Genomic DNA, 144179 nt, shown 5'->3' with positions numbered 1-144179 from the left:
CCTGCAACACGTTTCAAAAAAGCTGGGACAGTGGTATGTTTACCACTGTGTTACATCACCTGTCCTTCTAACAACACTCAATAAGCGTTTGGGAACTGAGGACACTAATTGTTGAAGCTTTGTAAATGTAGATGGAATTCTTTCCTATTCTTGCTTGATGTGCGACTTCAGTTGTTCAACAGTCTGGGGTCTCCGTTGTTGTATTTTGCGCTTCATAATGCGCCACACATTTTCAATGGGCGACAGGTCTGGACTGCAGGCAGGCCAGTCTAGTACCCGCACTCTTTTACTACGAAGCCACGCTGTTGTAACACATGCAGAATGTGGCTTGGCACTTAATAAGCAGGGACGTCCCTGAAAAAGATGTTGCTTGGATGACAGCATGTGTTGCTCCAAAACCTGGATGTACCTTTCAGCATTGATGGTGCCATCATGGATGTCTAAGTTGGCCATGCCATGGGCAACTAACACACCTCCATACCATCATAGATGCTGGCTTTTGAACTTTGCGCTGGTAACAATCTGGATGGTCTTTTTCCTCTTTTGTCCAGAGGACACAACATCCAAGATTTCCAAAAACAATTTGAAATGTGGACTCATCAGACCACAGCACACTTTTCCACTTTGCATCTGTCCATTTCAAATGAGCTCAGGCCCAGATAAGGTGGCGGTGTTTCTATGGCTTTCGCTTTACATGAAAATTCAGTAAGGTATATCTTATATATTATATTCCAATTCTAAGGTGGAACTATGCCAGTATACAAAGGTATATCTAAAAAGGAAGAGTAAAATAGGAGAGTAGAAAACAGTAGTCACTTAGGTGCCTGGTATTGAGAACCAGGGATGGTAGGTTAAAAATGGTAGAGTTTTAACTTGCATTTGTAGATGTAGCGATGAACTGTGTTAACTGACAATGGTTTTCTGAAGTGTTCTTGAGCCCATGTGGTAAGATCCTTTACACAATGATGTCGGTTTTTAATGCAGTGCTGCCTGAGGGATCAAAGGTCATGGGCATTCAATGTTGGTTTTGGTTTTCGGCCTTGCTGCTTATGTGTAAAAAGTTCTCCAGATTCTCTGAATCTTCTGACTATATTATGGACTGTAGATGATGGAATCCCTAAATTCCTTGCAAATGAACATTGAGAACCGTTGTTCTTAAACTGTTGGACTATTTTTTCACACAGTTGTTCACAAAGTGGTGATCCTCGCCCCATTTTTGCTTGTGAACAGCTGAGCCTTTTGGGGATGCTCCTTTTATACCCAATCATGGCACTCACCTGTTTCCAATTAACCTGTTCACCTGTGGAATGTTCCAAACAGGTGTTCTTTGAGCATTCATCAACTTTCCCAGTCTTTTGTTGCCCCTGTCCCAGCTTTTTTGAAATGTGTTGCAGGCATCCATTTCAAATGAGCAAATATTTGCACAAAAACAAAAAGGTCTATCAGTTTGAACATTAAATATCTTGTCTTTGTGATGCATTCAATTGAATATAGGTTGAAGAGGATTTGCAAATCATTGTATTCTGTTTTTATTTACATTTCACACAACGTCCCAACTTCATTGGAATTGTGGTTGTATTATTATACCCTAAAATTTACTTTATACCTCTAAAAGTACTGAATATATTTCTTTCCAACTTATACCAAAAGGTACTCTAGTACTATGAAAAATGTGTCGGGACCAAAATCATAAGATTGTTCCTTTATGCCAAAATTGTGCATCAAAATGTATTATTGTTATTTATCCATGCAAAAGTCTTGGGATGAAACCAGAAACACTGCTAAACAATTTTTTCCAAACTTTACAGAGATATACCCCTCGTAAAGATGCAGTGAGAATAGAACTTTCAAAACCCATGTTCATTTTAACCATAATGCCCCTATTAACATTTTTGGGATCTGTGCTGTCTTCTTCAGTAGTTGTCCAATTTGCACAAAACTAGTTGCAAATATCATATAAGATGAAAGTAAGTATTTTTGTTTTTTTCTGTTATCAGATGTAATATAGCCTCCTAGGAGTATTTCTCAACACCCCCAAACTCACTTTTTTGTTGTACCTTTGTGTGTTGTATGTGGCCAAAAGCAGTATCAAAGTGATCCTTTTTACCTTTCTCCACATGCTTACTAATAAACTGCATGTCCATAATGTATGCATCAAAACTGAGAACATTATCTTTTTGGTTGCTAATTTTGTTACCCAGCATGCAGAATTTAATTTTAAAAAATACCATTTTATAAAAAAAATAATAAGAATTAACATGCTTCTGAGCCAAGAATACATTAAATTGCTGAATTTTTATTTATATAAAAAAAATAGTATTATATAATGTCCCCATGTGGTAATTAATGTACTTGGGTGGCTGACATTGGATGTAGGGGCTGGGTTTTGATTGCTGAGGGACAAATATGACTATGATATGTTCTTTATGTTCTATCCAGAGACAAGGTGGTCACTACAACATCAAACAATCATGTACAGAAAATGCAGTAACGTTTTTACAATTAGTACAAGGAGATGCGGCGTAAGGCGAGAAGAGAAGTGGCAAAAGCAAATGAAAAGGCATATTGCGAGCTGTACAAGAAGTTGAATAGTAAGGAAGGAGAAAAGGACTTGTACCGACTGGCCAGACAAAGGGACAGAGCTGGAAAGGATGTGCAGCAGGTTAGGGTGGTAAAAGATGCACATGGTAATGTGCTGACAAGTGAGGAGTGTGTGCTGAGAAGGTGGAGGGAATATTTTTTTAAGAATTGATGAATAAAGAAAATGAGCAAGAGAAAAGGCTGGATTATGTGGTGAGAGTAAATCAGGAAGTAAAAGAGATTAGCAAGGACGAAGTGAGGGCTGCTATGAAGAGGATGAAGAGTGGAAAGGCAGTTGGTCCAGATGACATTCCAATGGAGGCATGGAAATGTCTAGGAGAGATGGCAGTAGAGTTTCTAACCAGATTGTTTAATAAAATCTTGGAAAGTGAGAGGGTGCCTGAGGAGTGGAGACGAAGTGTGCTGGTTCCTATTTTCAAGAACAACGGTGATGTGCAGAGCTGCAGTAACTACAGAGGCATAAAGCTGATCAGCCACAGCATGAAGTTATGGGAAAGAGTAGTAGAAGCTAGGCTTAGAAAACAGGTGAAGATCTGTGAGCAGCAATATGGTTTCATGCCAAGAAAGAGCACTACAGATGCAATGTTTGCTCTGAGAATACTGTTGGAAAAGTACAGAGAAGGACAGAAAGAGTTACATTTTGTGTTTGTGGACTTAGAAAAAGCTTATGATAGGGTGCCAAGAGAAGAGTTGTGGCATTGTATGAGGAAGTCTGGAGTGGCAGAGAAGTACGTTAGGGTAGTGCAGGACATGTACAAGAGCACTTTTTTCAATTTTTTGGCCATATCAATTTTTTTTTTTTTTTTTTTAGCAAGCTAACTAGCTTGCTAACGCTTTCGTTTTTATTTTATTTTTTAGCACTGTTGCCGTGCGTTACCTGTGCTGCTCCACAGCGTGTCTGGTGGATTTTTATTTTATTTTATTTTTTAGCACCGTTGTCGTGCGTTACCTGTGCTGTTCCATGGCCTGTCTGGTGGATTTTTATTTTATTTTTTAGCACTGTTGCCGTGCATTACCTGTGCTGCTCCATGGCCTGTCTGGTGGATTTTTATTTTATTTTTTAGCACTGTTGCCGTGCGTTACCTGTGCTGCTCCACGGCCTGTCTGGTGGATTTTTATTTTATTTTATTTTTTAGCACTGTTGCCGTGCGTTACCTGTGCTGCTTCATGGCCTGTCTGGTGCCTTAACTAAAGCACTCCTTCTGCTGAATCACCTCTAAATTATTTACACATTATTCACTTTGCGTGTTTTTAGGAATCCGCTAGGTTAGCGTAGCTACTAGCTCTTAGCCGATTTAGCATGGCGGCTTCTCCTGTCTCTCCCGCACTTTTCTGCTCTGGGTGTGAAATGTTTAGTTAGGACCAGGGACCAGGTGGCAGAGTTGTGGTCTTACACACCTCTCTGCAGCTTCTCTCCCACTGCCATCCCCTCATTACCCCATCCCCGTAGAGACGGTGCCTGCTCCCAGACCACCAATAACCAGCAAAAATCTATTTAAGCATAAAAATTCAAAAAGAAAAAATAATATAGCACCTTCAACTGCACCACAGACTAAAACAGTTAAATGTGGTCTATTAAACATTAGGTCTCTCTCTTCTAAGTCCCTGTTGGTAAATGATATAATAATTGATCAACATATTGATTTATTCTGCCTAACAGAAACCTGGTTACAGCAGGATGAATATGTTAGTTTAAATGAGTCACCACCCCCGAGTCACACTAACTGTCAGAATGCTCGTAGCACGGGCCGGGGCGGAGGATTAGCAGCAATCTTCCATTCCAGCTTATTAATTAATCAAAAACCCAGACAGAGCTTTAATTAATTTGAAAGCTTGTCTCTTAGTCTTGTCCATCCAAATTGGAAGTCCCAAAAACCAGTTTTATTTGTTATTATCTATCGTCCACCTGGTCGTTACTGTGAGTTTCTCTGTGAATTTTCAGACCTTTTGTCTGACTTAGTGCTTAGCTCAGATAAGATAATTATAGTGGGCGATTTTAACATCCACACAGATGCTGAGAATGACAGCCTCAACACTGCATTTAATCTATTATTTGACTCTATTGGCTTTGCTCAAAAAGTAAATGAGTCCACCCACCACTTTAATCATATCTTAGATCTTGTTCTGACTTGTGGTATGGAAATAGAAGACTTAACAGTATTCCCTGAAAACTCCCTTCTGTCTGATCATTTCTTAATAACATTTACATTTACTCTGATGGACTACCCAGCAGTGGGGAATAAGTTTCATTACACTAGAAGTCTTTCAGAAAGCGCTGTAACTAGGTTTAAGGATATGATTCCTTCTTTATGTTCTCTAATGCCATATACCAACACAGTGCAGAGTAGCTACCTAAACTCTGTAAGGGAGATAGAGTATCTCGTCAATAGTTTTACATCCTCATTGAAGACAACTTTGGATGCTGTAGCTCCTCTGAAAAAGAGAGCTTTAAATCAGAAGTGTCTGACTCCGTGGTATAACTCACAAACTCGTAGCTTAAAGCAGATAACCCATAAGTTGGAGAGGAAATGGCGTCTCACTAATTTAGAAGATCTTCACTTAGCCTGGAAAAAGAGTCTGTTGCTCTATAAAAAAAAGCCCTCCGTAAAGCTAGGACATCTTTCTACTCATCACTAATTGAAGAAAATAAGAACAACCCCAGGTTTCTTTTCAGCACTGTAGCCAGGCTGACAAAGAGTCAGAGCTCTATTGAGCTGAGTATTCCATTAACTTTAACTAGTAATGACTTCATGACTTTCTTTGCTAACAAAATTTTAACTATTAGAGAAAAAATTACTCATAACCATCCCAAAGACGTATCGTTATCTTTGGCTGCTCTCAGTGATGCCGGTATTTGGTTAGACTCTTTCTCTCCGATTGTTCTGTCTGAGTTATTTTCATTAGTTACTTCATCCAAACCATCAACATGTTTATTAGACCCCATTCCTGCCAGGCTGCTCAAGGAAGCCCTACCATTATTTAATGCTTCGATCTTAAATATGATCGCTATATAAAAAAAAAAATGATTGATTGATTGAACTGTTCAAAGTAATGGAGAGTGTGGTAGAGAGGTGAAGATGAGAGTGCAGGCAGGGTGGAGTGGGTGGAGAAAGGTGGCAGGAGTGATTTGTGACCGAAGAATATCAGCAAGAGTGAAGGGGAAAGTTTACAAAACAGTAGTGAGACCAGCTATGTTGTATGGTTTAGAGACAGTGGCACTAACAAAAAGACAGGAGGCAGAGCTGGAGGTGGCAGAGCTGAAAATGTTGAGATTCTCTTTGGGAGTGACAAGAATGGACAAGATTAGGAATGAATATATCAGAGGGACAGCTCAGGTGGGACGGTTTAGAGACAAAGTAAGAGAGGCGAGATTGAGATGGTTTGGACATGTGCAGAGGAGGGACCCAGGGTATATCAATCAATCAATCAATTTTTTTATATAGCGCCAAATCACAACAAACAGTTGCCCCAACGCGCTTTATATTGTAAGGCAAGGCCATACAATAATTATGTAAAACCCCAACGGTCAAAACGACCCCCTGTGAGCAAGCACTTGGCTACAGTGGGAAGGAAAAACTCCCTTTTAACAGGAAGAAACCTCCAGCAGAACCAGGCTCAGGGAGGGGCAGTCTTCTGCTGGGACTGGTTGGGGCTGAGGGAGAGAACCAGGAAAAAGACATGCTGTGGAGGGGAGCAGAGATCGATCACTAATGATTAAATGCAGAGTGGTGCATACAGAGCAAAAAGAGAAAGAAACAGTGCATCATGGGAACCCCCCAGCAGTCTACGTCTATAGCAGCATAACTAAGGGATGGTTCAGGGTCACCTGATCCAGCCCTAACTATAAGCTTTAGCAAAAAGGAAAGTTTTAAACCTAATCTTAAAAGTAGAGAGGGTGTCTGTCTCCCTGATCTGAATTGGGAGCTGGTTCCACAGGAGAGGAGCCTGAAAGCTGAAGGCTCTACCTCCCATTCTACTCTTACAAACCCTAGGAACTACAAGTAAGCCTGCAGTCTGAGAGCGAAGCGCTCTATTGGGGTGATATGGTACTACGAGGTCCCTAAGATAAGATGGGACCTGATTATTCAAAACCTTATAAGTAAGAAGAAGAATTTTAAATTCTATTCTAGAATTAACAGGAAGCCAATGAAGAGAGGCCAATATGGGTGAGATATGCTCTCTCCTTCTAGTCCCCGTCAGTACTCTAGCTGCAGCATTTTGAATTAACTGAAGGCTTTTTAGGGAACTTTTAGGACAACCTGATAATAATGAATTACAATAGTCCAGCCTAGAGGATATAAATGCATGAATTAGTTTTTCATCATCACTCTGAGACAAGACCTTTCTGATTTTAGAGATATTGCGTAAATGCAAAAAAGCAGTCCTACATATTTGTTTAATATGCGCTTTGAATGACATATCCTGATCAAAAATGACTCCAAGATTTCTCACAGTATTACTAGAGGTCAGGGTAATGCCATCCAGAGTAAGAATCTGGTTAGACACCATGTTTCTAAGATTTGTGGGGCCAAGTACAATAACTTCAGTTTATCTGAGTTTAAAAGCAGGAAATTAGAGGTCATCCATGTCTTTATGTCTGTAAGACAATCCTGCAGTTTAGCTAATTGGTGTGTGTCCTCTGGCTTCATGGATAGATAAAGCTGGGTATCATCTGCGTAACAATGAAAATTTAAGCAATACCGTCTAATAATACTGCCTAAGGGAAGCATGTATAAAGTGAATAAAATTGGTCCTAGCACAGAACCTTGTGGAACTCCATAATTAACTTTACTCTGTGAAGAAGATTCCCCATTTACATGAACAAATTGTAATCTATTAGACAAATATGATTCAAACCACCGCAGCGCAGTGCCTTTAATACCTATGGCATGCGCTAATCTCTGTAATAAAATTTTATGGTCAACAGTATCAAAAGCAGCACTGAGGTCTAACAGAACAAGCACAGAGATGAGTCCACTGTCCGAGGCCATAAGATCATTTGTAACCTTCACTAATGCTGTTTCTGTACTATGATGAATTCTAAAACCTGACTGAAACTCTTCAAATAGACCATTCCTCTGCAGATGATCAGTTAGCTGTTTTATAACTACCCTTTCAAGAATTTTTGAGAGAAAAGGAAGGTTGGAGATTGGCCTATAATTAGCTAAGATAGCTGGGTCAAGTGATGGCTTTTTAAGTAATGGTTTAATTACTGCCACCTTAAAAGCCTGTGGTACATAGCCAACTAACAAAGATAGATTGATCATATTTAAGATCGAAGCATTAAATAATGGTAGGGCTTCCTTGAGCAGCCTGGTAGGAATGGGGTCTAATAAACATGTTGATGGTTTGGATGAAGTAACTAATGAAAATAACTCAGACAGAACAATCGGAGAGAAAGAGTCTAACCAAATACCGGCATCACTGAAAGCAGCCAAAGATAACGATACGTCTTTGGGATGGTTATGAGTAATTTTTTTTTTTTATAGTTAAAATTTTGTTAGCAAAGAAAGTCATGAAGTCATTACTAGTTAAAGTTAATGGAATACTCAGCTCAATAGAGCTCTGACTCTTTGTCAGCCTGGCTACAGTGCTGAAAAGAAACCTGGGGTTGGCTCTTATTTTCTTCAATTAGTGATGAGTAGAAAGATGTCCTAGCTTTACGGAGGGCTTTTTTATAGAGCAACAGACTCTTTTTCCAGGCTAAGTGAAGATCTTCTAAATTAGTGAGACGCCATTTCCTCTCCAACTTACGGGTTATCTGCTTTAAGCTACGAGTTTGTGAGTTATACCACGGAGTCAGACACTTCTGATTTAAAGCTCTCTTTTTCAGAGGAGCTACAGCATCCAAAGTTGTCTTCAATGAGGATGTAAAACTATTGACGAGATACTCTATCTCCCTTACAGAGTTTAGGTAGCTACTCTGCACTGTGTTGGTATATGGCATTAAAGAACATAAAGAAGGAATCATATCCTTAAACCTAGTTACAGCGCTTTCTGAAAGACTTCTAGTGTAATGAAACTTATTCCCCACTGCTGGGTAGTCCATCAGAGTAAATGTAAATGTTATTAAGAAATGATCAGACAGAAGGGAGTTTTCAGGGAATACTGTTAAGTCTTCAATTTCCATACCATAAGTCAGAACAAGATCTAAGATATGATTAAAGTGGTGGGTGGACTCATTTACTTTTTGAGCAAAGCCAATAGAGTCTAATAATAGATTAAATGCAGTGTTGAGGCTGTCATTCTCAGCATCTGTGTGGATCTTAAAATCGCCCACTATAATTATCTTATCTGAGCTAAGCACTAAGTCAGACAAAAGGTCTGAAAATTCACAGAGAAACTCACAGTAACGACCAGGTGGATAAATTGGTTTTTGGGACTTCCAATTTGGATGGACAAGACTAAGAGTCAAGCTTTCAAATGAATTAAAGCTCTGTCTGGGTTTTTGATTAATTAATAAGCTGGAATGGAAGATTGCTGCTAATCCTCCGCCCCGGCCCATGCTACGAGCATTCTGACAGTTAGTGTGACTCGGGGGTGTTGACTCATTTAAACTAACATATTCATCCTGCTGTAACCAGGTTTCTGTAAGGCAGAATAAATCAATATGTTGATCAATTATTATATCATTTACCAACAGGGACTTAGAAGAGAGAGACCTAATGTTTAATAGACCACATTTAACTGTTTTAGTCTGTGGTGCAGTTGAAGGTGCTATATTATTTTTTCTTTTTGAATTTTTATGCTTAAATAGATTTTTGCTGGTTATTGGTAGTCTGGGAGCAGGCACCGTCTCTACGGGGATGGGGTAATGAGGGGATGGCAGGGGGAGAGAAGCTGCAGAGAGGTGTGTAAGACTACAACTCTGCTTCCTGGTCCCAACCCTGGATAGTCACGGTTTGGAGGATTTAAGAAAATATAGGGAGAAGGATGTTGAGGATGGAGCCACCAGGCAGGAGGAGAAGAGGGAGACCAAAGAGGTGGTTCATGGATGTGCTGAGAGAGGACATGCAGGTGGTTGGTGTGACAGAGGAATATACAGAGGACAGGGTGAGATGGAAACGATTGATCTGCTGTGGCGACCCCTAGCGGGAACAGCCGAAAGACAAAGAAGAAGAAGACATATTGGAATACAGCAAGTATAATATCGCTAAATTAGTCATTTTCATGTATTGGGCATATTGTGTAAGTGCGTTTCCTCAAACTGCAGAGGCACGAAAGTAGTGAAGCTCTAGTTATTGTTATTATTGTTGTTGCTGTCAGTATAGTGTGAAACTTTGTACCCTTCAGACTGCATGTGGCAATATGGTATGAAACATAGACATGAACACTAATTGCCTCTTTATGGATTATAGCTCTTTATGATGTCATAGGGTGAGGTTTTTTTGAGGGTGAGGGTGAGGCCAAGAGGGAGAAAAAAAACAGAGAAAACAGAAGGTTTCTAATCAAAGACCACCCATGTTCCTTCTGCAGCTCGGTGTGGAGGGCTCTGTCTGTTGTCATGACCATTTTATTACAAATCTCTGTGACACTGTCTTGCGACAAGTGAAATTACTGTGTGATTTAATTTTGGATACTAATAGTCTTAGTACCTTTAATAATTTATGGATTTTTACAGACTTTTATGTAATTTACTCATAAGTCAAAGTACATCCATCGATGCTGTCCACATCGCAGTCCTCATGTGGAGTAAATTCACACACAGTAATTAAAAAGTCTTACCTGTTTGTTTCTGTGGAATTCATCATCATAGGATCTTGAAGAAAAATAATCCACACAAAACCTCCTGAGTTTGGAAAACAACATCTGAAAATACTTTAATTCCCTGTGTGGCTGAAAAAGAGTTTCTCCGCAAGTTCGGCACTTTGTGCCAGTTTCTCCTTCAGAACTCAGATCAGGGTTTCAGAGGTGGAGACTGTCCATCAGGTTGTTGAGTTCCAGCCCTCGGTGTAGGTGTTCAGGCCGATGGGAGACCGGCTCAGTCCGCTGCAGGTGTAATCTGTCTTGAGAATGTCCGTGGCGCTGCGTTTCGACTCTCCGCTCGCCTCCACGAGCTGCACTTTGGGTCAGAAGTTGAGTCACTGCTCCTTGTTAATGGCTCATTTACCACAGGTAACGAGCTATTCTGTCTGAACATGAGGAATACAGTGTGTGTGTGTGTGTGTGTGTGTGTGTGTGTGCGCACCGTGCTCCTCCAACATTTACGTGTTCCACGTTTGGGGGAAAAAACATTTATGGTTTGTATTTGTGTATGCTACCGGTATGTATTTAATTAAAAGTTAAAAAATAGTGTGGAGAGTGAAAGGCTGTTTAGCTCAGTGTCTCACATTGTAGATGAAAACAGAAACAGGCTCACAGCTGATAAAGCAGAGAAGCTTCATTTCATCAAAAAGAATGTGCCCCCACATTTCAAAAAAGACTTTTAATCCTCAGACAAAGTTATTGATGGACAGTTTCAGTTCTGTTTTTGGTGTATATTTTGTAGTGCTGAAGTCCACAGGTTACATTTCAGTCAGATGTCAACAATTAATGTTAAAGGACAATTTGTTGTAGTCAAAAAGTGATGTTACATGATTTAAGTGAAATGTTTGTAAATAAAAACAAAGTTAATGATATTGGTAGCAGTTGGAACAACTGATGAATAAAACATATTTTCAAAGTCATCATAAAACTGTAATGGTATCATTAAGTATTCGTATCGGTACTCGGTATCGACAAGTTCCAAAATGTATGTACTTGTACTCAGTCTGGGGAAAAAAGTGGTATCTGTGCATCCCTAGTTCAGACTCAGATATTGTGGGGGGCATGTTCAAGCGTCATTCATCCCGCCCAGGTCATGGATGGTGTCCCCCATGCTCCACCTCTTTTAATTAAATATGGGTGGGCTGTGACGTAGGCAGGGTAAGCACTGCTAGCATTGTGACACCCAAAGCAGCAATTTTTGGGCTTCAAAATGGCTCATCCAGGTCCCTATACAAAGCCTATGGGGGACGTCCAGTATAGATACAGTCTATGCAGCCACCGGCATCTGAGAGAGAATCAGGACTTGGCTCAGTGAGTTGTCACTCAAAGTGACCAAACTCCTTATTATGCATAACTTTATGGCTAAAAATGTTTCAAACTAAGGAATTAGGAATCTCCCCCCCCCCACCCCCCCCCCCCGTACAGTTATCATGGAGGAGGAAAACTATCTGTAGAGACCATGTTAACATGTTAATTTCAGCTCTGAAGTTGGGCATTTTAACATGGGATTCTATGGGAACCTGCTCGCTTTTGGAGCCAGCCTCACACAGCCAATCAAGGAAGTGCAACTTTTTGTGCTGGGTGTGCCTCATTTGGGAATGTCAAATCTTACCATTTGTCATTCTCCATGTAATGTAGAGTTGCGTCATGAAGGGCATCCAGCACAAGATGTGCAATTATCAACATAGATCCATATCAGATCTGCAGGATTATCCACTTAGTATGTAACTATTTTCTTCTGCTTATATGATTGGGGTACAGGGGGCGCTGTACAATAGGTGACAGGCAGGTTGTATCCTGGGCATGCTGCTGGTCCAACAAAGGGCTAAGAAATAAAATCAACCATTCAGGCTTACATTCACAAATTCAGTCACCACCAGGTGACCTAATCTACGTGTCGCTGGACTAGAGGAAGAAACCAGTCGGCAACCTGTGCTGCTATAAATGAGGTTCACACTGAAGTGTAGTACCTTGACTGGCCTCTTGAGGCTGGCTCCAAAACAGAGCACTTTCCCATAGGACTCCATGTTAAAACATCCAACTTTAGAGCAGAAATAAACATGTTTACAGCCTGGAACAAAAAACAGTTATGCTCTCTTTCAACAGTTTCTTCCTCCATGACAACTGTACAGTCTTTTCTAATGTCTTAGTTTAAGTTGTATTAAGTGATAAAGTTCTGTATAATTGGGGGCGTGGTCACTTTGAATTACAGCTGGTGAGTGGACTGTCTCCGTGTCTCGTCTTTAGGTCCGAGTCCACTCGATGCGGCTGGTCGTGGAGACTGTGTCTGCTTGTTTGGAGTATTTTGTGGCAAACACCTGGAATAATCTGCCTTTTGCAGTGAAACGTCGTCACGGATCAGACGTCTCTGTTGCAGTAGATGCACTGAGTGAAACTCTCATCGGATTTATTGTTGTATGCTAATGATGTTAGCACTTTTAGCAGTTGTCGGTAGCTTCATCCATTAGCTCCACTTAATGTGCGATTACTGAAAAAAATATGTGGCTCATAACTTTTAATGTCCAGTGCCCAAAATTTAGGGAATAACTCTGTTGTGTGTGATGATTTGCGGATGTTCATGCTGGTTATACGGTCGCAAATTGAGCTTTACAAAAGGATTTTTATGGCGACGCATTAGCGGAGCTGATAAAATGGATATTTGTGACTGTATAACAGCATGAACATCCGCAAATCATCAGACACGGGGGTTATTCCCATTCTAATCCAATTCCATCGTTGGCACGGTGTGTGTGTGTGTGTCTGTGTGTGTGTGTGCGCACGTGCACACGCTGTCAGAGTTGGAGGTTTAAATGAAATGTAGGCTGTTTAAATATTGTTTGTGTGTCATCTTTTTGGATGTGTTATTGTTACATTTGCTAAGGATGTAATAAAATCATCGGCATTTATTATCTTGCCAAAACAAAGTTGTGCAAGATTTAGGTGAGGTGATGGTGGAGTGCTTAAGGCGTTGGGCTTGAGACCAGAAGAGCCTCAGTTCAAATCCCAGCCTGACTGGAAAATGACTAAGGGCCCTTGGGCAAGGTCCTTAATCCCCTAGTTGCTTCCGGTGTGTAGTAAGCACCTTGTATGGCAGCACCCTCACATTGGGGTGAATGTGAGGCATTATTTGTAAAGCGCTTTGAGCGTCTGATGCAGATGGAAAAGCACTATATAAATGCAGTCCATTTACCATTCATATGTTTGTATGTGTTTGTTTGTTTTTTGTTTGTTGTTCATTTATCATTGCATTTTTCACCTTTAACTCACAGTGCAGCACACAGTTTACATCGCAGACACTTGCAACTTCATATGTAGCAGTCCAAGTAAAGTACCTTTCAGCACACAAAAGGATCAAGCTGAAGGTCAAAGGTCAAGGTCACAGCAAGGTCAAACACTAAATTCAACTAAACAACTTTCCTGGTCGCAGTTTTTCAAATTTTGTCTCCAAATTTGGCATGGACACAGTGATTGGCTTTGCCCATAAGCCAATACCTGGGATAAGTGATTGACCTTGAACTTCAGGGTATTGCTTGAGGTCAAAGGTCACCTATATTAGGTCAAACATCAGATTACAGCAAAACATGTCGTGTAACACTTCACATTAAAGGCCTTGATGAGAGGATCAAGAATATAGCAAAGGTTTTAAGTTATGATGTCATTTTTTGACATCATCACAAAAATGTGCATTTTTTTAAGGGTGTGACGAAGCCTGTAGATCATCATTGCAAACTCTTGTAAAATCATATGTAGCAGTCTTACAGAGATACCTTTCAGCACACAAAAGTGTCAGTGTTGAGGTCACAGGTCAAGGTCACAGGAAGGTCAAACACTAAAATCACCCAAAAACATTGCTGGTCGCAATTTGTGCTTTTTGCCTCCAAATTTGGCATGAATATTGTATATTCCCTTGCACGTCAGTCCCTCTTCATGGTGGTTGTTCCTCCTGCTAGTCTCTTTTGTTCACCTTGTGGCAAGACACCGGTCACTCTCAGCGTGATAGTTTTCATTTATTTGTCTGTCTGTCTGTTAGCAGGATTAGGTCAAACTACTGCATGGATTTTGCCAAAATTTGCACCACAGATGGATATTAGGCCATTGAAGACTCCATTAGATTTTGGAATTTATCTTGATTCTGGATCAAGATTTCACTTTATATAGGCTTTGAAGGATTACATCAAAACTACTTAACAGATTTTCACCAAATTTTTACCACACATTGGTGAAAATTAAATTTTGGATGTGATCTGGATCTACATTCTGGATCAGGGTGTCTCTTTGTAGACTTCTAAGGATTACATCAAAACTACTTCACGGATGCGACATCACGATGTAAAACCAATATCAGGAAGACCATTTTGTTTCAGATTATGAATTAAATATCAGATTGCAACATCTTGATTAGTCAGACCATTCTGGATCAGTACGCAATTATTCAATTTATTTAGTTTATATAGCGCCAAATCACAACAAAGCTGCCTCGAGGTGCTTCACACAAGTAAGGTCTGTAACCTTACCAACGGCTAGAGGAAGCACATAGACAACAGTGTTAAGGAAAAACTCCCTCTGATTATACTGAGGAAGGAACCTCAAGAAGACCAGACTCAAAGGGGTGACCCAGTACTTAAGCCATTCCAACAGTTGCAAGGTTTTTGCAGTTTTACGAAGCTGAAGAAACAGAAAACAGGAAATCAAACAACACAACTTTACAAAAGAAAAAAGATTAATTTGATTAGGAGTCCATGCCAGTGTTTGCACCACAGGCAGAGGTCCTCCAGGCTTCCATATGCTGTCAATGGGCCTGTTCCTGTGACAAAGTCCATTCCAAATGCAGACTGCCCAGCTATAGACCTGGCATCTCACAGGCAGTTCAGCAACCTGCGGTTTGTAGCAGTCAGTACTGCAATTCTAAGTGGCATTATATGTACCTCAGACAGAGAAATAAAGAGCAGAATCAGTCAGTCGGAAAAACTACACCACAGGTACACTGAGGCAAATAAGTATTTGATCCATTGTTGATTTTGCAATTTTTCCCACCTACAAAGAGTGGCGAGGTCTGTAATTTTTATCGTAGGTACACTTCAACTGTGAGAGACAGAATCGACCCCCCCCCCCCCCCAACCAGAAAATCACGTTGTATGATTTTTAAATAATTAATTTGCAATTCATTGCATGAAATAAGTATTTGATCACCTACTAACCAGCAAGAATTCTGGCTGTCACAGACTTGTTAGTTCTTCTTTAAGAAGCCCTCCTGCTCTGCACTATTTACCCGTATTAACAGAACCTGTTTGAACTCGTTACCTGTATAAATGACACCTGTCCACGCACTCAGTCAATCACACTCCAACCTGTCCGCCATGGCCAAGACCAAAGGGCTGTCAAAGGACACCAGGGACAAAACTGTAGACCTGCACAAGGCTGGGATGGACTACAGGACAACAGGCAAGCAGCTTGGTGAGAAGGCAACAACTGTTATGATTATTTATTACTGTTATGATTATTAGTCACAAGGATTACATTAGTAACACATGATGCTGTCATGGTTTAAAATCCTGCAGGGCAGCAAGGTCCCCCTGCTCAAGCCAGCACATGTCCAGGCCCATTTAATGTTCACCAGTGACCATCTGGATGATCCAGAGGAGGCACGGGAGAAGGTCATGTGGTCAGATGAGACCAAAATAGTTTCTTGGTATCAACTCCACTCGTCGTGTTTGGAGGATGAGAACAACCCCAAGAATACCATCCCAACCGTGAAGCATGGGGGTGGAAACATCATTTTTGGGGTGCTTTTCTGCAAAGGGGACAGGACGACTACTGTATTGAAGGGAGGATGCATGGGGTCATGTATCGGGAGATTTTGGGAAACAGCCTCCTTCCCTGAGTAAAAGCATTGAAGATGGGTTGTGGCTGGGTCTTCCAGCATGACAGGCAGTCTCCAGACCTGAACTCAATAGAAAATCTTTGGAGGGAGCTGAAACTCGAAACCTGAAAGATCTGGAGAAGATCTGTATGGAGGAGTGACCCAAAATCCCTGTTGCAATGTGTAAAAACTTGGTCAAGAACTCCAGGAAACGTCTGACGTCTGTAATTCCAAACAAAGGTTTCTGTACCAAATATTAAGGTCTGTTTTTCTATTGTATAAAATACTTATTTCATGCAATAAAATGCAAATTAATTATTTAAAAATCTTTCAATGTGATTTTCTGATATATATTTTTTTTAATCCTGTCTGTCACAGTTGAAGTGTACCTACAGACCTCACCATTCTTTGCAGGTGGGAAAACTTGCAAAATCAATAGTGGATCAAATGCTTATTTGCCTCACTGTTTAATACATCAGCAATGAATTGACAGGAAAGTAGAGAAAATACTAAGGTGATCGCTGGCTGCTAGCCCTAAGCTTCACTAACAGACCCCAAATTTACATGAAATTGAGGCAGAGACATGTTCCGTTGCTAATAAAATGACTTTAAAAGGAAACATAGTACCATACTATTCCAGTATGCTGGACATACAAGGGAGAATAAATGCATCTTAAGTCTGGACTTGAAGGTCTCTAGAGAATCTGGCTGTTTTATTTCCATAGGGAGATCATTCGACAAAACAGGCGCATGGTAAGAGAAAGCTCTGTGACCCGCAGACTTTTTATTCACCCTAAGTACACAAAGTAGTCCTGTGCCCTGAGAACGCAGAGCCTGGGCCGGTACGCAGGGTTTGATTAGGTCAGCTATGTAGGGAGGGGCTAGTCCATGAATAATTTTATATGTTAATAGCAGAACCTTAAAATCCGACCTCACAGAGACAGGAAGCCGGTGAAGAGACACCAAAACGGGTGTAATGAGGTCGAGCTTTCTGCTTCCTGTCAATATTATTACATTGTGTTGTACTTTCTGGATCCAGGTAAAGTCCAGGTCACGATGTGAATCACATATCTTCTATTTTGAGTCCACGCCAACCGTTGGTGGACATCAGAAATCTCAGATTGCTCTTGTTGATGTAGCAGGACATGCCGTGACAGCACCTTCAGTCTAAATCCTCTTCCCACAGTTATGAAATCTGGTGAACTTGAGAGTGTGGTGCATAATCTGCAAGCTGAAAATCCAGAAAGGTTGTGTCTGAACCAATGACCTTGTGGCTGAGTAATAGTGGTAGCTGCAATATTCATCATATCTCTCTTATTTATTTCACTGCTGGAGGTTCCATTTGATGGAAAAAGCATAATTTCACTTATGTGAATTTCTAAGCACTGTCATTCCCTTAATAAAGATCCAGACACTGTGTGTGTTCATGTTAGCGTGCACCATATTGTAATTAAGCGGAAGTGCATTTCTGATAGATCTAAGTGCTCGTATGACCTGCTTGTATGGGCTAAACATTATGCAGCGGCGTCAGCATTGAGTGTGGCAGCATGAATAAATAGCTGTCATGTATGCGTTTGTGGCTTGTCTCGTTGAGGCTAATGATAGTGAGGGTGCATAAGAGCAGAGTTGCGCTGCACCAGATGGTGGCTGATGTGGTTTGCTTTAGCGCCCCCCATGCTCGCTCTAATTAAATAGACGAGGTTACATTGACACTCAGCCTGCTCCTCCGTGAAGCATGGCCTTGGACTGATGGTCAGGTTAAGGAGAGTGGCAATGGTGGTAACGACTCAATCCTGCAGCGTTTCGTTCTGCTGGGATTCAACGCTTCATTAAATTAAGGCTGCAACTAACAAATAATTTTATTACTGTTGTAGATAAATTAAGGCTACAAAAATATTGCATTTTTCTTAAAAGCTGTAATGAGTATGAGGACCTGTCTGAAATGAGGGACTCCAGTTATAATTTACGAGGAACATTATTATTTCAGAAATCAAAGATTCAAACTATCGTAAAAAGTCATTGTATTTCTGTTAAAGGTGTAAATATTTGGAATAATTGCTTGGATAATATAAAATCACTCGGTAGTTTGGTTGGTTTTGAAAGGCTCTATAAAAATTATTTGATTACTTGCTATGGCATGTTAAATTAGGTTTATTGATTCTGTTCTTTTTTTATTCTGATTTAATTTTGATTGATTCTATTTTCTGCACTGCTGCTTGCATGTTTTTGTTTTTCTGAAATTCAAATTCATGAATCAATGTATACTTTATATTAGTTATGATGAGTCAACGCAGTCTCACGGATTGTCGTGATTCAGCAGCACGAAATATACATTAAACTATTGGTTCGTCATATTGTCATGAAAAGTGCAAAAATTTTGTCATGGCATCACAAATTCTTTCGAATTCATTCCGTGAAGGCTGCATGTAATTCAAAGTGCAGCGGGGGTTGGTGGGGGGTGTTGGGGTGGTTCTGGTTAGGGTTAGCGGAAGGAGTAGGGTTATGTTGTGGTTAAGGTTAAGGTTGGGGAAAGGAGTAGGGTTAGTAATAGTGAGTTAAAAAAAAACGCTGTCACAAAAATTGTAATCATTTTGTGACGGGAAGACGAAAAAATGTGAGACTGGGCTGGATGGGTATATGTATAATTTTATATACATATATATAATTGTTATTTTTGGTTAAAGGGGTAGGTGTTTACAAGCTTTTGCCACCCTTTCGGGCACATAGGTGTATTATTGGACTATTTTCTTTCTCTCTTTCATTGTAAGTTTTTTGTTGTTCTCGACCTGTGTGTGCTGAATAAATTCATTCATTCATTCATGCATTCATGAGTTGGGGTGTGGCCTGAATTGCACAGTCCTTTTGTTGTTGTTGTTTTTCCAAAATTAATTTTGTGATACCAGACTGGTTCAATGAGATGATGACTTGCCAAAAAATCAAGGATCATATTTTGTAAATCAGTATAATTTATTTCTTTAAAGATGTACAGCCTCTCAAATTTCACAAAATTGACAAAATTTAGTTTCCAAGCATTATAATGTAGGTTTATTTATGGAACATGTTGCAAAATTACAGCTCATTGTAATGAAAAGAACATGTTTATCTGGGGGAAATTCCAAAACAAATATTTTCTTTTCCTTCTTTGCCATTGTGCAGACGAACTGCAGGAGGAAGCGTGTGTGTGCACGCGTGAGCTTTTGAGATTACTTGTGACCTGACCAACATTCATGATGTGCATTCCCAAGTGTGCATGCTGATATCCGTAAGATGTCTGATAAATCACTTCAGAGGTGTTATCTGGTTTCAAAAACAGCATTTTTAGATTTAGAGGTGTTCGTTTCTCACTAAGTTTTACAAACAATATATGAGAAACATATTACGGTTATACAGAAATAAGCTGTTTCAGAGTGTTTTCTGCCATTTTGATTAATTTTGTTCTAGCAAGCAGCCAGCTGGCATCATGCTGTCTTTCTTTACGTCGCCATGTACTTCCCACTATCCTTGCGCAGCTCAATTGAAGCTCCAACGTGATCTATGCCACTGCTACCTAATGTAGGTCATGGCGTCTGATTGCTCATCAGGGGTTGAAATTGTAAATTGTTTCCAGAGAGTGTGAATTTTGGTCATATTGGCAATATCGTATTATGAACCCCTTATTTAAATGTGAAGGAATAAATTATAGTGGGGCCAAAGAAAATTATTTTTATGATTTAAATGTTTAAAAACCCAGAAGGCCATACAACTTTAAAGTTAAACAATCACCACAGATTACATTCTACACAATTTGTATGAACAGTGAAATAATTATACATCATAATGTGTACTGAATAACATTAGTAACAAAACACACAGAATGAGGTTAGCCTCTGAATGATATGTGTATCACAACACAATGCATCTGGAAAGTATTTTTCACATGTTATGTTACAGCTTTATTCCAAAATGGATGAAATTCATTTTCCCCCTCAAAATTCTGCACACAATACCCCATAATGACAATGTGACAAAAGGTTTTATTGTGTGTGTGTGTGTGTGTGTGTGTGTGTGTGTGTGTGTGTGTGTGTGTGTGTGTGTGTGTGTGTGTGTGTGTGTGTGTGTGTGTGTGTGAGAGAGAGAGAGGGCACATTTTGTGAGGTTTTTTGTTTGTTTGTTTTTTAAATTTTTGCAAATTTATTAAAAATAAAAAAACTAAGAAATCATATCTACATAAGTACTCACAGCCTTTGCCATGAAGTTCAAAATTGAGTTCTGGTGCATCCTGTTTCCACTGATCATCCTTGAGATGTTTCTACAGTTTAATTGGAGTCCACCTGGGGTAAATTCAGTTGATTGGACATGATTTAGAAAGGCACACACCTGTCTACATATAAGGTCCCACAGTTGACAGTGCATGTCAGAGCACAAACCAAGCATGAAGTCAAAGGAATTGTCTGTCGACCTCAGAGACAGGATTGTTTTGAGGCACAAATTTGGGGAAGGGTACAGAAACATTTCTGCAGCTTTGAAGGACCCAATGAGCACAGTGGCCTCCATCATCCATAAATGTAAGATGTTGGATCCACCAGGACTCTTACTAGAGCTGGCTGCCCGTCTAAAATGAATGATCAGGGGAGAAGAGCCTTAGTCAGGGAGGTGACCACGAAACCGATGGTCACTCTGTCAGAGTTCCAGCATTCCTCTGTGGAGAACTCTTTGGCATGAATGCCAGGTGTCATGTTTGGGGGAAACCAGGCACCATCCCTTCAGTGAAACATGGTGGTGGCAGCATCATGCTGTGGGGATGTTTTTCAGCAGCAGGAACTATGAGATTAGTCAGGATTGAGGGCAAGATGAATGCAGAAATGTACAGAGACATCCTGGATGAAAACCTGCTCCAGAGCGCTCTTGACCTCAGACTGGGGCGACAGTTCATCTTTCAGCAGGACAATGACACTACACACACAGCCAATATATCAAAGTAGTGGCTTCAGGATGAAACAGGACAACTCTGTGAATGTCCTTGAGTGGCCCAGCCAGAACCCATACTTGAATCCGAATGAACATCTCTGGAGAGATCTGAAAATGTCTGTGCACCGACGCTCCCCATCCAACCTGATGTAGCTTGAGAGGTCCTGCAGAGGAATGTTCCAAACTACACAAAGATAGGTGCACCAAACTTGTGGCATCATATTCAAGAAGACTTGAGGCTGTAATTGCTGCCAAAAGTGCAAGTACTGAATAAAGGGTGTGAATACTTATGCACATATGATTTCTTAGTTTTTCATTTTTAATACATTTGCATAAATTTAAAACACTTTTTTCATGTCATTATGGAGTGTTCTGAGAATTTAGAGGGAAAAATTAATTGCCTCCATATTAGAATAAGGCTGTAACATAACAAAATATGGAAAAAGTAAAGCACCATGAATACTTTCCGGAAACAGTGTATGTATCATATCGTGGAGCCTTGTTTCATCTAGAGTATTGATACACCTTCAAATTGTGTATTCAGCAAACTGCACTTAATAAATAAAGATATATAGTTGTTTTGTTTTGTCAAATGTGTAGTCTCTCTAAACGTTCATTCATTTGACTTTAAATGTCAGAAAGATGGACTTCATTGTGAGCAGAAAACAAGATGAACTACAGAAATTTAAAACCCTTTCCTTGCAACTTTTGCGTAAACTTCTGAATCTGTGCTCAGTGTTCCAGTTTCAACCCAATCTCACGGCAGTTCGTGATGGCATTATGAAAAGTAAATTAATCTATGGGTTTGTTCCTCCATCACGAAAAGCGCCACATTTTTGTGACAGGGGCACAAAATTATTATATGACAGGGGTACAAAATTATTTTGTAACGGGGGCACGAAATGCAGGGTGACACAGGGAGGGTCTGGAGGGGTTATGGTTAGGGTTCGGGGAAGGGAGATACTTACATTATGGTAATGGTTAGAGTTAAGAGAAGGGGTAGGGTTATGAATAATAAAATAAAAATGAAAAACCATGGTATGAAAATGTCACTCATTTCGTGACGGGGCACGAAACAAAAGCATGAGACTGGGCTGCTCAATTTACCTAGGGACCACAAATAGTCTGTAAAACACTGGACTACATTCAGTGAATGAAATAAACTACAACTGAATAAATCAGTGATACCATAATTAACTCATAAATGAATGACTTAAAAGGGAGGGTTTTCTAAGCAGGTCTGAGCAGGTGGACACAACACAGCATCCCCAGAACAGTTGTGAGGGATTCCTCATTCATCTCTGCGAACACCTTGGGATCCTGTGGCTCAGGAGAGGGACATTTCAGCTTTGCTATATAGAAGAAGTACAACCCCAATTCCAATGAAGTCGGGACTTTGTGTAAAATGTAAATAAAAACAGAATACAATGATTTGCAAATCCTCTTTAACCTATAATCAATTGAATTCACCACAAAGACAAGATATTTAATGTTCAAACTGATAAACTTTATTGTTTTTGCTCATTTTGAAATGGATGCCTGCAACACGTTTCAAAAAAGCTGGGACAGTGGTATGTTTACCACTGTGTTACATCACCTTTCCTTCTAATAACACTCAATAAGCATTTGGGAACTGAGGACACTAATTGCTGAGCTGTAGGTGTGTGTTGTAGCTGGAATTCAGAATCAGAATCACCTTTATTGTCATTGTAATTTGCATTACAACGAGATTTGAGTGCAACTCCAAAAAGGTGCTTTCCATGATGCGAGTAATTTTTAGACAAATAAAAGATAGTGAAATTTAATGGTAAATTATTCAGAGTGTATGTACAACTAATATAAACATAAGGTGAAATAAAATAAAATGTGGACCAAGTAAAATGTAAAACGAGAATTATATACAACTGTGGAATCATGTTGCACGGGAAAATTGCACATGGTTTACAGATAATGCACAAGAAACTTGAAAGGTGCAGGTTAGAGTGATTTGTTACTGTTCAGTGCAGTGATCGCTCTGGGGAGAAAGCTGTCCCTGAGTCTGTTTGGCCTAGTTTTGATTGACCTACAACCCCTGGCAAAAATTATGGAATCACCGGCCTCGGAGGATGTTCATTCAGTTTAATTTTGTAGAAAAAAAGCAGATCACAGACATGACACAAAACTAAAGTCATTTCAAATGGCAACTTTCTGGCTTTAAGAAACACTATAAGAAATCAGGAAAAAAAAAAATTGTGGCAGTCAGTAACGGTTACTTTTTTAGACCAAGCAGAGGGAAAAAAATATGCAATCACTCAATTCTGAGGAAAAAAAAATTATGGAATCATGAAAAACAAAAGAATGCTCCAACACATCACTAGTATTTTGTTGTACCACCTCTGGCTTTTATAACAGCTTGCAGTCTCTGAGGCATGGACTTAATGAGTGACAAACAGTACTCTTCATCAATCTGGCTCCAACTTTCTCCGATTGCTGTTGCCAGATCAGCTTTGCAGGTTGGAGCCTTGTCATGGACCATTTTTTTCAACTTCCACCAAAGATTTTCAATTGGATTAAGATCCGGACTATTTGCAGGCCATGACATTGACCCTATGTCTGTTTGTTTGTCTCTGTTTTCACAGTTTTTGCTCTATGGCAAGATGCGTTATCATCTTGAAAAATGATTTCATCATCCCCAAACATCCTTTCAATTGAAAAGAAAAGTGTCCAAAATATCAACGTAAACTTGTGCATTTATTGATGATGTAATGACAGCCATCTCCCCAGTGCCTTTACCTGACATGCAGCCCCATATCATCAATGACTGTGGAAATTTACATGTTCTCTTCAGGCAGTCATCTTTAGAAATCTCATTGGAACAGCACCAAACAAAGGTTCCAGCATCATCACCTTGCCCAATGCAGATTCGAGATTCATCACTGAATATGACTTTCATCCAGTCATCCACAGTCCACGATTGCTTTTCCTTAGCCCATTGTAACCTTGGTTTTTTCTGTTTAGGTGTCAATGATGGCTTTCATTTAGCTTTTTTGTATGTAAATCCCATTTCCTTTAGGCGGTTTCTTACAGTTCAGTCACAGATGTTGACTCCAGTTTCCTCCCATTCGTTCCTCATTTGTTTTGTTGTGCATTTTTGATTTTTGAGACATATTGCTTTAAGTTTTCTGTCTTGATGCTTTGATGTCTTCCTTGGTCTACCAGTATGTTTGCCTTTAACAACCTTCCCATGTTGTTTGTATTTGGTCCAGAGTTTAGACACAGCTGACTGTGAACAACCAACATCTTTTGCAACATTGCGTGATGATTTACCCTCTTTTAAGAGTTTGATAATCCTCTCCTCTTCGTGTTGGAGCCATGATTCATGTCAGTCCACTTGGTGCAACAGCTCTCCAAGATGTGATCACTCCTTTTTAGATGCAGACTAATGAGCAGATCTGATTTGATGCAGGTGTTAGTTTTGGGGATGAAAATTTACATCGTGATTCCATAATTTATTCCCCAGAATTGAGTGAGTCCATATTTTTTTCCCTCTGCTTGGTCTAAAAAAATAACCGTTACTGACTGCCACAATTATTTTTCCTGATTTCTTATAGTGTTTCTTAAAGCCAGAAAGTTGCCATTTGAAATGACTTTACTTTTGGGTCATGTCTGTGATCTGCTTTTTTTCTACAAAATTAAACAACTGAATGAACATCCTCTGAGGCCGGTGATTCCATAATTTTTGCCAGGGGTTGTATACCGTCGGCCGGAGGGTAGTAGGTCAAACAGGTGGTTGCTGGGGTGTGATGTGTCTTTGCTGATGCGTGCAGCTCTGCTGAGGTAGCGAGAGCTGACAATGTCTTTCAGATTGGGCAGAGAGCAGCCAGTGATCCCCTGGGCCATTTTAATCACCCTCTGTAGTGCTCTCCTGTCTACTGCTGAGCACCCCTTGTACCACGCTGTAATGCAGTACGTCAGGATGCTCTCGTACACAGGCTTGAGGGGAACCAGTGCTGAGTGTGATGGTGGAGGAAAGGTGAGGGCCAAGTTTCACGGACTGTGGGCGGTTTGTGAGGAAGTCCTTGATCCACTGGCAGATGGGGGTGGAGATGCCCAGATGTGTCAGTTTCTGGACCAGGATCTCCGGGATGATGTGGTTGAAGGCTGAGCTGAAGTCCAGAAAAAGCATCCTCACATAGCTCCCCTGGTACTCCAGGTGGCTCAGCGCGGTGTGGAGAGCTGTGGTGATGGTGTCCTCTGTGGAGTGGTTTGCCCTGTAGGCAAACTGGTGGGGGTCCAGAGTGGGAGGCAGACAGGCCCTGATGTGCTGAGAGACCAGTCTTTCAAAGCACTTCATGACCACAGGCGTAAGTGCAACAGGCCTCTAGTCATTTATGCTCTCCACTGCTGACTTCTTTGGGACTGGAATGATGGTGGAGGATTTGAGTTAGAGCGGAATGATGGCCTGCAAAAGGGACAGGTTGAAGATGCAGGTGAAAACTCCAGCCAGATGGTCAGCACGCTTTGAGTACCTTTCTAGGTACACCATCCGGGCCGGCCGCCTTCCTCAATTTCATTTTATTACATTTCAATTTATTAATTTATATAGCGCCAACTCACGACAAAGTCGCCCCAAGGCGCTTCACACAATTCACAACAACACAAATTAATCTAAAATCAAAATTAAAACCAAGAAAAGCACAATAAAAAGATCAAACACAGTAGATTAAAAAGAAATTACAAACCAAACACAAACAGATTAAATTAATGATAAGACAGTCTAAAAAAGTGGGTCTTCAGTCTTGATTTAAAACTCTCCACCGTGTCAGACTGCCGAATAACAGCAGGTAGATCGTTCCAAAGAGTTGGACCACGGTAGGAGAAGGCTCTATACCCCACAGACTTCTTGTTCATCCTCGGAACACACAGAAGCCCTGCACCCTGCGAACGCAAGGGCCTCGCAGGTACGTAGGGCTTAACCAAGTCCGCCAGGTAGGAAGGTGCCAGTCCATGAACAATTTTATAAACCAACAATAAAACTTTAAAATCTGATCTGGCAGAAACCGGTAGCCAATGAAGGGATGCCAGAATGGGAGTAATGTGGTCAAACCTTCTACTTTGTGTCAAAAGTCTGGCAGCAGCATTCTGTACCAACTGAAGTCCTTGAATGCTAGACTGCGGCAGACCAGAAAATAAAGCATTACAATAATCCAGTCTGGAAGAAATAAACGCATGTATCAAAGTCTCAGCATCAGCCATAGACAGGATGGGACGAATCATCGCCACATTTCGCAGATGAAAGAAAGCAGTCCTCGTAATGTCTCTAATGTGGGGGCCAAAAGACAATGTAGGATCGAAAAGTACTCCAAGATTCCTCACTCTGTCCGTATGATGCACAACACACAAACCAAAATTAAGCGCCAACTGGTCAAAATGATGCCGATGTCTGGCTGGACCAAGAACCATCATTTCAGTCTTATCAGAATTCAAGAGTAGAAAGTTACTAGACAACCAACTTCTCACAGATATAAGGCAATCTTCCAAGGCTTTTATATGGGCAAGATTACCAGCAGTTACCGGCATGTACAATTGAGTATCATCAGCATAACAATGAAAGGCAATCCCGTAATGCCGCAGAATATGCCCAAGGGGCACTATATGAAGTGAGAAAAGCAAGGGGCCTAACACAGACCCCTGTGGAACCCCAAATTACATTTTACCAAGGCCAGAAGTAGTGTTATTATACACAACACAATAAGAACGACTGGACAAGTATGATGTCAGCCAAGCAAGAACACTTCCAGTAATCCCAAAGTAATTTTCCAGCCTATCAAGTAAAACATGATGATCCACAGTATCAAACGCAGCACTAAGATCCAAGAGCACTAAAACCATTGTGGTGTCCGAATCCACTGCACACAGAAAATCATTCACCACTCTGGTAAGCGCTGTCTCTGTGGAGTGATGTTTTCTGAAAGCAGACTGAAGTGACTCAAAAAGGTCATTCTCAGTTAAGATGGTCTACAAGCTGCCATGAGACCACTTTTTCCAGAATTTTAGAACAGAATGACAGATTTGATATCGCCTGTAATTACTCAATACACCAGGGTCAAGACCAGATTTCTTAAGCAATGGTTTAATCACTGCAGATTTAAAACACCCAGGAACAGAACCAGAGCATAATGAAAGATTATCAATTTCCAGCACAGTCGGCCCATGAACGGGCCACAGGTCCTTAAACAATTTTGTTGGTATATGATCAAATAGGCAGATTGTGCTTTTTGTAGACATCACTAGCTTTGCTAGCGCGTCTGGTGAAATATTATCAAATTCTGTAAATCTAGGTGTCACCTCATTATTAACACCCACCTCCACAGCAGGGGTGTGGAGGTGGGGTTCACTGCCTTCAGCACCCTGGATGTACCTTTTAGCATTGATGGTGCCATCACAGATGTGTAAGTTGCCCATGCCATGGGCACTAACACACCCCCATACCATCACAGATGCTGGCTTTTGAACTTTGCGCTGGTAACAATCTGGATGGTCTTTTTCCTCTTTTGTCTGGAGGACACAACATCCATGATTTACAAAAACAATTTGAAATGTGGACTCATCAGACCACAGCACACTTTTTCACTTTGCGTCTGTCCATTTCAAATGAGCTCAGGCCCAGAGAAGGCAGCGGCGTTTCTGGATGTTGTTGATGTATGTATTTCGCTTTGCATGGTAGAGTTTTAACTTGCACTTATAGATGTAGCAACGAACTGTGTTAACTGACAATGGTTTTCTGAAGTGTTCCTGAGCCCACACGGTAAGATCTTTTACATAATGATGTCTGTTTTTAATGCAGTGCCACCTGAGGGATCAAAGGTCACGGGCATTCAGTGTTGGTTTTCGGCCTTTTGTTCCCCGGGCCATTCAGCTTTTTAACTTTTCCCTGAAGCGCCGGGGAAATATGGAATAATATGGATTATGGGATTTGAGGTCTTGACTCTTTAATATTTATTTATTTATTTATTTATTTATTGGTATTTTTAATGCATTGGATAGTGTTTTTAAGATTCATAGGACATAAGATTTGTAGTATGGTCACATTGACCCACTTTTTGCACTGCTCCCCCTATTGATGCATTTGCACTTACAGTGACTGAACGTGGAATGTGCCCTCATCATGAATATCCACTCTGGTTGTTTTTTGTCCTTGTGTGTGTTGAATGTACTGTATAAGTATAAGGATGTGTTTTAAGCTACGGGGTGTTTAAATTTCCTTTTGGATCATTAAAGTATCTATCTATCTATCTTGCTGCTTATATGTAGAAAGTTCTCTAGATTCTCTCAATCTTCTGATTATATTATGGACTGTAGATGATGGAATCCCTAAATTCCTTGCAACTGAACGTTGAGAAACATTGTTCTTAAACTGTTGGACTATTTTTTATGCAGTTGTTCACAAAGTGATGATCCTCGCCCCATCTTTGCTTGTGAATAGCTGAGACTTTTGGGGATGCTCCTTTTATACCCAGTCATGACACTCACAGTTACCCCCAATCTCAATTCTCTTTTGTACCCCTTCCCCATTCCCCTTGGCTCTACCTCTACCCCTTTAAAACAAGGGGTAAGGTGAAGGGGTATGCCTCTAGCCCTATGAATTGAGACAGGCCTCCGCCTTAGGAGAAGAAAAAAACTGCTGTGTTAAACTGCCGTCTTCACTCTTTGTTAACATGGCAACCGAAATGCAACTTGTAGCCTGTTTGCTCTTTTTATTTTCTCGCCTTTCTGTGTAAATGCAAAGAAATAGAAGTAATCACAGATTTATTCGACGCATCACAATCATGTCATGTTAATTAATGTAATTAATTTGTAATTTATAATAATAATAATAATAATTAATGATAATTAATAGCATTATTAATTAATTAATATTAATTAATTGTCAATAATACAAATAAACAATAATAGTAATAATGAATATTGTTTGATTGATTTGTAATTAATTAATTAATTAGTAATTAAAATAAACACTTTTAATATATCAGTCTGTGTGCAATGAATGTATACATTATACAAGTTTCACTTGAATGGAATTACTGAAATAAATCCACTTTTTCATGATATTCTGATTATATGACCAACACCCGTATGTATGTTATGGGCTGCATCTAGTTCTGTTAACCTTATATTTTTTCAAATTCTCCCATTTTTTGCATCCAGCATGTCATGTCTTTCCATGACAAAAACTCCTGTAACAGTGGAATGTGCCGTTCATTTCCAAACTGGATGCTGTGTTGATCCGGGACGTCGTCTGACTACCACAGGAATTGCGGAAGACGTGGACATCAGCACTTTTTCGGCACATTGAGACAGACGTGCGGAGGAATTCCGCGCATCGCGGCGGAGCCGCATGGCGCAAAGCAATGCCATGATGAAGCCTCACAGGACATGTTCTGGCATGTCCACCCACCGAAAGCCGTCTGAAAGCCGTCCTGTGAGACCAACACGGAGGTGGTTTTGTCCCGCACCATGAACGGCTCCGTGGCGCATCCCTCCACTTCTCTTTCCATGAAAAAAAACTCCTGTAACAGTGGAATGTGCGGAAAAAGTGGTGATGCCCACGTCTTCTGCCATTTTTGTGGAAGTCAGACGATGTCCCGGATCAACAAAGCCTTCACGTTGGAAATGATCTGGTTGTTTCAGCGGGGTGTCAGCCTGTCGATCGGCACCCGGAGCGCGCCGCGCTCTCAGCAGCTGTGGGCGGTCTTTAAACCGGCTGGAGCACTCCTTAATCTGTGTAATCCCCATAAAATTGTCCCTGAAAGCCATCTGAATTTTCTGAATGGTGTCCACCTGGAGGTCTCTCACAGTTTCTGGAAAAATTTGATGCAGCAAAGCTCCAAATCGTTCAGACATTTTATTCGCAAAAAAAATCCGAAGAGAGGGGTGGACCACTGCTCACACAAAGCCTGCTCACAGGCGAATGACGCAACCGACACGTGTGAAAAAACTCACGCATGCGCACGAAGGTTCAAGCTTGGGTGATGCAATCACATGTGATTCAAATCCATATGGTTTTTGAAAAAAATAAAAAGGTCCGATACTTTTCTAACAGACCTCGTAATATCAGTCTGTTAGAACATCAGGTTATGTGTTACACATATACATATGTATGTATATATTTTCCAACTTATTCCCATTGATGAAACTTCTCATTTTCTGCCTGAAAGCTTATTAGGAGACGAGTGTGCTCGGGGCTCCATTTGTTTACTAAATACACACACGTTACAGACCTTGAAATCCAACAGCAGGGATTGATATTATCCAAAGATTTATGAAAATACAAATTAACGTGCTTACACTTTATCATGATTTTCTCCATTGTGAGATATAAAAGTGTCTTATCGTAGAGTTCGTGTGTATGTGCATTATAATGCCTTAGCGCACGAGCGACATTACGATATTCCTCAGAACGACAATATATGCAACATGCATCTAGCAGCATACACGTTGCTGTCATAGGAAACTGCCTGTAAAGTTTTTTGGCAAGTTATAACTTTCTAAACACCGTAATTTGTAATGAAAGCCGCTTTCATTTGTGCGGCTCTGGGCGCCATGTTTGTTTTTTCTGAGACAGCAGTAAGCTCCTGCTACCCCTCCAAATGTGCATCCAGAATCACTCCAAACAGAGGGGTTTGACGCCCTCCGCCTTCTCTGTCTCTCGTGCCTGCGCAAAATGGTGGGGAAGGGGTAAGGAGAAGGGCCAAGGGGTAGAATTGAGACTCAGCCTTGGTGTCCTCAGTTCCCAAATGCTTATTGAGTGTTGTTAGAAGGAAAGGTGATGTAACACAGTGGTAAACATACTACTGTCACAGCTTTTTGAAACATGTTGCAGGCATCCATTTCAAAATGAGCAAATATTTGCACAAAAACAGTCAAGTTTATCAGTTTGAACATTACATGTCTTGTCTTTGTGGTGTATTCAATTGAATATACTCTGTTAGAAAGGTATCGGACCTTTTTATTTTTTGCAAAGATCCAATCATTTCAGCATGTTGATGGCCGACCGGAGCGCAGCTTGCTCTCCACCGTTGTGCGGACATCTTTAAACCAGTTGTACCGCTCCTTAATCTGTATGATGCCCATAGGATCGTCACCGAAAGCCGTCTGAATCTTCCGAATGGTTTCCACCTGGCTGTCGCCCAGTTTCTGGCAAAATTTGATGTGGCACTGCTCCAGTCGTTCCGTCATTTTCCTTGCAATGAAAATCCGCCGAGAGTGCTACACATGACCTCACACAAAGGCTGCTTACCAGCAAATGACGCAATCGACAGGCGTGAAAAAGTTCACGCATGCGCACGAAGGTTCAAGGTTGGCTCGTGCAAGCACACGTGATTCACATCCATCAGGTTTTTGCAAAAAATAAAAAGGTCCGATAATTTTCTAACAGACCTCATAGGTTGAAGAGGATTTGCAAATTATTGTATTCTGTTTTTATTTACATTTTACACAACGTCCCAACTTCTTTGGAATTGGGGTTGTGTATATATAGAAGCAAGCCCTACACAGGCCCTGAAGCTTGATGTCAGTACTTCACCCCTGATACTGTGGTGTGAAGCAGATGAGTGTCTCCAACTCGCCCTGAATGGGACTCCAGTCTATCGCAGATTACCTCCCGGTCTGTGTGGGTCATGCAGTAAAAAAATAAATAAATATGAATGGATGAGTAACTGCTGGGATGGGCCCCAGCCCCCAGCAACCTGATCTTGGATAAGCAGTTGAATGTGTGTGTGTGTGTGTGTGTGTGTGTGTGTGTGTGTGTGTGTGTGTGTGTGTGTGTGTGTGTGTGTGTGTGTGTGTGTGTGTGTGTGTGTGTGTGTGTGTGTGTGTGTGTGTGTGAATGGATGAGTAAAAATAGACTTTAAACAAGAAAACTGAAGCAATATTAATGTGATTTCACAAATAAACATTTTTTTCTTTCTTGTGAATAAATACTGCAGAGTACTGTAGAACAGAGAGCTGAGTGGATAAGGAGCTGGCTTACATCTACATTGTCTCAGTCTACCCAGCTGTAAACTGGTATCGGTATAAGAGTTTATCTTCCCCCTGGATATCTTACCTCTTAAGAGCCATCAAGAGTGATTTAAAAGTGTTAAGTGGCACTAGCTGTTTCAGTCTAAACTAATTTTGGAGTTAATTCCTAGAGTGGAATTTTGGAATGTTGTCTGTCCGGGGGGGAAGCTATCTGGTGGGGGGGGAGTTGTACTGTTACACCGGTGTTGCCGACCGAACGGTCCCCCCTAACAATCGGTCCCCCCTGATGATGCGGTTCACTGATTATCACCTCCTGTCTGCTTCTAACTGCACACCAGTCATCATCTATCTCAGCAACAGATATGTGAAAATTCAGCATTATTTCATCATAAATGACAGCAGAAGCAATCAGAGTGCCATGGCTAAACGAGCTGCTAGCTGATGCATTCACTGCGCGTCGGACATTTCATACAGTCACAGAATTTCATCTCGTTTCTGCTTAAAAGTGACTTTAGAATGATTTAAGAGGTTTTACCTTCATCATCTCATGGTTAATAATCCCATTAATCCATTTGATTGCTTTGAGTGAAGAGACTCTGTCTCAGATGTACTGCTGTGGTCCGAAATGATGCATGCGCAGATGCAAAAGGCGGACCGATTTTTAGGGGCCGACCGTTCGGTCTGCTACACCGGCCTTGCCTTGGAAAGTAACCTGCGTCAGGCTGGTGTCCCGTCCACTGGGAGTCACAGAGTCTCATCCACTTCACACTACGAAATCAGGAGATCAGCACCAGCACAAGGGGCCCCATAGCTTATACGAGGTCTGTTAGAAAAGTAACAGACCTTTTTATTTTTTGCAAAAACTATATGGATTTGAATCATGTGTGATTGCATCAGCCAAGCTTAAACCTTCGTGCGCATGCGTGAGTTTTTTCACTCCTGTCGGTTGCGTCATTCGCCTGTGAGCACGCCTTTGGGAGGAGTGGTCCAGCCCCCTTGTCGGATTTTCATTGTCAGGAAATTGGCTGATCGACTACCGCTTTGCTTCATCAAAATTTTTTCAGAAAGTGTGAGAGACAGCCAAGTGGAAACCATTTGGAAAATTCAGATGGCTTTCGGTGAAGATCATATGGGGATCACACAGATTAAGGACAATTACAACTGGACTAAAGACGGCCCACAGCGGCGCATGGCGTGCCACGCACTGAGCGGTGATCGACAGGCTCAAACGACCAGATCATTTCCAAAGTGAACGCTTTGTTGATCCGGGACATCATCTGACTACCAGAGAAATGGCAAGACAGCTGGACATAGCACTTTTTCGGCACATTCCACTATTACAGGAGTTTTTGTAATGGAAAGAGGAGCGGAGAAATTAGCCACGTAGCCGCTCATGGCACGGGACGAAAGCACCTCCGTGTTGGTCTCACAGGACAAGCCCTAACATGCCCAGCTCTTGCACCATTCAAAAGATTCAGACAGCTTTCGGTGGCTTTTCAGTCGTGTGACTATCTGAGAAATTGTGGACGAGCTGGACATGCCACAACATGTCCTGTGAGGCTTCATCACGGCGTTGCTTTTTGTTCTGTGCCCTGTGCCTCCGTCCCGACGCGCGAATTCCTCCGCACGTCTTTTCATGACATAAACTCCTGTAACAGTGGAATGTGCCGAAATAGTGCTATGTCCAGCTGTCTTGCCATTTCTCTGGTAGTCAGACGACGTCCCGGATCAACAAAGCGTTCACTTTGGAAATGATCTGGTCGTTTGAGCCTGTCGATCACTGCTCGGTGCGCGGCGTGCCATCCGCCGCTGTGGGCCATCTTTAATCTAGTTGTAATTGTCCTTAATCTGTGTGATCCCCATAAGATCTTCACCGAAAGCCATCTGAATTTTCCAAATGGTTTCCACTTGGCTGTCTCTCACACTTTCTGAAAAAATTTTGATGAAGCAAAGCAGCAGTCAATCAGCCAATTTCCTGACAATGAAAATCCGACGAGGGGGCTGGACCACTCCTCCCACAAGGCGTGCTCACAGACGAATGACGCAACCGACAGGAGTGAAAAAAGTCACGCATGCGCACGAAGGTTCAAGCTTGGCTGATGCAATCACACATGATTCAAATCCATATAGTTTTTGCAAAAAATATAAAGGTCAGTTACTTTTCTAACAGACCTCGTATATCAAATCAAAATCAAATCAATTTTATTTATATAGCGCCAAATCACAACAAACAGTTGCCCAAGGCGCTTTATATTGTAAGGCAAAGCCATACAATAATTACGGAAAAACCCCAACGGTCAAAACGACCCCCTGTGAGCAAGCACTTGGAAAAATCAGGAACATTTGCTGTGCAGACAACCTAAATACAGATGCACTTCACTTCCATTGATGAGCTGAACACCATGAAGTCCAGTCGAAAGAAAACATCTCTGCTCTTCAGCAACACCACCAGAGTTCAAAGCTGCAGAAGAGACCTTCATCTGGTCCCGAGAATCCAGCATAACATCACCTGCTTCTAAATAAAAGGCTCTTTCAAAAGCAACTATTTTATTATTTTTTAAAAAGCTGTTTCATTTTATATTTTAACAATAAATGAACAGATCGTTAAAAATGTCCATGAATCAAAGTCAAAAGACATCTGCACAAGTAGAAGCTTTATGTCCGAAATCCTACTTTACAATCACACTGCAGTCATTGTTAAATTATTTCCTGTTGCATTTATAATAAACATTTGTATTTATTTACAGTGTCTGTTTTTCTGGTTAAAATTTGATATAAATAATCTACCAGACTTAAAAATGTACAAATTTCCATGTTATTTTATTTGTCTAAAAATAAATGTCTGAGGTTCCTTATACAAGAAATTATCTAATCTGAAATAACAGGTGGTTTTAATTTACAGATGAAAGGTTTCTAAAGAACCATTTATTGATTTATTTAGATATTTTAATTACAAGTGTTCTAAACTTTTTTTTTTAACACTAATCAGAAATTTTGAGGTAACAAACAACAACAAAAAAAAAACATTTCCAAGGATTTTTCTTCAGAAAACTGCTCTATAAATCAAATCAAATCAATTTTATTTATATAGCGCCAAATCACAGCCCCAAGGCACTTTATATTGCAAGGCAAAAGCCATACAATAATTACAGAAAAAACCCCAACGGTCAAAACCACCCCCTATGAGCAAGCACTTGGTGACAGTGGGAAGGAAAAACTCCCTTTTAACAGGAAGAAACCTCCAGCAGAACCAGGCTCAGGGAGGGGCAGTCTTCTGCTGGGACTGGTTGGGGCTGAGGGAGAGAACCAGGAAAAAGACATGCTATGGAGGGGAGCAGAGATCAATCACTAATGATTAAATGCAGAGTGGTGCATACAGAGCAAAAAGAGAAAGAAACACTCAGTGCATCATGGGAACCCCCCAGCAGTCTTAGTCTATAGCAGCATAACTAAGGGATGGTTCAGGGTCACCTTATCCAGCCCTAACTATAAGCTTTAGCAAAAAGGAAAGTTTTAAGCCTAATCTTAAAAGTAGAGAGGGTGTCTGTCTCCCTGATCCGAATTGGGAGCTGGTTCCACAGGAGAGGAGCCTGAAAGCTGAAGGCTCTGCCTCCCATTCTACTCTTACAAACCCTAGGAACTACAAGTAAGCCTGCAGTCTGAGAGCGAAGCGCTCTATTGGGGTGATATGGTACTATGAGGTCCCTAAGATAAGATGGGACCTGATTATTCAAAACCTTATAAGTAAGAAGAATAATTTTAAATTCTATTCTGGAATTAACAGGGAGCCAATGAAGAGAGGCCAATATGGGTGAAATATGCTCTCTCCTTCTAGTCCCCGTCAGTACTCTAGCTGCAGCATTTTGAATTAACTGAAGGCTTTTCAGGGAACTTTTAGGACAACCTGATAACAATGAATTACAATAGTCCAGCCTAGAGGAAATAAATGCATGAATTAGTTTTTCAGCATCACTCTGAGACAAGACCTTTCTAATTTTAGAGATATTGCGTAAATGCAAAAAAGCAGTCCTACATATTTGTTTAATATGCGCATTGAATGACATATCCTGATCAAAAATGACTCCAAGATTTCTCACAGTATTACTAGAGGTCAGGCTAATGCCATCCAGAGTAAGGATCTGGTTAGACACCATGTTTCTAAGATTTGTGGTATAAGATTTTGTGGATTTGTGATAACTTCAGTTTTATCTGAGTTTAAAAGCAGGAAATTAGAGGTCATCCATGTCTTTATGTCTGTAAGACAATCCTGCAGTTTAGCTAATTGGTGTGTGTCCTCTCGCGTCATGGATAGATAAAGCTGGGTATCATCTGCGTAACAATGAAAATTTAAGCAATGCTGTCTAATAATACTGCCTAAGGGAAGCATGTATAAAGTGAATAAAATTGGTCCTAGCACAGAACCTTGTGGAACTCTATAATTAACCTTAGTCTGTGAAGAAGATTCCCCATTTACATGAACAAATTGTAATCTATTAGATAAATATGATTCAAACCACCGCAGCGTGGCATGCTCTAATCTCTGTAATAAAATTTTATGGTCAACAGTATCAAAAGCAGCACTGAGGTCTAACAGGACAAGCACAGAGACGAGTCCACTGTCTGAGGCCATAAGAAGATCATTTGTAACCTTCACTAATGCTGTTTTTGTACTATGATGAATTCTAATCCCTGACTGAAACTCTTCAAATAGACCATTCCTCTGCAGATGATCAGTTAGCTGTTTTACAACTACCCTTTCAAGAATTTTTGAGAGAAAAGGAAGGTTGGAGATTGGCCTATAATTAGCTAAGATAGCTGGGTCAAGTGATGGCTTTTTAAGTAATGGTTTAATTACTGCCACCTTAAAAGCCTGTGGTACATAGCCAACTAATAAAGATAGATTGATCATATTTAAGATCGAAACATTAATTAATGGTAGGGCTTCCTTGAGCAGCCTGGTAGGAATGGGGTCTAATAGACATGTTGATGGTTTGGAGGAAGTAACTAATGAAAATAACTCAGACAGAACAATCAGAGAGAAAGAGTCTAACCAAATACCAGCATTACTGAAAGCAGCCAAAGATAACGATATGTCTTTGGGATGGTTATGAGTAATTTTTTCTCTAATAGTTAAAATTTTATTAGCAAAGAAAGTCATGAAGTCATTACTAGTTAAAGTAATACTCAGCTCATTAGAGCTCTGACTCTTTGTCAGCCTGGCTACAGTGCTGAAAAGAAACCTGGGGTTGTTCTTATTTTCTTCAATTAGTGATGAGTAGTAAGATGTCCTAGTTTTACGGAGGGCTTTTTTATAGAGCAACAGACTCTTTTTCCAGGCTAAGTGAAGATCTTCTAAATTAGTGAAACGCCATTTCCTCTCCAACTTATGGGTTATCTGCTTTAAGCTGCGAGTTTGTGAGTTATACCACGGAGTCAGGCACTTCTGATTTAAGGCTCTCTTTTTCAGAGGAGCTACAGCATCCAAAGTTGTCCTCAATGAGGATATAAAACTAATGACGAGATAATCTATCTCACTCACAGAGTTTAGGTAGCTACTCTGCCTTGTGTTGGTATATGGCATTGGAGAACATAAAGAAGGAATCATATCCTTAAACCTAGTTACAGCGCTTTCTGAAAGACTTCTTCTGTAATGAAACTTATTCCCCACTGCTGGGTAGTCCATCAGAGTAAATGTAAATGTTAAGAAATGATCAGACTTCTTCTTCTTTGTCTTTCGGCTGTTCCCGTTAGGGGTCGCCACAGCAGATCAATCGTTTCCATCTCACCCTGTCCTCTGTATCTTCCTCTGTCACACCAACCACCTGCATGTCCTCTCTCAGCACATCCATGAACCTCCTCTTTGGTCTCCCTCTTCTCCTCCTGCCTGGTGGCTCCATCCTCAGCATCATTCTCCCTATATACCCTGGGTTCCTCCTCTGCACATGTCCAAACCATCTCAATCTCGCCTCTCTGACTTTGTCTCCAAATCGTCCCACCTGAGCTGTCCCTCTGATATATTCATTCCTAATCTTGTCCATTCTTGTCACTCCCAAAGAGAATCTCAACATGTTCAGCTCTGCCACCTCCAGCTCTGCCTCCTGTCTTTTTGTTAGTGCCACTGTCTCTAAACCATACAACATAGCTGGTCTCACTACTGTTTTGTAAACTTTCCCTTTCACTCTTGCTGATATTCTTCGGTCACAAATCACTCCTGCCACCTTTCTCCACCCACTCCACCCTGCCTGCACTCTCTTCTTCACCTCTCTACCACACTCTCCATTACTTTGAACAGTTGACCCCAAATATTTAAACTCATCTACTTTCACCACTTCTACTCCTTGTAACTGCACTATTCCACTGGGCTCCCTCTCATTCACACACATGTACTCAGTCTTGCCTCTACTGACTTTCATTCCCCTTCTCTCCAAAGCATATCTCCACTTCTCCAGACTAGACTCAACTTGCTCTCTACTCTCACTACAGATCACAATGTCATCTGCAAACATCATAGTCCATGGGGACTCCTGTGTGATCTCATCTGTCAACCTGCCCATCACCACTGCAAACAAGAAAGGACTCAGAGCTAAATGCAGTGTTGCAGTATATGACTAAATAAATAAATAAATATTAAAGGAAATGATTGGAAACTTTAGTTTGCTTTGCTAGTTGATTTCTCATCATTTACCAACTCACAATTTCGTGTCGCACTCTGAGAGGCAGAACTTTTTTAAATCTGGGATTTTAAATGCGCTCTAATTTGCCATCAGTTGAAAAACAGAGGCCGTAAACGTCAATGAACTTCGAAGACTGTAGAAATGAATTCTCCCTCATATAATTTTGCAAGAGGAGATTAACATTTATGGCTGAAGTGACCTGAATCAACCTTAAGCTCAAATATAGCCAACAGTTTTTAATGACATGAGAGCATCTGTAAGTCCTTCATAGAGGTATGTGTTCAAATTAAAGTCATTATTTCTGCTGTACAGAGGAAGGTGTGGTCTTGGTCATCCAGATGATCCCGAGAAACGATATTAAAGTTTTCTTTCTTTGTTGTGTCACATCTGAACTCAAATTTACTGGGTTTAAAATTGACTTGTGTTGCTTAAATGAAGTTTAAATTATCTCTGTGGCTGGGAAAACCCATATTGCCAGAAAACAGCGTGATCTCTGGAGAGAAAAATGGTAAACACTGCAAATTGGAATTTAGCTGATGTCACATAGGGAGAAAATAGATTACACAATAAAACATTTACAGAGTTCTCAGAGGCTACTTTATGAGTGAGATAGAAAAGGAAAACAAATAAAAGCATAAGCCAATGGCACGGTAACATCTTAAATGTTGAGATGAGCACTATACACCACCACCACCATACAGCACTATACAATACAGAGCACTATACAACACCACCCGTGCTGACCTGAGGAGAGGCATCAAGACCGCCAAAGCGGAGCATAAGAGCAGGATAGAGGACCAGCTTAACAACCCCCGACAGGTGTGGCAGGGCATGCAGTCGATCACCAATTACAGAGGCTGTGCTGCAACACCAGGGAACTCAGATCTGGCACTAGCAGAGGAACTGAACAGCTTCTATGCCCGTTTTGAGTCTCAGGCACGGCACTCAACCACAACACCCCAACCCCCACTACAACCCATTCCAGCCTCCAGTTCCCCCCCCACTTACTCTAGCGGCTGAGGACGTAAGACGAGTGCTCCGGGCTGTGAACCCCAGGAAGGCTTCAGGCCCGGATGGAGTACCAGGGGAGGTGCTCAAGGCATGTGCTGACCAGCTAGCACAGGTCTTCACTGTCATTTTCAACCTGTCACTAGAACATGCCCTCATCCCAGCCTGCTTAAAATCCGCTACTATCATCCCAGTTCCCAAAAAATCACCCACAACCAGCCTCAATGACTTCTGCCTGGTAGCACTCACCCCAGTCATCACCAAGTGCTTTGAGAAACTGGTTCTAAGACATATCAAAGCTTGTCTCCCCCCTACCCTGGACCAGCATCAGTTCGCATACCGGTCTAACAGATCCACAGAAGATGCAATAACAACTGCCCTTCACTCAGCATTGACTCACCTGGAGAAACAAGGGAGCTATGTCAGGATGCTCTTCATTGACTATAGCTCAGCTTTTAATACCATAATACCGGACATCCTTATCCCCAAGTTATCCAACCTAGGGATCCCACTGCCCACCTGCTCCTGGATCAAAGACTTCCTGGTCAACCGACCACAGCAGGTGAAGCTTGGTCCTCACTTCTCCTCCTTCCGTACTCTCAGTACCGGCTCCCCCCAGGGCTGTGTGCTGAGCCCACTTCTCTGCTCGCTCTACACATCTGACTGCACCCCCACCCACTCGGAGAACATCATCGTTAAATTTGCTGATGACACAACAGTGGTGGGGCTGATAACAGGGGGAAACGAAGCAGCCTACAGAGATGAGGTCCAAAAACTGGTCGAGTGGAGTGCAGCCAACAACTTGGCACTAAACATCACAAAGACTAAGGAACTCATCCTGGACTTCCGTCGAAAGAAAACTGCCCCTGCCCCACTGTACATCAATGGCGAATGCGTGGAGCGAGTGGAGTCCTTCAAGTTCCTAGGGGTTCACATCTCTGCTGACCTCTCCTGGTCAGTCAACACCGCAGCACTAGTCAAGAAGGCCCAGCAGCGACTACACTTCTTGAGGGTGCTTAGGAAAGAGCAATTAAGCACACCCCTGCTGGTGACCTTCTATCGCTCCACTATAGAGAGCCTGCTGACCTACGCAGTGTCAGTGTGGCACTCCAGCTGCACTGAAGCTGACAGGAAGAGACTGCAGAGGGTAGCAAACACTGCCCAAAAAATCATTGGCTGTCCTCTGCCCCCCATTTCCACCATCTACACCTCCCGCTGTCTTAGTAGGGCCAAGAACATTCTCAAGGACAATACACACCCCAGCTTTCACCTCTTCAACCTGTTGCCCTCTGGCAGGCGCTACAGGTCCATACAGGCCAGGACAAATAGACTCAGACAGTTTCTTCCCCAAAACCATCACCATGTTGAACAATAATCTGCACTAAAAAACGGACTATATTAGGTACTGAGTCGCACCATATCTATCTCATTTGTAGCACAGGACTTTTGCACATTTTTCAGTTGTTCCATTGTTTATTATATCGCTTATAGTTGTCATACAGTTTTACATTTCCTTTTGCACTCTCTCAATTGCTACACTGTTTACACTGTCCACATGTTACACAATTTTACATTTCAGCAAAGGACTTCACGTGTTTCCTTATGTGATACTGTTGTTTATTCATGTTATATTGTCTGGTATTGCACTGCGTGCACTTTTTAAGGAGCAGCCCCCCTAATCTCGTTGTACTATGCAGACTGTGTTTGCTGTGTATAATGACAATAAAGGCTTTCTATTCTATTCTATTCTTTCTATTCTAAATCTCTAAATGCCACCATTTGAAAATCTTCCAGAATGACGCATACACTGCCAGGTTTGATAATTAAAATATCCATCTGTGTTTCAGCAGTGTCACTTTGGCTGTGCTGTGCAGTGGGAGGCCAGCCAGATAAACTGTTCTCAAGATCTTCGCACATCTGGAACAGTGCAGCAGCCAGCTGTGGTGTGGCACAGTCCCATCAGAGGGCAGCACAGAGCTTGGAGAGGCTCCAGCTGTTTGCAACTTGTCCAGATGACACATAAAATATAGAAACTGCTTCGAGATGTGATGGTTTGAGGCTCGAGCCATTAAACTGTAAGTGGTTCAGCAGCGCTGTCATCATTCAGATGATGAGGAAAGACAATAAAAGTCAAATGTTGAGGTATCTTTGGAGCACAACAAAGGGTTGAGGATTATCTATATCATTTTAAAAAACAAATGCCAACTGTCACCTTCTTAGAATTTTGCCAGAAGCTTGTTGGTGGCTATCAAAAGCGCCTGGTTGAGATGCAGCTTACTAAAGGACATTTAACTCAATATTAGTGGGGGTGTATGTATATATTTGAGTCTGCATGTGTAATTTAAAATCTGTGGGAGTTAGAGAAGAGGCAAAAATAATCGTAAAAAATTCAAACTTGTGTACCCAATTCTTGTTTTTTTAAGTCATTCATGACATATGCTGTACAATCATTCCACCCTGACAAAAGAACAGTTCAAGGACATCATTAAAAGCCCATAATTACCAAGACATACATGTGCATGATGAATATATGCAAACATCCGACCACAACTGTGTGTCATATCCCACAGATTTGTCTACCATCTGCTGGATTATTTATTATGGACAGAAATGACAAAATCAGATAAGTAAACCTTTCCTTTCTGATTGTTTCACAGAAATAGCATGGCCATACCTCCACACAACCCAGCAGAAAGGATTTTGCATAAATTTAGGCATGAGTGAAAGGTGCACAGTGAACAGGGTCCATGAGAGAGAGGCCAGTGTACTCAGTCAGATAAACAATGCACACTCTTAAGGCTATGAAATTGGGCTATTAGTAAAAAAAAGTAGAAAAGGGGGTGTTCACAATAATAGTAGTGTGGCATTCAGTCAGTGAGTTCATCAATTTTGTGGAACAAACAGATGTGAATCAGGTGTCCCCTATATAAGGATGAAGCCAGCACCTGTTGAACATGCTTTTCTCTTTGAAAGCCTGAAGAAAATGAGACGTTCAAGACATTGTTCAGAAGAACAGCGTAGTTTGATTAAAAAGTTGGAGAGGGGAAAACTTATACGCAGGTGCAAAAAATTATAGGCTGTTCATCTACAAGGATCTCCAGTGCTTTAAAATGGGAAAAAAAAAACAGACGCGTGTAAGAAAACGGAAAACAACCATCAAAATGGATAGAAGAATAACCAGAATGGCAAAGCCTCACCCATTGATCAGCTCCAGGATGATCAAAGACAGTCTGGAATTACCTGTAAGTGCTGTGACAGTTAGAAGACGCCTGTGTGAAGCTAATTTATTTGCAAGAATCCCCCGCAAAGTCCCTCTGTTAAATAAAAGACGTGCAGAAGAGGTTACAATTTGCCAAAGAACACATCAACTGACCTAAAGAGAAATGGAGGAATATTTTGTGGACTGATGAGAGTAAAATTGTTCTTTTTGGGTCCAAGGGCCGCAGACAGTTTGTGAGACGACCCCCAAACTCTGAATTCAAGCCACAGTTCACAGTGAAGACAGTGAAGCATGGTGGTGCAAGCATCATGATATGGGCATGTTTCTCCTACTATGGTGTTGGGCCTATATATCGCATACCAGGTATCATGGATCAGTTTGGATATGTCAAAATACTTGAAGAGGTCATGTTGCCTTATGCTGAAGAGCACATGCCCTTGAAATGGGTGTTTCAACAAGACAATGACCCCAAGCACACTAGTAAACAAGCAAAATCTTTTGTACTACTGGTACCTTGTTTCCCATGTAACAATAAGAAATATACTCAAAACCTGGATTAATCTTTTTAGTCACATGGCACTACTATTATTCTGAACACTACTGTAAATCTTACCTTGATCATAAGTACACACAACCCTGTGTAAAGGCTTATCAGATGAATATGTGTGGTTTTGAAGTTGGGCATGAAGCTTGATCTTGTCTGCCAGTTTCTTTCATTTCCAAAGCCTAGTTTTAGGTCAAAGTGACAGTAATACTTAAGTTAAAGCAAGCAAAGCAAATCAGACAAGCCAGAACAATATTCAAAGGGCTTACATTGGGGAAAAAGCCAGCTTCATTTTCAGACAACCTTTTGAAAGTAGAAATTTTAAACCTTGTCAAGTTTTTTTTTTTTTTCTTGGCTTATGTCCTGTAAAATTCAGTGATTAAATAAATAGATACAGTGGATCTGGAAAGTATTCACAGCACTTCACTTTTTCCACATTTTACAGCCTTATTCCAAAATGGAGTAAATTATTTTTCCCCTCAAAATTCTACTCACAACACTCCATAACGTCAACATGAATAAGCTTTTTTTTGGCAAATTTATTAAAAATAAAAAAATAAAAAAACAAGAAATGACGTATACATAAGTATTCACACCCTTTGCTCAGTAATTTGTTGATGCACCTTTGGCAGCAATTACAGCCTCAAGTCTTCTTGAATATGATGCCACAAGCTTGGTGCACCTATCTTTGGGCAGTTTGGCCCATTCCTCTTTGCAGCACATCTCAAGCTCCATCAGGTTGGATGGGGAGCATCGGTGCACAGACATTTTCAGATCTCTCCAGTGATGTTCAGTCGGATTCAGGTCTGGGCTCTGGTTGGGCCACTGAAGGACATTCACAGAGTTGTCCTGAAGCCACTCCTTTGATATCTTGGCTGTGTATTTAGGGTCATTGTCCTGCTGAAAGAAGAACTGTCACCCCAGTCTGAGGTCATAAGAGCGCTCTGGAGCAGGTTTTCATCCAGCATGTCTCAGTACATTGCAGCATTCATCTTTCCCTCAATCCTGACTAGTCTCCCAGTTCCTGCTGCTGAAAAAACATCCCCACAGCATGAAGCTGTCACCACCATGCTTCACTGTAGGGATGGTGTCTGTTTCCTCCAAACATGATGCCTGACATTCACGCCAAAGAGTTCAATCTTTGTCTCATCAGATCAGAGAATTTTCTTACATGTAGACAGGTGTGTGCCTTTCCAAATCATGTCCAGTCAGCTGAATTTACCCCAGGTGGACTCCAATAAAGATGTAGAAACATCTTAAGGGTGATCAGTGGAAACAGGATGCACCTGAGCTCAATTTCGAGCTTCATGGCAAAGGCTGTCAATACTTATGTACATGCGATTTCTTATTTTTTTAAATTATTATTATTTTTAATAAATTTGCAAAAATCTAAAACAAATCATATTGTCATTACGGGGTATTGTGTGTAGAAGGAACAAAAAATGAATTTCAGCCCTTTTGGAATAAGGCTGTAACATAACAAAATGTGGAAAAGGTGAAGCGCTGTGAATACTTTTGGGACGCACGGTAAATCAATGTCTGCCCCCTCCACTTTAACAATAAATAAAACAAATGCTGCCATTTTTTTTTTTTTTATGTCTCCAAATTGAAAGGCCATATAACCAAGATGACATGATATAAATTTTGGTGACTTTGGATGCACCAGATATCAAAAAAGCAACTTTATTTTGCTTATCTAATTATTTCATAACCTGACACCTGCTCCTGAAAAAGAATTCAGAAACGGAAAAAAAACAAACAAACCCTGACAACACCACAAAAAAACCTTTGATTGCAGTGTCCTAAATGCATTTGCATTTGTGGGAATAAACACACTGCTGTTATTTTGAACACAACTGGATACATTACTATCCCATACTAGATGGTCTTACTAGCCTCAGTGTTCTATTTTATTGTTGCATGGAGTATTTTTCCACCTGGTGGTGACCCCAGGGCACTGCAGTGATGCATGTGACCAGTCCTGTCATGTCACATCAAGGTCAGGGGTACAGATATGACCCTGGAGCCTTTCTGTAGGGAGTCCGCATGTTCTTTGTGTTTGCATGTATTCTCTCCAGGTACTCCAGTGTGCACACACAGTCAGAACACATGAAGTTACCTGTGACTCTGCCCCCCTCCAGACAACCTTCACATTTGAACCTCTGCAATCGCACTATTTGAGCAAAACGCCAGAATGCATAAAATAGCAAATTGTTTTATTAATTTTTTTAAAACCATGCCATCGAACACCGACGCATACAGAGTTGTACCTGAATCCACACTGAGATAAAACACTTTCACACACTGTGTTACAAAGCTGCAATGAGGAGGGATTTTACTGCACACATGGCAAGAAGAACAACCCTGATTGGATACCAGGTCACGCTTTGATCTGGCCCTGAGGTAGACAGACATTGACATATTCTAAATGACGCTAATCACATCCTTGTAGGACACATCAAATAAAAGGACATAGGCATCATCACGACATAGAAAGATCAAAGAAAAACTCCCCTTTCCAAACAAAAGTGCTCTATTTCTTTTGGTCCACAGAGGAAATCCATTTATAGTGCATGTTCATGTCGAACAGATCCAGCGAATGTGTGCGTGGATGGCACTGAGTGTTGTTGGCTGCTCACACAGTCATCGCTTAATGCCTGCAGGCGCCAAGATTTGATGCACACACACACACACACACACACACACACACACACACACACACACACAGTTTTCACCCAAAGACCGCCGTCCATTGTCACTTCGAAGGGAACAATTTGAGACACGCATGTACTTTAACATTAAAAGTTGCTCACAACTTGCATCAGAGCATGAGCCACTATCACAGTATGTTGCTTCCAGTTGCAGTGTTCAAAGAAGTGGATCTACATGGCAGTCATTTTTTTCTTCTTCTTCTTCTTCTTAATTAACAATAAACAAACACCCAGAAACGATGACTGATATCACAGACCCACGTACTCAAGCACATCGAGGCTTTACTTATAAAAGAGGCACGAGGGAGGGATTGTAATCAAATCGGAGACTTATAAAACACACATTAAGATGCTTGTCAAATCATACCAAATGTAAACAGCAAATTACTCCAATACAAAAATACAACGCATTTAAATCGATAAGGCCCATGTTAGGCTCACGTAGGGGAACATACATGACAGTTTGTACGTTACAGCTACACTACAACTGACAACAACCTGCTCATAGTGATTTTAGTTTCAGAATTTTCTCATTTTGTAGAAAAAACTGGCTTGGTTTAATGTTTTCTTCAAATTTTCTCCCAGAAAATTCAGATTTTTATAGGACATCTATATATAAATGGTAATAGGAAACACACACACACACATAGAACCCATATTGTTGCCCTTGGCATTTTTTAAAACACAAGAACTGAAAGGATTATTTGATTAATTTACAACTCGTGATAATTAACCATTTGTCAAATGTGGCGATTTGGTGCTTTGTGTATTTTATATACTTGTAAAATGAGTATCTATAGGCAAGGATATCCCAACATGTGCCATGGAGTTCTGCAGAAGTGGTCTGAAAATGTTGACTCATAAGATTGCATCTGGCCCAGAAAATGTCAAAAGAGCCATTTTTATGCAAACAAGTACTGGGGGGTCCAAGAGCCTTTTAACCTAAATCGGTTGAAGGATTTTAGTTAAATTGGACAACTTCACCATATGAAGATGCGCATGAAAGAAAATGCATATTTTCTGATATTTTTAAAAAGGGGGGAAATCCTTAGTTTAATGTGGTCCAGTTTGGTCATGAAAACTGTCTTCCATTACGGGGTAATGCTTTGGTCTTTCTAGCAAGGTTCCAAAATCACAGGTTAAATCATTGTTTATTTTTAAAGTGTCTGTTGTTCTTTATAGCCACTTTTCCACAAGGAAATTACATTCATGGAAAACAAATGAGTCATGACGTGAACCTTCTTCACAGAGGATTTTTTTGTTTGTTTCCGTATTTTGAACACAGTGTACGAAATCATAAGGTATAACGCAGCGTGACATTGCACATGCGTGTATTTCTGTCGTACTGAACAGCAAGTCAAATGAATTCAGACACCTACCAGGTAATTTTTATGCTCAAAGTCGTACACGCATATCGGTCACATCTGCTGCCGTGTTGTTTCACGTGTTCAAAAAACAAAAAGATTCTTGCAGGCTGAGTTGTATTACTCTTGTTCAGTATCACTCCAGACTTGAAGCTGTGACGGATTTAAGGATTCAAAATATGTCTGTGCTTTTTACACTTGTGTTAACTTAACAAGCCCCTGGAGCCCGTAACGCAAAAAAAAAAAAAAAAAAACAACAACAAAAAAAAACAGTTTCACAAAGTCAGTACTGTGTGGTTTAAGTCTACAATTTTTTTCTATTACATTTTTAAATATATTGAATTCTACAACAAAGACACACAATATATTAATATTACAATATCCTATATCTTATATGATATTTATATTATAAGAAGCAGAAGAAGGAATCAGGCCTTAAGGCCCATTGGTGCCGCGGTGCTTATCTCCGGATTTGGTAGCTTGAAATGGATTAGACTCTGATTCCTTCTGGACAGGATGCCTGTCCATCGCAAGTTACTTCCCCAGTAAAACCTGGTACCCATTCACAGCTGGAAGGACTGGGACAATACAGATGAAACGTCTTGTTGAAGGACACAAACAATTAGTATGGTTGGCAATGGAACCCAGGTTTGCTTTGGTAGTCCAACTCCTGCCCAACCGCTCATATATGGTATGAAATTTAAAAGACACTTGAGTGCTGACTGTAAACTTAATTTGCTTGTGTTTAACTAACCTCCTGCTTGTGTTTAATTAACCTCCTGACATTAGTATAACTGTTAAAGCAAAGACTAATCTGACATCTTTAAAAATAACACTTTCGTTGCTATTTATTTGCAGACACATTATATGATGAGCCTGTATTTTAATTTTGCTCCATTAACATTTTTCGTGGTTACAGCTACAAAAAGAGCTGGCCTGGCAACCATCGTACTTCGCATGTCGTTACTATCAAACAGTACAGAAATATTCATGTTTTTTTTCACCCCGGGTAAACCGTATGACTGTGGTTTGTTTTATTTTGTTTTTTTCTCTGTATTCTCACCTTCTTCCCTTGGTGTGTTTTGTATTCTCAAACCTCAAGGACTGATCTGGCATCAGTACAATAACTGACTTACTACTGCTTTCTACTTCAGTGTGGCTCTGTTTGGCACTTTGTGGTCTTTTCATCTATCACCTTGTTGGGAACACTGGAGTACATTTGGTTATTTTAATGGAACATGTCTCTCTCTGTCTGTTCTTGTGCTTTTTGATTTGTCTTGTTACAATGGTTGTAGCAAATGGTCACCTCACTGTTTGTTCTGCTTCAGGTTTCCTCACCACTGTCTGTAATGTGCTTGCTCATGGGGTGGATAAGGTTTTAACCTTTCTCATATGTATGGTTTTGGAGTAAATTACAGTATGATTTAACATTGTATTGAACATTGTAAATGAATTTAAAGTGAATTCCCACATAGTGGCAGGACAGAATATTCCCAGTTGATTTAGGGAATTCTGTCCATGCGGGAAAGTTACTTATCATTAAACATAGCACAATGTGCCTAACTTTGCAGCTACTTGCATAAACACATTCTTCATCACCAACAACTCTCTTGTACTAAACACGTGTCTTTCCACAGTCTAAACTTGGAACAAAAACATGCGCAAAACTTTCATTTGTTGCAATGAGTTGAACGGAACAGCTTCCTGCCTTAAGATGCTTTTTGTATCATTACAAAAACTCTGCTCTGCTTCTTTTTTTTTTTGGGATTGAGTCTTGGACCCCAAATATTGACTTTGAGATTCTTCTCTGCAGGTTTTCATTCCAATTAGAGCATGAGGAAATTTCACCAGTTAATCTTTTGAAAGCACTCAGTTAAATCACCTTCGCAGGGGAATATTGGCTCTCCATGGCACAATTGTCCACCCCAGTAGATTTGAATGACTGGAAAAACATATTGGGCATTTTTCATCATTTTCTGACATTTCATAGATGAAACCATAAATTGATTGAGTGTAAGAATCATTTTACAAATTAATTTACAATGAAAATAATTATTAGCAGCCATAGTTTACACAATATTTGACCACTTTTTTTTGGAATTTGACGAATGTCACAAATTAAATGCAGTGACTTTTGAACAGTTTTTAGTGGCTTTAAAACAAATGTGTGAAGTGAAGCTCACTCGACTAGAAAATGACCCAAGAGACAGACTGTGGTGAAAAGCAGCACATATTTGGTAACAAATAAAAAAAGGAACATGTTTAAATAGCCAAACCTATCACATTGTGAAAGAAACAGAATTTGTCATCCTTGATCCACCTCATCAGCCACTGCAGGAAAGGAAAAAAAGAAAAAAGAGGGATCAAGCTTATGAGGTCAAACTGTGGCGGCCGTTCAAGTAAAACATGCAAAAAATAAAATGCAAAACTCTCAAAAGTAAAGCCAAGAGCAGAAAACTGAAAATCAGGGGAAATTAGGAGAGAAAATGTTGCAAGCCTTTCTGGATTTTTATTTCATTATTTTTTAAGCGCCTATTGCACAATCATAATCATAAATAACTGATTCTTTGATGACTCAACAATAATTGGAAAGCTGCTGCATGTAGAATCCTGCAGTCGTAGTCGCTGTGGCATTAATTTAACACCGGATCCATCAGCTTGTTTGGTGTTTTGTTTTGCTTTTTATAAAAATCAAAATGGATGTGCATGCATGTACATGGGTTTGTATTCGAGTTTGTGAATGGAAAAACTTGTGTAAATGATGATTTAACACTAATAACCACTGATTTTACAGGATCCTGTTTGCACCATTTCACTATTTTGCTTTGATTTCTCTTAAGTTGTTTTCATTCACAAAAGTATTTGAAAAATGGGCATTTTATGTTTATCGCATTGTTTTCTTGAAACTCTAGAGAACACTGTGTGGAAATTCCAGAAAATTAGCATTTTTTTGAGATACACAAACCACCCTGCCTGATACCACAGTTTGTTCGGAACACAAACCAAACATTTTTGATCACATCTGTGTGTTTTTACATACTGATCTGTTACCACACATTTCTCAGCAACAACAAGCGTGCTTAGCTATACCTATTAAACGAAGCGGCCGGTGAGGAACCCTATAGAACCCGCCGAAGCTGCAGATTTTCACCCAGCAGCAGGCGTGTGCATTTGGGTGCATCTCGTCCAAGTCCTGCTCAGACGTAACACACATACAGGTAAGTCTTTTCTATCCGCCAGTCTGCCGGCACATCCTCCGGTTTGTGGCCCTTCATGTGTTTCTGCATGGCAGCTAGACTGGGACAGAAGTTCTGGCAGATGGTGCACTGGTATGGAGACGCGCCGTTGTGAGTGCGGAGGTGCTTGATCATCGCAGAGTAGTCTCTCGACCGCTGGTGACACAGCTTGCACTCGAATGGCTTCTCACCTGAAAAATTCAACAAACGGCATTAACCTTGTAGACCCGGAGAGCCAGAGGCATGTCAAGTGAAACAGGAATCACCTGTGATTCAGTCCACTGTACCTGTCCTATTTCTGTACGTTCCTGCTTGTGCTATAGTTTTCAAATGGGTGCTTTGCCATTTATTGGATATCTGATACTAGACGATAGATGTCACCTACCGCAAACACAACGAACGTGGTCAAATATCGTCAAATGGCATTTATCTATAAGACATAGTTCCAGTTCTGTTGTGATAAGTTTTTAATTAGTACCTGTGTTTTTCTTTGTTATAACACCAATAACTGTCTACTTGATCCATGCATTAAATTATTACCTTGAAACAATACAATTTTTTCTTTTAAACAGAATGTAAATACTTAGGTTTTTTTCTAGATACTTTGATTTGCTTTGAAATTTAAGATTCAGTGTGGTAATCTGAACTGTGTGAGGCTTTGTGCACTGTAAAAGTGCCTGGTGATTTATGGAGAGTCGGTAACGGTCTCGTAATGAGGACAAGTTCATAAAGTAACAGAAAAATGAGAGTCAGCGATAGTCATAGTTGGCCTGTAGAGTCCATAATTAAGGATTAAACAACAAGAAGCCGTGCATTATACAGTTTGAATGCACAATGCGGAGTCTAAAACACCACAACACGAAGCTCTTCAATAATAATAATACTTGTAACAGTATGAGAAATAAGAAATGAGGTAGAATGTGTGTGTGTGTGTGTGTGTGTGTATATATATATATATATATATATATATATATATATATATATATATATATATATATATATGTGATTGGGACTGAAAAGGAGATAGGAGCATCTTCCTTACAATATGTGAAATGGAGTTTAGGTACTGTGATCAACATAGGATTAAAAATGCAAAAATTATTCTCTTTGCAAAATTCATGCCCATTTGATTATGGCTGACCCATGAAGGTTTATGATCAGACAGCAGAAATGTAAGCTGGAAAAAAAAAAAAACCTGATTAATTTGCACAATTTACTAATTTGATTTAACTGCTCAATAAAGATTTTATTAAGCGGTATGCTGTAAGTTTCTCTTTTTATCATTTATCTGTGAGGATCACTTTGCCTTTTAAAGCTTATCAGATGCCATAAAAGATTGATCGCCTCCTCCATTTCATTGTCTAGTTCTTAGTTGAGCTAAGAACTGGGTTTTGTTCTGGTGGAAATGTTCAACTTCATGACCATGTGGATCTACAGTATAGTCAGTAGATCCACATGCTGGGACAGTAGTGACATTTTTACACAAGGCCAAAATATGGCCATCAGGTATTGCGAAGACTTTAAATCCGTCTGTCCGACCATCTGTCTGCCTGTCCATCTGTCTGTGCTCAGCATAAGTCCAGTCCTATTACTGCTAGAGCCTTCAAAGGGAACAGTCTTGGGACACAGACCCTGGTCAAGCTCAAAAATGGCTAACCTTAACCTATTCTGAGGGGTCAAAAGGTCATATTCTTTGTACACACTCTTTCATCGATTACATGCTCATACAGCCGGGGGTATTTTAGCACTGTTATATTTGTAATCATCACTGTTCACATACATAAGGACCTGACTGTCAGATTTGACTCCCAAACAGTGACAGGTTCTCAATGTTGCTCATGTTTAAGTATCTTGGGCTAAATTTAGTCCCTTCAAACTACAATGTCATATGTTTCTGTTTCTGTTTTGCTTTTTTGTGGGTCAAAGGTCTTGAGGAACATGATCATTGCCCTATCTTGGAAAAAAATAGATGTTTTTATTTCTCACCCATGTTACTTCTTTAACATTTTAAATGTATTATGATTGAAATTATTGATGTAACTCTTTTGGGTTTGATGCTCCACACAGTAAAGTTTCCACTTCAGAACTGTGAGACGGAATACTTTGGATTTTTTTATTTATTTATTTATTTTTGTGTTTGTATTTTCCATGGATGCAATTTGTTGCAGATCAGCTTTTTTTTTTTTTTTTTTTTTTTTTTTTTTATTATTTTTTATCCAAACATACAAGAACAAAGGGAAAAAAACAGAAAAGAAACTATGAACAACGGGGAAGAGTGCTGTTACATTTGTTCAGAAAATAAATGATCAGTATTCGCTAATTAAAATTTATATACGAGGTCTGTCCGTAAAGTATCGTACCTTTTTATTTTTTTCAGAAACTATATGGATTTTATTCATATGTTTTTACGTCAGACATGCTTGAACCCTCGTGCGCATGCGTGAGTTTTTCCACGCCTGTCGGTGACGTCATTCGCCTGTGAGCACGCCTTGTGGAAGGAGTGGTCCCGCCCCCTCGTCAGATTTTCATTGTCTGAAAATGGCGGAATGAAAAGGACTTTTTTTCCATCAGAATTTTTTCAGAAGCTGTTAGAGAGGCACCTGGAAACCATTCGAAAAATTTATCTGGCTTTCAGTGAAAATTTTACAGGCTTCACAGAGAATAAGGACTTTAACTACAGGTTTAAGGACACCTTTAAAGGACGGTCGGTGCGCCGCGCTGCGAGCTGCGATGATGCGGCACAAACCACTGGATCATTTCTAAGCTGATGGCTCTGTGGATACGAGACCGTCGTGTGCTCTTTCTCTGGTTATCACAAGACCTGGACATCAGCCATTTTCCGGCAGATTTCACTTTTAACAAGAGATTTTGTCATGGAAAGCCGCGCGGAGGCTTCGCGCGTCACGACCGATTCGCTGATGAAGCGAGACAAAGGAACACCTCCGTTTCAGAGTGTTAGAGGACAAGTTGGGACATGTCTATCTCGGCTTTCAGTGCTTACCAGTCGAGTGAGTATAAAAGAACTTGTGGAGAGCTGGACATGTCCCAACTTGTCCTCTAACACTCCGAAACGGAGGTGTTCCTTTGTCTCGCTTCATCAGCGAATCGGTCGTGACACGCGAAGCCCCCGCGCGGCTTTCCATGACAAAATCTCTTGTTAAAAGTGAAATCTGCCGGAAAATGGCTGATGTCCAGGTCTTGTGATAACCAGAGAAAGAGCACACGACGGTCTCGTATCCACAGAGCCATCAGCTTAGAAATGATCCAGTGGTTTGTGCCGCATCATCGCAGCTCGCAGCGCGGCACACCGACCGTCCTTTAAAGGTGTCCTTAAACCTGTAGTTAAAGTCCTTATTCTCTGTGAAGCCTGTAAAATTTTCACCGAAAGCCAGATACATTTTTCGAAATGGTTTCCAGGTGCCAGTCTCTAACAGCTTCTGAAAAAATTCTGATGGAAAAAAAGTCCTTTTCATTCCGCCATTTCCAGACAATGAAAATCCGACGAGGGGGCGGGACCACTCCTTCCACAATGCGTGCTCACAGGCGAATGATGTCACCGACAGGCGTGGAAAAACTCACGCATGCGCACGAGGGTTCAAGCATGTCTGACGTAAAAACATATGAATGAAATCCATATAGTTTTTGAAAAAAATAAAAAGGTACGATACTTTACGGACAGACCTCGTATATATTGTTCAGATAAAGTCCGATCTTGTATATTTCACATATTCTGTCCACTTTGACCATGTTTCATAGAAAGAGTCTCTTTGGTTCCGAATGATGGAGGATAGTTTTTCCATCTCGTAGATATCGTGGACTATTTCTATCCATTCTTCCACCGAAGGGGGGTCTGCCTTCAACCATTTTCTTGTGATGGCTTTTTTACTTGCTATTAATAGGATTGCCAATAATTTTGTTTCATTCCTTCTCCAATTCTGAACATTTACATCTCCCAAGTATATGCATTCAAATGTAAATGACACTTTGTAGCCAAAAACATTATTTACATGATTACAAATCTGTGACCAGTATGTCTTAAGAATACTACAATCCCAAAAAATGTGGTAGTGGTTGGCCCCAGAGGAGCCACACAGCCTCCAACATGAATCCCCTCTCCCTCTGTCTTTTTTGAACAGGTGTGATAAAGAACCTCGTAATACTTTCCCATCCAAACTCTCGCCATGTATTAGATCCTGTGGTCTTCCACTGAAGGTGACAAATCTTTTCCCAACTTTCAATTGAAATGTTCAGATTGCCCTCAATTTCCCATTTTTTCTTAATGTGCTCTGTGTTACCTTTTTTACTTAATTGAATTGCTTTGTGCAAATTGGATATTATGTTGTTCATAGAAATTGATTTTATGAGAGTTAAAAAGGTGTGAATAAATCTTAATTCACTGTTTTCCCATAGGGCTTTAATGTTTTGGTCAAAATGATGCTTCATTTGTAAATATCTATAGAAGTCATCTTGATGAAGACCATTTTTCCCCTTCAGCTTTTCAAAGCTCATGAACTCCCCCTTGTGGATGAAAGAATAGTACGAAGTCAGACCCTTTGAGATCCAAGTTTTAAACCTATTATCTTGAGTATTTGGCAAAAAGTCCGAATCATACGCTATCCATCTTAATATCCAAGAGATTTTCTCCAATTTACAAATTTTTAGTACCCCATCCCAACATTTCAACATATTCATACATAAAATCTTTCATAATGTTAAATTTGTTTCTTAATTTTTTATCTGACAATGTTGCCATAATTGGTGTTTTTTCTGTTTCTACCCTTTCAACCTCCTTCCAACTGGCTGAGTAGGATGGGGAACCTAAAGATACCAGGGGTTTAAGTTGGGCCGCAAAGTAATATTCTTGAAGGCAAGGTAGCCCGAGTCCACCCTTCTCCTTCCTCAACTGTAATGTTTTGTATTTAACTCTAGCTTTTTTATTGTGCCAAATATATTTACCCAACATTCTATCCCATTCATCAAAATATTTCTGTGGTATCCAAACCGGTAAACAATGAAATAAATACAGCAATCTTGGAAGGATGTTCATTCTGATTGACTCCACACGAGAATGTATTCCCAAGAAGGGGATTGTACTCCACCTCTGTAAATCCATTTTAATTTTTGAGATTAATGGACCATAATTTGCGAAAAGTTTTTCAAAATCTTCTGTTAAAACCACTCCCAAATATTTGATGTTATTTGAGTCCCATTTCCATTTATATGTGTTTTTTATACTTATTGGTGGTTTATAGTTTAGTTTTAACACTTGAGTTTTATTTATGTTGATTTTATATCCTGAGAGGGAGCCATATCTATCCAGCACCTGCATTAGTTTGAGTAGGGATAGCGAGGGCTCAGTCAAGAATATCAGTATGTCGTCCGCAAAAAGGGCTAGTTTTTGTTCACCTGAGTCGAGGTTTACACCTTTGATTTCTGTAGTCTGTCTTATAACTTGGCTCAGCGGTTCGATAAATAGAGCAAATAAAAGTGCGGAAGCTCCACACCCTTGACGAGTGCGTCTCTCCAAGGCAAAAGTTTTGGTCAAATCTCCATTAATTTTTATCCTAGCAATTGGTTTGTTGTATAGTGATGCAAAAGTATCAATAATATTATGATGGAAGCCAAATTTAGCCATTATTTTATATAGGAATTCTCATCTTACTGAATCAAATGCTTTTTCAGCATCTAAACTTATCATAAGTGTTTCCAAATTACATTTTTTGACATGTTTCATAATTAATAATGTTTTTCGAATATTGTCCTGAGTCTGTCTCTGTCTAATGAAACCCGTCTGGTCCTTATTGATAAGGTCTGGTAGAATTGTCTCTAATCTTTTGCATAAAATAGAGGTGAAAATTTTGTAATCTATGTTGAGCACACTTACAGGGGCGATAGTTTCCACATTGCATTTTATCTTTATTTTCTTTCGGGATTATGGAAATGATGGCTTCTTTCCATGAAGGTGGTATACTTTTCTTGTCGATAATCCAATTAAACGTTTTCACCAATGTTAAAACTAGGTGTTCTTGCATCACTTTATACCACTCTGAGTTAAATCCGTCGGCCCCTGGGCTTTTGCCGTTTTTCAATCTCTTTATTGATGCTGAAACTTCCTCCTTTGTTATTTATGATGTCAATCTCTTATTTTGGTCCTCTGAAACTTTAGGTAAGTTTAGGGATAATATAAATGCATCAATATCTTCACTGCTCCCTAATTGTGGTTGAGAATACAATTTCCGGTAATATTCTTCAAAGCATTCTTGTATTTTTTCAGGGCTAGTCTCCACAGCATTTGTTACTGGGTGTTTTATTTTGTATATTGTCCATTCTGCCTCTTGTTTTCTTAATCTGTAAGATAAAAGCTTGAGTGCTTTCCCGCCTGTATCATAGTATCGTTGTTTTGTAAAAAGGAGCTTTTTTTGGATCTCCTCTGTGTTTATAGCATCTATCTCATTTTTCATTTCCTTTATTTTAGATTTGACCAAATTATTTGGTGACGTGGAGTGCTCTTTCACAAGTTCTTTAAGTTTGGTTTCTAATTCTTGTATTCTCTGAATTTTACGTTTCTTTAGAGTAGCAGAGATTGCTATTATCTTTCCTCGAATTACGACTTTCAAAGCATCCCACAGTATTGCCGGGGAAACCTCATCGGTGTCATTGTGTTCAAAATAAGACTGAATTTCCATTTTCAGAGTGTTTTGAATGTCAGTATCTTTCAAGATATTGGAATTTAGCTTCCATAGGGTGGATCTAGTCCTGTTGCTAATGTTGACTGTTAAATACACTGGTTCGTGGTCTGATATGGCACAAGTTCCAATCTCACAAGTTAATACTCTGTGCGTATCATGCATGAACATGAAAAAAAAATCTATTCGTGAATATACATTATGGGCTGAGGAATAATAAGTATAGTCACGCACTCTATGGTTATTTTCTCTCCAGACATCAATTATTCCCACTTCTTTCATAAAATTATTAACCTTTCTATAGATATTCTTAGCATCTGGTCTACCATTTGAGCTGTCAGTCTTTGGTTGTAGTCGAATATTAAAGTCACCTCCGCATATTGGAATACCTTGACATTTAGTTGTGAGTGTTTCCAATACATGTTTATATATTGACCAGTCACTGCCAGGTGGCATGTACACATTTAACAGACTCACTATTGTTCCCTCCAATTTACCTATAACCAATATGTATCTTCCTTCTTTATCCTTGCATTCAGAAATGTATTCAAAATTCACTGCGTTGGACAACAAGATTACGACTCCTCTACGTTTTCCCGAGCTGTGCGAAGAGAAATATACTTTTGAGTATCCCATTTTGTTCAGTTTGGCATGTTCACCATCGTCCAGATGAGTCTCCTGAAGAAATGCTATCTGGACTTTCTCCCTTTTCAATTGTGATAATATCTTTGATCTCTTAATTGGATTGTGAATCCCATTTATATTTAGTGAAACAAATTTTATGGACCGGGATGACATCTGAGTGTATCAGTAATTAACAAAGTCATTAAACATGGCATTCTTCCCCTCCCTACCAAGAACAGCAAAATGTAGAACAACACAACAAAAAAAACAGAAATGAACATGACTCCCTATGTTGGGGTCTGCGCAGTAGACCCTCATGTGCCCCAGGGGGCGCTGTAAGGTAGTAGCCCTGCTCCTGTTAACAGTGCAGGGGATCCTCATGGCTATGACAGTGTTCGTAAACTTTCATAGTTGAACCTTCAATACTACGATATTTTACTCACCCAGTCATTTCGAACTTATCATATTTCAGTCAAAGGGACATTTTTGTTCAAAAAAACCTCGCAGTCTTAAACCTTTACTCCGTGTTTGGGTTCGGGGATGTTCTCCTGAATGCACGTAACTTCTCCTTGTAGCTGGGGTCCCGTTCTGAATCGGGTACGTTCTTCCTCACGCGTCGGTCCACCCGGGTCCAGGTCATCTGTTGGATACGTTCCACAAGCGATGTTGGTGTCTGTATGAGCTTGACTGCGTATCCCCGTTTCACCATATCCTCTGCCGCCTCCGCTGCAGTGTCATAAATCATAACTCCATCGCCGTGTCTCACCCGCAGCCTGGCGGGGAAGAGTGTTTGAAACCGCACGTCTTTCTCTTTTAACACTTTCCGGATTTCGGCATATTCTCTCCGCTTTCCAATAATGGTAGGTGGAAAGTCCTGATCCAAGGTTACTTGTTTATCGTTCCACTTGAAACCTTTCATTTGCCAGGATTTACGCAGCACCATTTCCTTGGTTCGGAAGCGTAAAAACTTCACAATGATGGAGCGGGGTGGAGCGCTTGGGGGTGGCATTGGTCCCAGGGAGCGATGTGCTCTTTCAAATCAAATCAAATCAAATCAATTTTATTTATATAGCGCCAAATCACAACAAACAGTTGCCCCAAGGCGCTTTATATTGTAAGGCAAAGCCATACAATAATTACAGAAAAACCCCAACGGTCAAAACGACCCCCTGTGAGCAAGCACCTGGCGACAGTGGGAAGGAAAAACTCCCTTTTAACAGGAAGAAACCTCCAGCACAACCAGGCTCAGGGAGGGGCAGTCTTCTGCTGGGACTGGTTGGGGCTGAGGGAGAGAACCAGGATAAAGACATGCTGTGGAGGGGAGCAGAGATCAATCACTAATGATTAAATGCAGAGTGGTGCATACAGAGCAAAAAGAGAAAAACACTCAGTGCATCATGGGAACCCCCCAGCAGTCTAAGTCTATAGCAGCATAACTAAGGGATGGTTCAGGGTAACCTGATCCAGCCCTAACTATAAGCTTTAGCAAAAAGGAAAGTTTTAAGCCTAATCTTAAAAGTAGAGAGGGTGTCTGTCTCCCTGATCCGAATTGGGAGCTGGTTCCAGAGGAGAGGAGCCTGAAAGCTGAAGGCTCTGCCTCCCATTCTACTCTTAAAAACCCTAGGAACTACAAGTAATCCTGCAGTCTGAGAGCGAAGCGCTCTATTGGGGTGATATGGTACAATGAGGTCCCTAAGATAAGATGGGACCTGATTATTCAAAACCTTATAAGTAAGAAGAATTTTAAATTCTATTCTAGAATTAACAGGAAGCCAATGAAGAGAGGCCAATATGGGTGAAATATGCTCTCTCCTTCTAGTCCCCGTCAGTACTCTAGCTGCAGCATTTTGAATTAACTGAAGGCTTTTCAGGGAACTTTTAGGACAACCTGATAATAATGAATTACAATAGTCCAGCCTAGAGGAAATAAATGCATGAATTAGTTTTTCAGCATCACTCTTGAGACAAGACCTTTCTCATTTTAGAGATATTGTGCAAATGCAAAAAAGCAGTCCTACATATTTGTTTAATATGCGCATTGAATGACATATCCTGATCAAAAATGACTCCAAGATGTCTCACAGTATTACAAGAGGTCAGGGTAATGCCATCCAGAGTAAGGATCTGGTTAGACACCATGTTTCTAAGATTTGTGGGGCCAAGTACAATAACTTCAGTTTTATATGAGTTTAAAAGCAGAAAATTAGAGGTCATCCATGTCTTTATGTCTGTAAGACAATCCTGCAGTTTAGCTAATTGGTGTGTGTCCTCTGGCTTCATGGATAGATAAAGCTGGGTATCATCTGCGTAACAATGAAAATTTAAGCAATGCCGTCTAATAATACTGCCTAAGGGACGCATGTATAAAGTGAATAAAATTGGTCCTAGCACAGAACCATGTGGAACTCCATAATTAACTTTAGTCTGTGAAGAAGATTCCCCATTTACATGAACAAATTGTAATCTATTAGATAAATATGATTCAAACCACAGCAGCGCAGTGCCTTTAATACCTATGGCATGCTCTAATCTCTGTAATAAAATTTTATGGTCAACAGTATCAAAAGCAGCACTGAGGTCTAACAGAACAAGCACAGAGATGAGTCCACTGTCTGAGGCCATAAGAAGATCATTTGTAACCTTCACTAATGCTGTTTTCTGTACTATGATGAATTCTAACCCTGACTGAAACTCTTCAAATAGACCATTCCTCTGCAGATGATCAGTTAGCTGTTTTACAACTACCCTTTCAAGAATTTTTGAGAGAAAAGGAAGGTTGGAGATTGGCCTATAATTAGCTAAGATAGCTGGGTCAAGTGATGACTTTTTAAGTAATGGTTTAATCACTGCCACCTTAAAAGCCTGTGGTACATAGCCACCTAATAAAGACAGATTGATCATATTTAAGATCGAAGCATTAATTAATGGTAGGGCTTCCTTGAGCAGGCTGGTAGGAATGGGGTCTAATAGACATGTTGATGGTTTGGAGGAGAGAAAGAGTCTAACCAAATACCGGCATCACTGAAAGCAGCCAAAGAGAATGATATGTCTTTGGGATGGTTAGAGTAATTTTTTGTCTAATAGTTAAAATTTTATTAGCAAAGAAAGTCATGAAGTCATTACTAGTTAAAGGAATACTCGGCTCAATAGAGCTCTGACTCTTTGTCAGCCTGGCTACAGTGCTGAAAAGAAACCTGGGGTTGTTCTTATTTTCTTCAATTAGTGATGAGTAGTAAGATGTCCTAGCTTTACGGAGGGCTTTTTTATAGAGCAACAGACTCTTTTTCCAGGCTAAGGATCTTCTAAATTAGTGAGACGCCATTTCCTCTCCAACTTACGGGTTATCTGCTTTAAGCTGCGAGTTTGTGAGTTATACCACGGAGTCAGGCACTTCTGATTTAAAGCTCTCTTTTTCAGAGGAGCTACAGCATCCAAAGTTGTCTTCAATGAGGATGTAAAACTGTTGACGAGATACTCTATCTCACTTACAGAGTTTAGGTAGCTACTCTGCACTGTGTTGGTACATGGCATTAGAGAACATAAAGAAGGAATCATATCCTTAAACCTAGTCACAGCACTTTCTGAAAGACTTCTAGTGTAATGAAACTTATTCCCCACTGCTGGGTAGTCCATCAGAGTAAATGTAAATGTTATTAAGAAATGATCAGACAGAAGGGAGTTTTCAGGGAATACTGTTAAGTCTTCAATTTCCATACCATAAGTCAGAACAAGATCTAAGATATGATTAAAGTGGTGGGTGGACTCATTTACATTTTGAGCAAAGCCAATTGAGTCTAATAATAGATTAAATGCAGTGTTGAGGCTGTCATTCTCAGCATCTGTGTGGATGTTAAAATCGCCCACTATAATTATCTTATCTGAGCTAAGCACTAAGTCAGACAAAAGGTCTGAAAATTCACAGAGAAACTCACAGTAACGACCAGGTGGACGATAGATATAACAAATAATATTTTTGGGACTTCCAATTTGGATGGACAAGACTAAGAGTCAAGCTTTCAAATGAATTAAAGCTCTGTCTGGGTTTTGATTAATTAATAAGCTGGAATGGAAGATTGCTGCTAATCCTCCCCCTCAGCCCATGCTACGAGCGTTCTGGCAGTTAGTGTGACTCGGGGGTGTTGACTCATTTAACTAACATATTCATCCTGCTGTAACCAGGTTTCTGTAAGGCAGAATAATCAATATGTTGATCATTATTATATCATTTACTAACAGGGACTTAGAAGAGAGAGACCTAACGTTTAATAGACCACATTTAACTGTTTAGTCGTGTGGTGCAGTTGAAGGTGCTATATTATTTTTCTTTTTGAATTTTGTATGCTTAAATAGATTTTTTGGAGGAGAGAAAGCGTCTAACCAAATACCGGCATCGACTGAAAGCAGCCAAAGAGAATGATATTCTTTGGGATGGTTATGAGTAATTTTTTGTCTAATAGTTAAAATTTTATTAGCAAAGAAAGTCATGAAGTCATTACTAGTTAAAGTTAAAGGAATACTCGGCTCAATAGAGCTCTGACTCTGTCAGCCTGGCTACAGTGCTGAAAAGAACCTGGGGTTGTTCTTATTTTCTTCAATTAGTGATGAGTAGGAAGATGTCCTAGCTGTACAGAGGGCTTATTTATAGAGCAACAGACTCTTTTTCCAGGCTAAGTGAAGATCTTCTAAATTAGTGACACGCCCATTTCCTCTCCAACTTACGGTTATCTGCTTAAAGTTGCGAGTTTGAGAGTTAACCACGGAGTCAGGCACTTCTGATTTAAGGCTCTCTTTTTCAGAGGAGCTACAGCATCCAAAGTTGTCCTCAATGAGGATATAAACTATTGATGAGATAATCTATCTCACTCACTCAGGTAGCTACTCTGAGTTGGTATATGGCATATGGAGAACATAAAGAAGGAATCATATCCTTAAACCTAGTTCAGTGCTTTCTGAAAGACTCTACTGTAATGAAACTTATTCCCCACTGCTGGGTAGTCCATCAGAGTAAATGTAAATGTTATTAAGAAATGATCAGACAGACGGGGGTTTCAGGAATACTGTTAAGTCTTCAATTTCCATACCAAGATCTAAGGTAGTGATTAAAGTGGTGGGTGGACTCATTTACATTTGAGCAAAGCCAACCGGTCTAACAATAGATTAAATGCAGTGTTGAGACTGTCTTCTCAGCATCTGTGTGGATGTAAATCGCCCACTATAATTATCTTATCTGGCTAAGCACGTGTAACTCCACGTCATTTGGCCGCTGAAGACCTTCACGAAGCAGTTTTTCCACAAAAATTCCTCATTTCTGACGCCTCTTTCTCTGCATTTTCACTGACCCCGTAGATTCTCACATTTCTCGCCTGCCTCGGGCCTGCATGTCGATTAGCTGTTCATCTAACTTCGAGCATAGCTTTAGCAAGCCAGTAGCTACGTCTTCGGTTGATTGAATTCGTTCTTCGACCTTTTCTATTCGATTTTTTCCGTCGCCTCTAGCCTATTATTAACCGAAGAAATGTCACGTTTCAACTCTTCAAATTGGCCCCTGCTTTCCTGTCGAAACTGTTTCAACTCGTGCAGGATCTCGGAGTCCGCCATCGTGGGATTGCTGAACAGTGTTAGCTGGCCTCCTCCTCGGAACCCAAAACGTACTTTTCTTTCCCTTCTTCGTAGGAAAATTAGTTTATGGTGATGTCCGGCCCCCCTTCTAATACTTTGTGTATCTGATATTCTCCTTAGGAATGGGCCTTTTAATTAGATTCTCAGGTTCGCTCAGGAGCCTCTCTACTGTGGCTGCCAGCGTCGCAGTGTTCCACCGGAAGTCCCGCAGATCAGCTTTTTGTTGTTGTTTTTTTTTTTTTTTAGGTTTAGTTGTTTGTTAGCAGGATTGTGACATACATTCTTCAAACAACATGGTGTCAGGATTTAACCCTTTTAAGTGTTTGGATCCAGAACAAAACTGCAGTCCTCTGGAAACGCATTTCTTGTAGGAAACAGGATCTGATTTACTAGATCCCAGATAACGAGTGCTAAATTGTGTGAGCAACCCAAACTTTTGCCCATTGGGGTGGAGACATTTTGCATGTGATTTTATTGTGCTATGGTTACATTAGCTTAAACACCGACGGCACACAGTTGGCTTTGACCCTTGATGAGCGTACCAGGGCGCGCCCACTACATCACCATAATATGTCTTGTAATCACTTCAGAGGTTTTATCTAGTTACAAAACAGGCATTTTTAGTTTTGGAAGTGTTTATTCCACCAACGTTTGCAAATGTATGAAAACATATTACAGTTATACAGAAATCAGCTGTTTCAGAGCTTTTCCACCATTTTGTATTATTTGTTCAAGCCAACAACCAGCTGACATTAGGCTGCCAGTTTACTCTGATTGGCAGTCACTGTGTTGTGACGCTCAGTATGTGCGGCATCTCTCCTTCTCCCCTCAGACCCCCCCCCCCAGACATCACTGCAGCAGCCCCACCTCAACACAACTTCCTCCATACATCACTGTGGACCAGGTCAGAGGACAGCTGAGGAAGCTTCATCCCAGGTAAGTTGCAGGCCCAGCCAAGGTGTGTCCTTGACGTACCTTCTACCATAGCCTGCAGCTAGGGAGAGCACTGGAGACTTCTGGAGCACCTTCAAGACCATCCAGCCCATTGTGCTTCAGTTCAAACTGAACAGGATGCGAGTGGACCCCTGCCTGATCACTTGGATCTCCAGCTACCTCCCCTACAGGCCACAGTATGTCAGGCTGTGGGACACCACGTCTGACACTGCGATCAGCAGCACCAGAGCACCCCAGGCATGGTGCTGGGCCTTCTTTTCTTCAGCCTGTACACCTCTGACTTCCTACAACTCTGAAGTGTGTCACATCCAGAAGTTTGCAAATGACACAGCCATTGTTGGATGCATCAAGGATGAAAGAGAGGAGGAGTACAGGAGCCTAGTGAAGGACTTTGCTGTCTGGTACCACATAATCATCTATAGCTTAACACCTCAAAGACAAAGTTGCTGGTCATTGACATTGGGAAGTCCAGACCAAGACTGCGACCAGTCCTGATCGAGGGAGCTGAGGTAGAGGCTCTGGATTCTTCCAAGTACCTTGGGCTGTGGCTAGACAGCAAACTGCACTGGACAACCCAAACCTACCACCTGTACAGGAAGGGACAGAGCAGGCTTTACTTTCTGAGGAGGCTGTGGTCATTTAACATCTGGAGGACACTCCTGTGGATGTTCTACCAGTCCATGGTAGCCAGGGTCCTCTTTTACACTGTGGTGTGCTGGGGGGAGCACATCCAAGAAGGACACATCCAGCTGGACAAGCTGATCAGGCAGGCTGGCTCTGTGGTTGACATGAAGCTGGACTCTCTGGTGAGGGTGGCAGAGAAGAGAACACTGGACAAACTGCTGGACATTATGGATGATGCCAGTCACCCTCTGCACACAGTCATCAATAACCAGAGGAGCCTCTTCAGCCACAGACTGCTCCTTCCCAAGTGCAGGACCTACAGACTGAAAAACTCCTTTGTCCTTCAGGCCATCAGACTGTACAACTCCTCACTAGGGAGGAGGAGTAACAGGAAGACAGAGGACGGAAAGGAGAGGAACAGTCGTAGTCAGTAAGCCAGTAGCAATAAGCCGTATTTCTAGTATTGATGTTTGTATTTACATTTTGCAAATTGTTTTTTACTTCTGCCTTTGATACTTTGTGTGCTTCAAGGGAGGTGATAGTCTAGTGGTTAAAGTGTTGGGCTTGAGACCAGAGGATCCTCTGTTCAAATCCCAGCCTGACCAGGAATCACTAAGGGCCCTTGGGCAAGGTCCTTAATCCCCTAGTTGCTCCCGGGTTGTAGTGAGTACCTGTATGGCAGCACCTCACATCGGGGTGGAATGTGACACATTATTTGTAAAATGCTTGACCGTCTGAGGCTAGATGGAAAAGTGCTATATAAATGCAGTCCTTTACCATTATTACTTACTCTGTGTGCTGCTATACGATGCTGCTGGAACTTCAATTTCCAAGTGCTTAATAAAGTTCATCTAATCTATGTAATCTAACTATCTAATCTAACAATAGACTTCACGCGTATTTTGGCCCCGCCTAGGTGGCAGCAGAGGGAGCGTTGTCTCTTGCTGCTGCAAAACGCCCGATTGAAAATGAATGGCAAGTCAATTCAATTCCATAATGGATGTGATGATAAAATTATTCCCTGCAATAATCTCACACATGTCCAGGTGGCAAACATTTCTATTACATAAACAAAACCAAGGTATTTCCTTTGGATTGATGTGGTGCATCAAAGTTCTCCATGTTTCAAGAGGTTTCTCCACATTATATAGCATGCATTTGTTTTTTGTAGTTGTGTTTGCCACACAACATCACATTGGCCACCTCGGGTCTGGATGGCAGCCATCCACACAAAAAGCTGGTCCATTCCCACATCTCCAAAATAACCCATCTATCTGCTGCTGCCAGGGTGAAACGTGGGTGTCCCCTGGGACCTCCCCAGTGACTGGGGTACTCAACACTCAGGCATCATGCATAGAAAACGCACCACATGACCCACCTGTCGTAGCAAACACTCCCTCATACCGCAGTTGATACTCCTCATCTGTCCTCTCTAAGTAACTGTTTGTATAGCATCATTCCACAGCTACCCAAGATGTCCAGCCTTCACCTTCAAGCCACGGGCTAGTGTTGAAGTCTCACACCATACAAGACAGGAAGCACCAGGTCCCTTAAGACATGGATATTCATTGTAATGCAACCTACTGACATCAGCATACAACCTCATGTATGCTCTTCCTATGTGACCACGGAGCTCAAAGGCAGGGGACCCAGAAACGTGAATGTCTTCCAAGGTAAGTATTCAAGCCCAGGAATTCACTGAAAGGCTGGATCTTAGTCTTGATCCAGGACAATTACAAACCCAGATACTCTGGCTTCTCACTCAAGTCGAGTCCTGCAGTCAGAGTATCCACCGATTCTCCAAAGATTGCAGCATCTTTCACAAAGTCAAGGTCAGTAAGCCTTTCCATGCCAACAGAAGCACCCTAAGTCACTGGTTTCCACAACCCACCCAACACCCAGCTTTGAACAGTGTAGGAGCCAGAACACATCCCTGAGGAATACCAGTTTCACTCGAGGAAATACTCAGAATCTCTGCTGCCGCTCCATGCAACACTCAGTATCGGTGTATAGGCTAGCTGTAATGTCCAGTAACTTCTTGGGGATCCACAAATTCTCAAGAACGCTTTGCAAAAATCACATAGGCTGGAGGAAGTACAGCCGAAACAATGAAATAACATTGTGTGGGGCACTTATTTGGAAAATAAACCCCTTCTGACAGCTCCTGTATCTTTTTGGCAAACCTTGGTGTGCTCTCCTTTGCGATTTTGTGCGTGTCTTGTGGACTCTCACCTGTGTGTACACGGTAGTGCGTCTCGAGCTGGTGTTTGAGACTGAACCTCTTCCCGCAGCCGTTGCACTCGTAAGGCTTCTCTCCTGTGTGGATTCGTTTATGGCCCCTCAGCGTGCCGTCGTCTCTGAAGCAGCTCCCGCAGAATTCACACTCAAAGGGGTGATCGCCTGAAAACACAAGTGTGTCACAACACAACCCACGACTCCCATCACGGGCATGCTTTCATTAAAGGGGAATGTTATCCTTGATGTGACATGGCGTGGTACATCTGTAGCTTCATAGGTCGCACAGTCACATTGGCATTTCATCAAGCCAAGGGAAAAAAAAACATACTGTCACATGTTTTTTTTTTTATGTTATGACATGATGGTGCTCATGTTGGCTGTCTGCTAATAGCTAATAAAAGCCCTCCAGACATGGGCTGCTCTGCTCGCTATACTGTAGTTAATCTATTCCTCTCCTAAGCTGAGGGTTTGACTCATCTCCAATGACCTATGTGCTTCATTATCTCAGTGTCCACAGCAACAGCCAAGTCAGAGGATACACTGCTCTCCTCATTACAAGCCCGTTCTTTGCAATCCCTCGCCCCTGTGTGGAGCCGATGACATTTACAAAATGTTACTTCCAAGCAGAATGGCATACAAACAAGATGCGCTGCCATGATCAAAAACTCTCTCCACGTCTGTCTTTCACATCAATTATGTATTTCTTCCTGTCTAGACATCAAGCCACCCTGACAGCTAGGAGTGTTATTTAAGGTAAGAAGAAACGGGGACATCTTTTCAGCAAATATCTCGCCGTCCTCCCCGCGGCACCGAGACGCACCCTCAGTAAACACACAGACAAGTCATTTCCATTTGCTTTTCCTTCAATAATTTATTTGGGTTTCTTCTATCGTTTGGGGTGACCACACTAGAACTGACAGCCATGAATCGCAGAAGCCCAAAGGTTGTCTAAGAACCCAAAATATAAACAGGGATGAAATCGCCCAAAATATGCACGGGCCATAACGGTACAGTGTTTTCATCAAAGAGGTGAGTCATCTTACAGAGGAGGAAGAGGCGTGTGGGAGAGGGTGCATGCAATCAACTAAACCCTCAACCCTCTGTACTCAGTCAGGCCAGCCCGGGGTGTTTCTAAAAATCCACTCTGAAAGATACGGGGATGGTTTAACATTTGTAAAGGTGCCACCTTACAACAGTAAAGTCTCTGATTAGATTCTGAAAAGAAAAGGAAAAAAAAAACACACAAAACAATTGCATCCAACTGCACCAGATGGTGCCACCAGCTTACTGAAGTACAATTACGCTGTGATCACTCTTCCATTTGACAGTGGAATTTGGAAGAGAAAATCAATCAATTTCAGTGTAATTTGCAGTGATGTGTGTCTCTGTCTGGATTTCCCTGAGGAAGTGACAGATTTACTCAAGCACAAATTGCTGCCACGGAGTTCCACATTGGTGAACATTGGCCCAAGGATTCTGGTAAACCATGATACTAATCATACGTTGTCCTGATACTGCTGGCCTTTAAGGTTGTTGTGGGGGGGCGGGGGAGATACCATCCAAAATACTGTGTATTACCTGCTTCATATTAACATTTTATGACATTTCCCTCTAAGTATACAAATTTCCAAAAACAGACCACAAGCCGCCATGTGCAGTGACTTTGCTAGCTAGCTCGCTATGCTAGCTTGGCTTGTTAGCATGTTGCTAACTGACAACACGTGGCTATTGTAACTTATAGCAGTACTCATTTACACATTTGTGATCCATATAGCATTTGTTTTAACCAGCATTTGAAGTAAACTAACAAAGTAGAAGCACTGCTGTGATTGTGTTAGTTAACACTAGAAAAGAGTGTGTGTGTCCCTCTTTCAGTGTTAATTGTGTTTGTTCCAAAAACAGACCGCAAGTCTTTGTCTACAATGCATTCTTTTCATGTACAGCGACTGTGTAGCTAACTATGCTAGCTTGGGTTGTTAGCATTTTGCTAACTCACAGCAAGTAGTTGTTACTGTAACTTGCAGCAGTACTCCCTGACTCCGTGGTATAACTCACAAACTCGTAGCTTAAAGCAGATAACCCGTAAGTTGGAGCGAGGAAATGGCGTCTCACTAATTTAGAAGAATCTTCACTTAGCCTGGAAAAAGAGTCTGTTGCTCTAATAAAAAAGCCCTCCGTAAAGCTAGGACATCTTTCTACTCATCACTAATTGAAGAAATAAGAACAACCCCAGGTTTCTTTCAGCACTGTAGCCAGGCTGACAAAGAGTCAGAGCTCTATTGAGCTGAATATTCCATTAACTGTAACTAGTAATGACTCCATGACTTTCTTGCTAACAAAATTTTAACTATTAGAGAAAAAATTACTCATAACCAGCCCAAAGACGTATCGTTATCTTTGGCTGCTTTCAGTGGTGCCGGGATTTGGTTAGACTCTCTCTCCGGTTGTTCTGTCTGAGTTATTTTCATTAGTTACTTCATCCAAACCATCAACATGTTTATTAGACCCCATTCCTACCCAGGCTGCTCAAGGAAGCCCTACCATTATTTAATGCTTCGATCTTAAATATGATCAATCTATCTTTGTTAGTTGGCTATGTACCACAGGCTTTTAAGGTGGCAGTAATTAAACCATTACTTAAAAAGCCATCACTTGACCCAGCTATCTTAGCTAATTATAGGCCAATCTCCAACCTTCCTTTTCTCTCAAAAATTCTTGAAAGGGTAGTTGTAAAACAGCTAACTGATCATCTGCAGAGGAATGGTCTATTTGAAGAGTTTCAGTCAGGTTTTAGAATTCATCATAGTACAGAAACAGCATTAGTGAAGGTTACAAATGATCTTCTTATGGCCTCGGACAGTGGACTCATCTCTGTGCTTGTTCTGTTAGACCTCAGTGCTGCTTTTGATACTGTTGACCATAAAATTTTATTACAGAGATTAGAGCATGCCATAGGTATTAAAGGCACTGCGCTGCGGTGGTTTGAATCATATTTGTCTAATAGATTACAATTTGTTCATGTAAATGGGGAATCTTCTTCACAGACTAAAGTTAATTATGGAGTTCCACAAGGTTCTGTGCTAGGACCAATTTTATTCACTTTATACATGCTTCCCTTAGGCAGTATTATTAGACGGTATTGCTTAAATTTTCATTGTTACGCAGATGATACCCAGCTTTATCTATCCATGAAGCCAGAGGACACACACCATTAGCTAAACTGCAGGATTGTCTTACAGACATAAAGACATGGATGACCTCTAATTTCCTGCTTTTAAACTCAGATAAATCTGAAGTTATTGTACTTGGCCCCACAAATCTTAGAACATGGTGTCTAACCAGATCCTTACTCTGGATGGCATTACCCTGACCTCTAGTAATACTGTGAGAAATCTTGGAGTCATTTTTGATCAGGATATGTCATTCAAGCGCATATTAAACAAATATGTAGGACTGCTTTTTTGCATTTACGCAATATCTCTAAAATCAGAAAGGTCTTGTCTCAGAGTGATGCTGAAAAACTAATTCATGCATTTATTTCCTCTAGGCTGGACTATTGTAATTCATTATTATCAGGTTGTCCTAAAAGTTCCCTAAAAAGCCTTCAGTTAATTCAAATGCTGCAGCTAGAGTACTGACGGGGACTAGAAGGAGAGAGCATATCTCACCCATATTGGCCTCTCTTCATTGGCTTCCTGTTAATTCTAGAATAGAATTTAAAATTCTTCTTCTTACTTATAAGGTTTGAATAATCAGGTCCCATCTTATCTTAGGGACCTCGTAGTACCATATCACCCCCAATAGAGCGCTTCGCTCTCAGACTGCAGGCTTACTTGTAGTTTCCTAGGGTTTGTAAGAGTAGAATGGGAGGCAGAGCCTTCAGCTTTCAGGCTCCTCTCCTGTGGAACCAGCTCCCAATTCAGATCAGGGAGACAGACACCCTCTCTACTTTTAAGATTAGGCTTAAAACTTTCCTTTTTGCTAAAGCTTATAGTTAGGGCTGGATCAGGTGACCCTAAACCATCCCTTAGTTATGCTGCTATAGACGTAGACTGCTGGGGGGTTCCCATGATGCACTGTTTCTTTCTCTTTTTGCTCTGTATGCACCACTCTGCATTTAATCATTAGTGATTCGATCTCTGCTCCCCTCCACAGCATGTCTTTTTTCCTGGTTCTCTCCCTCAGCCCCAACCAGTCCCAGCAGAAGACTGCCCCTCCCTGAGCCTGGTTCTGCTGGAGGTTTCTTCCTGTTAAAAGGAGTTTTTCCTTCCCACTGTAGCCAAGTGCTTGCTCACAGGGGGTCGTTTTGGACCGTTGGGGTTTTCCATAATTATTGTATGGCCTTGCCTTACAATATAAAGCGCCTTGGGGCAACTGTTTGTTGTGATTTGGCGCTATATAAATAAAATTGATTGATTGATTGATTGATTGATTTACACAGTTGTGATCCGTGTAGCATGTGTTTTAACTGACATTTGAAAGTAAACTGACAAAGTAGAAGCGCTGCTGGATTTGTGTTAAGTTAGCACTAGAAAGATGTGTGTGTGGTGTGTGTCCACTATTCAGTGTTAAATCACCATTTTGTTTCCAAAAACGACCACAATACCTCATGTACAATTCATTCTCTTCATGTACAGTGACTGTGCTAGCTAATTATGCTAGCTTCGCACGTTAGAATGTTGCTAACGTACAAGCGGTTGTTATTGGTAACTTGCAGTACTACTCTTTTACACAGTTGTGGTCCGTGTAGCATCTGTTTTAACCAACATTTGAAATAAACTGAAACAGTAGAACCGCTGCTAGATTTAATTCATGCTGCTTGAATTTTCCTTATTCTGCCCTTACAAAAACAAAATCACCAGTGTCAAATTAACACTGATTGCAACATTGCAAAAGTGTCCGTGTCCACTCTTTGCTGTATTAATTTTAACAATTTTTAAAGTGTTAATTGTTTAACATTTGCCTAGCTATTTCAACACAGTGTTGAAAAGTAAACACTGGCTAACACTGAGTAGTGTTAATAATACTCTACACTATGTCAGAAAGTCAGCACTACCAGATTACACTTTTCTAAGTAAGACTAACAGGCCTAACATAGCTTCTAGTCCACGGACACAGATTGGTAGTAAGAGTGGGATTTGAACACAGGTCTATGTATTGGCAGGTGACTTCCTTATCCACTGAGCTACTTGCTCCAATTAATACATTTTTCGAAATGAAGCTATACAGATTTTCCAAAAATGCTGGATTGGATTTAAATCTACAACCTCCTAACTATAGGCAACAGTGCAACCTCTGAGGCACTGTACAAACCCTAATGTTCAAAAACTACTTTTTCCTCAAGATGTAAGAGTTAGCCAAATAACACTATCAAGGTGTTAAAATATAACACCTTAAAAGGTTAGGGTGTACACATACAGACTTTTGGTCTACATGTGCCCATACCAGTCGCCAGTGATGCAATTTCAGTGTATTGTATATTTAGACATTTCTTCTTTTTCTCATTTCCCACTCAGTCATGGAGTTTAACACCCGAAGAGAGGTAAATTATCACTGTGATTTAACACTACAATGTGATACCAATGTGGTGTATATTCTCGTTGAAATTGAGATCAGAATGTTAAAATGTTACACTGACATACAGTGTAAGTTTAACATCGACAAATTTGCTGCGTAGCTACACACTTATCGTAGCTCAGAGAGAAGGTGGCCATCAAGCAGTGTTGCACAGTTACTTTGAACAAAGTAACTTAGTTACTTTACTGATTACTCAATTGTAAACGTAACTAGTTAGATTACTAGTTACTTTTTTAGTTACTTTTCCCAGCTGCCGACAACAACCCTCTGCCACCTCAACATGACAATGATACCTGTTTTTGCCAAAACTCACTTTATAGTCACCCTTTCTTGACTCAATGAAAAATAAATACTTGTTTAATAAAAAGTACCATAAAGACGTCTTTCTTGACCTCATATTAACTGTTGACAGCACTGTAACAGTAAAACTTGCAATTTCGAGCCTACATTGTTTATAAAGGTAACTATAAATTCTAACATTTTTCTAACATTTAAATTCTCTCTAAACATTTTACTTGTCGAAATTATTATTATTTTAAGCAATATTAGTTGTAGTAAAAACGGCTTTCAAAATTGCACCTTTAATCTAGGTGTGTTGTGGGGGAGGGGGGCACATCCTTGCCCCACGCCCCATTCCATCTAGATTACGCCCCTGCTTTGGCGTTTGAGCACAAAGAATGGATAACATTTATTTATGCAGAAAACATGACCAGATTTACAGGTAAGAAAGTTTTATGGCGTTTTCACATCATGTGGTCCTCAGAAAGAGAGGTTAGGTGCATTTTGAGTGGAAAATAGTGTTAGGTTGTTGACGCGTCGCGGAGGATCAGCTGTTTTTAACGCACCAGATACAGAGCGCTCAGCTCAGAATTCTAAATAAAGGAGGAAAAAAAGTATAAAAATGTCTTTGTAAAGTTCAGTGCAGGTGTGCTGATCACTGCGCTTTAAGAGGTGAGGACGAGTCGAGCAGCTGCAAAAAACCGCGGATGAAAAGCTCACAGCTCACTTAAAGTGGGCAGTTTCAGTCGAACCCCGACCTCCTGCCCACGGACCAAGTTTATGCTGTTATCGACCCACAATGAAAAATAATAGTAACGCACGTGACATGGAGAAGTAACTTTATCTGATTACTGATTTGAAAGATTAACACGTTAGATTACTCGTACTTAAAAAAAGTGGTCAGATTAGAGTAACGCGTTACGTAAGTACGTGTTACCGGCCATCATTGCACATCAGGAGTTAAGAACTGTTTATCAAGACAAACACACAATTTCAGTGTACACTGTCACCATGAATCATGTGAAACTTTTTCCTGTGACGTAAATGGTGGGGTGCCAGATTTCTAACAATAAAATTAACGCAATGCTAAAATACCTCAGCCACGTGAGCATAAAAATAAGAAGAGAATGTGACCTTTAAACCTCTAAAAATAGGTCAAGGTAGCCATCTTTGAACTTGTCAAGGTCAGTGTCCATAGAATGTCCCCTGTGAATTGAAGACTTTGGCAGTAATAGGGCTGGACTTAGTAATAGGACTGACTTGGGGGAGGTGATGGTCTAGTGGTTAAGTGTTGGGCTTGAGACCAGAAGATCCTTGGTCAAATCCCCGCCTGACTGGAAATCACTAAGGGCCTTGGCAAGGCCTTAATCCCCTATTGCACCCGGTGTGTAGTAGCGCCTTGTATGCAGCACCCTGACATCGGGGTGAATGTGAGGCATAATTGTAAAGTGCTTTGAGCGTCTGATGCAGACGGAAAAGCGCTATATAAATGCAGTCCATTTACCATTTTACCATTTACTTACACTGAGCACGGACACACGGATGGACGCAAAGTCTTCACAATATCTTTTGGCCATATTTTGACCTCGGATAATAAATTAGTCAGAAAATGGGACTTCTACTGTATCTGTTCTCACCGATTTGCCTTTATAGATTTTGAAGTAGGCTTTCATCAATGACATTGAAGTAGTCAAAGCTTTTACACTCACATTATTAATTAACAGTCAATTTTTAGTCGACACCAAAATATGGCCATCAGGTATTGCGAATACTTTGCATCCGTCTGTCTGTCTGTGCTCAGCATAAGTCCAGTCCTATTACTGTCAGAGTCTTCAAATTCACAGGGACCAATCTTGGGTCACAGCCCTTGCACAAGTCAATGATGGCTAACTTTTACCTATTTAAGAGGTCAAAAGGTCACATTCTGGTTTGTATTTTTATGCTGCAGAGAGTATTTTAGCATTGCATTATATGTATTTAACATTCAAGTGGGTTTGTTTTAAAGTATAAGACCTCCTCAGATGTGCCAAAACAGTTTTTTTTGTTTGTTTGTTTGGTGTTTTTGGGGGGCGGGGGGGGTGTGTGTGAAGGCTTTACAGGTTGATAGAAATTAAAATTAACCCTAGAAACCAAACTTTTTTTCTTTAACAGGATCTAAAAAGGTTAATTTCCTGAGGGCCAAAATTGGAATTATTAAAAAAAAAACTCTCACTGTACCAGTGACTGCCCAACTTCATTCTGATTAATGTCAGAAGGGTTAATACAGCTTACCCCCAATAATCTTACACTCAAAGCGCCCTGATTTTCTTTTTTAAAGGTTCATTCAAATCTGATGAGGGTGCATTAACACATGTGACCCCCCCACCACCAGCACCACCGCCACCAATAACACACAGTTTTACAATACAAGACTTTTGCGCCTTCATTACCCAACATTATTTTCAAGTGGAACAGTATTAGGCTAAACTCATTTGGGATGTTGAGGGTGTCGGACAGACATGCCTCAATTATAAGTATTATTTCAGCACAATTTAATGTTTTGCAGTGCCCCCTATAGGTGGTGGTGTCAACTACCATCCAGAACTGCAATTTTATAGATGTCCCTGCCAGAATGACATTAAAATGAAGCTGGACAGTCACTGTCACATTAAGATTTTTCAATTTCAACAGTTAATTTTTAAGAAGTTGAATCTTGACCCAATTAACTGACCCTTCTAGAGTCCCAGGTGGAGGGGGTGGGGGTATTTAATTTAGGAATCCAGAATATTGCAATTTTTCTATCAATAGGTAGACCTTCCACCAAAGGAAATCTCAGGAAAACATGAGGTGGTCATATATCACCAACTGCATGAAATTAAAAAAAAAAAAGAATCAATGTCTTAAATTATTATTTCTTACATAAAGGACTGCTCTGTGTTTGTGGTTCTTGTCATTTCCAAACAGCATATGTGATGGGAACATGTTTAAAGACATTTTGAAGGCTGTGGTTTGATCTAACAATAGAATAATGGGTGATAATAAAGAAAGTTGTTTTGTTTTTCCTCTCCTCAGAGCATAAAAGGTTAAAGCTCGTAACCTTAGGAAAGGAACCCAGGTACAAAAATAAACACAGCCGTGCGCTTTTGTCATGACAAGCGCCTTGCTGCGTGTGACTCCGCTGCTACAAGAGATAACACGACAGATGATGATAATGGTGCAAATGATCCGTCTCTTACCCGTGTGAGAGCGCAAGTGTCTTTTGAGTGTGGTGTGGCTGGGGAAGGGGCGCTCACAGTGGCTACAGATGTAGCTGTGCATGCCTGCATGGACCTCCATGTGCTGCTGCAGGGCCTTCTGGGTCTGGAAGCGCTTTGCACACAGCAGACAGAACACCGCCATATCAGTCCCTGGAGAAGGCACAAGACAGAGACGTGCAGTTATTTCAGTACCGTGCACAGACAGGGCCTTAAGTGGGGAAACTGGGTCACTTCAACTTTGCGCGAGTCCTCTGAGGGAAAAGCTTCTTTCAAAGAGCAAGCGCCTCTACCTAAACTAACTCCCCTAAAAGCCCAGAGGCACTTTCAACCGGAGGCTTTATACGTTCTATTTTAAACCATGAAAGTCATTGTTTTCTTTAAGAAATTTTCTCCCACAATGCACAGCATGCCAATCACACAATCAATGGCTTCTTCCTGGCGTGTTAGATGTGTAATTATTCTCTTCGTTCCCCATCAGGAGTCAGCGCCATCCTGTGAAGTCCTGTGTCTCAAAGAGCGGCTGATGGTAGCTCCACCCTAAACGATGCCTACACTACGCGCTCTGTGCAGAATGTTAAGTAGTGATATCAAGCCATTAAAGGCGGGACTGCAGGAAAAAACACAATCCAGTTTAATCCTGTGTGTGACCTGGCATCTCTTAGGGGCTGCTTTCCTGTTGCACAGAGTGTGGAGACGAATACAGATGGGGAGCCGCTGGCGGGGTAGTTAAGTCACAACAGCAATGTGAAGAAGATCCATTGGCTGTCATACAGTCAACACTTGAGCTACAGGCTGCGTACGCCTGCGCACGTTTCCATTCTGGACCGCTCATGCAGGAACATGAATCAGTCTCTCTGGACACAATGTCCATATTGTGGAGAGCGAGGCGTTAATGCCAGATTATGAGGACCTTATTTCTCCGTGTGCTCAGGTTGCAGATCATTTACAATGCTCGCAGGTCCCACCGCTCCCGACTCGGATTCAATCAGACATCTCCAGCGGAGGATCATTAGTAAACAGAGGACTGTGCCAGCACTTCATTGGAATTCAAGTGGGGTTGCTGTGTCGCATTTAAAATGCAGTCTGATGAGGTCCACTAAATCAAATCATTTGTTACTGTTATTGAAGTGCCTTGAGGCAACTGGCAATTAAATTGGAATTAACGCAGGGAAAGGGATACGGCACGCTCATACTAAGAGGGAAGAGTGTCAGACACTCGCTTTAGGTTCAATCAAGTTAACAGACAAGCCTGCTCAGCGTGAAAAGAGGGGAAAAACAAATCAAGTGAATTCACTTTTTCAGGGATAAATCAAAAACATTCACCAGCCATTGTTCCCTAAGTGTCACAATTTGCACAAACAAAGCCAGACGTTTTCCGACACCTTGGCATTTTGTCGATGACTACAATCAGGCAAAGCGCGTCTTAAATGACGTTGCTTCTTTTTTTTCCCCCACAATAGTGTTCCAATAAAAATAAGGAAAGCATTCTAATAGAACCGATTACCAGCGATTATTAACAAAAAGAATCCAGGGTGGTGGACAGTCTCGGATCTGAAGACATCGTGCAGGGAGATGATCTGGTGGACTGAAGTGCACCTGTTGTGCAATTTGGCACAAAGGGCTCACAATGAGGTCCAGGCCTTTTATTGACCAAACCCATTAGTCACAGGTTGGACGTGCAGCTCCTCCAACCCAAAGCTCTATCTTACCCAGTAAAAGACAAAAGGGCCTCTTTTCCGCTGACCGTCTGGGAAATCCTCTCATTCTATAACCAGTTTTACTTTCTGTCTGAGTCATACATAACCGATGCCAGTTCACCGTGCAAGAGCCAAGCCTGGAGAATGATCCGTTTACGCTAAAAATGACTGAAGAGATAATTAAGGAGCAAAGCAGAGCAGAACTCGAGTGCTCTGCTGAGAGTGATAATTGTCCTCCCATGTGTTAGTGTGCACATTTGTACTGCGTGGGATTCTGATTTTGGACTTGATCTTCTTTTGAGACCAGGATCGTTCATATATGACATATGTCCTCCTTATGGAGTATTGTGGTATATTTGTAATTTTGACAGTCTCTGATAAAATCATTCTAAATGAGAAAATGGACTTTCAGTATGACTCAGACCTTCAACATCATTGGTTGCATTTAGACCAGGATCTGGATTCTACCACCTATGATGTGCCATCCTGAAAGTCCTCATCCCTTCTTTTCTTTATGTAGAAATCATCAGCATTGAATGATTCATCTGATGTACAGCAACATGTTTCTGTCGGCGTTGTGCATTTTGATCCATACTGGATCATCAAGAAAATCTAAAGCTACAGTCTGTAGGATTTATTGTCATTTAGTGGTGAGGTTGCATATTGCATTATGACATTGCTGGTCACAGTTTTCTTTCTCTTTATACTTTTGCGTCTTTGACAAAGGAGATTCATGCTCCCTTGTCTTCTCTTTGATCAGCAATATATGTGATCTTCCTTTTCACAAAAATGAGAAGTTTTAAACTTGTTAGCCTGCGCTAGCAACCAGTAGACCGTGTGTATGGGAGCAACCACTGCTTCCTCTTCTTAATTCTTCAGTTCTTACAGCCGTGCTACAAAATGCCAAACAAGGAGAAAGTATGTCCCTGTCGGGTTACTGTATCAACATGGCAGCTCATACTAAGCTCATGAAAATAACATCAATTTATTATTGCAGTTAAAATTAAACAAACAGATTATTATTCCATCACTGCTAATAAACACCCCTAATTCCTGCACACTGTAACTTTAATGCATTTTGCCTCAAATTATCCAGCACATGGTTTCTCTACGTGTCCTGATGTGAATCTTTGATCCACGTTCTCACTTGCAGTATTTGCTGCTACCAGCAGGGGGAGTTCTTTCTGTTCCAATGTGTCCGCTGTGCTCACAGCCTTCAACGAGCTGATTATCACAGATATTTGAAAGCTGTTTTAATTATCATCACTGCACACTGTTTATGTCACAGATATCTGTTTTTAATGCAGCCAGTGTACTTTGTTCAGTCTGCCCAAAAAGGTATTACGTTTTGGGGGTTGAGTGAAGTGGGATGGGGTGGGGGGTGGGGGGCATGACTCCCTAAAGCAGCAACAGACGTTCACTGATCTCCATCCTGATCCTCGTGTCATCAACAATACCGAAAGCCAACTAAAAATATGACAAATATTCTGTCAAAAGAATCTTGATCTCACACTGACAGACAGTGACAACAGCTCAGCGGTCGATTCGGTTTTTATTCGGCACAACTGATGCTGCAAATAAAAATAACAAATAGTGTCTTGAAGAGTAAACAAAACCTTCAGAACCAGTGACGTGTGTGTGTGGTCGGGCTCCCCGCTACCTGCCTCACTGCATGCCAGAAAACTTTTCAAAAAAAAAAAAAAAAAAGAAAGAAAAAGCTCTCTGTTGTTGCATGGAGTTTTACAGAAAAGCTGCTCTGTGAGAGTGCTGAGGCCGGCTGTTGCTGGCCTCTGCTCTCTGACCCGTATCCACACAAAGGGTTTGGGATTTTGTTTTTTAAGGCTCAGATGACCTCCTGACCCTTGGCCCTCAATGGGCTGGAAACCACGTAATCAATGAGGTTCCTCAAAGGCTGCAGAGTTGAGTTGGGCTGTTTTTGGGATCTACTTTTGAATCTCTCTCCATTCTTCTCCCCTATTGTGAAATGCATTTACTACGTGCACTTTGATGGGCTTGCGTGACATGCAGCGCGGCTCGTGCGATTCTGGCATATTTGTGCTAAAATTATGTTCATGCAATTTAGCACGTGCTGCCTTCATAATGTGCCTCTTATTCAGCGAGGTGGGGAGCCGGCCAGGCTCTCACGCTGCCTCCGAAACAAAACCATGTGTCCAGGCAACCAGATAGGATCATGGTCCTTGTTGGGGTGAAGTGTTCAAGCTAATCCCTTCATTCACAAATAAGCGCAGCCTGTTTCTTTTCAGTCGGCAAACAAAAGTTTTCCCACCCTGAGAATCCGGGAGTGAACTCGCTGCAAATCGACTGTATTCAGTGTTGAATGCAAATCGCTGTCTCTTCAGTCTGATTTAATATATTACACCAAGTCTATGCAGGTCTTTAATTAACACTAAAAAATATTTAATTAGTCACAATGGCTCTCTGCTGAACTATAAGAAAACAAAACATAAAAAATTTATGACCTCCACCAAGGAGCTAAGGTCTTCATTTGTTTGCCTTTTAGCGGGACAACTCACAAAGTAATGAATGGATTTCAATGACATTTGGTGAGCAGATAAATAACGATCAGGGAAATCATTTTGGAGGTGATCTGGAGTATATTCTGGAACTGACATCCAGAAGAATGTTTGGCACACTGCAACATTAATTAAAGATGTGAGAGCATGTTGATGAAGTTTGCTGAGCAGGTGGAAAATGTTGTAAAATAAATAAATAAATAATAGGGATTTTATTTTGAATTTGATCCGAACAAATTTTGGACCCACAATCCAGAAGACATTTTAAGTAATATGTGGCCTTGTGGTCCTAGTTTATGAATGAGATCTTGAACTGGAGAATTTGATCTGGAATTAATCTGTAATTTTATAATTAGATCTGATTTTTTTTTTTTTAATATACTGTAATAGAAGTCCAAGTCAAAGCTCAATGTTTCTGTCCTCCAACTAGGAGGACATGTTCTGTTTTTATTCAGATTAAAGTGAAATGTGGTGTAAACGCATGTTACTGTTACATGGAAAAACCCATTAAAGTACTTGATTATCTCATTATTACCTCTGCCAACGAAGTTATGTTATCGCCCCTGTTTGTTTGTGAACAGACTGGAGCCCACAATTTTTTATATAGCGTTATGACATTTTTACTGACGATCCATTTCCTGATAGATAAGAACTGATTCAATTTTAAAGGTCATAGGTCAACAGGCAAAGTCTGGAAAAATCTTGGAAAACTGGAAAAATCTATCTTTAACATTGAAAGAATTTTCAAAAATTATCTCTGTCAAAGAAAATAGAATATCTCTCATATTTGAGCCCATCATTTATCAACTGACAAAGTTTGATCCGGATCTGATCCAATTTGCAGATTTTGCAGCCATTTAAATCCAATATTTAAATGGCTGCAAAATCAAAGTGAAGGCCATCCATCATCTAATTTGACCTAGACCTTCAAAAGAAGTGTCCTTGCTCCCAATTTTGTAAACCTGTGAATATTTCTTTGAAATGTTATTGGGAGTACAGTGTTGCGGATGTTTTTGGCCCTGTGACCTTCAAAATCAGACATCACTGAAGTTGGCCTAAACTTTGAAAGGATGCATGTTTCCTGCAAGTTTGACTGAACCAGTCTGAAATCCTTGGAAAATTATTGAGTGTACGGTATTCATAATACACAAACACTAGTTTTGGCTCTGTGACCTTCAGTATTTGGTCAAGGTCACTCATAATCAAAACTGACCTAGACCTTCAAGGGATGCATCCCTGCTGCAAATTTGGTAAACTTGAATCAAATCTGTAAGAAGTTATAGGGCAAACAGTGTTTCAAATGGACGCAACGACAGCATGTCCCTCCTCCGTAAGGGCGACGGGGGACAAAAAGGGAACTGATTAGAGTGTATCCCTATTTCTGTCTTTCCATTCTTGCAAAGTCAGAAGACTGTTGGATATCTGGATTATGACCCCTCAGATCTTTGTGATGCAGCATGTGAGAAAGCAGGATTTTTTTGTTATTGTTTTTTTTTGTTTGTTTGTTTTTTTCTTTTTAGGCACATCTGCATTGCGACCAATATTTACCCCACTCTTCCATGAACCATCTTGTCCCAAAATGCCTTCACCACATTGAAAGTGTTTACAAACAAACAGAGACGATCACATAACGGCACATAATCAAACATAACCTTTATGGAAGAGAGAATGATCAGCAAAGCATCTTATTTTTCTATCCATTTCACCCCACTTAATTTTTATTTTTGTTTCATATTATTAATTAGTTTAGGGGTGGTGGCTCAGTGGTTAGTGCACTTGGTTTCAGTCCAGAAGGCTCCCGCTTCAAGCCCTACCCCTGCCACATTTCTCCACATAATGTGGAGTTGCGTCAGGAAGGGCATCCGGCATGAAACCTATGCAGATCCACCTCGGATGTGCTGTGGCGACCCCGAGTGCAAACGAGTGAGCAGCCGAAGGGACTTACCGTTATTAATTAATTAGGTTATATTTTATTTATTTGACAGATAAATCTTGTTACAAAACCTGAATTCTGGATTTTTTTTTTTTTAGGACAGTCTCGATGAAATAGTCCTGATTTTTTTTTTTTTTTTTTTTTTTTCAAGCATCTGCTTGGCTGCCAAAATAAGGCTTAAAATTGGGCTAATTTTGCTTAAAACCCAGGAGCTCCTACAGCGGGCCCCAGACCCCAGCAGACATTTAAGATTTTTCAGGATGCCTCATTCTCACACCTGTAAAACAAGAAATTCAGATGTGGGCAAAAATCATAAACTTGTCCAAAATATAAGAGATTAATGGCTCCCCCTCCAGACCAGGGCAAACAGTTTTATAACACCCATTAAATACGTGAATGAATTAAAAATAACTTCTTGGCTCTGCTCCTCCAAATCCAGATCCATCCTTTTATCTGCAGCTCAACATATCTAAGATGAAGGAGCTGGTGGTGGACTTCAGAAGACTGAAGTCCTGCCTGAACCCATTTATCATCAATGGAACTGAGGTGGGCATTATGAACTACAAGTTCCTGGGTGTCCACAGAGACAACAAACTGGACTGGACTGCAAATACAGATGTTGTGTATAAGAAAGGTCAGAGTCAATTGCACTTCCTCAGCAGGTTCAGATCATTCAATGTCTGCAGAAATATGTTGCAGATGTTTTACCACTCAGTGGTCTCCAGCATCATCTTCTGCGCTGTAGTGTGCTGGGGCAGCAGGCTGAAGGCAGCTGACACAAACAGACTCAACAAGCTCATTAGGAGAGCTGGCTTTGTCCTGGGGGTTGAGCAAGAGTCTGTGGTGGGGGTGTCAGAGAGGAGGGTGTTGAGGAATCTGCTCAGCATCCGGGACAACACCTCCCACCCTCTGCATGCCACACTGACGTCCTATCAGAGCACCTTCAGCCACAGACTAAAACCACCGAGTTGCACCATAGAACGCCACAGGAGGTCTTTCCTACCTGTGGCAACCAACTCAACTCAACTCAGCCTTTATTTCTAAAGCACGTTTAAAATGACAGCAGTCAACCAAAGTGCTGTACATAATTAAAAAAATGGGCACCAAGTTGTCCCCAATCATAAATACATTTATTAAAATTAACAATAAAATTACAACAGGCAATAAAACAGATAAAATACAAGGTAGTAATAAATAAATAGAGTAAAAAGTAGTAGGAAATAATTTAATTTGATTTAGTTACATAGCACCAAATCACAACAAAGCTGCCTCAAGGCACTTCACACAAGTGAGGTCTAACCTTAAAAGTCCCTCTAATGATATTGAGGAAGAAACCTCAAACAGACCAGACTCAAAGGGCTGATCCTCTGCTTGGGCTATGCTACTGAAAGACTACAAATAAGGTAAATTTCAGGTGAAAAAAACAAGGTCAAAATCAGACTGTATACCCCCCGGATGAATACATAATGAACACAGCTATTCAGAGTTTTCAGTGTTATGTGCAATATTGTCGAACATGTTGTACAAATGTGTTTAAAAAAAACATTGTTCACTGTTTAATGTCACTGTTTCAGTAGTGACAGTAAAAAATAATACAAATAATTTCCTTTGGGATAGATAAAGTTGATCTTATTCTGTTCCAGAATAGGCTAAACCTTTCAGTCCAGTTTAACGCACCCCATCACACAAGAAGTTTGGCAATACCCTTCCCTCCTATTTCAAACCAAAATAGCATAGTTAAAAAATAAACACAAACTTCTCACTATTTTTTGTGAAACTCTTGTTCATGAAATGGATTTATCCTGTGAGTGGATTAGCAGACAGATATATAATTAAAACTAAGAGTTTATTATTTTCAGAGCTTGGTAGGCAGACGTCTGCGCTTCAATCAATCACTGCTGCTCTGTCACGGCTGCTCACTTACCGTGTGTAACAGTGGTTACACAATGCCTGTGTGAAGGTATAATATATCTATACACCCATTCACTAAAAATACTGTTGTCACGCCGCTGCGTTACGTGCTCGACCTCAGATGACACTGAGCATTCACGCTCCTGTGCGCGCCAATCCAAACAGCAGGGAACCAGAAGCACAAACACCACAGTACCTTAAACGACCCCAGGCACTGACTGCTAATCTACCCAAGTGAGGAACAACCCGCTCAATAATTAATGCAACAAGAGATGCGCTGCTCATGTTTAAACACCATTCCATGGACCTGTTCATTGACGTCACTCGCTGTGTCCCAATTTGAAGTCGCCTTGATTCAAAGAACGCGTACAGTATTTATTCTGTCTGTCACATTTCATTTGATGCAAAATAACAAGACGTCTCGGGGCTTTGTGGATCATGGCTGCCAAACGGAGCACGCTTCAATTCAGCTTAAAGCGTGTTTGGATTACAACCCGGCCCGAAGAGAAAGGCGCTGTATGATGACAGACATGCAATTAGGCGAGCTAAAAGGTCTGCATTAAGATTGGAGCTTTATAAGCCTGAGCTGTATGCGGACAGACTGTTTAACAAGGATGCAGACAGAAGGTGGTATTATTCATGTGAAGAAGCAACCTGTAATGTGTGGAATCGGTGCAGCTGCTGTGAGTGCACAAAGTGGTGGTTGGCTCTCACTGCGGTATTGTATCACTTCCTGTTCCGGAGCACAGCGGTGTTTTTCTGTATCTGTTAGCTGTTTAATCTGCGCAGTTAGATTGATCTAGTTATCTAGATTACGATTTGTTTCCCAGTGTAATCTTTACGTGCCTTAACTAAAGCACTCCTTCTGCTGAATCACCTCTAAATTATTTACACATTATTCACTTTGCGTGTTTTTAGGAATCCGCTAGCTTAGCGTAGCTACTAGCTCTTAGCCGGTTTAGCATGGCGGCGTCTCCTGTCTCTCCCGCACTTTTCTGCTCTGGGTGTGAAATGTTTAGTTATTCCTCGGCCTCCTTTAGCAGTAACGGTACTTGTAATAAGTGTAGCTTATTCGTAGCTTTGGAGGCCAGGCTGGGCGAATTGGAGACTCGGCTCCGCACCGTGGAAAATTCTACAGCTAGCCAGGCCCCTGTAGTCGGTGCGGACCAAGGTAGCTTAGCCGCCGTTAGTTACCCCCTGGCAGATCCCGAGCAGCCGGGAAAGCAGGCTGACTGGGTGACTGTGAGGAGGAAGCGTAGCCCTAAACAGAAGCCCCGTGTACACCGCCAACCCGTTCACATCTCTAACCGTTTTTCCCCACTCGACGACACACCCGCCGAGGATCAAACTCTGGTTATTGGCGACTCTGTTTTGCGAAATGTGAAGTTAGCGACACCAGCAACCATAGTCAATTGTCTTCCGGGGGCCAGAGCAGGCGACATTGAAGGAAACTTGAAACTGCTGGCTAAGGCTAAGCGTAAATTTGGTAAGATTGTAATTCACGTCGGCAGTAATGACACCCGGTTACGCCAATCGGAGGTCACTAAAATTAACATTAAATCGGTGTGTAACTTTGCAAAAACAATGTCGAACTCTGTAGTTTCTCTGGGCCCCTCCCCAATCAGACCGGGAGTGACATGTTTAGCCGCATGTTCTCCTTGAATTGCTGGCTGTCTGAGTGGTGTCCAAAAAATGAGGTGGGCTTCATAGATAATTGGCAAAGCTTCTGGGGAAAACCTGGTCTTGTTAGGAGAGACGGCATCCATCCCACTTTGGATGGAGCAGCTCTCATTTCTAGAAATCTGGCCAATTTTCTTAAATCCTCCAAACCGTGACTATCCAGGGTTGGGACCAGGAAGCAGAGTTGTAGTCTTACACACCTCTCTGCAGCTTCTCTCCCCCCTGCCATCCCCTCATTACCCCATCCCCGTAGAGACGGTGCCTGCTCCCAGACTACCAATAACCAGCAAAAATCTATTTAAGCATAAAAATTCAAAAAGAAAAAATAATATAGCACCTTCAACTGCACCACAGACTAAAACAGTTAAATGTGGTCTATTAAACATTAGGTCTCTCTCTTCTAAGTCCCTGTTGGTAAATGATATAATAATTGATCAACATATTGATTTATTCTGCCTTACAGAAACCTGGTCACAGCAGGATGAATATGTTAGTTTAAATGAGTCAACACCCCCGAGTCACACTAACTGTCAGAATGCTCGTAGCACGGGCCGGGGCGGAGGATTAGCAGCAATCTTCCATTCCAGCTTATTAATTAATCAAAAACCCAGACAGAGCTTTAATTCATTTGAAAGCTTGACTCTTAGTCTTGTCCATCCAAATTGGAAGTCCCAAAAACCAGTTTTATTTGTTATTATCTATCGTCCACCTGGTCGTTACTGTGAGTTTCTCTGTGAATTTTCAGACCTTTTGTCTGACTTAGTGCTTAGCTCAGATAAGATAATTATAGTGGGCGATTTTAACATCCACACAGATGCTGAGAATGACAGCCTCAACACTGCATTTAATCTATTATTAGACTCTATTGGCTTTGCTCAAAAAGTAAATGAGTCCACCCACCACTTTAATCATATCTTAGATCTTGTTCTGACTTATGGTATGGAAATAGAAGACTTAACAGTATTCCCTGAAAACTCCCTTCTGTCTGATCATTTCTTAATAACATTTACATTTACTCTGATGGACTACCCAGCAGTGGGGAATAACTTTCATTACACTAGAAGTCTTTCAGAAAGCGCTGTAACTAGGTTTAAGGATATGATTCCTTCTTTATGTTCTCTAATGCCATATACCAACACAGTGCAGAGTAGCTACCTAAACTCTGTAAGTGAGATAGAGTATCTCGTCAATAGTTTTACATCCTCATTGAAGACAACTTTGGATGCTGTAGCTCCTCTAAAAAAAGAGAGCTTTAAATCAGAAGTGCCTGACACCGTGGTATAACTCACAAACTCGTAGCTTAAAGCAGATAACCCGTAAGTTGGAGAGGAAATGGCGTCTCAGTAATTTAGAAGATCTTCACTTAGCCTGGAAAAAGAGTCTGTTGCTCTATAAAAAAGCCCTCCGTAAAGCTAGGACATCTTTCTACTCATCACTAATTGAAGAAAATAAGAACAACCCCAGGTTTCTTTTCAGCACTGTAGCCAGGCTGACAAAGAGTCAGAGCTCTATTGAGCTGAGTATTCCATTAACTTTAACTAGTAATGACTTCATGACTTTCTTTGCTAACAAAATTTTAACTATTAGAGAAAAACTTACTCATAACCATCCCAAAGACGTATCGTTATCTTTGGCTGCTTTCAGTGATGCCGGTATTTGGTTAGACTCTTTCTCTCCGATTGTTCTGTCTGAGTTATTTTCATTAGTTACTTCATCCAAACCATCAACATGTCTATTAGACCCCATTCCTACCAGGCTGCTCAAGGAAGCCCTACCATTATTTAATGCTTCGATCTTAAATATGATCAATCTATCTTTGTTAGTTGGCTATGTACCACAGGCTTTTAAGGTGGCAGTAATTAAACCATTACTTAAAAAGCCATCACTTGACCCAGCTATCTTTGCTAATTATAGGCCAATCTCCAACCTTCCTTTTCTCTCAAATTCTTGAAAGGGTAGTTGTAAAACAGCTAACTGATCATCTGCAGAGGAATGGTCTATTTGAAGAGTTTCAGTCAGGTTTTAGAATTCATCATAGTACAGAAACAGCATTAGTGAAGGTTACAAATGATCTTCTTATGGCCTCGGACAGTGGACTCATCTCTGTGCTTGTTCTGTTAGACCTCAGTGCTGCTTTTGATACTGTTGACCATAAAATTTTATTACAGAGATTAGAGCATGCCATAGGTATTAAAGGCACTGTGCTGTGGTGGTTTGAATCATATTTGTCTAATAGATTACAATTTGTTCATGTAAATGGGGAATCTTCTTCACAGACTAAAGTTAATTATGGAGTTCCACAAGGTTCTGTGCTAGGACCAATTTTATTCACTTTATACATGCTTCCCTTAGGCAGTATTATTAGACGGTATTGCTTAAATTTTCATTGTTACGCAGATGATACCCAGCTTTATCTATCCATGAAGCCAGAGGACACACACCAATTAGCTAAACTGCAGGATTGTCTTACAGACATAAAGACATGGATGACCTCTAATTTCCTGCTTTTAAACTCAGATAAAACTGAAGTTATTGTACTTGGCCCCACAAATCTTAGAAACATGGTGTCTAACCAGATCCTTACTCTGGATGGCATTACCCTGACCTCTAGTAATACTGTGAGAAATCTTGGAGTCATTTTTGATCAGGATATGTCATTCAAAGCGCATATTAAACAAATATGTAGGACTGCTTTTTTGCATTTACGCAATATCTCTAAAATCAGAAAGGTCTTGTCTCAGAGTGATGATGAAAAACTAATTCATGCATTTATTTCCTCTAGGCTGGACTATTGTAATTCATTATTATCAGGTTGTCCTAAAAGTTCCCTAAAAAGCCTTCAGTTAATTTAAAATGCTGCAGCTAGAGTACTGACGGGGACTAGAAGGAGAGAGCATATCTCACCCATATTGGCCTCTCTTCATTGGCTTCCTGTTAATTCTAGAATAGAATTTAAAATTCTTCTACTTACTTATAAGGTTTTGAATAATCAGGTCCCATCTTATCTTAGGGACCTCGTAGTACCATATCACCCCAATAGAGCGCTTCGCTGTCAGACTGCAGGCTTACTTGTAGTTCCTAGGGTTTGTAAGAGTAGAATGGGAGGCAGAGCCTTCAGCTTTCAGGCTCCTCTCCTGTGGAACCAGCTCCCAATTCAGATCAGGGAGACAGACACCCTCTCTACTTTTAAGATTAGGCTTAAAACTTTCCTTTTTGCTAAAGCTTATAGTTAGGGCTGGATCAGGTGACCCTGAACCATCCCTTAGTTATGCTGCTATAGACGTAGACTGCTGGGGGGTTCCCATGATGCACTGTTTCTTTCTCTTTTTGCTCTGTATGCACCACTCTGCATTTAATCATTAGTGATCGATCTCTGCTCCCCTCCACAGCATGTCTTTTTCCTGGTTCTCTCCCTCAGTCCCAGCAGAAGACTGCCCCTCCCTGAGCCTGGTTCTGCTGGAGGTTTCTTCCTGTTAAAAGGGAGTTTTTCCTTCCCACTGTAGCCAAGTGCTTGCTCACAGGGGGTCGTTTTGACCGTTGGGGTTTACATAATTATTGTATGGCCTTGCCTTACAATATAAAGCGCCTTGGGGCAACTGTTTGTTGTGATTTGGCGCTATATAAAAAAATTGATTGATTGAAAGAGTACGTTCACATTACAGGATGAAGTAGCCCAAATCTAATTCCACACCTCCCTCACCATGCATGTGGTACAAGCTTCCACTGGTTCAGGTTTTAAATGTGGCTCAACCAACCCAGGATGAGCCCACTTAGAATTTTAGTGGGATAAATACGTTTGTGCTTTGTAGATAAGCCACACCAGTGGAGATAGTTCCTGTGACACTGTTCTCTCCATCTCACAATTAGGACAAACATTTTCTCAACAGACCACATTCAAAGTAAGTCCTACACAAGACTTGAAGCCCATTGGGCTGGTGCTTATCCATGGATACTGTCGAGTAACGTGAATGAGAGTCTAAAACTCTCCCTGGACAGGATGCCAGTTACCCAGTCAAGACTGGTTCCTTTATGCAACTGGGTGGACTGAGACAATGCAGCTGAAGTGTCTATTCCAAGGACATAGACAGATAACCTGAAGCACACACCTGTAATTGAAGCCCGGGATATATTGATAGTCCAACGTCTATCTTACAGATCCACCTGCTGTGCTAAACCACTTTACAGTGCGTCTGGAAAGTATTCACAGCATCAAGACTTTTTCCACATTTTGTTACGTTACAGCCTCATTCAAAAATGGATAAAATTCATCTTTTTCCTCAAAGTTCTACACACAATACCCCATAATGACAATGTGAAAAAAGTTTTTTGAGATTTTTGCAAATTAAAAATAAAAAAAAAACAAAAAAATAAGAAATCACATGTACATAAGTATTCACAGCCTTTACCATGAAGCTCAAAACTGAGCTCAGGCACATCCTGTTTCCACTGATCATCCTTGAGATGTTTCTACAGCTTAATTGGAGTCCATCTGGTGTAAATTCAGTTGATTGGACATGGACACCTCTCTACATATAAGGGGTGGGGGTCGATGACGAGCTCGGGGGTTGGTAGGCCGGTAGCGTAGATTTACGTCGACGCTACCTGGCTATACCCACCCACTGTGCGTAAACAAATGACGTCATAGCGCACAGCCCAAGAACTGTCCGCAGAGGGGGAAAAATAAATAAATAAATAAAAAGGCGATAAGTGTCTGTTGGTCCCAATATGGATATTCCAGATGATTATCTCATGGATAGTACGACAGTGAACAGCAGCCAGAGCAGCCAGCTGGATGAGGACGCACTGCCGAATTTGGAGAGCAGCACGTGCCAGGCCGACACAACAAAAGTTAAAGTGAACCAACTTTTTATGTGCGTGTTGTGTATCTCAGTAAAAAGTGATAATAATGCAAATAACATGCTGTTATCGTGCGGTATGCATTTTTCTGAGTCCCTCCGTCCATCCCCAGTTGCCCAAAATGACAGCTATTCGCCCTCGTCTAACTCGGGCGAATAGCTGTCATTTTGGGCAACTGGGCATGGACTTCGGGCCTCTTGAAAATGCATACCGCCCTCCAAAAGCATGTTATTGTATTATTATTTGTCTGATCATAAAGATTCCAAAAAGGTATAGTTTGGACCATCTATGACTGAATGTTATGGTGAAAAACACCAAAAATGGTGACAAAAGTCAGTTTCTGTTTGTACAGGGGTCAAAAGCTGAAGTTGCTCAAGTTTTTGTAAAATGTGATGCAAATTATTGGTTGAACTAATAGGATTAATAAATGGAATAGTTTTCACTGTGTTGAATGTTTGGTCTCCAAAGTAAAAGGTCAAACAAGGTCAACGTCCATTGGAGTCCATTACATGTGACATATGTAACCCCGTAACATAACTAAGGATGACAGATGGTGCAAAATATTCTTTTTTGATACCCCAGTAACTCAGTCAATAATTTACATCACTTTTTACCAAAATTAGAACAACTTTAACTTTTCACCCCTGTACAAACTGACCTTTGTCATCCTTTTTGCTGTTTTTACCCCATAAATCCATAACATTCAGTCATAGATGGTCCAAATTATATAATGGCTGAGTGGATTCTTGTAATTTGATTGGTGCTTTGTATGTCACATGACATACAAAGCACCAATCATTGCATTGCATTCAGCGTGCGGCTTGGTTCCATTTAGAGTGCAAATTTGGTTCCATACGTTTGGTACCATTGCACTCTCACGTGCATGCGCAAGGGTGCACGTCCTCGTGCACACGCACATGGCGCCCATGCATGTTAGTGCTCGCACACACAAAAACAATCCACTGTGTTGCCTGGAGGTTGTTAGCAGGAAGAAAGAACTAAAGCTGGACTCATTTCTGACGTGATTTTTTTTTTTTCGCTGCACTGAGGACGTATACAGTCTTATTTTTGTTGTTCACGTACGCACAAGTGCCAACCAGGTTGTGTGTGTGCGTGTGGGGGACACGACTCTCCTGAGACATAATTTGAGCTAACTGACACTGCTAATTCTTGTAAGACACACACACACACACATACACACACACACAAAACAAATCCACTGTGCTGTCTGTTAGCAGGAAGACAGAAAGAAAACCTGGACTCATTTGTGACGTGACTTTTTTTTTCGCTGCACTGAGGAGGTACACAGCTAGACTGAGCCGGTTGCATGTGCGCGCGCACGGGACAGCGACATGATGACTTGATTGAGTTAACTGACGCTGCTACACACACACACAAAATCCACTCCGCTGTAAGCCTCTGGATGCATGAAGAGCTGCTAACATAAAACGCTGATATGATTTTTGGCTGGACTGAGGAACTACACAAAGTCTTTTTTTTTGTTTTGTTTTTAATGGAAGTCCGAAGTCAGTGCACAGCATCACTGGACTACACATCACAGTGGAACACCAAAATGTACGTCCCCTTTTCTGTTGTTTATAAATTAATAAAATATCAAATGATAATTATGTATTTTAGCCATTATATAAAACAAATAATGAATGTTTTTACATTCTTTCAATGGTACAAATATTGAATTCAGTGAAAGCTGGAACATACCATTCAACTCGGCTTCGCCTCATTGAATGGTATGTTCCAGCTTTCACCTCACAAAACATTCGTACCATTGAACTCATAAACATTCATTATTTGTATACTACGAGGGCTGTCAATAAAGTATACGTCCTTTTTATTTTTTTCAAAAACTATATGGATTTCATTCATATGTTTTTACGTCAGACATGCTTGAACCCTCGTGCGCATGCGTGAGTTTTTCCACGCCTGTCGGTGACGTCATTCGCCTGTGAGCACTCCTTGTGGGAGGAGTCGTCCAGCCCCTCGTCAGAATTCCTTTGTCTGAGAAGTTGCTGAGAGACTGGCGCTTTGTTTGATCAAAATTTTTTCTAAACCTGTGAGGCACATCGAAGTGGACACGGTTCAAAAAATTAAGCTGGTTTTCGGTGAAAATTTTAACAGCTGATGAGAGATTTTGAGGTGATACTGTCGCTTTAAGGACTTCCCACGGAGCGGGACGTCGTGAGAGAACAGAGAAGTTTCAGAAGAAGTCGGTTTCAGCATTTTATGGATATTCCACTGTTAAAGGAGATTTTTTTAATGAAAGACGTGAAGACGGGTCCGCGCATCGGAACGCAGCCAGCGCGGTGCGGCGGCACAGGAAAAACACCTCCGTGTTGATAACCATTTGTAAAATCCAGGCGGCTTTTGATGGCTTTCAGTGGAGTGAGTATATGAGAAATTGTTTAACAGCTGGGTATGTTCTAACTTGTCCTTAAGGTTTCCAACAGAGGTGTTTTTCCTGTGGCGGAGCATCGCGGCGAGCCGACGCTGCAATCTGTCCGCACGTCTTTCATTAAAAAAATCTCCTTTAACAGTGGAATATCCGGATAAAATGCTGAAACCGACTTCTTGCTGTGCGACGTCCCGCTCCGTGGGAAGTCCTTAAAGCGACAGTATCACCTCAAAATCTCCTATACTTTATTGACAGATCTCATATACCTCAATCTTAATAATAATAAGGCAAATAATGTGGACTGTTTTTCAATGTGAATGGTGCACTTTCAATTTTGATTTTGACAAATGGCTGCCATGGATGGGTGAAATATTGAAATTTCATGATGCCTCAATATGCACTTTTATTTGGAATACCTTTGGCTTTATGTGTACCAAATTCTATGCTTTTACCATAAAATGTACAGTTGTTATGGAACTTTTAGCTAAGCTACACCACTATTGGTGGTTGCTACCCAACCCAGGAGGTTCAATAGTGTGATGAATGTGGCACTAGTGCATGCTCCGTGACCTGACTACTGAGTCATTTTCGACACATTCGGCCCAAAATGTATTTTTTCAGGATGTTGATATTGTGTTCTTTTTTCCCCTGATGTTTATTTGACATTTATGTGTGCTGTGGCAAACATGGGGATCCATCCACAAAATATCTTAACAACAAGTGGAGAATAAGTGCACCATAATGCCTGTAATGTGAACTGTTATTGCTCTTTACTATGTCGAGGGCACTTTGATTTGAAATGTACACTCTAATGCGTGCTGTCAAACTAGTCTTGGCTTTTCTAAAACGGACAGCTCAGTGTCCCCCAGCATTGACTTGGTCTGATGAAATAAATGGCTTTGTTGTGACAACATTTCAGAGACGGATCCATTCTTTTATTTTGAGCCCTGACAAGTAGGTCAGAGGAGACTATGACAGCGCTGTGCCGAGGAGTAAACAGCAGCACATGATGTTGTTTTCCTCCACGTCCTGGCATTCGACACCAGCAGCAATCCTCTTGCCATCAGAAAGTCCACATACACTCTGTCCCCTTCTTTTCCCTTCCCACAGTCCAATCCACCACCAGAACAACCGCCCCCCCCCCCCCCCCCCGCTCAAATTTCAGCAACCCACGGCCGTTCACCTCTGACATATCAAAACGCTTACTGAGACTTACACAGCAAACTGGTTTTGCTGATGAACCACTTCTGAATGATTTAATAATATTTTTTGTTCAGAGGAGGTGGACAGGGCCATCACCGCTGCTGAGTCTTCAAGCTCTAGTAAGATTCCAAAATAATTCAAACCATCATGGCAAAACATTGTTTTTCACAGCTCCAACTTGTCTCTCTGATGTGTTTATGACACCAAACAAAACTATGGAGCGCTCTAACATAACTGGTCATATCGCCCCTGATTTTCTCTGTGCTACTTTAGTACTTCTGCTTCTACAAGAGCAACATGTTATGAGCATGCAAGTACTAATGTTGGCGGAGCGTAACCCTATTTTCCTGCACAATTGCCAAATCTGCTGATCGATATCCATAGAATTGAATAGCAGAACAGGTGCAGAACAGCTTTCGTAATGATGTTTATTGATGTGACAGGGGTTCTCTCACAATAGCTGTAATGCATCCGTGTCAGTTTCCTGTATTATATTACATGCATCACACAGCATAAAATCAATCAGACTGAATTCAAGGTTTCCAATTTAATCATTTTAATGTTATTAAAAAACTGAGATATGTCAAAATGACTTAGTTGGGGATTTTTTTTTAATTTTTTATCATTAATGACCACTGATGGGAATAATGTCGTTAAAATAAATGCTGTTATACAAATTGCATTATTTTTTTCAGTAGCAGGTATTCTAACTGTTTCCATCGTTACAACGCCATTATCATTACTGACAGTCAAATGTGGTGAGTTAGTATAATTAAGCTCAATGAAGCTGTTTTTGTATTTGTTCTTTTCTCCTTTGGCAACTGAGAGGCGGGACACCTGCAAAAGTGATGGTGATTGACTAAGGAAATTTCATGGTAAGCCAACCAGAGGCAGAGGTGGGCGGGCGTTCACGCACAAATACAACCATGCATTCTGTCACACCAACGACCAAGACACGCACACATCATTTGTTTGTTTTTTATTCAGCTGGAACTACAGACATTAGTTTCCCCTCATTGAGATAAAAGGCAAGAATGTATGTGAACAAGCAAGATTTAATTTTAAATTTATTTGATGAGTTGTGGCCTGGTGAGGTGCAATAAATGTCAGAGTTCTAAAACAGGGGTGCTCAAGTTCGGTCCTCGAGAGCTACCTTCCTGATATTCTTAGTTGTCTCCCTGCTCCAACACACCTGAATCCAATGAAAGACTTGTTAGCAGGCTTTTAATGAGCCTTTCATTAAATTCAGGTGTGTTGGAGCAGGGAGACAACTAAGAGTGTCAGGAAGGTAGCTCTCGAGGACCGAACTTGAGCACCCCTGTTCTAAAACATCTATTATGTTTGATTGTTCTACTATTATAAACATAGTAATAATATGTACAATAAATAATTAGTGTACAATGTTTACTGTTAACTTATTCTATTAAGTGTCCATTTAATTCATTAAACATATTTAACATTCGGGGGGGGGGGGGGGGGGGATCCAAATTCATTGATATATTTGAACATTTTAAAAGTAACGCAATCTTTACTTTCCCTAATAACTAATTAGGTTTAATATGTATATGTCACAGACATGAACAAGTGAAGCGCTTCAGCATCTCACCATGTCATTTAGGTCCTTGAGACTTTTTTTGAGTAAATACTTCAGGGGAGCATTAGCATGGCTAAAACCTTTCAGCTTCAATGGAAGCTCCACCCCCGCAGACCCCAGCCTTTTTAAGCATTTTTCTTTTTTTGGCTTTCAGTTTCTTGGGGGGGGGCCTCCACCCCACAGACCCCCCCTAATTACAGCCCTCTTAACTCCCTGACACTTTAAGCATTTACAATGTAGATGTAAATTAATGTTCAAAGTTTTCAGCTAGCTGACAGTAGGGCTGTATAATTAGGTATAAATTATCGTATCTTAAAATTTTCATATCAATATGATATATGATATGACTATGATTTGACACAAAGTGCAGCAACAGTGAAAATTAAACATTCTTAAACAAAACAGTAATAATACCACACTCATTTTGCACTCATCATAAGGTTAGGATACTGTGCCCCCCAAAAGTATTGGAACACTTGGAATTTCACACATTTTAATTTGTTTATGCCATTTTAAATACAAGAAATACAAAAAATATAAAGAATAAAAATGTCAGAAATTATCTTGCTCAAACTGAAAGCAAATCTCTAAAACTTGATAACACCTGTAAATAATAATCAGTTTTATTGCCAGTTTTCTTAAGACAAGTCAGAGGATGGAAACATGAACATTTCCAAGTCACTGAATATGTCTTGGACTTTATTTACATCAATTATGAAGAAATGCAAAAGTTTCTTTCAACAAAACATCAAATCTAGGCTTTCATCTCAAATGTACTTTCTGGCAAATTGTAGCTGAACGTTCAGGACTTTTTAAGAAAATCCTCCTCTACACCACTTCATCAGGAAGCTGGATTTTAGATTTTTAATTAATTTATATCAAGTTGGAGAGATTTGCTTTCAGTTTGAGTTTAAGGAAGATAACTTTACATTTATTTATTTATTTGTATTTGAAATAGCATATACAAATTAAAATATGTGAAATACCAAGCGTTCCAATACTTTTGAGTACAGTTGAGAAACACTCCGTGGCATGTTTTTTTTTTTTAAGCGAAATGCATCATCCTGGTGTCACTCAGAGAGCAAAATTAAGAGGTTATTTAATCAACAGCTGCCTGCTCGTTTCAAAATCACTCATGACACATGCATATATAAGGCAACCAGAATAAACAACCTGGACCTCATTTCTGGCATAAAATAGGGTCATTTACTCATCAATATAACTTGGGTGTCATTATTGATTCAAATGATGTGTTCAGTTCAGATCTGAGGGAAACATTTCTCTTCTTCTACAAAGGTGGATTAGAACTTTTTGTGGTACACAGCACCAACTACTGGACAGGAGGAACATAGCAGTCAAAAGGACTCTGATTTCAAAATACAGCTCTTGTAACCAGACGTGTGGTGCCGAGACATGTCAATCATCTGCGTCCAATCAGATTTCAGGGGGAGTCCAGTGCAACCCTGGCCTCTGTTCTAGCTCCGCCCATGCCAGGAAGTGTTCAACATTTGACATTTCCTGTTTCACTGAGGACTCAAAATTTGGCACTTCCTGTTTCAGTGTGAACTTGCCACTGATTTCCCGCGAGATTCCATGGGATCTTGTCTGTCAATCCAGGAAGTGTTTGACATTTCCTGTTTCACTTTGGACTCAAAATTTGGCACTTCCTGTTTGGGACTCCCTGTACCATGAGCTCACATAATTTTTGGAGAAGTGACTAGTGACTATAACTAATTGCTTTTTTAAGAAGTGTGCCCAATGCTCTTAGTGACCATGCCTCAAACTAATGGCAAAGTTACTAAACAAAAAGGATTGTACATCTGACAACCCTTGTGTCTGTAAGTTCTTTAAAGGTGCTCTAACTCTGACTTTTAAAATAGCAGCCAACAACTATTTTTTCTATGCAAAGATTTAGTGGTTTAATGGCTTAATGGTGCCTTGTGCTGAAAATTAAATGGCACTCCCTTTGTGCTCTGAGCTTCTCTGCCCCTTGTTTATTCTCTGGCTATGTACACAGGTTTAGTGCATGAGATTTTCTAACCTATCTCACGCCATTTTGTGGTGACATCACAAACTGGCAAATAATCTATGGTTCGTGATACGGCGCTTTCATGACGGTATCACAAATTCATTTTGTGACGGGAGCATGAAATGTGGGGTGACGTGGGGAGGTCCGGTCAGTTACTTAACATTTTTTTTTTTGTCTTTTGTTTTTTGTCCATCTGTGGCTCATGAACTCACTTAAACCCATAAACATTTTTATGCTCCCTTTCTCCTCATTTGATATGAATGCTTGAAAAAAAAAACTCGCCTCCCTCATTCTGGCAGCCGTCAGCTGTTGCTTCCAGCCTTGTTGCCCACACTGTCCCCGTAACAACCCTGTGAATTAATGCACAGCCAAAACTGAGCTCTGCCTACACACTCACCACTGAAACAGGGAACACACACACACACACACACACACACACACACACACACACACACAGTGTTTTTAAGTCATACAATCCAGGTGATATTTACGAAATACAAATCTTTGCATGTGGTTGGACCAAACACTATTTCCCCACTTTTCCTCAACACAGCGGGTTAAATGACACAAAGCTGATTTCAGTATTGGCTCTGAGAGCTACAATAAGTGTCAGTAAAAAGGGTCATGCGTCACAGCAGGCCAAGCTGAGTCCATGACAAAATGAGAGTGTAATGCCCTCCTGTACCCTGCACTGGATCCAGTGCCAAGCTGAAACTGAGCTCTGCATGTTTACAACTTGGGAAGATGAGGGTAGAAACTTATGGGCGCCGCTGACACCCCTCCATGTCCACATCCATTAACTATTCATACTGTGTGTGCCACCTGCAGTTACAGTTACATGCCAATGCTCCTGATCGGGTTATCACCTTCCTCTGACAGTGGCGAAAAAGATGTGGATTCAAACACTGTCAAGCATATGTACTGTCAAAAATATTTTATTTTTATTTTTTAAATCGCACACATATATCTTGAACAATGTGAGTTTTTTTTCTTGCTTCAAACTTAAAGGCCACTATTCTAGCCTAATACAGCATATGTACAAGTGAAGGTTTGACAAGTTTTTATTAAGGAATTTATAAATGTTAAAGTGTTTATTGTTGCTTGAAATATCAAAAAGATGTTATTATATGTGCAACTTTGGATTTGCCATACCGATCTACATACCAAAGGAATCTTTTGGGTTAAAATTAATATATAGTAGAAAATGGGTCATGCTTTTTCCACTTTAAAATAAAGCACTCAGACTGCAGTCACAAACATGAAATGGCATTAAAGCCAAAGATTGTGGAAATGTACTGGACAAACCCTCTGTGACATCACCCACAGGTTTTCTGAAGAGCTGGTTAGTTGGTTTTTGTATGGTTGACAATGTTTAATGGTTGCCTGACTCCCACCTAAACCATTAATGGGTAAAGTTGTGTAGCGTAGGCAAGACATCCGTTAAGCCCATATGTGGCCACCGATTATGAAGTTGCCAGACTAGCCAAGGCTAAAAAATCTTACCCTTGGTTTGGTTGATTGGTTAACATCTAGTGTGCACCCGAAAAGTATTCACGGCGCTTCAGTTTTTCCATATTTTATGTTACAGCCTTATTCCAAAATGGAGTAAATTTCTAAAAAATCTCTAAAAATATTTTCACATTGTCATTATGGGTATTGTGTGTAGAATTTTGGGGGAAAATGAATTTAATCCATTTTAGAATGAGGCTGTAACATAAGAAAATGTGGAAAAAGTGAAGTGCTGTGAATACTTTCCAAATGCACCGTATTTTTATGTGCTTAGTTGTAGGTAGTTGGTGTGGGTGGTTGAGGTGTGGGTATTAAAAATTTTGACAGCATATTGCCTTAGTAACCATGGCTATCAGTGTAGTTAACATTACCTCGTTATCAATTCATAGATAGCTTGTACAGACTTTTTAGATGCTCCGTTAATACAAAATAAATGCACTGCAAGCAATTATGCCATATATTAAAATGCTCAGAATTGAGCTAGCAGCTAGCCACCTGGGTGCTAGCTGTGTCTCAAATTGACCATGCCCCTAAATCTGCAAATCTTTGTGGCTTAAAATAGGCTATACTCATGAGATATAAAGAAGAAAAAAAAAAAAATCAACCCACGGTACAGTTTTCATGGGAAACCAAAATGTTTGTTTTTGTACCATGCTATTTCTGCTGTAAAATTTGACATTTTAATATTAGGTTTTATGGGAACTAGTTTGCTTTTGGAGCCAGCCTCAAGTGGTCATTTGAGGAACTGCAGGTTTTGGTACTTCCACACTGACTTTATTTTTCAGCACTAGAGGTTACTGCTTGTTTAAAGCACATGATTTGAGCTTAAAGGTGTTCTTCAAGCAGATTTAATCAGGTACCTAATAGAAAAAAGAAACACAGTTGGCAATGGAAATGCTAAAGCAGCTCTCATATCTGGTCCAGAGTTTTCCCAAGCGGTAGCTCAGCATAGCTTCTGAATGGGGTGGAGAGTGGCTGGTGTGCTTCTCGGCACATGTCAGGGGAAAAAAAAAAACGGTCAAACTAGATGTGATTATGTTTAAAATTTTTGGGAATTCTCTCTGACTCATGACTGCCCTCAACTTGACACCTGCTCAGTTTGGAGTGACTTTGTATAAATTTGGCGTGACTCAGCATCCAATTTTCATGCAAATTTTCGTCCAAATTTGCCCAGAGTTATGGCGAGTTGCACCGGGTTGAGTACAGATTGAGGCGAAGTGGTTGGAAGTTTGACCGATTTCATTTAAAACAAAGAAACAAAAAAAAAAAAACCTGTTGTTTCAGATTTGTGTGGAGCTGTGTGTGTTGAGTGGTGTGGCTACTCTGGAGGATTATAGGCTGGATGCAGCCAGGTGACAGCTGCTTGGAGGAATCTGCCAAGATGGACCAAGTTGTAAGTCCGCCCATTATGGCGCTAAACTTGGCCAAGAGTGATACTTTCAATATGTGTGCACATATTGTGAATGTCATAGCTGCAGTGTGTGTGCCACGTTGGTCCACACACACAAAGTCCAGTTTGATGGACGATCAAAGATCAATGTGCCTTTTGCCGAATGTCAACCCGGTTTTGCTGTCTTCTTTGTGTGTTATAACATGAAATGCAGTATACTGGTGGTGTTCTTGTTGTTGTATGAAAAGTCTCACCAATCACAGATAGTGAAATCTACTGAGCTGCAGATGAAATAACACATGCATGAACACATCAGCAGCCAAATGTCCAATTAGGTTTGATCCCTTCAAAATGGGGGGGAGGATGTTACATGTGTGACACTGTGACACCAGTGGATATAGTGAAGTGGTACACAGTTGGCTTGGATGCCAGGAGATATTAGCGGGTGATATGTGAGAGGGCCTCCCACCTCCCTGTTGATAAATTATGGAGCATAGCGACAGGGACAGTTTAACCCCGCCAGCATGACAAGCAAGTTTAGACCCATGATCACACGCTCTGTGGTCACGCTTTGGATGACAGCTCAATACATGCCGCCCAGGTTAAACATATCGCTGTGTGCAGTGCGCGTTGGCACGCCTGGAAAGTACCTGTGTGCGTCTGCCGGTGGGCTTCCAGAGCATCCTCTGAGGAGAACGTGGCTCCGCACTGATCGCACACCAGCGCCTCCACAGGAGCTGTAGAGAAAAAGCATGTATGCTGTGATTATATCACCCATAGTGTGGCACAATGTTATTTAACAAGAAGGAGCCCCTGAAGCAAGGGTTTGAAACTGGTCATCATATCAACATGTGATACATTTTTATAAAATTCTGCCAGGAACTCTTCTAAAAATGGATAATGCAAAAGCTTGTTGTTGTTTAATATAATACTGAATAGTACAAATTAGTGGTGGACACTAAATTAATTGGACCAGTTAAAAATTTGCAAGTACCTTTGTACTGGTTAGCTAGCGTGTGTACGTCTGTTTAAGAGGTACGTTTAAGAGGCCTTCAGTTAATTCAAAATGCTGCAGCTACAGTACTGACGGGGACTAGAAGGAGAGAGCATATTTCACCCATATTGGCTTCTCTTCATTGGCTTCCTGTTAATTCTAGAATAGAATTTAAAATTCTTCTTCTTACTTATAAGGTTTTGAATAATCAGGTCCCATCTTATCTTAGGGACCTCATAGTACCATATCACCCCAACAGAGCGCTTCGCTCTCAGACTGCAGGCTTACTTGTAGTTCCTAGGGTTTGTAAGAGTAGAATGGGAGGCAGAGCCTTCAGCTTTCAGGCTCCTCTCCTGTGGAACCAGCTCCCAATTCAGATCAGGGAGACAGACACCCTCTCTACTTTTAAGATTAGGCTTAAAACCTTCCTTTTTGCTAAAGCGTATAGTTAGGGCTGGATCAGGTGACCCTGAACCATCCCTTAGTTATGCTGCTATAGACTTAGACTGCTGGGGGGTTCCCATGATGCACTGACTGTTTCTTTCTGCTCTGTATGCACCACTCTGCATTTAATCATTAGTGATTGATCTCTGCTCTCTTAGACAGCATGTCTTTTTCCTGATTCTCTCCCCTCAGCCCCAACCAGTCCCAGCAGAAGACTGCCCCTCCCTGAGCCTGGTTCTGCTGGAGGTTTCTTCCTGTTAAAAGGGAGTTTTTCCTTCCCACTGTCGCCAAATGCTTGCTCACAGGGGGTCGTTTTGACCGTTGGGGTTTTTCTGTAATTATTGTATGGCTTTTGCCTTACAATATAAAGCGCCTTGGGGCAAGTGTTTGTTGTGATTTGGTGCTATATAAATGAAATTGATTTGATTTGATATTTCTGTGTGCAAAAAAAAAAGATTTACATTCAGTTTCTTCTTTTTAAATTGAGGAAATAGAGGAACAAACAGCCTCACTGGTCGCATAACTGTGCTTTTCAGGTGTTAGCGTGAGGATGCAAAAACGCACAGTAGAATAGAACAAACTGCCATAAAAACATCACCCAGGACCAACAAAAGCACCAGACAGGGCACGACGGCCCCTGGTCTTCAGAAAAAGAGTTTTATTTACTGAGCCCTGTTATCAGCCTCTGAACAGTGAGCAGACTGTCTGCCTGAGAGGCCACAGAAGGACTGGGTGTTCTCTGAACAGCAGACGCTTCCCACCTGCAGCACATCCCTTTATCAAAAAACACTTCAGAATCGACGCCCCAAATCCCCCCGCGCGCACTGTAACTACAGTTCACCTTTGCAGCGCCCTTGTCTATTCCGATGAAGACACCGAAGAGACAAGTGCCGCTCACAGAAATGTGCAATCCAGCTGCACACCTGCACACACACACACACACACACACACATATATACACACACACGCACATTCACGCATCCCCTCGTGCAGGCGCGCGCACAGCTGTTCGGCTGTGGGTTGACTCTCACAGAGATGTAAATCGGTTGCAGATCCATACTGGCCCAAGGCTCATTCACTCATCTATTTTCTGCTCAGCTGGCTTTAAATGAAGTTAAAATGAGTCATTAAAACACCCACAAGCTTTGGGAACTCTGAACGCTGCAGCCTAAATGTGGTTCAAGTCTTACGATGCCTTTATTCAGAGTCACTGTGCCACTGTTCAAGCTCCACAGACAAGCGGCAACAAAAAGTCCCGCTCTGCTCATTTCTAAAAAAGAAGAAAGAAAATAAACTGTTTTGGAACAGATTCGTTAAAAAAGAACTTGTTCTGCAGCAGCGTCGTCAGTCCTGATGTGTGGCGCTGTCCACTGTGGTGTGTGTGTGATTTGTGTGATAAGGGAAGAAGAGAACATAGTGCATTGTCTTGTGCAGTCAAAGGCACGGAGTGTGCTCTCATCCATAAACCATCAAACTGTCTCCAGACGCGGCTGCAATCGTCCTCCATCAAAACACTTTGTCTGGCATACCAAAATAAGAGCCAGCATTGAGCTGAATACCAAATCAGCCCATTAGAGCGGCGCAGCACTCGCTCCTTAGCAACCAGTGGGATCTAAGGCTGCTATACCAAAATACACAGCGACAAAGAAATGAGTTTGTTTTTTTTGTTTTTTTTTTTGAGTGTTATGGGGATGACACAGTGGAATAAGAGAGAAAATAAGAAAATTCAAATGAGATTAAACGCGGTGCACCAGTGTATTTCCCAGAAGAATAAAAATCAAAGCAAGTCAACGAGTAATGCAAAACAATGTGTTTGGAGTTGTGTAGCAGGTGTAGAATGTGTAAAAGGCTGCGTAGGTAAACATCATGCAAGCGCTGTTTATAGAAACAGTGAAATTAAAGCGTCTTTAGTGTCTGAGATGTGACTTGATGCCGAGTCAAATCTGACATTTCCACAGAATTTCAACAAGGAAGTGATTTGTTTGATTGCTCAAAAGTAGGCGTGGCTTACTGAGAACCCCCCCCCCCCCCCCCCCCCCCCCCCACCAAACCTACAGGCAGATCGGCCTTCTCTAAAGTCAACCACAAAAAACATTTTTTGCCAACATACCCTCACTCCACGACAAACCCAGAGTTAACAAGATTAAATATGGATTATTGTGTGCAATTATATTTGATGGGTGGGGTTAGTGGTCACACAATTTTATTAATTAGTAACACTTTACAACACTGGTCCTTCAACAGACAACAGTTAATGCAGTGATGAGCATTAACAAACAAGCAGTGGTGGGCACAGTTCCACTAATCTGCTAACCACTAATTAGCGAAGCTAACTATTTTGTTAGCAGACTAGCTTTTCAGCTAACTTTGAAAACCCTCAGCGGCCCAATTAACTTCTACTAAATTTAGTTGCCATGAACACTGCCATCTACTGGATGGAAGTGTGAATACCAATTGCCATACATTCACTATGTACTGAATCACACTTAAACAGAATTTTCAGTTTTCAAATTGTCTTTTTTTTACAAATGAAAAAAATGACATATTTACAAATACAGATTTATTTGTAAAAACCAACACACACGTTACAGTAACTTGTGTGTTGGTTTTTACATATATATAAACCAACCAACCACTGATGACAGGAAGCTCATTTTCCTATAATGCTTTTTGGCGTGTGTGTGTCTGTAAATGCTCAAACCTTCAAAATTAGTGCATTACTTTAAAACTAAAACATATATCTGATATTTTCACTTTGCAAAAACGACAGAGGTGATGTTAATTTTGATAACTTGTCTGGAATTAGTTTGTTTAAAATTTTAACCATATGTGAAAACTGCCTTGCTGTGCATGTCTCCTGCAACACGTCTGCAAGACTGTATGGCTGTGAAAATAAATGATTTGTTTTCTCTCTGCTTTTTTCCTCTCTGTTCACCAGGTGTCTTTTGCTGAGAGAAGGCTGATCTTAGAAGCGCTGGCTTGTTGTTGTTTGTGATTGCCTTTGAATTTACTCAGAAGTATGAGGGTGATTCTTTAACTACGGGCACTATTGGCCTTGTAAATGTAATTTCCACCACACCATTGCCTTACAATATAAAGCGCCTTGGGGCAAGTGTTTGTTGTGATTTGGCGCTATATACATGTGCTCTGATGTCACTGTTTATCTCCATAGAAACTACCCAAACAATCTTTCATACAAACTGTTTAAAGGGACATTACAGTGTTGTGCTGGAAATTACGGCAATAGTGTGGGACAACTACATTTTGTTTAAAAAAAAATAACAGTTGTATGACATTGAATACCCCAATTATGTTTTGATTATTTTACTGATATTTTATTCAGAGATATTTTAAAACATTAGAAAAAACATTTCTTTACCATTCATTTTTATCATTGAAGATCAAAAGTCTGTGTGTGGGACAAGCACAAAACGGCAATATTTGCATATAATGATGCTGAAAAAAGGTGAAAAAGTCATCATAGACTACTAGAACAAATTTCTTAAAACACTTTCATTGTAAACATAACTATAAAAGTGTGAAATTTCCCCTTTTTTTTCTGTTTTTCATACAATATGATCAAAGGACATAATAAGTGCCTGTAGTCTAAGAATCACCCATGAGTAGCTGCAAGTGTACTGGAGTCAATACTAAAAGTTATCCGTTTAGCTTTATAAAAGCTAACTTTTCAGTGAGCGGATTAACAGTTATCGAAACTAACGTTTTGCTTAGCTGTGCCCACCACTGCAAACAGGTAATTAAAGGTTAAATAAGGATTTTAGTAATCATTTAACTTGTTCATGTTAGTTAATGCAGTAATAAGCATTAACTAACAGATAATTAAGGGTTAAATGTTTTTAATCATCATTTAACTTGTTTGTGTTAGTTAATGCAGTAATAAGCATGGGCTAACAGGTAATTAAGGGTTAAATAAGGTTTTTAGTAGTCATGTAACTTGTTCATGTTAGTTAATGCAATAATAAACATTAAAAAAACAGGTAATTGAGGGTTAAATCAGATGTTTAGTAATCATTACATATGAATAAACGCTATAGTAAATGGTTAAGTGTGCTTTTTTCCAATGTGTAAGGTTCCTGGTTCAATATAATTATATGGAGTTGGGTCAGGAAGGGCATTCGATAGGCACACCTCAAACGGGGAGAGGCCGGTGGCAGAAGACACCTGACTGTTGTGTGCATACTCAATCCAGGCCAGATGGTTACTCCAGGCCGTTGGGTGCGCGGATGTCACACAGCTGAGGGTCTGTTCCAACTCTTGGTTGGCCCGTTCTGCCTGCCCGTTCGTCTGTGGGTGGTACCCGGACGAGAGGCTCACGGTGGCCCCCAGTTCTCTGCAGAAACTCCTCCAGACCTGTGAGGAGAACTGAGGACCACGATCTGAGACAATGTCAGTTGGTATCCCATGCAGACGAACGACGTGGTGGACCAGGAGGTCAGCAGTCTCCTGGGCCGTTGGGAGCTTCGGGAGGGCCACGAAGTGGGCCACCTTGGAGAATTGGTCCACTATCGTGAGGATGGTCGTCATGCCCTGGGACGGCGGGAGGCCCGTGACGAAATCCAGGCAGATATGGGACCAGGGGCGATGAGGCACCGGGAGCGGCTGGAGAAGTCCTTGGGTCCTCTTATGGTCTGCCTTGCCCCTGGCACAGGTGGTGCTGGCCTGGATATACTCCCGGATGTCGGCTTCCATAGACGCCCACCAGAAGCACTGCCGGACAACTGCCATGGTCCTTCACACCCCTGGATGACAGGAGAGCTTGGAACCGTGACAGAAATCCAAGACTGCAGCTCTGGCCTCTGGTGGGACGTACAGACGATTTTTTTGGTCCCGTTCCGGGGTCCAGGTTCCATGCCATGGCCTCCCGGGCGGTCTCCTCCATGTCCCAGGTGAGGGTAGCCACGATAGCGGACTCCGGAACGATGGGCTCCGGTGGATCCGACAGCTCAGTTTTGACTTCGTCTTCATGTACCCGGGACAAGGCATCTGATCTTTGGTTCTTGGTCCCGGGGCGATTGGTGATCCGGAAGTCAAAACGCCCGAAGAACAGTGACCAGCGGGCTTGCCTGGGGTTCAGCCGCTTGGCGGTCCTGATATACTCCAAGTTTCGATGGTCAGTGAAAAACGTGAACGACACAGACGCTCCCTCCAACAGGTGTCTCCACTCCTCAAGAGCCTCTTTCACCGCAAGGAGTTCTCGGTTGCCGACGTCATAGTTCCGTTCAGCCGGGGTCAAACTGCGAGAAAAGTAGGCACACGGGTGAAGAACCTTATCGGTCTCTCCGCTCTGGGATAGCACGGCTCCTATCCCTGAGTCAGAGGCGTCCACTTCAACCACAAACTGGCGGCCAGGGTCGGGCTGCACCAGAACTGGTGCAGTCGAGAACCGTCGTTTCAACTCCCTGAACGTGGCTTCGCACCGATCCGACCAGGTGAAGGGGACTTTTGGAGAGGTCAGGGCTGTCAGGGGGCTAACTACCTGACTGTAGCCCTTAATGAACCTCCTGTAGAAATTTGCAAAGCCGAGGAACTGTTGCAGCTTCCTACGGCTTGTTGGTTGGGGCCAATCTCTCACCGCCGCAACCTTGGCCGGATCAGGGGCGACGGAGTTGGAGGAGATGATAAACCCCAGGAAGGACAAAGAAGTATGGTGGAACTCGCACTTCTCGCCCTTCACAAACAAACGGTTCTCCAGCAACTGCTGCAGGACCTGACGTACATGCTGGACATGAGTCTCAGGATCCGGAGAAAAGATGAGTATATCGTCCAGATATACAAAGACGAATCGGTGCAGGAAATCCCGCAAGACGTCGTTAACCAAAGCTTGGAACGTCGCGGGGGCGTTAGTGAGGCCGAACGGCATGACCAGGTACTCAAAATGACCTAACGGGGTGTTAAATGCCGTCTTCCACTCGTCTCCCTTCCGGATCCGAACCAAGTGGTATGCATTTCTAAGATCCAACTTGGTGAAGATTTTGGCTCCATGCAGGGGCGTGAACACTGAATCTAACAGGGGCAACGGGTATCGATTGTGAACTGTAATCTCATTCAGCCCCCTGTAATCAATGCATGGACGGAGTCCGCCGTCTTTCTTGCCCACAAAAAAGAAACCTGCACCCATCGGGGAGGTGGAATTCCGGATCAGCCCGGCAGCTAATGAGTCCCGGATGTAGGTCTCCATTGATTCGCGCTCAGGTCGTGATAGATTGTACAGCCTGCTGGATGGGAACTCAACGCCCGGAATCAAATCAATGGCACAATCATACGGACGGTGCGGGGGAAGGGTGAGCGCCAGATCCTTGCTGAAGACGTCAGCAAGATCGTGGTACTCAACCGGCACTGCCGTCAGATTGGGAGGGACTTTGACCTCCTCCTTAGCCTGTAAACCGGGAGGAACCGAGGATCCTAAACGCACCCGATGGCAGGTTTCGCTCCACTGAACCACCACCCCAGACGGCCAATCAATCCGGGGATTGTGTTTCAACATCCAAGGGAAGCCAAAAATCATGCGGGAGGTAGAAGGAGTCACAAAAAACTCGATCTCCTCCCGATGATTTCCAGACACCACCAGAGTTACAGGTTGTGTCTTGTGCGTGATTAAAGGGAGAAGGGTGCCATCTAGTGCCCGCACCTGCAATGGCGAAGGGAGCGCCACCAGAGGGAGCCCTACCTCCCTAGCCCATCTGCTGTCTAGCAGATTCCCTTCTGACCCCGTGTCCACCAGTGCTGGGGCTTGAAGGGTTAAATCCGCAGTCTCTCTGCAGATGCTCACTCGAGCCGCAGACAAAGCACTCCCCGCGGGCCAGCCTCCTCTGTCTGTTAGGTGGTCTAAATATGGCCCTGCTCGTGTCCATAGCTTCGTCAGCAGGGGGAGCTGTAGCCACACGGAGCGTTGAGGCTGTGGAGCGTGGGGAGGGCGGAACCTAGGGATGGCGCATGCACGGCCACGTCCTTCGTCTCGCTCCCGACGGCGTTCCTCTAACCGATTGTCTAACCGTATAACGAGATCAATAAACCCATCTAGATCCCGCGGTTCTTCCTTGGCTACCAGGTGCTCCTTCAGGACCGACGACGGTCCGTTTATGAAGGCGGCGCGGAGCGCAACGTTATTCCAGCCGGACCTCGCAGCCGCGATGCGGAAGGCGACTGCATATTCGGCTGCGCTCCGGCGCCCCTGTCTCATAGACAGCAGCACAGTTGAAGCAGTCTCTCCTCTATTAGGGTGACCAAAAACTCCCTCACAAACCCAGTATAAGTGGTAAGGAGCCGTCAATTTTGCTCCCAAAGTGCTGTAGCCCAAGCGCGTGCCTCACCACGAAGCAAGTTAATTACATAAGCCACCTTACTGGCATCAGACGCATACATGACGGGACGTTGTGCAAAGACGAGCGAACACTGCATAAGAAAGTCCGCGCACGTCTCCACACAACCTCCGTACGGCTCTGGGGGACTTATGTATGCTTCAGGGGATGGTCGGGGGGGTCGTTGAACGACCAGTGGAACGTCTATATTCTGCACCGGGTCGGCAGGAGGAGGAGCTGCAGCAGCGCCCTGAGCGCGCGCTTCCACCTGCGCGGTGAGAGCCTCCATCCTGCGGTTAAGGATGACGTTTTGCTCGGTCATCAAATCCAACCGAGCGGTAAAGGCGGTGAGGATTTGCTGCAACTCACCAATCACGCCTCCTGCAGATGCCTGTGCACCCTGCTCTTCCATTGGTTGTCCAACAGATGGTTGACGCCCCTCGGGATCCATGACGCTGGCCGAGATATCCTGTTGGGAAAGTGTAGTGACACGGACCCACAATAGGGGGCGCAAATGATCGGACAATGAAAGAGTCGAATATGAACACTTTACTGTTGTGAAAGAGCACAACAAAAACACAGAGGATTACAGAATTTGAGCAAACAGTCAATTCACAAAGGTGACGTGTGGGCAGGCTCGAGGATAGAAGACGTCTGTCCTGAGAAGAACCGGAACCACACGATTTCCTCCGCCACCGAACCTGGAGAATACCGGAGCCGCCAAGTTCCGAGTCCCCAGGTGGCCACCGTCTCCGAGTGTCGGATCTGGTACTGCTGGCGAGGAGCAAAAACAGTCATATGTGGGTGCGTGCACACCCAGAAACAAAAATGATGGGAATTCCACCTTCACCTCTAACACACACTCGTGCAGCTCCTGTCTAACCACTTATTTGGTTGGGGTGTGAAGCGAAGCCGTCGCTGATCCCACCAAACGCCAATCTCTCAGATAGGGAACACCACAGGAAAGCGGCTGCAAAAAGAGTTCAGACTAAGACACAGTTTAGTGTTAAGGCTGAGAATATTACCTTCACAGGTAGATGATATCTCAGCAACGAGGTGGAGATGACGTCCGGTTTTTATGGAGTGGAATGATGAGGTGTAGATGGATGACAGCTGTCATGAGATAATGAGTGACAGCTGTCACCCCCGGCTGTGTCCTTGGCGGCAGCGCCCTCTCGTGCCTGAAGCCCGCACTTCAGGCAGGGTGCCCTCTGGTGGTGGGCCAGCAGTACCTCCTCTTCTGGCGGCCCACACAACAGCAGCTCTATCTTGGATAACTATTAGTTAATGCATGAACTAATAGTTATTAGTTAATGCTTACTGCTTAGAATTAACTGTGTTTAGTAATGTTTACAGTGCATCATCAAAGTATTCATAGCGCTTCCTTTTTCCACATTTTGTTTTGTTACAGACTTATTCCAAAATGGAGTAAATTAATTTTTTCCTGCAAAATTCTACTCACAGAACCCCATAATGACAACATGAAAAAAGCTTGGGTTTTGGGGGGGAAAGTTTTGCAAATTTATTAAAAATAAATAAAGAAATCACATGTATATAAGTATTCAAACCCTTTGCTCAATACTTTGTTTATGTTTTGATATCTTGGCTGTGTGCTTAGGGTCATTGTCCTGCTGAATGATGAACCATCACCCCAGTTTGAGGTCAAAAGCGCTCTGGAGCAAGTTTTCATCCAGGGTGTTTCTGTACATTTCTGCATTCATCTTTCCCTCAATCCTGACTAGTCTCCCAGTTCCTGCTGCTGAAAAACATCCCCCAAAGCATGATGCTGCCACCACCGTGCTTCACTGTATGGATGGTGCCTGGTTTCCTTGAGCCATAACACCTGACATTAATGCAAATTCAGTTCAATCTTTGACTCGTCATACCAGAAAATTTTGTTTCTCATAGTCTGAGTTCTTCAACTGTGTTTTGGCAAACTCCAAGTGTGCTGCCATGTGCCTTTTACTAAGGAGTGGCTTCCGCCTGGCCACTCTACCATACAGGCCTGATTGTTGCAGAGATGGTTGTCCTTCTGGAAGGTTCTCCTCTCTCCACAGAGGAATGCTGGAGCTCTGACAGAGTGACCATCAGGTTCTTGGTCACCTCCTTGACTAAGGCCCTTCTCCTCGGATCGCTCAGTTTCGACGGGCGGCCAGGCGGAAGGGCCCTGGTGCAGCCGAACTTCTTCCATTTACAGATGATGGAGACCACTGTGCTCATTGAAACCTTCAAAGTCGGTGGGTCACGGAGCTTTCTCTTATTGTGCCCCTGTTTTGTGGAATGATCTCCCTGCGTCAATAAAATAGTCAGATTCTGTAGAGACTTTCAAGTGCAGACTTAAGATGCACTTATTTTCCTTTTCGTATGGCTAGCATACTGGCATAATATCTTACTATGCTTTTTACTCTTTTTAAATTCATTTTATCAGGAAATGGAGTGTGCCATGGGCTCAACTTTATCTAATTTCTGAGTCTTTTAGTGAAGCTTAGGGCTAGTGGCCAGCGATTACCTTAGTATTTTTTGTTGTTGTTGTTTTTCTTGTTGCTTAATGCTGACAAATTACACTATATTTGTTGTCTTTCTGATGCCTGATTCAGTTTTTTTCCCTCTGTTTGAGGTGCAGCTCCATCCAGAGATGGGTGTGGTGTCTGTTTCTGAAACCCTCCTGTCTTGTGCACAGGCAAAATTTCCTGTGTGTTCGTTTTGTGAATGGTTTTGTAATTTGTGTCTGTAGCATGGCCCAAGCAGAGGGTCACCCCTTTGAGTCTGGTCTGCTTGAGGTTTCTTCCTCAGAGGGAGTTTTTTTTCTTACCATTATCACCTGTGTGCTTGGGCTGGGGGTTGTAAGGTTAGACCTTACTTGTGTGAAGCGCCTTGATGCAACTTTGTTGTGATTTGGTGCTATGTAAATGAAATAAATTAAATTAATTCATGGAAAAGGCTGTGAATACTTATGTACATGTGATTTCTCAGGTTTTTTATTTCTAATAAATTTGATATATATATATATATATATATATATATATATGTGTGTGTGTATACTCGGACAAGCCCAGCTCTCCACAATTTCTCTTATACTCACTCGACTGGTAAGCACTGAAAGCCAAGATAGGCATGTCCCAACTTGTCCTTTAACACTCCGAAACGGAGGTGTTCCTTTGTCTCGCTCCATCAGCGAATCGGTCGTGACGCGCGAAGCCTCCGCGCGGCTTTCCATGACAAAATCTCGTTAAAAGTGAAATCTGCCGGAAAATGGCTGATGTCCAGCTCTTGTGATAACCAGAGAAATTGCACACGATGGTCCCGGCTCCACACAGCGATTCGTTTAGAAATGATGTGGTGGTTTCTGCCTCTCGATGGCGGCTCGGAGTGCGGCGCGCCGTGCGCAATTGTGGGTCATCCTTAAAGCTGTAGTGACACTCCTTATTCTCTGTGAAGCCCGTAAAATTTTCACCGAAAGCCAAAAAATTTTTTCGAATGGTTTCCAGCTGCCTGTCTCTAACAGTTTCTGAAAAAAATTCTGATGGACAAAAAGCCCAAATCATTCCGCCATTTCCTCGCAATGAAACGACGACGAGAGGGGTGGACCGGTGCTCACTCAAAGCCTGCCCACTGGCGAATGACGTAACTGACAGGCGTGAAAAAACTCGCGCATGCGCACGAAGGTTCAAGCTTGGCTGACATCAAAACATATGAATCAAATCCATATATTTTTTGCATAAAATAAAAAGGTCGGATTCTTTTCTCACAGACCTTGTATCTGTATAATTTACTAACATACAAATGAATATCTTGAATAACAAGAACACTATTAATGAATGGTTACTAAACACAGTTAAACTTAAATACGGTAATAACTTATGTTTGTTAACGTACCTGGGCCGTATTATAAAGTGCTCCTGATTAATTTATGGTCATGCTCCAGGATGAATCATCAATAATGTCTTCTTTCTGGTTGTCTTTTCCCATCTCTGCACTGCCCATGTCTGAGACGTACATCCTGGCTTTACCTTTAGTGTTGCATGACTGTAGAATAAAGGTGAGGAACCTTTATTCTACAGTCATGCAACACTTATTTTCTTCCATTTTTCAGCAGTTTGACATGAATGATACAGACATGCAAATTTGTTGATAACCTGTTTACAGCAACATGTTCACAGCTGTTCCTTATTATGAGGACAAGAAAAGGTCAAGCTATATTTAGCAGATTTTGATGAGAGACTTTACGTCCCTGATGGCTTGAGTTTTGCAGGACTCTGACATTGTCATGTTGGCTCAAACTGTTGTCTGTCACGAATGTCAACTTCTCAACCCTAAGCTATCTACAAAGTTTTGTTAACTTTTAACGGAATAGCCGACACCCATTGATCTGTTTTCTCACTGACAGACGAGACAGCACGCCGGTTCAGGACTGTTAAACAAGACTACTTCACCTGTAGGATCGTCTAAAATGACTCACTGCTTTGTGCAGTCAGTAGCCTACCTAAAGCTACAGTGTGTAAGATTTACTGTCATCTGGTGGTGAGGTTGCAGATTGCAACTTCACCACCAGATTGTCACTGGTGGCCATTTTATTTCCCTTCACGTTTTTGCATCTTTGGTGACTGGGATTTATGCTCCTTTGTCTTCTCTTGTGATCAGCAATATGCATAATCTTCTGTTTTACAAAAATGAGGGCACTCAAAGTGGTCAGCCTGCACTAGCAACCAGTAGACAGTGTATCAAGGACACTGATTCCTCTTCCTTTTTCTTCAGTCTTCCAGCTTTGTTGCAAAATGCAAACAACATAGTAAGTATGTCTCTTTTAGCTTTCTGTGTCAGTATTGCGGTGCAATATGGTGGCCTCCACGAGGGGGCCCCCTCCCATGTGGATATGAAGTGCTCATTCTAAGCTCACGAAAACACATTGATTTGTTGTTGCAGGTAATTATGCAGTCATGAACAAATGGTTATGAATGCTATTCCATTTATGCTAGCAACCGTAAATCTTACACACTGTAGCTTTAACAATCAGTCAGAAGTTCTTACAGAAAGCTTTTCATGTTTGCCATCTTTCTCATGGAGTTGATACAGTAAAGAATCACAGTTGATGGGTCAGCATTTCACTGACGTCGCTGTTAGCACAGTGACCTGTTATGGTGCTGAAGAAGGCGTGGCGTATGAAGAAGTACTTTTTACCGTTTTATATGGAAGAACTCATGAAGCCAATAATAACATTCATTCAAGATCGTAAACTTGATTTCACCTGTTCATAGTGTCCCAGCTATCTGTACACATTTCTTGGCGGATCACAGTGCCCCTGTTCTTTCACTGACTGCATACTCTAGTATGTCACCCTTTGAGCATCTTTGAGATGCCTCTTGCATGTGAAAGCTGCCACCGGTATCCAACAACTTAACATAGCACAAGTCTGGGATTGGTTCCAAAAGGCCACCGTCAGTCTCCTTATCCAGTCTGATAAGGAGACGTGCGTTACACTATAAAAGTGTGAATTCTTTAAAATAACTCAAAACTTGTGTCTCCCAACTCTCCCAACTAGCTGGAGACAGTCAAGAGCCAACTGAATCATTTCCACATGTCCCATTCACATTTATTAATTCAGGACACTGAGATCAGATGCAACGTTTGTGTTTTATTCTGACTTATGACTAAGACACCAAGATACTTGGAACTCCTCCACTTGTGACAGTAACTGTCCCCTGACCCAGAGGGGACAATCTGCCTTTTTCCAACAGAAAACCATGGTCTCATGGTCTCTTCTGAGGTACTGATCCTCATCCCAGTTGCTTCACGCTCTGCCTCAAACCTGCCCAGTGTGCATTGGAGGTCACTGTCTGAAAGCCAACAAAAGCGCATCATCTGCAAAAAAAGTTACCAAACTGGACACTCTCCAATCCCTGACTGCACCTTGAAATTCCGTCCATGAAAAAACACAAACAGGATCGATGACAAGGGGAAGCCCTTGTACAGTCCATCACCCACCAGGAACAGCTATCGGCATCATGTAACTGGACTCTTTCTGTCACGATGGGCTCCTTTGTCCCGCCATCGACATCATGCCATCCTACCTAAACATACTTTTCCGACCTTAATGCAGGAGCCTTAATGAGAGTAACACTGCCTTAAAATAAATTTGCATGAGTCAGCAACAGTGTGGACACGAGATAAGATTTGGAATGATATCATTCTGATTTTACTGTAATTTAAAAGAATCAGGTTTTTCTCAGTGTCAGCAGACTGTCACAATCCTCAGACGACAGAGAGGGGACAGGGAGCTCGCTTTGTCCGTGCACATATTGTTACTGAGATTTTTGTTGTAGTTTCATTTTTAGTTGCTGATCTGTGGCACCCCCCCCCCCCCCCCCCCCCCCCCGTTCCTGTTTCTCTGTTTTGGATAAAGTAGCTGGGAGAGCAGTCAGGTCTGATTAAGTCTACATTTGGGTACAGTGTGTTACTGAACACACATCTGCGAGCGAGCCATCACACACGCTTCAGAACACTGGCAGAACACCCAGGCCTGCCGGCAGCTGATGATGTCATCACTCAGAAGGGGCAGAGCTGGCAAGCTGCCCGCGCCGCCAAAAAAAAAAACAAAGAGACAGACAGAGAGAAAGAGAGAGGAGGGTGCATGGGCCTAATCATGGAACATAGAAGTGAACTGTGGTGTTTTAGACGTGGCCGCACTGTCAGGATGCATCCTCACCGCTGAATGGACAAATACCTGTGTGAGACAACATGTGCATCCTCAGCCGCATGCTGTCCTGGAAGTGTTTACCACAGAATTCACAGCCGTGGCCCTTCTCATCGCTGTGCAGCCTCCTGTGGAAAGACACCAGCACGAACGCAAACACGTTAGCGGGAAAAAGGACAAGGCGGAACACGTGGAAAAATACAAGACGCCTTTTTTCTATAAGGTGCTCCCAAACGTGGCAGCATTGTTGTCCTGGTAACAAGGGGAGCGTGTTTTTAATTCCACCAAGAATTCCTGACTGAATACAACATCATTAGTGTAAGAGGCCCTCGGAGTGGTGAATCACGAAAGCATGAATGCTAGCAGAGCACAGACAATGGGATATCTGGCTAATTTCAGAGCGCAGACATACAGTACAATGCGCCTCCTCCTGCCAGCTCTGGATGCACACACACACACACACACACGTGTGTGCGTCTCCTGTAACTGCTGTGAAAAGTAGAAAAGTTATTTTTCTGAATTTTTCTGAAGCTCATATTCTATCATATTATGCACATCCAAGCATGTACGACATCTGTACTGTTATATCACCACCATTCTAACAAACAACCTCCAACAACTTCCAACACACTCGATCCATCTGAATGTCCATTAACACATGAAGCTCCACTGTGTAACTGGACCTTCACTTTGTGATTGATACTTTCTGTTGGCTGAACAGATTTGATTTTACCAGGGTTTTTTTTTTTTTTTTGATGATGATGATGATGATGTTCACATCATAGCATTCCTTTTATTTTGGTATCTTCACGCTAGAGAGAAAATCTGCGAGGATTTGATCATTTATTGCTGCAAAATGTATTTACCGTATTTTCCAAAGTGTAAGTCACATCTGTTTAAAAAAAAATGCCTCTTGAAGAGGAAAAACACTCATATATAAGTTGCACTGGAGTATAAGTCACACCTTTTTTCTGTATTATCAGGTCTTTATTTTGTGATTTTTGTGCATTGTTGTAGAGAACTTTTTATTACTGACATTTATTATTTTATTATTGCGGTTTATTTTGTTTAGTGAATTGATTCCATGAAAATTCTATATAAATACTCATCAGAATTATTTATTATTAATAACGACATTTCCTCTTATTTTTTGGTGTATAAGTCGCACCAGAGTCTAAGTTGAACCGGACAGAGTATAAATTGGACCTTTTTCTGTATTTTAAGATGTAGAATTTTGGATTTTGTGTATTGTTGCAGTGTACTTTTTATTATTGTCTTTTACTCTCCTGTTACTGCAGTGGTAGTGGTCAAGTGGTTAAGTGCACGTGCTTCCATTGTGGAAGGTCACTGGTTCAAAAACCTACCTCTGCCTGTATTCCATCCAATATGTTGCGTCAGGAAGGGCATCCGGCATAAAACTGTCTTTTCGCATTTCGCGCCAAATCAATATGCAGACCCACCTCAGATCTGCTGTGACCAACCTGAAACAAGAGAGCAGCTGAAAGGACTTACTTATTCTTTTATTATTCAAGTTTGTTTATTTAATGATTTGATTCCTTGGAAATTTCTATGTAAATAGTCAATATAATTTTTTATTAGTAAGAACAAACCTGTGATTTTTTTTTTTTTGGTATATAAGTCACAACAGAGTACAAGTCGCAAGACCTCTCAAATGAGTAAAAAAAAAAAAAAAAAAAGGAAAGAAATGTGACTTATACTCTGGAAAATACAGTAAATGTAATTTGTCCAGATATGAGATATGGCTGCAGCGCACAGAACATGACTTTCTTGACATACGTTTAGACTGTTGGTCTGCGTTGGTGGTTGCAAGTCGCAATCCACGCCTGTTCCATTAGGTCATAGATGCCCCAGTGCAGATGTGAGCGGATTGATCCTAATATCGATACTATCGATACCAACGCTGGTATTGATATTGAACAATCCTCGTGTAAAAAGATCGATACTCAAGCTTTTTCCTCTCACGCATGCACTGACTGCTGCCCACGCAGATTCATCAAAGTCCACTCTCTGTCTGTAAGAGCACCGCTGTGCTGTGTCACACAACACGGAGCAGCGCACCCTTGTATTATGGTTTGTCAGCCCTCTACCTCAGGAGATTTTGTTTTAAGTTGTGTTGAGTGATATTTTTTTAAACAAAAATGTTGATTGTGATAATAAAGTATTTTCTTGTCACGTACAATGTTTGGCAAAATTCTATCCTAGGTCTTTTGGATCCTTTGGATCTATGTAGCTTAAATATGAAAAGGTATCGTATCGATATCGGCGATATCGCCTGTATTTATTTGGTATCGGATAAATACCAAAATTCCCGGAATCGCCCACCTCTAGTGTGCAGAACCAGCACAGGATCAGAGACCTCATTTAATCTGTCAAGACCTTTTCCACTAATGCACAATATTTACTGCATTAATACGTTAAGTTCAGCATTGATGAACATCGACAGACTTTTGTCTTTTCTCTTGAATGAACACAAAGTGACATTTGAATCAACATTTCATTTCATACATAAACCAGATGCACATTTGTAGTGTCCTTACTGAACAATTAACCCAGTTTGGTCACAATTTTTAATATTTTTCAGGATTCTTCTTTCACTGCAAGTAATTTCATTCTTTATTTGGAGGTTTCCACCAGGAGACTTACTTATTTTTTAAATTATGTGCCAGGAGACTTTTATTTTGACAGTACTACAGAATGTCACTGTGCTGATCAGGTTTCTGCTCAGTGACGTCATTACAGACCTACAGGAAGTCCATTACATCCTCAAACAGAACCTCTGACCAGAATTCTGAGTGATGCACGTCACAGGATTCCTTTTTTTTCTTCTTCTTCTTTTCGGCCACAAGCACAGACTGTGTCTGTCTGGAACTTGTTACTTTGGTTCTAATCATAGGTTAGTTTAGTTGGAAATAGAGTTCCGGATGTCATGTGACTGGACCTGTTAACGCCACCGTTTCTGGCCGGATGAAGATTCCACAAAGTAAATGAAAATAAACTGTGCCAGTGTTGATTTCAGGCTGTCAAAGTTTACGGCGCAATTTACAAACCAAAACAAATTAAACATCACATTTTCTCATGATCCTGCTGGAGCGCTTTTCACATTAATTTAAAGGATCTAAAATGGACAAAGGTTCCAGAAGGACAGGCTCCAGACACTCATCAAACATGAAAGACTTTCCCTCTGCCATCTGTGGATTTATTACTGAGACTCTTTAGAGGTCAGAGCTGGAAGAGTCGTAGAAGATGAAACCCTGAAGGACAGAAATGCCACTGTGAAAATATCTTCCTAACATATTAATACAGTAATAATATGGCAGGAGACAAGAGCAGTGCATTGATTCATTTGTACATCCTTAAGGTAAAAAAAATAAGTGAAACTATTTACAATTTAATTTAATGGAAATTGTATGAGATAAAAATGAGCCATTAAATTTTGATGATTTTGATGTGGATTCAAGAGTCAAACAGATTCGGCCCTGATTCAGGTCCCCCACTGTACACCTGCAGCTACCAGTAAGTGCCACCAAATATCATCACCTTCATACAACCACTAGGGGGCAGGAAATGTCTGGCAAAAAAAAAAAATCAGAATGAAACAGAATGTTTTGTGACCAGAAATCAACAGTCTGGACACTAGAGCTCGACCGATATAATAGTTTGGTGATAATATTGGTCGATATGAGCCTTTACAAATATATACGTATCTCTGTTATTTTTCCTGATGTGAAAACCCGTATTTTACCAAACAAACAATGCAGAAAAAAACATTGCCCATTGGAAGTGGTGCCATTATGTAGCTTGTCCAGCAGAGGGTGGTCTGACAGAATTGTTTACAATGCTGACAAGCATGGCTAGGACCCCATCACCCCTTGGTCACATTATCTACAAGAGACAGAGGCAAAGCAACCAGCTGCCATTCATTTTAAATCAGAGTGGATGGTTTACAGCTTCAAAAGACATGTGGTCATTGTACTGCCAGCTAGGCAGTGACAAAATACATGAGAAGTCTGTTTTCTGCTGATGCTGAGCAATGCAAAACACCAACTGCCAATCCGAATGAAGGCCGAGTGATGTATGTTGGTTGGTTGTTGGGCATATATAGTATACAAATAATGAATGCTTATGGGTTCAGTGGTACAAATATTTTATGAGGTGAAAGCTGGAGGCTTCGCCTCGTTGAATGGTATGTTCCAGCTTTCACCAAATTAAATATTCGTGCCATTGAAAGAATGTAAAAACATTCATTATTTGTTTTATATAGAAGCTAAAATAGATCATTTTATATTATATTAATTTACAAACAACAGAAAAGGGACTTACAATTTGGATAATAATTACCACATACTTTAGCGTAAATTATGTTAGAGCCTTTCCGATGATTTTGTCAATAATCCACTCAATGATTTCACTTGATGTAAGATACAGAGTACATATACTGCACCAGACAAAGGTTTGGACTGGTTGTCTGGTGTACACTACCAGACCAGACTTTTGAATGGTACTGTACACCAGACTATGTTCTGAAAAAAAACCTTTTCCAGCAGAGTTTCTATGAATGCTAACTGGCCCTAACTCATCAAACTGAATACATTCTGATTCTACTGCAGCTTTCCTTAAATGTCAACAGTTTTTTTGTTGTTTTTTTCACTGTGAAATACAATTTTCAGTTTTATGTTTGGAAATATTTTGAGGCACGGTATATTTTCAAGTCTAGCGTCTAACTGGAACCTCTTAGTTTAAAGCAGACTGAATTTATTCCTATAATGTGGACAATCTAGACCCATTTTACCTTGCAGGAACATGACCCCTGCCTGTGGCATAAATGCCTGCATGATCTTCTCATCAAATGCATCTTGTTTTGTTTTTTTTTGTTTGTTTGTTTTTTTTATGTTGTTTGCTTTGCAGGTTTCTGTTTTGTGACATTACTTGTGTGAAGTGCCTTGAGGCAGCTTTGTTGTGATTTGGTGCTATATAAAATTTTATATTTGAAAATGTATACCCCAATTCCAATGAAGTTGGGATGTTGTGTAAAATGTAAATTAAAAAGAGAATACAGTGATTTACAAATCCTCTTCAACCTACATTCAATTGAATACACCACAAAGACAAGACATTTAATGTTCAAACTGATACTTTTTTGTTTTTGTGCAAATATTTGCTCATTTTGAAATGGATGCCTGCCACACATTTAAAAAAAAAAGTGGCAACACAAGACTGGGAAAGTTGATGAATGCTCAAAGAACACCTGTTTGGAACATTCCACACGTGAACAGGTTAATTGGAAACAGGCGAGGATCACCACTTTGTGAACAACTGCATGGAAAAAATAGTCCAGCAGTTTAAGAACAATGTTTCTCATTGTTCAATTGCAAGGAATTTAAGGATTCCATCATCTACAGTGCATAAAAACAAATCAGAAGATTCAGAGAATCTGGAGAACTGTCTATGCGTAAGCGGCACGGCCGAAAACCAACTTTGAATGCCCGTGACCTTCGACCCCTCAGGTGGTACTGCATTAAAAATTGACATCATTGTGTAAAGGATCTTACCGCATGGGCTCAGGAACACTTGTCAGTTAACACAGTTTGTTGCTATATCTACAAGTGCAAGTTAAAACTCTACCATGCAAAGCGAAAACCATCCATTTCAAAATGAGCAAATATTTGCACAAAAACAATAAAGTTTATCAGTTTGAACATTAAATATCTTGTCTTTGTGGTGTATTCAATTGAATACAGGCTGAAGAGGATTTGCAAATCATTGTATTCTGTTTTTATTTACATTTTACACAACGTCCCAACTTCATTGGAATTGGAGTTGTTGAATAAACTGTAAGGTGGATCCAGATCTGACAGATTGGTGGGTCTCTGTAGAGATCTATGCTCTAAAACTTTTACATACCAAGGACCACTTAACCAATAAAAAAAAAAAAAAAAGAAAATCTTGCGAACCATTCAACTCCCCAAAATAATCCAAAAACAGTAAGTCTGCTTACAGCGCCAGCAGTTTATTGATATTACAGATATTACTGTCTATTAGACTTTGAAATAGTTTTTAAAGAGTTTGAGAAACACTTTTAAGTTAGAATCTGGTATTAATTTAAAATGTGATATTTTACCAATATACTCATGGACCACTAGAGGTTGCTCTTCGACCACCAGAGGGCCATGGGCTACTCTTTAACTGATAGTTAACTAACTGATAGTTTAGTTTGTACTGATCAGTGATGACCAAGGATTTGAAAGAGTTTAAGCCCTAAACTCTTTCAAATCCTTGCCTTAAATTTTAAGGCATGAAAACAAAACAAGAAACTTTATATTTTTTAATGTTCCAGAATAGAAACATTGATTTGAAATGATGGTACACAGTTAATGATGTTGTCTTCCGCTTGCAATAACTTTGTATATGTTCAATTCCAAAATATGTAACTGATTGGAACATCTGCTCTCTGAATTCTGCAGTTTTCATTCAAAGGAACCTGTCAGTCATTTCACAATAATATCATGTTTCTTATGCATTGAAAATGACATAATCCAGAGAAAAGCATCAAAAAAGACAAATCCCTCATCATCAAATTCAGACATTCAGTTTTCTGCCAGTTGATTAAATAATTAAATAAAGTGTGATCCCTGATATGATATAAACTGACAGGCTGAAAAACAAAAGAGAAACGAAGCAAGTGGTAGCGAGTCGGGAAGCAGCAGTTCTCTGTCACCTTGTTAGAGTCCGGCTCGCTCCCTGTGGAGAGGCTCGTCTTTGCCTGAGCAAACCAATCAAACGCTCCCGTCAGCACCAATGATCAAACAGAACTTATAGTACATGCCATGTTACCAAAGGCCACAAACAGGACCTTTGAGACTCCTCACTGTTGAGACATGAGGCTACGACGCCAAAAAATGAACATTGTTAACTTCACCAACGAAGTTGGAGATGTTTTCGCTGCTGTTTGTTTGTTTCTCTGTTTGTCTGTTTCAAACAGCCTGGAGTTATGAAATTTTTAATGAAGATCCATATCCTGATCGGCAAGAACTGATTAAATGTTCAAGGTCATATAGGTTTAAGGTAAAAGTCAGGAAAAAATCTCTACCTTTAACGCTGAACAAATATCTAAAAATTCATAACTGTCAAAAAAGATCAAATTTCTTTTATATTTGAGAGTGTAATGTAGGATGGTATCCTGATCCAGATTACAGATTTTTTGGCCATTTAAATGTAACATTGAAAATCCCATTTCATGTATGTTTTACACTATATCTTAATCAGACGTGCCCAATCACTCTCATATTTGAAAGTGAGGTGCAAACTGACACCCACCATCATCTGACAAAGTTTGATCTGGATCTGATTTGGATTGTGGATTTTGTGGACATATGAATTTAATATTGAAAAGACCATTTGATCTACATTTTGCATTATATCTCAATCAAAAGTGCCTCAATCACTCTCATTTGTGACAATGACGTGCAAACCGACACTCTCAATGAACAGACTAAGTTTGATCCGTATCTGAGCTGTTTTGCGGATTTAGCGGATATTTGATGTTAACATTGAAAAGCTTTTTGATATATATTTTGTATTATATTTTAGCTTAAGAAAAGCCACTTCTATTGGGACTTTGAGGTTGACAGTTTTTTTCCAAGGGAAAAATTTGTGGAATTGTAAACTCGTGTTGGCGGAGGTTTGTGCTCTTCAAGCACGGCGCTCTAATTCTGTTTCTTTTCAAGTTTGAACTGATTCGACTTGTTTAAACAAGAGCAAATGCTGTTCAGTTCAAAACACACATGTCCACCATGTGTGATAAGCACATAACCCACATGTGTGTGCACGTCTTTATTAGTCTCAATGTGTTTGTCAAAATGCTTTATTTCAACCATCCACCCATCCATCCATCCATCCATTTTCTTCCGCTTTATCCGGAGTCGGGTCGCGGGGCCAGCAGCTCAAGCAAAGCTGCCCAGACCTCCCGATCCACACACACCTCCCCCAGCTCCTCCGGGGGAACCCCAAGGCGTTCCCAAGCCAGCCGAGACATGTAATCCTTCCAGCGTGTCCTGGGTCTTCCCCGGGTCCTCCTCCCAATGGGACGTGCCCGGAACACCTCTCCAGCGAGGCCTCCAGGGGGCATCCAGAAAAGATGCCCGAGCCACCTCAACTGACTCCTTTCGACGTGGAGGAGCAGCGGCTCGACTCCGAGCTCCTCCCGAGTGACCGAGCTCCTCACCCTATCTCTAAGGGAGCGCCCAACCACCCTGCGGAGGAAACTCATCTCAGCCACTTGTACCCACGATCTCGTTCTTTCGGTCATGAACCAAATCTCATGACCATAGGTGAGGATCGGAATGTAGATCGATCGGTAAATCGAGAGCTTTGCCCCCCTACTCAGCTCTCTCTTCACCACGACGGTCCGATACAGCGACCGCATCACTGCAGACGCTGCACCGATCCATCTATCGATCTCACGCTCCATCCGTCCCTCACTCGTGAACAAGACCCCGAGATACTTAAACTCCTCCACTTGAGGCAAGGACACTCCACCGACCTGAAGAGGGCAAAGCACCTTTTTTCGGTCGAGAACCATGGCCTCAAATTTGGAGGTGCTGATTTTCATCCCGGACGCCTCACACTCGGCTGCAAACCGCCCCAGTGCACGCTGAAGGTCCTGATTTGACGAAGCCAACAGAACCACATCGTCCGCAAACAGCAGAGACGAGATTCTGTGGTTCCCAAACCAGACCCCCTCTACACCCTGGCTGCGCCTAGAAATTCTGTCCATAAAAATAATGAACAGAACCGGTGACAAAGGGCAGCCCTGGCGGAGGCCAACGTGCACTGGAAACAGGTTTGACTTACTACCGGCAATGCGAACCAAGCTCCTGCTGTGGTCGTACAGGGACCGCATAGCCCTTAGCAAAGGACCCCGGACCCCGAACTCCCGGAGCACTCCCCACAGGGTGCCCCGAGGGACACGGTCGAGCGCCTTCTCCAGATCCACAAAACACATGTGGACTGGTTGGGCGAACTCCCATGAACCCTCGAGCACCCGATGGAGCGTGTAGAGCTGGTCCAATGTGCTGCGACCAGGACGAAAACCACACTGCTCCTCCTGAATCCGAGGTTCGACCATCGGCCGAATTCCCCTCTCCAGTACTCTGGAATAGACCTTACTGGGGAAGCTTATTTCAACCAGTTTCTTTAAATTAAGCATCAAGTGCAAAATGTCTGCGTGGATAAGGAGCTGGGCTGCCAATACACAGACCTGGTTTTGATTTCTTCTCATGCTTCCTGTCTATGTCCTTGGACAAGACATTTAATCTACACTGTCTCAGTCCACCCGGCTGTAAATGTGTGCTGGTTGTGGCTGGGGAAGTAACCGGCATCAGACTGGCATCACGTAGACTCTCATCTGCTTCACGCTACAGAATCCAGTTATAAGCACCGACGCTAACAGGCCTCACGGTCTATATGGTGGCACAGTGGACCAGTGGTTAGCACTGTTACCTCACAGCAAGAAGGTCGTAGGATCACTTCCCACCCTTTCTGTATGAAGTTTACATGGTCTCCCCGTGTCTGTGTGGGTTTCCTCCCACAATCAAAAACATGCTTATTTTGGGTCTGCTCCTTTCTCTGCCCCTGACCACGGCAGCGTGGGCACCAGACTGTGGCTGCCCACTGCTCCTAGTGGTTGTATTGTGTCTAACTGTAATTAGGAGGGTTAAGTGCAGAGGACACATCTGGTTGTATGAATGTCCAGTGGCAGTAAAGTCCGACGACTTCTTCATCAGTGAGTCAACAGAAAATCAGTTTTTTCAAGTCCAAACATTTAAATTCAAATAGAACTTCAGTTTTCTATACAATTAAAGGAATTAATAAATTATTACATTGTAAATTTCAAGTAAATAAATATATTATTGTTGTTTCTGTCATAGCTGACAGACGGCCACCGATAATCAATAATCATACAAACCTAAAATAGTGTTAAATCAACTCTATCGTAATGTAAATAAACTCTGTTTGAGTTGATCCACTTGATTAAACACTGTGATGAGACTAATGTAGCCCTGACCAATTTAACACTGTGACAAAGCTGATAAAAACACCGAAACGGTGACGACTCAACACTGATGGTGCTGATTTCACACTGTCATCTGCCTGATAGATTATTTCTTTTTTAACACCATTGCCGTGTGTTAACCTGTGCTGCTTCACGGCCTGTCTGACGGATTTTTATTTTATTTTTATTTTTTTGTACCGTTGCTGTGCGTTACCTGTGCTGCTTCACGGCCTGTCTGATGGATTTTTATTTTATTTTATTGTACCGTTGCTGTGCGTTACCTGTGCTGCTTCACGGCCTGTCTGATGGATTTTTATTTTATTTTATTGTACCGTTGCTGTGCGTTACCTGTGCTGCTTCATGGCCTGTCTGACGGATTTTTATTTTGTTTTATTTTTTTGTACCGTTGCTGTGCGTTACCTGTGCTGCTTCACGGCCTGTCTGATGGATTTTTATTTTATTTTATTTTTTTGTACCGTTGCTGTGCGTTACCTGTGCTGCTTCACGGCCTGTCTGATGGATTTTTGTTTTATTTTATTGTACCGTTGCTGTGCGTTACCTGTGCTGCTTCACGGCCTGTCTGACGGATTTTTATTTTGTTTTATTTTTTTGTACCGTTGCTGTGCGTTACCTGTGCTGCTTCACGGCCTGTCTGATGGATTTTTATTTCATTTTATTTTTTTGTACCGTTGCTGTGCGTTACCTGTGCTGCTTCATGGCCTGTCTGACGGATTTTTATTTTATTTTATTTTTTTGTACCGTTGCTGTGCGTTACCTGTGCTGCTTCACGGCCTGTCTGATGGATTTTTATTTTATTTTATTGTACCGTTGCTGTGCGTTACCTGTGCTGCTTCACGGCCTGTCTGATGGATTTTTATTTTATTTTTTTGTACCGTTGCTGTGCGTTACCTGTGCTGCTTCACGGCCTGTCTGATGGATTTTTATTTTATTTTTTTGTACCGTTGCTGTGCGTTACCTGTGCTGCTTCACGGCCTGTCTGATGGATTTTTATTTTATTTTTTTGTACCGTTGCTGTGCGTTACCTGTGCTGCTTCACAGCGTGTCTGGTGGATTTTTATTTTATTTTTTAGCACCGTTGCCGTGCGTTACCTGTGCTGCTCCATGGCCTGCCTGGTGGATTTTTATTTTATTTTTTAGCACTGTTGCCGTGCGTTACCTGTGCTGCTCCACAGCGTGTCTGGTGGATTTTTATTTTATTTTATTTTTTAGCACCGTTGCCGTGCGTTACCTGTGCTGCTTCATGGCCTGTCTGGTGGATTTTTATTTTTTTATTTTATTTTTTAGCACTGTTGCCGTGTGTTACCTGTGCTGCTCCACAGCGTGTCTGGTGGATTTTTATTTTATTTTATTTTTTAGTACCGTTGCCGTGCGTTACCTGTGCTGCTCCACGGCTTGTCTGGTGGATTTTTATTTTATTTTATTTTTTAGTACGGTTGCCGTGCGTTACCTGTGCTGCTCCACAGCCTGTCTGGTGGATTTTTATTTTATTTTATTTTTTAGCACCATTGCCATGTGTTACCTGTGCTGCTCCACAGCCTGTGTGGTGGATTTTTATTTTATTTTATTTTTTAGCACCGTTGCCATGCGTAACCTGTGCTGCTCCACAGCCTGTGTGGTGGATTTTTATTTTATTTTATTTTATTTTTTTAGCACTGTTGCCGTGCGTTACCTGTGCTGCTCCACGGCGTGTCTGGTGGATTTTTATTTTATTTTATTTTATTTTTTTAGCACCGTTGCCGTGCGTTACCTGTGCTGCTCCACGGCGTGTCTGGTGGATTTTTATTTTATTTTATTTTTTAGCACCGTTGCTGTGCGTTACCTGTGCTGCTTCATGGCCTGTCTGGTGGATTTTTATTTTATTTTATTTTTTAGCACCGTTGCTGTGCGTTACCTGTGCTGCTTCATGGCCTGTCTGGTGGATTTTTATTTTATTTTATTTTTTAGCACCGTTGCTGTGCGTTACCTGTGCTGCTTCATGGCCTGTCTGGTGGATTTTTATTTTATTTTATTTTTTAGCACTGTTGCCGTGCGTTACCTGTGCTGCTCCACAGCCTGTCTGGATTTTTATTTTATTTTATTTTTTAGCACCGTTGCCGTGCGTTACCTGTGCTGCTCCACGGCCTGTCTGCTGTGCAGCTGGAGTCCACACTCTGCGCAGCAGTGTTGGCCTGACAGCGAGCCCTCGTGCCTCATTCCTGCTGCGAAGTGGCCCAGCCTGCTGAGCAGCTCCCTGTGGAGCAGGCCTTGATGCAGCAGTCCGCTGTAGTACCTCGGGTCCAGCGGCACACCCAAGGATGGGGCCACTGAGACTGACAAGGGCAGCATCCCCTCCACCGAGTGGTTGGAGGGCACAGAGTAAATGGAGGCCAGATGTTTCTCTGTGGTCTCAGAGAAACTGTCGGCTGCGTTCTGTCCTCCGTCCTCCTGACCCGTGTGCAGCTCTCGAGCGCTGGTAATCACGCTGCCCCTGACGGGCGTCCCCGGACCCTCGTCTCTGGGCTGGTCTGATGCGCTGGAGGAGCTGTTGCTGCAGCTGTTGGCACTACTGTCCACCTGCATAATCTCTGTCTTTATACTTCTGTCTGGGTCCAGGGATGAGATCCGGGACAATGCTGCACTGAGCTGATGCTGCTGAGAACCCGCCATGTCCGTGTTCAACTTGGGGCTGGATTCTAAAGTCCCGTCAGCCTGCGGTGCAGGAGAACTGCAGTCCGTCATGTGGTACAGAGCCAAGTGGTGCAGTGCAGCCGGAGTGGTGCAGTTGGCTCCGTCCTGTGTGGAATGCTTCTTGGACATCAACACGTGTCTCCAGTGTCTGGCCCGGCTGTGGTCACTGTGGTCTCCAGAGCTGTGGTTCCTCATGGTCACCGCTTCGCTCTCCTCAGCCTGGATGGTCTCGAGCACCTTCAGGCACTGCTCCTCCAGATACTCGATCTCCAGGATCTCTGCAGCGTACAGCAGGTCGTCCAGATCCTCCGCTGTGGCCTGTAGGGAGGCGGTGTAGGCGTACTCCAGAATCTGCTGGAAGGTCTTGGGCGACAAGAAGTCCAGGGCATAGCGCAGGCTGCTGCGATGAAACAGGATCTCAAACATTTTGCTCGTGCAGGCCAGCACGGTGCGGTGTGCAGGAAACTCCTGGCCGTCCACAGTGATGATGACATCACAAAGCGTGCCAGTCAGACGCATCTGATTGGCCCTCTGCAAAAGCATGCTGGAGTGAGTGGGGTTGTGAAGCTGGAGCACACCCATGTTTGACTGACCGGTATCCGCTCGGACCTCTGCGGCACCCACGCATGAGGTGTTTGACCTTCTTCACTTGCCCTCAGTTGGCTGCAGGTTTGTTCTTGTGGGGAAAGAAAAGAAATCAGAGGGTCATTAATTTACCTTTGTCAAACCCACAACACAGCTTCAAAGGAAATTCATTTACTGATGCAGAAATCATAATATATCACATGATCACATGATGTAACAGACTTTCATCAGTTAGGTCATGTGATGCCTAGCAAAAAAAAAAAAAAAAAAAACTATCAAGCATTCCCATGAAATTTGTTTTTCATGGCAAAATCTACCATTTTGTTCAAAATTAAAACAAGTTATCAAAAAGATTTCAACTGAACCCCTTTAAGCTCCATGGAAAGAAAAATACTATAGTATAAATGAGAATCTTTCCCGCTGCTGATTGAGACCTCTGTATGTTCTGGATGTTTTTTGCTGTTGGTTTTTTGTTGTTGTTGTTGTTTGTTTTTTTTACTTTATCAGTTTTTTACAACTATTCTGATTACTGAACATTCATTCATTCATCAGCCTCTTATTCCGTCTACAGGTCGCAGTGGCAGTTGACCAAGAAGCTCAGCCTACACTTCCCTATCCTCTACCAAGTCTTCTAATTTCCTTGAAAATCAAATTACACTCAGCTCTGTTGAATCTTGTTAAAACTAGTTCACTGCACTCGTAGAGCGCAAACCTCCCTGCCAACATGAGTTTCCAATTACACAAATTTTTATCTTGGAAAAAATTTCAAGGCCAAAGTCCTGTTAGAAGTGACTTTTCATCAGCTAAATTAGATGTGATCAAATGTCAGGAGGATTTATTTAGTTCATGCACTTTAATCTTTTTTGTGGTGTTGTCAGTTTTTTTTTTTTTTTTCTTCTAAATTCTTTTTCAGATAATTTTCACAGAACATTGGTTATATCTGCTGTGCACAATTTGTCTTTGCTTTTTGGCACTTGGTTTCCGACTGATAACTGGAAGACAGACATAAAAGTGGAACCTCTGTTCAATTTAGATGGTGCAGGTAAATCCATAACAGAAAAATTAAAGTGACTGAGGCACTTTTGAGTGAGATATAAATTAAAATGTACACCAAATGGGCTTTTCAATATTAAATTCAAATGTCCACAAAACCCACAATCCAGATCAGATCCAGATCAAACTTTGTCAGGTGATAGTGAGTGTCAGTCTGCACCTCACTTTCAAATATGAGAGTGATTGGGGCACGTTTGATTAAGATAATATAACTAAGACAAAGCCTTGGTCAATCATGCAATCATGGGTTTTACATAATAATTGTATGGCCTTGCCTTACAATATAAAGCGCCTTGGGGCAACTGTTTGTTGTGATTTGGCGCTATATAAAAAAATTGATTGATTGATTGACTGATGTCGACTGCATGTGATACACCATAGTTCAACATTGCTTGGGTGCATGAAGGTCTTGAAATGAAGGTACTTTAAATGGACTGATACGATTAATGGTACATACATATCGGTTTATTAAAGGTATTCATGAAAATATCATTGCTAAGTAGAATATCAAGAACAGATACTTCTGTATTCTCAAGATCAATAGATTTATTGAATGATCAATGTAATTTACAACAACAGTAAATAATATGTTTATGTCTTCAACACTGAGCGAAGTCCCTCACCATCTCACCATGCCATTTAGGTCCATCAGAATTTTTTTCAGTAAAATGGCTGTGGGGAGCATTAGCATGGCTAAAAACCTTAAGCTTCTGTGCCCCCCCCCCCCCCCCCCCTCCCAGAATTCCCCACCAGGGCCCTTTTGACCCCCCACCATTTCATGCATTTTTCTTTATTTGTCTCTCACATGCCTGGAAGCTCCTCACCATCTCACCATGTCATTTATGTCCTTCAGACTTTTTAACTAAAACTCTTCAGCTTCTGAATTGGAATGGGTGGGGACACCGGCAGTGTTGCCACAGTTACTTTGAAAAAGTAATTCAACTACTGATTAATCCTTGAAAAAGTAACTTAGTTCTTTACTGATTACTCAATTTTAAAGGTAACTAATTTAGATTACTAGTTACTTTATTAGTTTATTAGTTACCTCAACATGAAAATAACCCGTTTGCCAGTACTCACTTTGTAATTGCCCTTTCTTGACTTCAATGAACATAAATAAATTCAGTCTTTCTTGACCTCATATTTAACTGTTGACAGCACTGTAATGGTAAAACTTACAATTTTTAACCAACATGGTTTAGGGCCCCTTCACACATAGTACGAAATTTGGTCGACGTCTGGTCAATTATGGTGAAACAGCGCGAAACAGTTTGAAATTAGCGCACCATGAAACATTGCGCCGACGGGCAGGTGTGCACGAACCCGGTGCGAGAGTTCGTGCATGCACCGGTGTCCTTTGAGCAGGAACAGTGCCAGGTGCAGCACATGGTGCCGCTTATGTGAAGGAAATAAAAACCAGCTGGTACCAGCTGATGGGTTTTACATCATTATTGTATGGCCTTGCCTTACAATATAAAGCGCCTTGGGGCAACTGTTTGTTGTGATTTGGCGCTATATAAAAAAAAAATTGATTGATTGATTGACATGTGGAACCACATCGCGCTGCTTATGTGGAATAATAAAAAAAAGAAAAAAACACACAGCCCCAGACGCGAATTTGCACCTTTCAAAAGCTCTGATTGCCAGTCAGCGACTTTACCACTGAGCTACGGAGCTGCTGTTCTGTGAAGGCTGTGGGAAAATGCCTCATATCAGGAAGGACATGGAAGTATTACAAAAAAAAAAAAAAAATTAAATCACACACCATATAAAAACACCGCATTTATCAAGTGAGCAATACAAATATGATCCGCCTGTACCTCTGGTGATGACCCATGGTCACTGACATAAAGTCATGAAATGACATGAATGAAAAGCAATGTGCTCTGATCATGTCCATGTCCAGTCGGCTGCAGTGTGTCCTGCTGAAGCGTGTCTTGTGGATGGTGTGCCTTAGCACAGACCCCGCATCATGTGGAACAGAGCTCATGTGGGTGATGTGACGGTCAGATTGCCCGCTGCATGTTCCGATCTAACGGTCCATTTCAACCTGGGGGGGCTGTCGGTGTCCACTCCGTGCGCGTGCTCGCTGGCTGCAGCTTGTCGCCACCATGATATATGTTTTTATTTATGTCCACATAAATACAGCAATCAGACACACGTGCCTCACAGTGGACAGTTGTTAGTCCATGTCTGTCCAAACACAGTTGGTGCTGTCTAGCTGGAATGTCCAGAATGACAGATCACCACAGCTGCTTCTGTCATAGCCACATCTCCTGTAAGTTCTCAGCGCACACACCAAAGCCACCGTCATGTGGAACTTAGATTTCTCTGCCAGTATGACAGTGGTCGTCTGCAGTCTGCTGTTGTGTGAAGACTGCAAGTCGCCACCTATTTTCTAAGTGCCATGCGAGCGGTGTTAGATGTTCGTGTGTGTCACCTGAAATTTGGCCGACACCTGCCATGAAGGAGTGCGATGGGTTCTCACAGCGCACATTCTGTAATCCAGCCGCTTGTGTGCGCAAATAGTTGTAGCAACAGGTGTACGAGGCGTTAGAGGCAGGGACGATTTCACACAGTTTGCACATGATTCCTGCGTCATGCGCACTAAGTGCACACTTTGTCCAAACTTTGCACTATGTGTGAAGAGGCCCTTATAAATGTAACTATTAAATTCTTTCTAACATTTTTCTAGCATTTCAATTCTTTCTAAACATTTTCGTTGTTGAAATTATTATTATTGTTATAAGTAATAGTAGTATGAAAAAATATCTTCAAAAGTGGACCTTTAACCTCGGGGTGTTGGTGGGGGGGCACGCCCCCCGCCCCCTTTCCCCTGGATTCACTCCTGGTTTGCTGTCTAAGCAGAAGAATGGATAACATCTATTTATGCAGAAAATGCAACCAGATAGACAGGTAAGAAAGTTTTATCTGTGTTTTTTTATGTCGTCTTCCTCAGAAAGAGACTTTAGGTGCATTTGGGTGGAAAAAAGCAGCTCGTATTTGCTGTTAACGCGTCGTGAGTCTTCAGCTGCTTTTAGTGAGGAGACACACACAGCGGCTCACAGTTTAAAAAAAAAAAGCGTAAAAATATCTTCGTGAGCTCAGTGCAGGTGTGCTGCCGTCTCACACAAAACAGCAGATTAAACGCTAAAAGGAGGCGTTACAGCAGCCGACCCCCCCCACCCCCCCGCCCAGCCAGCCAAAGATTCACTAAAATAAAATACACATACAATAAAGTTAAAACAGCACATAAAAACAAAACAAATTTACAAGACAAGCAAGGGAAAGCGTCAACACACGAGCCACACTAAACAAGGACTCGCCGCTGTTACTGAGCACGCTGCTAAAACCTCACAGACAAAGTACCCGGATGTGCGACCGACCAAAAACATGTCTCGGATTTCAAACTACGTAGTGCCCAAACAATTAAAATTTAAGCAAAAACAAAGAAACAAAAAAATTAGCTGGCTTTTTATACCTGGTGGTGCTGATATACATGTAATAAAGTTTGAGGAAAAAAATAGTAACACCGGCGACTGACCGACACGGAAGCAAACCGGAAGTGGCATCGCAGGCAACAGGGTCCTCATGGTGGATGAAACAGATGGCGCAGTTGGATTTTTTTTTTTCTTTGTCATCACCTGAACAAAATATACATTAAATGGGGTTTTCAATGTTAAATTTAAAAGGCCACAAAATCAGTAATCTGGATCAAACTTTATCCATTGATAAAAGATACCATTCTACATAACGCTCGCAAGTAATATGTATATGTCGCGGACATGAGTGAGTGAAGCTCTTCATTTCTGGTTTGCGGCTTCATCTACGATTGGTTTGTGGCTTTTTACGACTGTGTTGGCCAGTTTGTGGCTTTTTCTCCATTGGGCATATTTTTTGTGCCATTTCCAGTTTGTGCCTTCATCTCCCATAAGAGCGAACTTTGCACCGCTTCGCTTGTATGAAAGAAATGTGATCTTTATAAACAGAGTTTTGAATTTTGAAATACAGTAGTGTTCAGAATAATAGTAGTGCTATGTGACTAAAAAGATTAATCCAGATTTTGGGTATATTTCTTATTGTTACATGGGAAACAAGGTACCAGTAGATTCAGTAGATTCTCACAAATCCAACAAGACCAAGCATTCATGATATGCACACTCTTAAGGCTGTGAAACTGGGCTATTAGTAAAAAAAAAAAAAGTAGGAAAAGGGGGGGAGGGGGCACAATAATAGTAGCATCTGCTGTTGACGCTACAAACTCAAAACTATTATGTTCAAACTGCTTTTTTTAGCAATCCTGTGAATCACTAAACTAGTATTTAGTTGTATAACCACAGTTTTTCATGATTTCTTCACATCTGCGAGGCATTAATTTTGTTGGTTTGGAACCAAGATTTGCTCATTTACTAGTGTGCTTGGGGTCACTGTCTTGTTGAAAGACCCATTTCAAGGGCATGTCCTCTTCAGCATAAGGCAACATGACCTCTTCAAGTATTTTGACATATCCAAACTGATCCATGATACCTGGTATGCGATATATAGGCCAACACCATAGTAGGAGAAACATGCCCATATCATGATGCTTGCACCACCATGCTTCACTGTCTTTACTGTGAACTGTGGCTTGAATTCAGAGTTTGGGGGTTGTATCACAAACTGTCTGCAGCCCTTGGACCCAAAAAGAACAATTTTACTCTCATCAGTCCACAAAATATTCCTCCATTTCTCTTTAGGTCAGTTGATGTGTTCTTTGGCAAATTGTAACCTTTTCTGCACGTCTTTTATTTAACAGAGGGACTTTATGAGGGATTCTTGAAAATAAATTAGCTTCACACAGGCGTCTTCTAACTGTCACAGCACTTACAGGTAACTCCAGACTGTCTTTGATCATCCCGGAGCTGATCAATGGATAAGCCTTTGCCATTCTGGTTATTCCTCTATCCATTTTGATGGTTGTTTTCCGTTTTCTTCCACGTATACGTTTTCCCCTCTCCAATCAACTTTTTAATCAAACTACGCTGTTCTTCTGAACAATGTCTTGAACGTCCCATTTTCTTCAGGCTTTCAAAGAGAAAAGCATGTTCAACAGGTGCTGGCTTCGTCCTTAAATAGGGGACACCTGATTCACACCTGTTTGTTCCACAAAATTGACGAACTCACTGACTGAATGCCACACTACTATCATTGTGAACACCCCCTTTTCTACTTTTTTTTTTTTACTAATAGCCCAATTTCATAGCCTTAAGAGTGTGCATATCATGAATGCTTGGTCTTGTTGGATTTGTGAGAATCTACTGGTACCTTGTTTCCCATCTAACAATAAGAAATATACTCAAAACCTGGATTAATCTTTCTAATCACATAGCACTACTATTATTCTGAACACTACTGTATTTGTTCAATGTTAAAGGACAGGGATTTTTTCCAATTTTCCAAGATTTTTCCTGACTGGCTTTTGACCTGTGATATCTGAAAAATTGTGGGTTACAGGCTGTTTACAAACAAGCAAACGGGCAAAAACATAACCTCTGCCCAACTTCATTGGTGAAGATAACAGACGGAGTGTGGGCCACATGTCCAGCCAAATTTTCAAGATCAATTAAAATTTGGTTTTCTTGAACTTTCTGCTCAGTTTTTCCAGTCTCCATATTCTGTGTTTGGATCCAGATGTGGATTCTGGATGCTTCTTGTTTTTTTTGTTTTTAAAGCATTTGGTTCCAGTTTCAAAGCTTTCCCCTGAATGAAAGTCAGCTGTCAGGCTGTGAAGCTGTTTTGTCACAAAGGGTTCGACAGTCTGACGTCCGGAGCGGGTTGTTGCGCCTCGGCGCGAGAGCGCGCTCCAACATGCGCGCTCCGAGTGCGCTTCTAGTTTCCATTACCAGCCGCGGACAGACGGCAGGTCGTTTTCTGCGGACTTCCCCTGACAGGTGAGGCGTGCGTGCGCGTCACGTCCTGCATTAAGGACTGCATACATAACGGGTCCAATCAGTCCGCGCACGGACGCGTGCCAACAGGTAGCGCGAGCTAATTGCTTCATTCTGGGTGATCTTCAGAGAAGAAAAAAGAATCTATACATTAAAAAAACCTTAAGTTTATAAGGCAATTAGAGGGTGAAAATGAAGCGCGTAAATTGCGCAGACGGCCGTGCGCTCGTGCGGATCCGCGCGCACTCGTGCGTCCTGAGCGCATCAGGTGCGGACAGATCGACCTTCAGGAAACGTCTGAGGCAGGAAAAAAATAAAGAGAAGGAAGAAGAAGAATTCAGAAGCTTTGATATAAAGTGTGGAACAGAATCAAGTTTGCAGAATCCGGAATCAAACCGCGCGTGAGAAACTTCTGCGCACGTCTGTGACAGCGCGCCGTCAAACGTCAAAATAAAGACAGAAATCAGGTGCAAAGTGTCGCTTTTTGGATGAGATTGAGCTGATGAAAAGGAAAGAAATGAAAGTAGGAGCTGTCACTTTACCTCTGACGTCCTCATCATCCACGCTGCTTCATCAAACTCACTGCTGCTCCCGGAGCCCAGCGTCAACACGCCGACAGCAGCGCGCGCGCACACATGGCAGCTTCCGGCTGGGCCCTTCACAATAAAAACACCGCTCGTTCTCAAACGACCACATTAAAAAAATGTCGAGATTGCAATACAATAGACATTAAAATAATTTATAATATCGTCTCAGTAGCTTGAAAAACAATGAGATACGCTGTTGCCACTTAACACACAAATGTTGCAACGTTATTTATTTTCATGTTTGTTGCACGAAAATTCCTCTTTATCTATTAAAGGACAACCAGCCTATTTGATATTTGCAGACTGAACGTTTTTACCCAAGTTATATGTCAGTAAGTTGATGTATAACTTGACTAAAAACTTTCAAACTCAGTTTTGTTCATGCGGACATAACATTTTATCAGATTTATTTGTTTTAGATCAAGTGTAATGTCTACTTCATTTCTGTATAAAGTAATTTAAAAATAAGTCACAGTTTGGATTTATTTGTTTTCCTTCCATGCAGATTTTCAGAGTTGCTGATTTAGATGCAGTAAGATGAAACCCTCCAACAAATTCCAGAAATGGATTCAATTATTTTTTAAAAGCTTTTGAATGACTAATCAACATAATTCTTTTAACTGGAGAACTTTTAGCTGGACTTAAGGACCTACCTGAAAAACCGGTAATTCAGTGCCTTCTATCCTTCAACAACAACAAGGAATTCAGCCAAATAATACAGAGAAACTGGGTTGTTTGAGACTTGTACACAGGGTCATCGTACATGTTATTTGTAATGGTTTAAAATCAAAATACAAAAAACCCTGTTTCCGGCCTTTCCCACTTGATAAAACTCAAAACGTCACGTATAAGTTAACTGATGTTTTCTGCACTTTCTTTAAGGCCACATAGCATTTTGTGCAAAACAACAACAACAACAACAACAAAAAAACAACCAACCAACCAAACAAACAAACAAAAAAACCAAAACTGCAAAGTGAGTTCTGTGATCATTTATTCCTAATGGTGCGTTCAGGTGCTGCAGTGAAGAATCTTCAGTAGTTTCATAATCCACATTTTAAGTATCAAGTTTTTTTTTTTGTTTGTTTTTAATACTAAAAGAAACTTGAGAAAGGTCAGGAAAAAAGTGTTCCCCGTCACTGCTGCATGTTTTAGAAAATGGTTTGCAGTAATCATGTAATGCGTTTATGTTTTTGTCCGCGTCGTCCTCAAACATCTAAGTGTCTTTTTGTCCTTTAAGGGAACATTCAGTAGGACTTAGTGCACGTTGCACCAGAACATTCAGAGTTCTTTTCTCCAGTGTTACTGTAAACGCTCAAAGGAAAATGTCCAGGTTTTATTGTCTCATTGTGTCTTTTCTAAACACTCAGATTATAAAAGCTCTGAATGGAACAGACAGACTGAAATAGACGCAGCTATTTTCTTTGTCAACTTTAATTAGGTGAGTACATCCTGTTCTTACAAACTCTGCTTCCCAGAGGTCATTGTGCTGCCGTGACACTCACAGACACCTCGCCATGTTACACCTTTCCAAAGAATGTTGTGTGGTGGTCAAAGGTCGCCGACTGTATTTACCAGTTCTGTGGACAAGGAGGGGTATCACATGAGGTGCAGAACATGCGACATATTTCTGCCTGCTTCAAGTCAGAAGTGTCGTCTTTGGAGTGTTGTTGTCATAATAAGGTTCAGGTTTGTTACCTCCGCCAACGAGGTTGGAGGAGGTTATGTTCTCGGCAGTGATGCCGGTAACGCGTTACTCTAATCCGACCACTTTTTTTAGTAACGAGTAATCTAACGCGTTAATCTTTCCAAATCAGTAATCAGATTAAAGTTACTTCTCCATGTCACTGTGCGTTACTATTATTTTTCATTGTGGGTCGACAGCAGCATTAAACTTGGTCTGTGGGCAGGAGGTCGGGGTTCGACTGAACGTCCCACTTTCAGTGAGCTGTGAGCTTTTCATCCACGGTTTTTTGCAGCTGCTCGACTCGTCCTCACCTCTTAAAGCACGGTGATCAGCACACCTGCACTGAGCTTTACAAAGACATTTTTATACTTTTTTCCCTCCTTTATTTAGAATTCTGAGCTGAGCCGCTCCGTATCGTCTCGTTAAAAACAGCTGATCCTCCGCGACGCATCAACAACTAACACTATTTTCCACTCAAATGCACCTAAACTCTCTTTCTGAGGACCACATGATGTGAAAACGCAATAAAACTTTCTTACCTGTAAATCTGGTCCTGTTTTCTACATAAATAAATGTTATCCATTCTTTGTGCTCAAACGCCAAAGCAGGGGCGAATCTAGATGGAATGGGGGCGTGGGGCAAGGATGTGCCCCCCTCCCCCACAACACCCCTAGATTAAAGGTCCAGTTTTGAAGCCGTTTTTTACTACAACTACTAATATTGCTTAAAATAATAATAATTTCAACAAGTAAAATGTTTAGAGAGTTAGAATTTAATAGTTACATTTCTAAACAATGTAGGTTTGAAATTGCAAGTTTTACTGTTACAGTGCTGTCAACAGTTAAATATGAGGTCAAGAAAGAGGTCTTTATTTTACTTTTTATAAAACAAGTATTTATTTTCATTGAAGTCAAGAAAGGGTGACTATAAAGTGAGTTGTTGTCGGCAGCTGGGGAAAGTAACTAAAAAAGTAACTAGTAATCTAACTTAGTTACTTTTACAATTGAGTAATCAGTAAAGTAACTAAGTTACTTTTTCAAGGAGTAATCAGTAATCATATTACTTTTTCAAAGTAACTGTGGCAACACTGGTTCTCGGCCCTGTTTGTTTGTGAACAGCCTGTAGCCCACAATTTAACATATATCATTATGACATTTTTACTGAAGATTCATATCCTGATAGGCAAGAACTGATTCAATTTTAAAGGTCAAAGCCAGGAAAAGTCTTGGAAAAATCCCTTTCCTTTCACATTGAACGAATTTTCAAAAAGTCATAACTGTCAAAAATGATCAAATTTCTTTCATATTTGACAGCGTCATGTAGGATGGTATCCTTTATCAACAGACAAAGTTTGATTCAGATCTCATTTTCAGTCCATTTAAATTTGACATTGAAAACCCTATTTTATGTATATTTTACATTATATCTTAATCAAACATGCCCCAATCACTCTCATATTTGAAAGTGAGGTGCAGACTGACACTCACTATCACCCAACACAGTTTTATCCGGATCTGATCCAGATTGTGGATTTTGTGGACATTTGAATTTAATATTGAAAAGCCCATTTGATGTACATTTTGCATTATATCTCAATCAAAAGTGCCCCAATCACTCTCATTTGTGACAATGAGGTGCAAACTGTCTCTCTCTATGAACAGACTAAGTTTGATCCGTATCTGATTCGTATTGCCGATTTAGGGGATATTTGATATTAACATTGAAAAGACCTTTTGATCTATAGTTTGTATTATATTTTATCTCATGAAAAACCACTTCTAATAAGACTCTGACCTTGAAAATTTTTTGCAAGGTAAAAATTTTTGGAATTGGAAAGTAGTGTTGGCAAAGGTTTGCACTCTACGTGCGCAGTGCTCCAGTTTGTTTTTTGTTCCGTTTTTTACTAGTTTGGTCCTGCGACTTTTGCTCCAGTGTAACTTATATACTGAAAAATTGTGCCTTCATGAATAATAATAAGTCCAATACAACATTCCATAAAAATCACACAGAGTTGATTAAAAAAAAAAAAAAAATCTGTCACCATTTTGATTGTGGCCTTTCCATCACTGTTAACCAGCAGCCTTCGTCCAACTGACATTTTTTTCCCTCAAACTGCATCAAATAACATGTTGTCCAGTGCATTTTTTTTTTTTGCTTATTTTAGAATTCAAAAGTTCTCATGTTAAGTAACAGCACAGGCTGGGGCGTGCACATGTACTTCACTCAGTTCTTGTTTTTTGCTGAACTCGCCTCCGGGGAAACATTGTGCTACAAAGTGAGTTTCACATACAGAAAAAAGGTGCAACTTGTACTTCGGTGTGATTTCTATTTTTTTGACGGATGTGATTTGTAATCCGGAAAACATAGTGTGTGGAATATGGTTTGGTGTTTAAACTACATTATGTTGAAAGTGTGTGGAATTAGGATTAAGTGTTAGGATTAGAGTAAGATCCATGGTGTAGGATACAAAGTTTGCTGGTTTATTGATCGGGTTTTTATTGCTTGGATTATGGTCTGTGGAGTAGCAAAGAGGTTTGGGTCATGCTATGGTTATATTAAAATCTGTGGAGCACAGTTAAGGTCAAGTTCACGTACATAGGTTCACATTAGATCAGGGATCATGTGGTGATGTTGCACGTCACCATATCCATCACACCACAGGTCCTGGATGGCAATCACTGTGACAGAGAACCAGTCTGTTCCCAGTTCTCCAAAGTTGCCATCTATCTGCTGCAACCAGGTGAAGTATAGGCGTGTCCTCGGGCCTCATCACTGAAGCACCTGTCAAACACATCGGTGGCGCGCGAGTCCTGCCAGAAGCCCGTACCTTTATGTTGAAAGTCACACGTCTTTACTTCCGCTGTGGTCGGCCCGTGTGCGGATAACTTGACGGATGAGCATCGTGCTCGCGGTGGAACAGACGCGTTTTTAACAACTGACACAAAGTGACGGACGTGAGGAGACATTTAAGAGCCCGAACCGCTGATCACATTTTGAAATTGAAGCCTGGAAGTGTTGACTTTATTCGTGGGCAAACATATTTTGGGGGAACACTTGTTTGCTCGCGTCGTGTGGAACATTTCTGACCCAAAATAACCGATGAAGAGTGAAACCTTTTTCAAAGAAGTAAACCAGTCCAGTTGACCGGACTCACTACTTACATTCCGTGACCTGGATGACGGAGAATGTCCACGAACATCTAGAATAACCTGCTTGCTGTGAAACCTTTATGACAACGATCCTTTCACTGCCACCTAGTGGCGGTATCGTGTCAGTGCAGTTTGCGGATGTCAAAAGATTTTACATTTTAAATGGACATAAATCAAGACTGTGCAGTAATAATCAAGGCTGTGAACAAACTACTACAACTGATTACTGAGACCATAATCCAGTGTAGTAACGTCATAAAAAGCTTTTTTTAAAAATACAAATAAAAGCATTGAAGGCACTGACCTGCTTTGACTTTTTAGTGCAAATACAAAGAAAACTCCGGCCTGTATTAATATTTAAAAAAGTACTTTCCTCACAAAGTCAAAATTAATCTACACTATAATCTATATTACATTTTAAAAAAGTAAATAGTTGTTAATACTGTTAATTCAAAAGATTTGGTATAGAATCAAACTAAATCTGAAAGTTTCCACTTCACTGTAAAATTATTTAACTTCATCGCATCCCAGATCATGCTGCCAGCGTTGTCCAAATATTTATGGACCTCATTATGTGTTAGCTTTTATAGAAACATTAATACGAAATGAAATATCAAGAGCTGAATTATCACACAAATTTAACAAGTCTTCCTTTTTGTAACATTTCAGTGATTGGGGAACGTTTGATTAAGATGCAATGTAAAATGGGGTTTTCAATGTTACATTTAAATGGCCAGACTCTGTAATCCGGATTAGCACTGGATCAAACTGTCAGGTGATAAAGGATACCATCCTACATAAGGCTCTCAAATATGAAAGGAATTTAATCTTTTTTTTGTCAGAGGTATGACTTTTTGAAAATTCAATGTTAGAGATAGGGATTTTTGTAAATTTTTTCAACATTATCCCTACCTTTAACTTTGAACACTGAATCAGTTCTTGCCTATCAGGATATGAATCCTCTGTTTAAAAAAAAAATAACTATGTGAAAAATTGTGGGTTACATGATGTTCACACACACAGACAAACAAACTAATAGGGCGGGGGTAAAAAAAAAAAAGAAAGAAGGAAGAAAGGGGGGCATTTTCACTGGTCAGATTTTTTTTTTTTAGGAGAGACAGCAGTATGGTGATGTCATAGGAGCGCAAAGGATTGTGGGAGAATTAAAGATAAATAACTGTCCAGTTGTTCTAGATGTTGGTTTTTGTTATAAGATTTTTATAATTTAACATTGGGTTTTTGTGTGTGTTATTGATTATTTTAGTAATCGAGTATGCTAGCGATTAATCAAGTAATGGGATCAAATCAAATCAATTTTATTTATATAGCGCCAAATCACAAACACTTGCCCCAAGGCGCCTTATATTGTAAGGCAAGGCCATACAATAATTACGAAAAACCCCAACGGTCAAAACGACCCCCTGTGAGCAAGCACTTGGCAACAGTGGGAAGGAAAAACTCCCTTTTAACAGGAAGAAACCTCCAGC

At 41.3% G+C, this 144179-nt stretch overlaps 1 protein-coding gene across 1 annotated transcript; it reads right to left on the bottom strand.

Annotated features, from left to right (window-relative positions):
* Nucleotides 1-50705: 50705 nt before the first annotated feature.
* On the bottom strand, nt 50706-137919 carry LOC117509439 (zinc finger and BTB domain-containing protein 16-A-like). Its single transcript, XM_034169137.1, has 7 exons — nt 137812-137919; nt 129142-130380; nt 116975-117072; nt 102147-102233; nt 76729-76899; nt 67652-67819; nt 50706-51103 (listed from the first exon to the last, which is right to left on the bottom strand). Exons 2-7 carry the CDS (start codon nt 130284-130286, stop codon nt 50874-50876), a joined length of 1899 nt encoding a protein of 632 aa, XP_034025028.1. The 5' UTR covers nt 130287-130380; nt 137812-137919; the 3' UTR covers nt 50706-50873.
* Between the last annotated feature and the right edge of the window lie 6260 nt (nt 137920-144179).

Source organism: Thalassophryne amazonica, chromosome 4 (genome assembly GCF_902500255.1).
Source record: "Thalassophryne amazonica chromosome 4, fThaAma1.1, whole genome shotgun sequence".
In the NCBI taxonomy this organism is placed as follows: domain Eukaryota; kingdom Metazoa; phylum Chordata; class Actinopteri; order Batrachoidiformes; family Batrachoididae; genus Thalassophryne; species Thalassophryne amazonica.
The sequence above is the reverse complement of the archived record's forward strand: the minus strand, read 5'-3'. Positions and strand labels throughout refer to the sequence as shown.

Excerpts from the sequence above, each read along its gene's own strand:
- LOC117509439 (XM_034169137.1), bottom strand. The coding sequence starts at position 130,286 with ATGGGTGTGCTCCAGCTTCACAACCCCACTCACTCCAGCATGCTTTTG. Across the intron at positions 76,900-102,146 it reads CCACCGGCAGACGCACACAG|GGACTGATATGGCGGTGTTC; the intron begins GTACTTTCCAGG and ends TGCCTTCTCCAG. Across the intron at positions 51,104-67,651 it reads GCACTACCGTGTACACACAG|GTGAGAAGCCATTCGAGTGC; the intron begins GTGAGAGTCCAC and ends TGAATTTTTCAG.